The sequence below is a fragment of the Carcharodon carcharias genome, chromosome 8 (genome assembly GCF_017639515.1).
Source record: "Carcharodon carcharias isolate sCarCar2 chromosome 8, sCarCar2.pri, whole genome shotgun sequence".
In the NCBI taxonomy this organism is placed as follows: Eukaryota; Metazoa; Chordata; class Chondrichthyes; order Lamniformes; family Lamnidae; genus Carcharodon; species Carcharodon carcharias.
The window spans coordinates 24,795,276-24,939,454 of NC_054474.1; the positions used below are offsets into that span (position 1 = coordinate 24,795,276).

At 43.5% G+C, this 144,179-nt stretch overlaps 1 protein-coding gene across 6 annotated transcripts; it reads right to left on the reverse strand.

The window, feature by feature from the left end:
* Positions 1 to 1,042: 1,042 nt before the first annotated feature.
* Positions 1,043 to 79,654, reverse strand: LOC121280930 (vascular endothelial growth factor C-like). Of its 6 annotated transcripts, none has more exons than XR_005943766.1 (8): positions 78,983 to 79,435; positions 31,950 to 32,160; positions 29,854 to 30,044; positions 22,227 to 22,378; positions 10,667 to 10,779; positions 8,377 to 8,713; positions 5,091 to 5,318; positions 1,043 to 3,643 (listed from the first exon to the last, which is right to left on the reverse strand). XR_005943766.1 is itself a non-coding variant. In XM_041193363.1 (8 exons), the coding sequence occupies exons 2-8, from the start codon at positions 79,160 to 79,162 to the stop codon at positions 5,201 to 5,203; spliced, it is 1,302 nt and encodes a 433-aa protein (XP_041049297.1). In that variant the 5' UTR covers positions 79,163 to 79,300; positions 79,551 to 79,654; the 3' UTR covers positions 1,043 to 5,200. The 6 variants fall into 6 exon arrangements, 5 of the variants coding, with proteins under 5 accessions (XP_041049297.1, XP_041049295.1, XP_041049298.1 ...); XM_041193363.1 differs by adding an exon at positions 79,551 to 79,654 and having other exon boundaries at positions 1,043 to 5,318; positions 78,983 to 79,300; XM_041193361.1 differs by having other exon boundaries at positions 1,043 to 5,318; positions 78,983 to 79,300; positions 79,421 to 79,560.
* Between the last annotated feature and the right edge of the window lie 64,525 nt (positions 79,655 to 144,179).

Sequence of the window (144,179 nt, forward strand, 5' to 3'; positions counted from 1 at the left end):
GTGGACTGCTCACCAAAGTGTAAAATAACTCAGGATCACACCGGGCGGAACTCCCGACATCACCCCGCGTCATTTCAATTTTCAGGTCAGCGGGGGCGCAGCTGAATTAGCTGTGCTCCTGTCAATGGCCTATTGAGGCCATTTAAAAAGTAATTGACATAATTAATGGACCTGCCCACCCAACCTTAAGGTTGGCGGGCAGGCTGGGAGCCCTGGTGGGCTTCAGAAAAAGCATGAAACCTCATCCACTGGTGGGATGAGATTTCATGAGGGTTTTAAAAAATTTAATAAATGTTTGATTTAAAGTGATGAACATGTCCCAACTCATGTGACAGTGTCACATGAGGGGACATCTCAAGGAAGTTTTGTTTCTGCATCTTTACCATTTTTAAATTTGGCACCAATCTCCCTGAGGCACGGCTGAGGGAATTCCACCCCCCCCCCCCCCCCCCCCGCAAAGGGAGCGCATAGCGCTTCCTGGCAGACGTCACGCCGGGCAGGCCTTAATTGGCCTGCCCATGTAAAATGGCGGCGGTCCCCTCCTGCCTGTGCCCACTCCTGAACTTCCCCCCAACGGGGGGAAAATTCTTCTTGTATATTACTCTTTAATATCATATCTTTTTGCATGTGTTTGTAAAAGTATGTAGCCCAGACAGCACTGAATGTACCTAATTACTTTGAGTCAATATTGAGGATTAGAAATTGCTCAACAAAATGTCTAATGCCCTCTAATGGATCCCCAGACTTGCCCATGAAGTAGTGTCATCTGGCTAGGGAACATAAAGCTTAGAACACCAGGCCAGTCAGCCTATCAAGTTAGCACCAATTCATTTCAATCATGGATTGCTCTTCTCTTTTTTCTAACTGATGCTCCCAACAGCACTAGCAAAATCAATGAGGAATATTACATCACTGATCTAGAGATGCAAAACACTTTTTATATTTTGCAAGTGAGAAGTGTTTTAGTGGTGAAATGTCCCTGCCACACCCCGTCCCTTGCCCCTCCCAAACCCATGTGAGATGCTGAACACATACAAACCAGTTTACAAATATAATTTTTTTATTTTAAAAAAAAGTTCCGTGGTTAAAAAAATCTAGTACACATCTTAAAACACAGTATTACATTGAGCCAGCAATAAATATACAATTAATTTGTCTTTGATAAAGTAAATTTGTGTTTAATACATATGTTCACAGCTTCTGTATAGAAAATTACCCATAGTGTAATCAAAAACATTTCACGGAAAGTATTTTTCCTGTGTGACTATGTATGGAGTGAAACAGCTAATAACTTGTGCTCGCTTTTAATGTGGCATTAATAACACCAACCTAAACACATTCATTGTTAATTATTACATATCCCTGGATTGAGATACCAAGGAATTGGCTGAATAGATGCATTAGAAAATAGTTTCCACTGTTGCCCATTAGTTCCTAGAACGATGCCAGAAGGTAAAATAATGGAGAGTATTAACCACTGATCATCATGGCACAGTATTTGTAAAATGGGTAAAAAGATTTTCTTTCTCCCTGGACAACATTTTCCCCCATCTTTCCTAATTTGACTATGCTGAGTTACAGTCCCCCTGGCATTGGTTGCCCTCCTGTACCTTCCGCAAGTAATTATTATTGATGCACCAACTTTGATGATGTGTTGGCACATGATTGAACTCCTAAAGTGATCTAACAATGACCAAGATCAGTATTATCATCACTCAAAGTCCGGATTTATGTCCTTGCAACAAGGTTGGCTGAATTGGGGAATAGCAAACCTTGCCAGATCCCATACCCTCTCCATAGCCTAGAAGGGCTGAGTCCTTTGGTGGCAAACCCATCACTGCCCAAGGTAAGATTAGCTAACTGCATAGATCGGAAACTGAACTTGGGTCCATCCTGATCTGTAGGGTACAGCCACTTACTGTAAAATGAATTATCAAAGGAGGCAATGTTCTTATTTTCAAAATTTTGTGTTTTAAAAGTGAGCAAAAATTTGGTTGAAGGATATAATTAATCAACAAGTACACTAATTTTTCAAACAGTATAAAATATTGACTCCTAAGTTGAATGGGACCCCAGCATCAGAAAATGCATAATTTTAATGTTATTCAGCCACCCCTAAGTAGTCGTACCTACCCATCCACTGACATCTGAACAATAATGCTACCAGAAGTTTGTAACTGAGTTAAGTTAATTAAGCTCTTTATATTATTGTCAGTAGCAAAATCAAATTACTGCTGGTCGCAAACATCACTGAAAAAATTATGGCCAATATCATTCTTTTTCTTATCCAGATTCACCCTAATGTTTTCAACACAATGCTCCACCATAGCATGGCAATCCAGAACAACAGCTCTTACTTGAATGGTTCAGCCCAGATGTGAAAAGTAAGATGAATAGCCTTCTTCTATATGGGTATCTCTTGTACTTCTCTTGGGAAATTAACTGAAGAAGTTGACTGGCATAGAAAAAACTGCAAATGCTAAATATACAAAATGCAAATAGAAAATGCTGGAAATATACAGGAAATGCAGGAGGATTTGTGACCAGAGGGCACAGGTTTAAGATAATTGGCAAAAGAACCAAGAGAGTTTTGGTTAATGCCATGGGCCAGATTTTATGCGCTGGCCCCATCCCCCGCATGTTTTTGGCAGTGGGGTAGTGATGTTACATATTATGGATGAGTAGCCTACAGCCTTCCCGCTCAGCCCTGACCCCACCCCCATAATACCAGGAGTGGGTAAGGTGCCCACTCTTAGGCCTATTGAGGCCTTTAAGTGGCCAATTAATACCTGAAAAGGCAAAATTTTGCAGGGCTGTGGGAAAAGAGCAAAAAGGTGGACCGGATGGCTCTTTCAAAGAATTGGCACAGGCATGATGGGAAAATGACCTATACTATATGTACTACAGCAGTGAGTCAGCATCTGAAAGGGAAGTCAACTTACAATGTTTCAGATGTGTATACTTTAGCAGCATTTTTTGTTTGTAAGGCAAAGGTACTGGAGAAAGTGGGCAGCCAGAAAGATTGGTGAGATAATGAAAAGAATAATAAGCTAAAAAATCAAATTCATACCCCAGTTTGGTCATGGCTGGAAGGACTGGCTTTAATGCACAAGAGGAAAGCATAAATGGAATTAATTTAAATGATGAACTTGCAAATCAGAAGTGTGTGAAACAATAAATGACCTGTGTGCTGACTATATGCCATTTAGTTAAAGTTCAGGAGTTTATTGCCAGACTACCCTGACAAAAAAAGGTTATTGGCATTTTATGGGAGGACATTGTGACTGACTGTTCCAGGCTTTATGTTCCAATATCACCTGATTTGAATTTTCATCCTTGATTTCCCATTATTGGACATCATCATAGGGAATTGTTGATCAAAGGCCAAATACTTCTCCAGGGCAAAGGGAAGATCATGAAGAAGCAACTGCCTGCCTGTTGTATATTTCCTCGCCAATTGTTTCATAGATATTAGGAGAGGCTTCAAAGTAGGTTCGAGATAAGGAGCTGGATTTTCCCCCGGAGACAGGAAACAGAAGGTGGGATTGGATTCCAAGTCCCAAACCAACTCTGGGAGGGTGGGGCAGAGAACAGTCATGCATTGGACCAATCAGAGGTCTTCCAACTTGAGATGAGCAGCAGGCTGTAATGGAAGGTAAGACAGAGGGTACTTCAAAACAGCTCCACCTTTTTAAATCTTCAATTAAAAAATAGATTCAGCAGGCGGGCCACCACTGTGCGGATCAGAGTGGAGGTAGAGGAAGTGCCCCTCTAAAAGGCAGCTTATATCTGTTCCTGCACCCAGTCATCCTTTAAATGGTGTCAGTTAGGCTCTTAATGAACCTGATCATCTACCTACCATGTGTGGGTGGATAGTGGCCTCAATCTCATCTCTGCAAAAATAGACTAGAGGTAGGATGGAGCTGGGGAACTTGTACGCAGCAGGCAGAGCTAATTTTCAGCCTGCTTGCCTGCCTCTCACCCAAGAGTGACTCAAAATGGATAGGAAGAAAATACACTTCAAAACAGCAGTCTCACCCTTCAAGAAATTGATTAGAAAAAATCTGACAGTTACAGTAATTATGCAAGTTTAAACGTGAAATTCACAGCCAAAGACTTTCTTTCCTAATGTTTAATTATTTTTGTTTCATATAGTATATTTGTTAGCATAGCTTATCTATTTTCATGCTGAGAAATTGATTGACTCAAATTTTTCAAGGTGACATGGAAATTATTTAATGACTGAAGATTTTCAACTCCAGGTGATGGATTCATCAGTTCATAAATAACTTCTAATCGTAGACGCCAATATGGTCTCTTGATGTCATCGCTATCTCAAACATAGTCAGTTGTCAGCACAGAGGGGTTGCAGAACAGAGTGTGTCGAATACAGAATTTGGGAATTTGGTGCAAGTGGAACCCTGGTAAGTAGGGGCTGTGTAGTTTTTAACTGAAATTTAGTATAAATTTTTAGTTCAACTTCTTGAATTTAATTTAGAACTTTAAAAGCTGTGAAGGAAACTCCAATTTAACAGAAACTTGGTAGTAGCTTAGTGTTTATCAGCTGTAAATTATTGTTTGAATAAGTGCTAATTACTGTGAGCAGAAAGCTCAGTTGGTAGTTGTAACTCAGATTATAAACGTGTTTGGTGAAAGACAAATTACGACAACTTTTTTGACTTTCAACTGGTAAATTCTCATATTGCTTAACCTATTTTGCACATCTTGACTGCTACATTAGCAGCATAAAAGCGGTACAAGATTTACAAAACAAACATATCCATTCTGAAGCATCAGAACTCATTTCCAGTTGCATAATCTTCCTGTGTCAATAAAAGCATTGCTTTGTGCAAAACAATACATCCCACACAGAACCTGGTCAATACTATTCAATTTTTCGCCCCACAGCTGAATCAGTTCTGAAGTAATATTAGATTTTGGAGAGTTGTTTACAATATTCTGTTGTGATCATGGATTCAATCCTTTTTTATATAAAAAAAATAGGTGAAACATGTAAGAAATGAACCATAAACCACTTACTCTGGGACATCTCATTGGTATATCATGTATGTTTTCAGTGCCCAGCGTACCTACTAGATTGTGTAGAATCCCAATAGAAAAGTTCTTTTGTAAGTGCTGCAGGCTGAAAAGTTAAATTCTTCATTAATGAAGCAAGGCAAAGTAGAAAGCAGTTTGTGTATCACTCTTCAGTTTGGTATTCCCTCATGTATAATGGAAGGCAGCTGCAAACATAATGACTGAAGTAAAAGCCTGACTGGCACTGCTTCACTTGAATTCTGCAAGGCAACCTGTAGCACCTGTTTTTTTTTGCAAAAGGGAAGGAAAGAGAGAAAAAAATTACATGTTTTATACAAGCCATTGACAGAAGGAATCATGTTGTTCAGGCCAGTCTCCCGAAGAATATTATCGGGATCAAATATTTTTAGGCGCAAGTTAAATCTGATCATCGGATTTATTTTAAAATATATGACCGCACATGTGACCTGCATCAGTCATGTTTCTAGATTATTCGCCTTTGCCATCTCCATCATCACCTGTGGTCTTTATCAATTAGCCTTCGTATTTGGAAACTAAATTTCATTTCAATTATTATTGCCTAGAATTTTGTTTCATTTAAGATTCTGCACAAGAGTGCAGCCATATTTTGGGTAACTTGTGAACTGACATCATTAGGATGCATACCCATGGTCTGTTGTCTGACTTATTCCATGATTGTTCAGCCTTGACAGTGCAATATTATACTTAGTTACCTCATAAGAATACAGCTGATTCCATGAAAGAGTAGTCTTGTATCTGTGCAGCTAAATAAACTGGAAAATCCAGATCTGGATGGATGTGTGAATGCGAGACACTACAAATATAACCTTGCAAATCAGCTGTCGTTCTAGTGCTGCATTTTTAATCTGACTTTGGAATTAACATACTCACATACATTATATGGAAGAATTTAGGGCTGCCTAACACTTAGGGCACCTTTTCAAGATGCTGGCTATGCTAGGACAGTGGTATCAACTAGAGGGCATGTGCAAAGGCCAGAGGACAATTAAACCCAGGACTACTCGGGGGAAACTTGGAAGTGATATAATGTGTAACGCAACTGTCTTTGGTACACTGTCGACGTTGAGAGAAGCTGGGGAGACAATGCAAGAAATAGTGACATACACCATTATCTCCCTTAATGAATAATAGTCATGTTTTAAGATTTCTGACTATGCTGCAATGGTGGATGGGGTGGGGAGTGATGGCGGTGGGGGAGGAGGCAAGGGGGTTAACTAGGTGCAATTAACGTGCCTTAAAAATGCTACCATTGAGTTGAACCTAGTTAACCATTGAGGGTTAATTTCATGTGACACTGGAGTCGTGCAGTGTGGATTAGGATGAGATATTTTACTTAACCAGGCTACTTAAGTTAGTTTGGACATTTCAGTGAGTGTTCATACTTACAGCATGTGGCTCAGTTGGTAGCATTAGTGGTTTTGAGTCAGAACATTGTGGGTTCAAGTTCCACTCCAGGACTTGGGCATAAAATCAAGGCTGACACTCCAGTGCAGTACTTTTGTGTGTCGTCTTTTGGAAGAGACCTTAAACTGAGGCCTCACTCAGGAACGTAAATGTTCCCATGGCACTATTCCAAAGAAGATCAGGGGAGTTATCCCCTGCAGTGCCCTGGCCAATATTTCTCCCTCTTCCTTGAAATAGTGCCATGGGATCTTTTACGTCCACCTGAGTGGGGCCTAAGTTTATAACATCTCTTCTGAAAGATGCACTTCTAACAGTGCCGCACTCACTCAATACTGCACTGGGGTGTCAGCCTTGATTTTTGTGCTGAAGTTCTCAGTCAATTTTACAAAAACAAGCTATCTGGTCATCATCACATTGCTGTTTGTGGAGCTTGCTACACACAAATTAGCTGCCAAGTTTCCTACATTACACTTCCTGGCTGTAAAGTGCTTTGAAATGTTTGGAGATTGTGAAAGGCACTATATAAATTAAAGTTTTTTGTACTCTGGTCAAGTTGACTTGATCCATTTGAGCACAGCAAGGACAGTCTGGTAAAAATTCCATCTCCTGAGTTCAGAAGAAAACATAGGAGAGAAAAATTATGTTCAGCATCAGTTGGGACTGACAAAGCTTGTGAAAGCAGGGTCTGGTCTGTTATGAGTTAAGACGTATCAGGTTGGTTATCCAAGTTAGAGCTCATGCAATAGAAAAATAAAACAATAAATGAAATTTCCATCTGTTATTTGCAGCAGTTTAACGTCTTTTATGTTGTGGGAAGGGTTGTAGGAGAAGTTTTTTTTATAGAGTACTGTAATCATTACACACATTCTGTCATGCAAATTCTACAGAATAAACCTTGATTTATTATCCAGCCATACCATCAGAATGTTCATTAATTCTGGCTATTGAAAGTTTGGAGAAGATGAGAGTTTAAAGTACAATCAAAAGTGCATCAATATAGTGCTTTCCTCATCCTCGAAACATCCCAAAGCATTTCTTAGCCATTGAGAATGGTCACTTGTTTGCCAGCAAATGCAGCAGCCATTTTATGCACAGCAGAGTTCCACAAATGTTAAATTTGTATGTCAACAGGCACATATTCTTTGCAACCCCTGGGTTAAGCTATTGTATAGCTAGATTTTGAGCGGTACCAGTCAACTCTACAACATAAAAGATGTGAGATTTGTTTATAGCAGTGACTGATGCCACTGAATCCAAGGAGGTATCTGCACCAGACTTGAAATTTGTAAATCAGTGACACTCAGGATGTATTCTCTTAGAGAATGGGAAGGAACATGTTAGGGAAGCAAAATATAAATATATTTTTAGACTGTGATGATTGCTTCATTAATGAATATGGAATAAGAAGTTATAATTCAGCCCATTAAGTTTGCTCCATTCAGAGACTTCTCACACACCATTAACTGTTGATTTCTCCTTCACTCCCACCCGCAAGTTCCCCTCCAAGCCACACACCATCCTGACTTGGAACCAAATCACCATTCCTCCACTGTCACAGGCTCAAAATCCTGGAACTCTCTCCCTAATAGCACTCTGGGTGTACCTACATCACATGGACTGCAGCAGTTCAAGAAGGCAGCTCACCACCACCTTCTCAAGGGCAATTAAGGATGGCAACAAACTTGCCTGTGATGCCCACATCCTGTAAAAGGATAAATAAAATAAACATTAAAATGAACACAGTGTCCTTCCTAGGACAAATCCATTCAGCTCCTTATTAAGGTGTCAGTCCACCGTCCTCCCTGTTCCATAAATCTTTCAATAATTTCAAAGCAAGTTGTACAGATTAGAATCGATGTGATATTGACAAATGGTTTGTAAAAATTTGATCACCTGCATGTCTGTGGATCAAATTTCTTCCCTTTGCGAAAGCATGAATACACTGACTCTGTGCATTCACAGGTGCATTTACTTTTGTTCAAAGGTTGATTCTTTGGGCAGTTCTTCCTGCACACACACTCGCAAGCATCTGCATCCCATTCCTTCTGCGGTTCACAAAAGCCATGATGCTCCATGTTGCTACAAACACATTTGCAGGTACTCTCATCAAATTCTTTATTGGGGCCACAGCTTGATATGGAAAGTCTGTTCATGCACATGCAGCTGCACGTATCTTCATTGAATATCATGTAGGGCCCACAAAAGTCATCCATCTCACTTTCGCTATCATCTGACAAGAATGTGGAAGAAATGTCAGCAACATCCAATATTATTACAGCTACCATTACTTCTTTTTTCTTCTTTTTAATTTAACTTTTCTTCACTCTTTCTTTTACTTTCCCCTTCCAAACAATCCATCAGAGGGCAGATAATAATCTGCTCCCAGATTTTTGAAAACATCTCCTTTATGGGTCTGTGTGCAGGAAGAGCTCAGAGCCTCTGCTTCTTTTCTCTTTCTCCTCTCACTTCTTTTCAGTGATTCTGCCTGGCGGAATGTATAAGTTTGGCAACTCACAAGAACAATGCAATCAGGTCTCCTCCTCATATCACTCTATTAGATAGCACCTCACACATTGTTTTAAGTGAGCAAGCAGGATTCAAGTAGAAAGACATTTTACTAGATAACTTCTACTGATCTTTTCATTTCCCAATAATTCTGCACCATGCATACAAAGTATTTCCCTCACTTAAGGCAGCATCAACATATGGTGCGGATGTTATGATATGGGCTCATTGGGCACAACCTTCATTGGCAGCGAGGGTCTTGCCTGCCAGCTGGAGAGCAGGCAAGAGACCCATGCTGCCTCTATTTTGGGAGGCCCGCCAGATTTTATGTCAATCGGGTAGATCCAGGGATATCAGCGAGCCTTTGTCCTTGAGGTGGAAGTCCCGCCTGCCTGGATCTGCTGCCCAATTAGAGGTCCACAGCACCACGGAGGAGGCTGTGGCTGCTGATGGAACAGCAGCCCCCGAAATCCGAGGACCCAAGAGAAAGGTAAATAATAAGGGGTGGGGGGATGATGGTCGCGAGCAAAGGCAGGAGGTGGTTCTCAGCGGCTACTCTCTACCCAATGCCCATGTCCTCGATCAGGCACTAAGCATCTTTGATCAAGGGACAACCCACACCACCCCCACCCCCACCCCCCTAAACTAGGTGACAGATGACCTGCACTCTTTTACCAGTTGTGCAGGCCAAATGTTGGCAGGCCCATTTGGAGCTGAGTTAATCCCAGCAGCGGAGGAAAGAGGTCTTTAAGTGGACATTAATTGGCCACTTGAAGGATCTTAACTGGTGGTGGGGCAGGAAGGTCGATCATGGGCCTTCCCGCCCAGAACTTAATTCCGCCACCACCCCCCCAATTAAGTGCCCCTTCTGCCTCCAAGCTCATCACCTCCATGAGCAGAAGACTCTACCATAATTTTAACATCACTCAAATGTTATCAATGCAGTTATTTTGAGGCTACTGTATAAATTGCAAAGATATTCGAAACTGTTGGCTATTTTGAATATGGAAATGTTTTATAGTTTTAAAGCATAATTGTAATTAATATCATAAACCATATTCTGCTGATATGAAGTTTCTTCTAATTAGTGCTGCGCTTTTATAAAGTCTGCTGGAATAGTATCCAGGTAACACTGCACTGATCAAATGTATTGATGTACATCATTTCGTTTTGGGAGAGTGATGTCAGTGTGTTTGCTATTTTTGCACAAATTGTGGAGTCTGCAAATGGGTTCTGCTTTTATAGAAACTCAGTTTCCACTTTTATAGATTGGCTATGGGACAGCTAACATACAATACCCCGACTCCATGGGGTGATAATCATTTTCGGAGGGTATGGAAAATGAGCAATTGTAAACTCGTACATGTGCTACCCATTTCTGATCCTTGAAGTACAGGTGGCCGATCAGCTGACATCCATTTTGCAACCCCATTGTAGCTGAAGGTTAAAGACTCCCTCTGCTCATATATTTACATAATTAACACTGGTTCCCTTCCCTGAAGACAAAGTTGTTATCTCCCATTTTAATGGGTCAGTAATATGACTGGGCTTATTTACATTGTGGAACACAGCCTACAGAATGAGCGCAGGTCTTCCTCCCTTGGCTACGGTCTAACAAAAGTGTCCTTAGCAATAATTTCTGACCAAAATTACAAGTGTAGACAAGCAAATTGATAACCTGGTTCTGAATTGCCAGCAACTAAGTTGAAGACCTCATGCTCAGTGACACATCTGCAGTAATGGGGATTCCAGGTGAGACCATGCGGACATGTTTTGTTCTCCATAACGCACCTATGGGGAGAAACATTTGGAAATTAGCTGTTAGGTCCATCTAGTAATGTGTCTGATCGCGATTACATTTTTCAACTGTGGGAGGTTACATTCCGTTCCACTGCAGGAGAACAGTTCCCCAGGCACTGGCACAGAACTTACACAAGTGATCATTCTTTCTAAGTGGAACTAGGTCAGGAATATTGGTTAACTGTTCATCTCTGGATACATTGCAGCCAAAGCTGATCCTGTCCTTTCGCCAAATCCACAAATACTTTTTGCAGAGGTGTCTCTGGACAACAGGAAGGAGCTGGAACCCTGGTTAAGTTTTTTTTTTAAGCCCTGACAGAAACAAATTGCACAGCGTCACCACCATGCTGGATAATATCAACTAACTCAACAACAATAACTTGTATTTATATAGCATCATTAATGTAATAAAACTTCCCAAGGTATTTCACGAGACCATTATAAAGTTTGACGATGAGCCATGTATAGAGATATTAGGTCAGATGGCCAAAAGGTTGGTCAAGGAGGTAGATTCCAAAGAGTGTCTTCAAGGAGAAAAGTGAGGTAAACTGATTTAAGGAAGGAATTCTAGAGATTAGGGCCCAGGCAGTTGAAAGCATAGCCTACCAATGGTGGAGCAATTAAAATCTGCATGTGCAAGGAGTCAGTAGTTGTTGAACACAGATATTAAAGAGGCTTGTAATTGGCTGGAAGAGATTACATATTTAGGCCATGGAGGGATTTAAAACAAGGATGAGAATTTTAAAACCAAGGTGAGGCTTAACTGGGATCCCATGTAGGTCAATGAGTTCAAGGAGTGCAGGCATTCAGTATAGTTTAGTGCTACACTAAGTGGTAGACTTACAATTAGCCTTTTGGAAAACCCACCAGCCAGTGACTTTCTTTAAGTTTTCATACACCCTTTACTAGTTATGAATCACCTGGTGGGAAACTGAGAGGATCAAACAGACTGTGAAACAGGTGGCCATCAAATCCTGAAGGGTTCCCATTGGGCAGGCCAGGTTAAAATGACTCATGCTTCAGGGGCAACACAATAAAAATGTGATTTGGACATGGTTTCATTTGATAATTGCTTGGTAGTACAGAACTTGAGTATTGCTGAAAAAAGGGACATGCTGCCAAAGCTTTTTGTCTTGCATTCATTAGGACAGTTTCATAAGAATACAAAATCTCAAAGGGAGCAAATATTTATATTGCTTGAAAGGATTGCACTGATTTGGTTGGCAAGTGGACTCTGGTCGAGTTTGAATTTAAACAAAAGCTTGGCAGTTAACTGTTTCCTGGTGCATTCTCCATCGCAACACCTCTAACCAATCAGAGCCCATTTGCCAACCAATCAGCACCCTCTTCCCATGCAGTATAGATTGTTGTTGCCTCTGAGATTTGGTGTTCTTACGAATCTGTCCTGATGTGTGCAAGACAAAAAGCTTCGACAGTATGTTCTTTCTTCAGCAAAACTCGGGTTTCATTTGAAAGGAATGTCCTCAGCCAGTTCCCATCATTTTAACGTATCCCACTTTATTGCAGTTAATGGGTTTTGAGGAGCTGTTAAGATGACAGCCATTAGTTGGTAACTTGGAACACAATAAGGTTCTGAACTTAATATTCACTCTACCAATCATCCCAATAAAAAAGAGTAAGTTCAGTATGTCACGAAAGATTTTTTTTTACATATACAGTAATGGATCAAATCAAACATTCAGTGACCCACTATTACAAATTGATGTTAACATCCTTTAAATGAAGAAATCTATAAAGCTCAGCATCGTCATGCTATAGAAACTGCAGCAAAATCTGCTAGGTTAGGAGTACATAGACATCTGTCCATTGGAAGTAACTAAAAGTTTTCGTCATTAGTTACTCTCTGCCAATTGTTGAGAAATACTAATCTTCATTGAAAAGAAACTGTAGGGTCAATAAAAGTAATATTTGAAGCTTGCACTTCAACAACATGGAGCTTCACCTGGTGAGAGTGAAAACTGTATTCTAAACATCATATTTAGCAATTTGTACACTTGGCAGAAGAGACGTTCTGTCGAAGGGTCATGAGGACTCGAAACGTCAAATCTTTTCTTCTCCGCCGATGCTGCCAGACCTGCTGAGTTTTTCCAGGTAATTCTGTTTTTGTTGTGGCAGAAGAGACTCCTGACTGGGAGCAAAATGTCATCAAATGTACTTTTGCAGCAACAATTTGCAATTAGATGGAACTTTGAACTTGGGAAAAACATCCCAAGAGGATTTGCAGAAGAGAAAAGGAACAGGTAGCAAGTTCTTTCTGAAGGGCATGGAAACTTGACTGAAACCTTAGTAAAAGTCATGTACTTTGCACTGGTTTATAAAAGTTAAGAGATGTAGAGGATGTTCTTTGGTAACAGGTTCTTGTGGAATAAGGTTGAGCTAACCAGAGCGGATGGAAGTGCAGGAGGCCTTTACCAGACCGGAGGATGGAATAAGAATGTAAGAATGGAGAAAGCTGCAGAGGGTGAAGCTATGTAGCAACTTGTAGACAATGATAATCCATCAGGGCATAAAGAACCAATGTAGCCGGGGGATGGGAATGATGGGAAAATGGGACAGGCTATTGGCAGTGGTGTTTTTGATTATTTGTGATGCCATTGGTGCCTTTGATCAACATAGATCAGAATTTTATGCTCCCAATCCCACCCCACCTCCCCCGGCAAGTTTTTAGGCGTGGTGGAGCGTGAAATTACAGGGACCGGGTTCCCACCCTCCCCGACCTTGCAGCGATTTTACGCCTTGGACAGGAAGCCCACCCTTGCCCCAGTTGAGGTATTTCTTGCCCAGCCTCAATTTTTAGGCTGGTGGGTGGATTGAACATCCATGGAGGAAACCCGGAAATAAAGAAAGTTAGATCTTGAGCGGGAAGGGGGGTGTGCGTCTCTATCAGAAGCCCCCTTCTGACTAAGGAGCCCCTTCCCTTAAGGCCCAGTGACCTCCAGACCTCTCAACCCGCCAGGCCTTCCCTACCATCCCCGCCCTGGACTCCTGACACTTACCTGGGTCTCTGGTTCCTGGGACGTAGTCTTAGGCAGCTCCATGCAGTTCCTCTTCTAGCCACTGTAGCACTGTTGCTGCAGAGGCTGGAGAGCTGCTGGCCAATCAGATTGGCTGGCAGCTCTCCAAGGCAGTACTTCTTCCTGAGTGAAGGATTGATGTCCTGCCTACTGCCAATCAATGCTTGTTTGAGTGTAAATGGCTGTGGGGCAGCTGGAGTCGGCAGGGATGTGTTCTCTGCCAACTCTTTGGAGCCCCCGCCATCTTAAAAATTCAGGCCATGGTTTCACTGCTATGGCTAAGGTAAGAACCAGAATAAAGGGATTCAAAGAGTAGAGATTGGAAGGCCATAACAGAAGGTATTGGTGGAATCAAGTCTAGAGACGATGGAGGTGTGAATAATAGCTTTGGCAGCAGTGGTTTAAGGTTTGGTGTGCTAGTGATGGAAAATAAGCTGTTTTGGTCATCAATAGGATATGGGATTTGGAATTCAGTTCTAGATTTACCAGAACACAAAAGGTATGTGCAGTCTCGTTCAACATAAGTGAGCATTAAGAGATAAGGTGCATTTAATAAAGGGTGTAATGGAGTTTTTGGCAGGTGCAGAAAGCAGGAGTTTAGATCTTCTTGATGTTCAGTTGGAGAAAATTTTGTATTAATGTCAAACAACTTTACTTTAGGAAGAACATTAATGTTTAGAGAAGGTGTAGAATAGGTTCAATGAGATCATACCAAAGATGAGAAGCTTTGTTATGAGGAGAGGCTAGAAATAGGAACAGGAGTAGACCATTAAGCCCCTTGACACTTGCCTAACAAAAATCTATCAATTTCAGTGTGAACAAATTTTCAGTACACCTAATCTCAGCAGTTTTTTGAAACAAAATTTCAGATTTCCACTATCCTTTGTGTGAAGAAGTGCTTTCTGACATCTCCTTGAATGGCCGAGCTCAAATTGTAAGGTTATGCACCCTTGTTCTGGGCTCTTCCATCAGGGGAGATGGTTTCTCACTATCCACCCTATAAAATTGTTTAATCATTTTAAACACTTCAATTAAATCACCCCTTAATCTTCAATATTCAAAAGAACAAAAGCCTAGCCTATGCAATTTATCCTCATAATTAAATCATTTACACCCCAGTGGAGAATCTGGTGTTCTTTTCACAGGAATAAATAAGTTTTAGAGGTGATCTAATGTGTGCATGGAAACTCAGAGGTTTTGATGAATTAAATTGGGTAAAACTAACTCCATCAGTTCTGCACCAGTACCTAAATAACCATTAAAATCTTGACCAAAGAACAAAGGGAGATTTAGAAAAAATTCTGGCCTCTCAGAAGCACTGGTGGAAGCAGAATTCAAAACGGCTTTTTAAAGGAAAGTCAACAAATATTTGAAAAAAGAAAATTGAGTGAAAAAGCTAGAGGAAAGGATGAAATTAATAGTTCTTTCAGGAAGCAGGCTGAGACACAATAGCCCAAGCAGCTTCTTCCGTGCTGTAAAATTCTATGGCTTAGAAATTTGGGCATACTCCATCAAATGAGCAGAATTCTCAAAGTTCATTCAGATTATTGGATTTACAGAGCAGAATGTTACTGTTTTCCATTGTTATACTTCATGACCATTCCTATCAGGGATTCGGTCCAATTAAAATAACTTGGAAAATCTGTATATCTAGCAAACAGACTTTTAGCAGAAGACATTTATAACAGGTTGGCTCAGAGCCACAGCAGTCACTGGCCCCTGAATGTTCTAACATATTTACAGCTAATATAATCCCTCAGGGAAGTGAACTGCAGGTCTTTTTTTCCATCAAGGAAAATCAAATAATGTAAAAAAGTAAGGAAGTATAGAATCCCGTGACAATGAACAAGTGACAGTCATTGCTACAGCCAAGAGTCATACTGAAGTTAGAGTCATAATAGAGAATTGGGATTTAACAGAGAAGGGACCATTTTAACTCTGCTCACTTGGCATCGCATACAAGATTTAATCCTTAAAGTCCCACGGTCTTTTTGAAGGTTCCAATTTTAACCTAGTCTATGCAGGTGAGAGATTCACCTGCCAGAAAGTTATGTAATCAGTTTTTAAATATGCAGGTTAGACTCCAGTAACATCACTGGGACTCCACTGCTTTTAAACAGAGGCCCGCACGGAAGTGTTGTGGCTCTCCTGACTGGCCTGCCTAGCAGGAAGAGGGGTCAGGGCTAGAAGTGTAAAGAATGGAAAGCAGTCTTCTTTTCTCTAAATTCCCTTATGAGATCAGGCCTTCCCTGTCCTGGGCTGTCCCTTCAACCCAAAAATGACCTAACTTGGCCCTTCCCAGATTGGGAGGCCCCCCTGAAGCCCCTACCAGCAACTTCCCCCTAGTTTCGGACAGGAAACTATCACGGTGTATTCTGATGAGGCCCAGGTGCTCTCAATGCTGAGGTGGGGTCAGTTCATCCCCCTGACTTGGCCTTTGCCCACACAAAGTTAAGTTAAAGTTGAGGCTGGTGATTATTGTAACTGGGAGTTACTGAGCATGTAGTATAGCAGAGGCAGTGTTATACATACTATAGTGTAAGGGTTCACAGATGATATGCTAACTTATGACACAGATGACGATGTATCACTGAAACTAGTCGGTCATACGTTAGACTCTAGAGAGGTTGGAATCATGCCAAGTTGCAACGTGCCTACTCCGTAACCTGTTTAGTGTAGTACTAATAAACCAGTATTAAGCAGATACCAACATATGTCTACAGTCTGTTGAAGAACCAAGTCCTACGCCTAGAGTCCAAGATATCTCCATCTTGAAACATGGTGGTAGCAATGGAGACCTTGATGTAAAATAACACATCAGTGTTAAAGAGGAACCACAGAAGGAACTATCTTTGAAAGTATCTCAAAGAAAGTTGCAGCAGAAAGAGGTATACTGAAGAGAGGTAACAAGGACCGTACCTAGAGAGCAGTCTTGCCCTTGCCCCACCCATTTGACTGCCTGGATGGCCCACAGTAAAACTAGCAGTGGAAGATATGGAAATGACATTTTCTCCAGTACTGGGCAGCATCAGGTCTTCACGAAAAGGAGCCAAAGCTTAAGTTAGTTCCTTTCTTTATGCAGTAGGTCCAATAGCAGATGAATTTCTCCTAAGGCAGGAGAACACTGCAGATTTTGATTCCTTTGACATCTATCTTAGCCTGAAGCAAAATTTATTAATTGAATGAGTACGGTTTAACCAGCGACCGCAGTGACCTGGGGAGTTGATTGATTTGTCCCTAAGCAATCTACCCCTAGCTAGTTCTTGCGGATATGGGGAGCGGAAGAATGAGCTAATCCGCGATCACATAGTTGTGTGTGTCCGACCTTCTGGGACCAAAGATGATCTTACTACGTGAGGCAGGCCAAGCTTTGAGCACTTAATCAGGCTATAATTTGTGATGACCCGGAAACTTCACCTGACTCTGTAGATTGGGTAGGACAACGGGCAGTGGCCCCACCCATATGAAAGCCTATTAAACAAACCAAAAGGGCACAAAGCGCCACGCCGGCAGCTATTTTGAGATGCTTGTGTTGTGGTGCAAAATTCCAGCATAGGCACCAAGACTGCCAAGAAATGCTTCCAGTATGACAAAACTGGACATTTCAAGCATTCTGTAAGTCCAACGGTTTTAATCCAAACTGAAGACCAGAAAGCATTTATGAAACATATTCCTTCCAGGGAATGGAAAGTCAACCAAGACAAATCTGTCCTGGGGAAGTAGTTAATCTTTATCCAGATTACTGGTCAGTTACAATTCAAATTCAAGGCCTTGTTATTTCTTTTAAAATTGATGCCAGAGTTGGTGTTAATGTATTAACAGATGAGTTCAACTGTCTTCAGCAATGACCCACCAGATATCAAGTTACAAGGTCCAAGTGGCAAAGACCTTCCAACCAAAGGAAGGATTGTGGCTGCTATCAGCTACAAGGAGTGACAGATCGTTGATTCGCTCTATGTTCTTCATAACCAATGTACATCTCTGTTGAGCGGCGAGGTTGCCATACTTATAGCAGTCATCGAAAAAGCAGAGATTCTTATCATTCGAACAAATCATTGTCTTTCATGCAATAGTCTTTATTCTTTTCTTTAGAAGCAGTGGAAATTCAGCCTTCAAAAGCTGAGGAAGTTTATACACTCAGCAGTAAGTTTCTCTATTTCACAGACACACCATCCATTACACCTAGGGCAGAAATTGAAGTTATGAATCTCTCAGTTAATCGCAAAATAAGGCCAGAGGTGGAGGATAGAGAAGGCACTGCAGCAGATGGTGACCATCCCCTTGAAGACCTGCTGGTCCTGAATTTGTTCTTACCAGAGAGTGATGAGGAAGAATTCCTTGTAGGACTGTGTGATTTCTTGGATGTTGAGGTCCTAGAGAATGATTCATCTTACCTGTTGATGGATGCATCACATAAAGTCCCTGGTATCCTTTTTTAAAGAGTCAATGTTACTTTCAATGGGTGAGCAACATTCAGTTCTTAGTTCCGCTGAATCTACCAATATATTGCCTAGTTTTTTTCCTGTTGTCCATGAAGAATATTCCACAGAGGATGCTTTGCCTGAATCCAGGTCAGAGTCTACAGAGGATCACACGGCTAAAGAGCTAGGACCTGCTCAGGGTAAAAATCAATTGACACCCATACTTCAGTCCCAACTGAAAGTCTTCCCTCCAGATCTGGAGGTGAGCACAAAAGCTACGGCAGAATCTTTAACACTTCTAAAGCTGCAGAATCCTCTACAGCAGCTTTGTCCCTGAGTTGACTGCCTACAGGAAATTTGTCTCATTACAGAAGATTGTCTCCGTATACTCAGCAATTCTTCCCATTGCCCTAGTGGAGCAACATTACACAGAGAGAAGTGTGGCGCTCTTACCAATGCCTACAGAAAGTAGACAGTCCTCCAGAAATATCATTGGGAAATCATCTCTTTTTTCCCTGACAGTCTTACAGGATGTTGGTTGTATTTTCCTTTGTCGTCTAAGTTAATTAAAATCTCAGATCTTCAATGCCTTTACAATCTTTGACACAGGAGCGGAGGATACAACTGTGACAGTCTTCCCAAAGTTGAAGATCATTCCTTTTATGAAGCTTCTCCCCAGAGTCCTTCAAGGGAGCAACAAGTTCCTCAGTTCCTCCTAAAATTCAGGGTGAAATACACCCCATAATCACCTTAACTCACCTGGGACTCTCTTCTAGTCCCAGAGGGTCCAAAGTCTCTTCAAGTCTTCTCCTTTGGATCATCTTTCATTGAAAAATCTTGTTGTCCTTGCAGATCAGTCATCCTGAAACCTACACTCTGTTTCCCAGCTATGCTGACAAAGTGTTGTCCTATTCTGCAGATGATGATGTCCTACCAGATCTAGAAGAAAGCTCTCATGTCTCCAGCACACCTTCCTTAAGGGACGAGAATACCGTGGGAGGTTGAATCTCTCAGGATTGAGACTCGGGAAGGGGAAGAGTAGGAATTGGAGTTGGCTAGAATTTGTAATTATAAAAATGGAAATTACAAAAATGCAATGTAAATATTTAAAGACATAATTCCATGTTGTTGTTTAAATGCAGATAATATACTTGGGAGGGTGTTTATTGTAAGGGTTAACAGATGGAATATGCTAATATATAACATAGATTATAATGTACCACTAACACCCGTCAATCATGCGTTAAACTCTCTTGAGAGAGAGAGAGAGAAAGAGAAAGGTTGGAATCATGCTGAGGTGCAACATACCTACTCTAACCTGTTTAGTGTAGTACCAATAAACAAGTGTTGAGCAGATACCAGAGTATGCCTACAGCCTGTTTAAGAATCAAGTCCTTCGCCTAGAGTCCAAGATAGAAGAACACATCACGCAACACATACAGCATATGCCATTGTCCTAAAATTCAGGGTGAAATATCAATATTTAGTGAGCTTTTATCTCCTGGGAAGTAAAGCGACCCATCACACAGCCAGCCTGTCTGACAGCATCAGCAAGTAGCCCAGCCAATTTTAGAGGCTGGACCTCAGTAACGTGTTAGGAAATAGAGATAGTTTAAGTAAGTTATATGTGTAAGTAAGTTATATGTGTATTTGGGTGTGTTAGGAATAACGTATATCTTTAATTTATATTTTTTTCTTTTGGTGGCTGAAAAGGTGAAACCTGGGATCTGGTTTCATTTTTGAGCGGAGACAGCAAATCTAAAGCTGTTTGTATACCTGCATTTCTAATGAGTTTTGTGACCCTTGAAGTGGAGAGGGCAGTGGTAAAGGAAACTTAAAACAAGGCTTATAAAGACTGTGCTTTTGCCTAGCAACAGGGGTTCAGAGAGGGAGAACCCCACTCCCAACAGACAGAGACACACACACACATACACAGAAAACTAGAAAAGCAGTTTTAGCTCAGTTTGAATTCAATTGAAGCCAGAATCCCAAAGAGGCTGGACAGCAGAGGAAACTGCAGAAGCAGGTTCCAGAATCTAAAGAAGAAAGCCTCCAAATCCAGGGGAGTGGAACAGGAAAGATCCAAGAGGATGTTTTAGTCAAAGGACAAGGACAGGAATCTGGAAAAGGTTCTGTTCTATAGAAGTGAATGTAAGGAGCAGCGAGGAAGGCTCCAAGCTTCAGATTTAAAGAGAAGAAACCTGTAGGAAGCAGATTTAAAGTAAGAAACTGGAAGATCCAAGGGGACAGCCAAAGGTCTGTAACCCTTTACTCTGGACATGTGAAGCAGTGGTATACTGTTGGCATGGCTGAGCATTTGAGAGGGAGTGCATGGAAGGAAGTTTGAATGCATGTAGCAATACAGGGGAGAGAAACATCAAAAGAAGAGTTCAAAACCCCAGAAGTGGACCCTTGTGGAAAACATCTGAGAGAAAGTGTTGGTTTGGGAGAAGATTCCAAAGCGAGTTCTTCGAGAAAGCAGATTGGAAACCCTCGTGTGAAAAATGGAGTTCAGTGAGACCGTTTGGCTCACAGTGTGACAAGTGTCTTCAGGGAGTTGATGAGGGATCCATAGCATCTGTTTGGGGCAGCATCTGTCACTTGGTTTCAGTGTGGTGTGCCTGAGCATAGGTCACCTATTGGTTTACATGGACTGTGTACTTACTGTGAACATTAGATTATAAGATAGCTTTTGTAACTGGTGCTATCCTTACAAATCTGTATATATCTGTAGGGATAGTTGTGGGTGAAGGGGTATTGTAATATAGTTCATCTTTCCTTGTTTAATAAATGTTTTATTCCTTTGTCAAAAATTCATCAGCTGACTCCTGTGACTCTGTTCAGTAGCCTTTCCCCACGTATCTAAACAAAAGATAAAACTTAGGATCTATCAAACTGGGTTCCACCATGGGTTCTGGCTTGTGCAGTGGTAACATCAGGTGGGATCATAAAACATGCACGATGTCCTGATCACAACGGACAGCAAGTGGTCAGCTGCTAAAATCGGGTGTCTCAAAGGCCACCAAACAGGCCTAAGGCAGTGTTTTGTCTTGGGTTTGGGGTCTAGATGAGGTTTCTTTAGACTTTACCTGTTACCCTAAGAAAGCTGTTATGGACTGTTATTTGTAAAAAGTATTCTTGTTTATTTAGAGATCTGTATACATCTCAGTATTATATGCGGTTATACTTCTGCTTCGCACTAGATCTCAGTTACTTAATCATCTGACATTGCACCATAGTTATATCAGCAGTTACATCAGTACTAGGTACTCCCGATGTTAACCCTTTACTTCACAGGCTGGTGTAAGGATGGCTTTCTGGAGTAGTCAATGTTTTTGTAGAAGGGGAGGCGATGGTTAGTACATCCAGGTAGCAGTGGCCTGCACTTTCCATGTGGGGCCTGGAGGAGCACTCCTGCTGGCTTCAGCCTGTCGAGAAAGCTTGCAGCCATGTCCCCACGCGGACCAACTCAGGTTAAAATGACAGTCGGCTACCCGATGATGTCATTTAGTCTGAATCTGCATATTTAAAGAAGAATTCCACCAGTTTCCAGTGGGAGTCCTTGCCACCTGTATTTGGAGCAGCAGGCCAGTGGGTAATTCTCCCACTCACTTTTTAACTTCTCCCCCTCCCTAGCCTTTTGTAACAGAATCACTAGTGATGGAGTCTGCTGTTTGTTACTGTGTCCAATATCAGCTGGCACCAGAAACCAAAAATGGCTAAGGATGAGATTTAATTCCTCCTCCTAACTTCACCTCCACAAACTCTCCCAACCATACCACTAATGGACTTCCTTCACATACACAAGTTGATGCCGATGAAGAGCATCACATGGTTTGAGTTTCACTCCCACTGTCTGGAATTCTATTGCAACCAACTGAGTGGTTACGCCTGAAGTGCACACCAGCCCAAGAGTTATCGCCTTGAAAGCTTGAAATACTGGTACCTGACCCTGACAGGATACAATCACACAAATCCTTACCCTGTTTGGGAAATGTGGAAAGAACGTCTGATAATCGAGTGGGACCGTCCGAAGGTATCTCGCTTGGGCTGACAGGTGCAGGCAGTATGATTGATGAAACTGATCATGACTAGCTTGGAGAAGCCGACTCTTGGTAGTGTGATCTCGATCAACTAGAGGAATAAAACAGAAACTCCTTCTAGAATGATGAAAGCAAAATCAACCCAGAAAACAGCCAGTCAGTAACACTAAGCAAGCAATAGTGTTTGCTTTGGTATAAAGTGAAGGCACTTGCTGTAAATGCTAGTCGCCTCCTGTGGCATTGTTCCAGGTGAGTTGAATACACTCCTGATCTTTGTATTGATCTGTGGTTTTCTCTCTGTCCCCCTTCCTTTCTCACTCTCCTGACATGTCTTTCTTTGCTCTCAAATTTCCTTTTTGTCCTATGATTTATATAGGTCAATTTTCTTCTTTAAAAGAAACTTGCATTTATATCGCTCTTTTCATGGCCACCAGACATTTCAAAGCTGTTTACAGCCAATAAAGAAATTTTTGAAATGTAGTCACTGCTGTAATGTAGAAAACAATATTTGTCTCTTTCTTGCATCTCTCTTTGTTTGCTTCAATCCCATGTCTTTCAATTCCTGCAACCACTTTGATGTGTTTGCCTTCACTCTAGCTGTCTGTACCTTTAATGTTCATCTTTACCACCATGCGTACCACTTGCAATAAGTCTGTGTAGCATCCGGCTCGTAATCTCTCTTGCTCTTATGTTTTATGTGCATTTGTCTGTATCATGCCTATTTTTAACCTATATCACTTGCGTTATCTCAATCTCAATGGTTAGGTTATAAAATGCTTCCACTGGCTAAACATGTCTGCTGCTCCCTCACAGGCCAATCTCTCTCCTCAGTCATCTGCCTTCCAAAGGGGAGGTGTTAATGTAGTGGTATTGTCACTGAACTAGCAATCCAGAGACCTGGGTTTGAATCTGAACTTGAATTCAATAAAAATCTGGAATTAAAAGTCTAATGATGACCATGAAATCTTTGTCGATTGCTGTAAAAACCCACCTGATTCACTAGTGACCTTTAGGGAAGGAAATCTGCTGTCCTTACCTGCTCTGGCCTACATGTGACTCCAGACCCATGGCAATGAACAAAGGCAATCACGATGGGCAATAAATGCTGGCCTAGCACATCCCATGAATAAAAACAAAAAAAATCACTCAATCTTTTCCTAGCAAGTGCAATCTTTCTGCAGGAAATGGAATGTGTGCATCATTGGCAAGGCCAGCATTTATTGCCCATCACTAACTGTACTTGAGAAAGTGGTGGTGAGCCGCCTTTTTGAACCGCTGCAGTCCATGTGGTGTTGGTACACCTGTTAGGAAGGAAATTCTAGGATTTTGATCCAGCGATAGTGAAGGAATGGCAAAATAGACCCAAGTCAGGATGGTGTGTGGCTTGGAGAGGAACTTGCAGGTGGTGGTGTTCCCATGCATCTGTTTCCCTTCTCCTTTGAGGTGGTAGAGGTCGCAGGTTTGGAAGGCGCTGTCGATGGAGGCTTGGGGAGTTGCTATGGTGCATCTTGTAGATGGTACACACTTCTGCCACTGTGCGACAGTGATGGATGGGGTGCCAATCAAGCGTGCTACTATGTCTTGAATGGTATTGAGCTTCTTGAGTGTCCGTGGAGCTGCACTCATACAGATAAGCAGGAATTATTCCATCACCCTGCTGATTTGTGCCTTGTAGATGGCGGATAGGCTTTGGGAGTCAGGAAGTGAGTTTCTCAATACAATTCCCTGAACTGACCTGCCCTAGTAGCCACAGTATTTATATGGCTAGTCCAGTTCAGTTTCTGGCCAATGGTAACCCCCAGGATGTTGATGGTAGGGGATTCAGTGATGGTAATGCCATGGAATGTCAAGGGGAGATGGTTAGATTTTGCCACCTTGATGATTGTCATTGCCTGGCACTTGTGAGGCACAAATGTTACTTGCCAGTTATAAGCTCAAGCCTGAATGTTGTCCAGGTTTTTCTGCATATGGAGTTTTTCAGTATCTGAGGAGTCGCGAATGGTACTGAACATTGTGCAATCATTAGCGAAGATACCCACTTTTGACCTTATGATGGAGGTCAGAAGCAGCTGAAGATGGTTGGGCCAAGTAGGAACTCCTGCAGTGGTGTCCCAGGACTGAGATAATTAGCCTCCAATGACCACAACCATCTTTCTTTGTGCTAGTTATGACTACAAATGGAGAGTTTTCCTCCGATTCCCGTTGACTTCAATTTTGCTAAGGCTCCTTGATGTCACATCTGAACAAGTGTTGCCTTGATGTCAACTTCACCTCTGGAATTCAATTATGTCTGGAGCAAAGCTGTAATCAGATCTGGAGCTGAGTGGCTCAGGCAGAACCCAAACTGAGAATCAGTGAGCAGGTTGTTGCTGAGTTGGCACCGCTATTTCAAGTATGCCTGATGTTCCTCCTGGCATGCTTTCCTGCTCCCCTTATTGAACCAGGTTTGGTCCCATAGCTTGATGGTAACTGTAGAGTGAATGATATGCCAGGCCATGAGGTTGCAGATTGTGGTTGACTCGCAGCACCTCGTGGGTGCCCAGTTTGGAGTTGCTAGATCTGTTCTGAATCTATCCTATTTAGCATAGTGGTAGTCTCACACAAAACAATGGAGGGTGTCCTCAGAGTGAATATGGAACTTGGTCTCCTCAAGAATGGTGGTAATTCTTACCAATACCATCATATACAGATGCATCTACGACAGATGGATTTGTGAGAACAAGTTCAAGTAAGTTTTTCCTTATTATTGGTTCTCTCACTAGCAGTTGCAGGGCCAGTCTGGCAGCTATGGCCTTCAGGACTTGACCAACACAGCAGCATAGTGGTGCTACTGGGCTACTCTAGGTGAAGGACATTGCTGTCCCTACCTAGAGTTCTATGCCCTTGCTATCCTCAGTGCTTCTTCCAACTGTTGTTCATAATGGATGAGCACTGATTCACCAGCTGAGGGAGGGCAGTAGGTGGGTGGTTAATCAGCAGGAAGCTTCCTTTCCCATTTTTGACCTGATGCCAGTAGACTCCCATGGGGTCCAGAGTCAATATTGAAGGCTCCATCCTGACTGTACACCATTGTGTCACCACTTCTATTGGGTCAGCTCTGCCCGGAGAACAGGACATAACCCAGGAATGGTAATGGGGGAGTCTGGGACACTGGCTGTAAGGTATGATTCGGTGAGTATTAAGCGAGTGTTAGGCTGTTGCTTGACTAGCCTCTAAGACAGCTCTCCCAATTTTGGCACAGGTTCCCAAATGTTGGTGAGGAGGATTTTGCAGATTCAACTGGGCAGGGTGTGCCTTTGTCATTTCTGGTGTCTAGGTCAAAGCTGTGTGGCCTGTCTGATTTTATTTCCATTTAACTTTTATATAGCGGTTTGATATAACTGAGTGATCTACTTGCCCATTTCAGAAGGCACCTAAGAGTCAATTACATTATGTGGGTCTGGGGTCTGAAATTCCAATCAATATGTGAGGAGGCATTAAGTGTAACTTAGCCAGAGGCACCCTCTCCCACATCTAGCTTTCCAGATTGAGGAACCACCATTGAGGCCTATGAGAAAGTTGCTGGTCCACCTTTTTCACTGTGGATGCTCCAAGGTATGAGGAGCCAAGGAGGAGAGGTGAAGAACCCAGTCAACCCTGCCCTACCCCCCAAAAAAATGTAAGAACAAAACATTAAAAGGACTAATTTTCACTGGACAATATTAGATCTGTCATTCATCTCTCCCGGTTTTAAATTCTATTGACTTCAATGGAGGGAGATGTATAATGGGCTACTGAATCAATGGGTAGAATTGTCCCAGATTTGCACTAAGTGCAGTAGTGCGTTTTCCCCGCCGGCCGCAATGGTGGCTTCTCATGCCATATTGTCCCAAACCCACTGTATTAGTTATGCATTCCCGGGAAACACGCCGTTTCAATGGCGGGTGCCATATTTGCCTGCCACGCCATCACCTCGCCACTTCATCACGCTGGGCACCACATTTAGACTGTAGCCTCACGCACACCTCTCAGTGCTTTCAGCCCAGGACTGCTGCACAGAAGACAGCATGGCTCCTGAAAGGCAAAAAGACTGCGGCCCCCTGGTTTAGTGACTTGTCCCTCATGTGCCTTTTTGATGCCGTAGAGGCCCACCGTGATGTCCTCTAACCCTGCTCTGGCCATATGGGGGGCAGCGGCATCACCTATCCAGCATGGAAGGCGGTGGCAGCAGTGGTCAGTGCCATGCCCTTCAAAAGAGGACAGCCACCAGTGCCGCCACAAAATGAATGGTCTTATCTATTCCGCAAGGGTAGGTCACTCTTCTCATCACTCTCATAAACCCATCACACAACCACAGGGACGTTACACCTCAAGGGACAACACCACAAACTCTCACACACACCCTCACATCTCCCTTAGGCTCATATGCTCTCGAGCTCACGTTCTCAACCCACCCATGGCTCCGCTCACCACATAAACATTCCACGCAGTGCCATGTGAACTGGTCACACTCTCTCCATCTGTTTTCTTGCAGGACAAACTGGCTCACATCAGCAGGGAGAGATCCCAGCGTGCTATCACGCTAACTGGTGAAGACATGGAACGTGCCTGCGGTGATGGTGAGGTCAGCGGTGAACACCCATGCGAGGATCATGCACCACATCATCCCTCCCTCAGTGCAAATGTTGAGTTCTCTCTCCTGCTTTTGACTCTGCTGCCTCACACTAATTATCTCTACTCTAGTTCACAGGGAGCCCTGCCAAGTGACTGACACCCTCAGCCAGCCAGTCCCCCAACTCCATCCAGGTCCTCACCTCCAGCCAAGAGGACACCTCCTCCTCCTCCTCCATTGAAGAGCTGAAAATAAACAGCCTGGAAGATCTGTCAAGCGCTTACCCACACTCTGCACCAACACGGAAACACGCACCTCGGTGGGACCTAGATATAGAGCAGGCTTGGGTTCACAATCTGGTGGTCACCACAAAGACACATGTCCGCGGCAGGAGGGGGCAAGTTTAGCCGAGCTCCCTGGCACCCGGAGGACTGCTGGGGAGGAGGCATCTGTGAGGTCTGAGTTAGATGATGAACCCCTGGAATTGTCATTCCAATATATCCTGGAGAGTCAGCAGAAAGTGTGGGAACACCATGCAGAGCTGCTGGAAGCCCTCAACAGGGTAGCTCACGAGTTGGAGGAGTGTGACTGCCTGCCTTTGATGAAATGGTGCCCACATGTGGGTATAGAGGCCTCCATGGGGAGGATGACGGATGCTATGGAGACCTTGGTCCAGCAGAACTCGGAGATGTGTGCAGAACTGCACTCCATCGCGGAAGCCATGAGTGAGTTCCTGCAATGGCAATGCGAGAGGGAAACAGGGCATTTTGACATTGCTCCAGGCACTCCTTCCCCTCGAGGAGTCAGGTTGGGTCCCCCGAAGAGAGGAGAAGAGGCAGCTGAACACCCCTGGGTCATCCACTCAGTAATCTCAGAGGCTACCTGCTCCTTTTGAGTCCCCTTTTCCTATGAGCCCCACAACCTCTTCCTCTGTCACCCCAGAGGGAGCAGCTGGTCAATGAGTGATTCTGAAGGGAGAAGTGTGTGCATGACAGGGCCTTTGGAGCCTCGTGCAAGCACTCTCCCACACATGTGGATCCTTCCCATATCACACGTAACTTAATGTCCTGAGTGTTTTCAATTCTGCCTGCTGGGGTTCGCTTTCAGTTGCCCATTTGAGCTGACCTACATCTCCGTCCACCCATTGATCACACTCCCATACAGCACCTGATCTCACCCACCATGACTCTCGTTTCACTTACAATTTAGACAGTATGGTGGTGATTCAGTTCTTCATTCATTCTCCCATACTTTCCCCTCCCCCAGTCACCCATTTTCTTTCCCACATCACTGTTGACACCCCTGCGTCACCTTCCACCTCCCCTCCATGACCTACCAGCCACAACCCTTTTCTTTCAGGGATGTGTAGGTGAACATCCCACCCATATCCACATTAACCTCCCTGACCACCTGCTTCCCACCCCCAGGGTCTGTGTCTGCCTCCGAATCCCCACAAACTACCCTCGCTGTCCCTTCTACCGCTACTGTTGAACCTTGTCCTCCCACCCTACCACCTCACTCTGCCCTTGGTCATTCTCACCATTTTCTCATATCACGCCCACCCTCAGTATGCTCCCCAGGAGGCAGTCATGTACTCATTAAAGCCCTCCTTTGCACCTTCATCTGAACTTCCCCCACCTTGGAACCCCCCTCGTGATGCCTTCCCCACCCCCTTAATCATCCCCCACTATGAGACTCCTCCCCACTTAGTCCTTCCCCCTTCTTGACTCCTTCCACCACCCTTAGTCCTTCCCGACTCTTTCCTCCAGCCTTACTTCTTCCTTCAGCCTTAATTCTTCCCCCTGCCTGACTCCTTCAGACACCCTTCTTCCTCCAGTCTTACTCCTTCATCCCCACTGACTTCCTCCCCTTTCTGTACTCCTTCTTTCCCCCCGGATTCCTTCCACTCTCCGCATTCCTTCGCCCCTCCGAACTTCTTCCCTTACACCTTCCATCCCCCTTACACTTAGCTCCCCAGTTGTTGTTGTCTTCTCACCCGTTTCCCCCTCCCAACCTCACCTCCCCCAGCACCTCTTCCTCTCCTAGTTGATCCCAGACCTCCCTCTCCCAGCCCCGGTACATCTGAACACAGCTGAACCTTTATCTCCACCCCCTCGACCATCAGCCATTGTGAGCAGACCCTCAACAGTGACTTTTCAGCTTCCATAAGCTGCTTCACAGCACAGCTATGTACATGAGAGTCCGCCCAGCATGCCATGGACGTTCCTCCAGAGTCCATTAGCTGTAGGGCTCCAGCACCTTCTGCTCCTCGGATGTCTGCGATGTGAGCAAGGCCCTGGTGGTAAGTCCCAACTACTGCACATCATGTTTGCCAAGGTGTGTTCTGCACCAATGTGTTTTCCTGTCGACATGGGCGGATGATCCAGCGTGGGGGAATGATTCCAGCAGGCTGACCTTATAATGATATGTAGATGTATCACAATGAGGTTTCCCATGTCTGATGATGGGAAACACGGCTGGCTACCGACGGGCTGAGTGGACAATCGCAAGCTGGTTTCACAACGTCATGAAACCGATTTTTGGCCTGTTCACCATGTTGTCCGCTCACACCGTTGAATACACCCAACACCAGTGGGCAAGGAAAATCCTGCCCAATATAGTTCATTTTACATTGTTGCCCAAACTCAGAATTATCCCCAAAAATGTGAAAAAAGTAAAGCAGACTAATAATGTAAGAGCTGTGAACTCCTCAACCCTTTCTCCTCAGCTCAGTAACTCCTGCAATGTCTTTTTTTCTATCTTTCTCCTCTATCCTCTGTCCCTCCTCTTGTCCCACCAGTGACACTCAAATTCCAAGAACAAATTTTAAAAAGCATACACGTGACTGATGGTGCCTACATCACTTATTTGGCTGCACTGTCCCTTGCAGGTCAACAATAAATGAGCAAATATTTTAGACAGGCAACTCGAGCTACACAAAATTTCAAAGTCAATTGATAGGAAGAGTTACTTACCGTCTTACTCACATATGAGGTACTGATGTTAACACACTGTAGTCCTTCGCTATTGCAGCAGCCTCCACATCTGTGGATAGACACACAGGGAGGTTTGTAGAACTTGTTTGTTGCAGTCCCAAGCTCTTTCCCCACATCCAAGCACACTTCTCTAGGCTTACACTGAGTCTTTTCCCATTCAAGTTCAACATCTGTCAAATGATTTGGTTTAGTTATTAGTTGCTTATTATGAAACATGCATTTAAATAAAGGATACTTACAACAGCAGATAGTTTGCAAGAGTTAAGTCTTTCATGGAGAAAGGCAAAGGCTATTAAAAAAAATGTCTTGTCAAGTTATACTTCAATTGGGTTTTAAAATATCTTCCAAAATGGCTGATCTTGACAGTCTTGCAGCAGATTTGATGTACTTTAATTACATATTTTATCTCATTACATCTCTGTGATGCACCTTGAAACTGCTATTCATGGGCAAGGCGATGGCATAGTGATTTTGTCACTGGACTGGTATTCTGGGTTTGAATCCCATCAGGGCAGATGGTGAAATTTGAATTCAATAAAAACTTCTGGAATTAAAAGTCTAATAATGACCATGGAACCATTGTTGTAAAAACCCATCTGGTTCACTAATCTGCCATCCTTACCTGGTCTGGCCTACTTGTGACTCCAGACCCACAGCAATGTGGTTGACTCTTAAAATGCCCCCTGAACAAAGGCAATTAGGGATGGGCAATAAATGCTGACCTAGCTAGTGATGCCCACATCCCATGAATGAATAGAAAAAAACACAAGTCGTTTAAGTTGTTGCTTTTGTTTAAAAATCTTCCAGTGATCATTTATCAGCTCACACGTAATTTAACACATTGAGTCAACTCTTTAGGTGTCATCTCCAACGGCATTACACAGAAACATGGAGGAATATTGAAATAGGAGTAGGCCATTCAGCCCATCGAGCCTACTCCGCCATTCAATTAGATCATGGCAGATCATTTACCTGAATGCCACATTCCTGCACTATCTCCATATCTCTTGATTCCAGAATACTGCCTTCTCACTATTGAAATTTATTTCTATTTTTATATCTTGATACCAGGCACCATTCCCATCTTCAAGGATGGGGACGTGCTTTGGATCTTTGTTCATCTATTAGAATTGTCCTAGAAAATAACAAAGCTGATGATTTCAGAGAATGCAGCTTGTGTTTATAGAGCTCCTCCCTCTGCCAGCATAATCTATTACATAGCCTACTCCACGGGGAACTGAGAGCAGACAGAAGGACATGAGCCTGAGTAATAGTATTCAATTTCATAATTTGTAGAAGTACCTACCCAGTACAGTACAGGAACAGGAGTTGGTCACTTAGCTTTTGAGCCTGTTCTGCCATTCAATGAGACCACAACTGATCTGCAGCCTTATTCCATATACTGTGTTTGCTTGATAATATTTAATACTTTTGGTTAACAAAAATCTATCAATCTCAGATTTAAAATTAACAATTGACCTAATATCAATTGCCTTTGCAGAAGAAAATTTCAAACTCCTATCACCTTTAGTGTGTGGAGTGTTTTCTAATTTCATTTCTGAAAGGTTTGGTTCTTGTTTTTAGGCTGTGTCCCCTGGTCCTAGATTCCCCAATCGGCGGAAATAGTTTCTCTCATCTATCCTATCAGTTTCCCTTTGGCCAGTCTTTTCTGCCTCTGGACACAAAAATGTACTGGTCAATGATGATATCTCACTGTCGGTCATGTCACCTTTCAGATGAAACATTAAAATGAGGCTATGACCTCCTCTTAGGTGACATGAAAGGATACGGGACACTATTTGGAAGGAGAGCAGGGGATTGTCCCCAGTGTCTTGCCCAATATTTATGTCTCAACCAACACCTAAAATCAAATGATCTGGTCCTTATTACATTGTAGTTTGTGGGATTTTGTGTGCAAACTGGATGCATCATTTCCCTACAACAGTGACCACCTGCAAAAGTATTTCATTGTCTGCAAAGCTCAGTTGGGAGATCCTGATGTGTAAAATATGTAAAAAAAATTTGCTCAGGTTTCTTGTTCACTTCCAAACAAATGAAGCATTAGTGTTCCTCACTTTTTATATCTTCGTCTTCCCATGACAATGTAAAAGCTGCTGCCTCCTCCCATTCCTTTTCTTCAGCCTCTGTCATTGCACGCTGCACTATGTGGATTTTCCTCTGCAGACATTCATGGATCCTCCTGTATTCTGGATAGAAAATGTCCATCAACTCTGTGACGCTTGACGCAGACCTCAGCTGGTCTTCCAATTCGCTGCTGGCCTGGCTCTGGAACAAGGAGCATACAGTGAATCTAATGCAGCACATGGGTGGCACCTAGTGAGCAGCCTGTCATACTGGAGGATCAGCTAAACAAGCTTGTGATAAAGCTGCTGTTGTCAGCTTATCCCTTCTTGTTCAGCTCATGCTTTTCAATCTCCCATTGCTGATTACCCAAACAAATTCATAACCCAGGGTACAGAAGAAGCAGGTCTGGCAGCATCTGTGGAGAGAGAAACAGAGTTAATGTTTCAAGTCCATATGACTTGTCTTCAGAGCCCTGAAGAAGAGTCATAAAGACTCGAAACGTTAACTCTGTTTCACTCTCAATGGGTGCTACCAGAACTGCTTCTTCTGTACCCTGGGTTTATGAATTTATGAAAAAATTTGTTTTTACTTCAGATTTCCAGCATTGGCAGTATTTTGCTTTTATTACACAGGAAGCATTTTACTTAAAGCAAACAAAAAAACAGGGTCAGGCAGCATCTATAGGGATAAGAGACCAGATGATCTGAGTATGGACTCTTCCTCAGATATTACTGAGGAACAGTATTTAAAAAGGAACAGAACTAAGGGAAGGATGAAGGGGAAAAAAAACAATTACACTCAGAGGAATAGAATAAAATGTAAAATGATTAAGTGGGGAGCACATGGCAGCAGGATATTAGCATGAAACAATAAGAGCCATAGCAAGAGAAATTTTAACAAGTATAGCACTGTTTTTTCTGTCTCAGAAAGCTCTCCAGTGACAAACCTCAAGCAGCTGATATATGAGAGTCTATGGGGAAAGAGCACTTGAAGCGGCACTAATTGGATAATTCTTCTCAAGAGCTGGCACAGGCAGAATGGGCCAAATGGGCTCCTTCTCTGCTGTAAAATTCTACGATTCTTTGATTGCTCGCCTGCAGTATTTTTAATTGTCGTTTATTTTCCTGAGATCAGGGAACAAAATTTCCCTTCAGATTTTATAGTCCCTATGAGAGTGCAGCCCAATTATAGTGAGACACACCACTCCCATGGAGGCACAACATTACTTCGTGATTAACTGTCTCCCTACTGGTGTACCTCTAAAGCTGTGTGCCTGCCAGACACCACGATGGGGCAGCTCTCCTGTTTAATGAATGACTGTTCAATGACAATGCAGCCCTATTATTATGATTGACTATCCCCATGATAGTGGTGCCCAAAGTCTAGTTGATTATCCAATTGTGATGTTGTCGTCTTAATATGTGACTAATTCTCTCTACACTGCTGCAGCACACTCCCCATGTGGCTGATTGACCATATGATGGTGCAATCCTTTAATGCATATCTGACTGATAGCAGAATGTGTAGTCATATTACTGTGTGACTGACTAATACCAGCTTGATATAGTCCTACTTCTGTTGGACAACTAATACCAGAATGGTGCAGCATATTACAGTGTGACTAATACTTTCTAGTGTGTTTCAGCCCTATTATTTGGCTAACTGATTCCATGACAGTTTTATGTTGTTTAGGATGCTTTTGGAAACTAACTGAAAGAGAAGGTGGTACTGTTATGAAAGGATCACATTATCACAGATTGCGGATCAGTTTGACTCAGTTAAGCACTCTCAGCTCTGAATCCGAAGGTAATGGGTATGATTCTCACACCAGAGTGCTGCATTAACAGATGTGCTGTCACACAGTTATACCAACCTATCAACTAACATCATTTAAAAAAAGACATCTATTCCATTGCTGTTAGTTGAAGCTTGCTGGGTTCAAATTGGCTGCTGAGCCTCCGACATTACAACAATGACTACACCTCAAATGTACTAATTGGATGTGAAACTTTGAGATGTCTTAAGGTGCTATATAAATGCAATTTCTTCCTTTCTTTCTCTGTCAAGCCCAAACTTGCTGCTTAATTAAACCTGGCCTTGTTAAAGTGGGGAAACTGCAGTCAAGGCAATTTTGGCTTTAACTGTGAAGTTTAGTTGGCTGCAGATGAAATGCTGAACTAGCCCTGTCAACACGATCACCAAATCCAATTTTGCTAAATTTAATTTTGTGTGCCTGGTGGTTGCCATGACACCTCTCCTTTTTAATTGACTGTATCTCACCTTTAAACAGGGAGCAAGGTGAATAGCAAAGAGTTCACTGCAGCAAGATATCAGTCAACTGCTTGGCTCTAACCACTAGACCTGCCACAGGGGGAAAAAAATCAGTTCCCATCTGTAAACAGGATTATATCCAAAAACTGTCTGCAGACTCTATTTTGGAGCCAATGCTGGTATAGTGCCTTCAATTAAATTGCATATCATCGATCTCGAAAAAAAAACTAGACTTACATTCTTACAGCTGTCCACAACTTCAGGACATCCCAAAGCACTTTACAGCCAATGAGGTACTTTTAAAGTGTAGTCACTGCTATAATATAGGAAACACTATCAGCAAATGCATTTAACTTATTAAGTAATGGCTCCTTTGTGAAATTCCAATGTTCGGGGTTTAAATTCCTATATATGTCCTTTCATCTTTTTCTTGTTAAATTTATGTTGCTTTCCCTTGCTATGAATGGACTGTCCCATGGGTTGAAACTCAGCCATACTCCTCCCAATGTCTGTTCACCATATGCCACCTTCATTTGCAGTTTCTATTGTAAATTTCCATAAACTGTTTTGGACAAGAGGACACCATAGTAGAGCTGTTCAGAATATATTTTCCCTCCTATTTTGCAACCCTATCCCCTCCCCAACACACCCCACCTCCTATCCAATTTCTGCTCAGTTTAATGATGGAGTGGCAGAGCTGTTCAAATGAGCTCCTGCCAATGCTGCTTCACCCCACCTCTCAACAGTGGGGTCGTGTGTCCCGAGCTGTCTTGTCTGAGGATTTCCCCTGCCGAAATTCTGTGCAGAAAGCAACTTGATTCCTGTTCAGCAAAATCTTTTGAGCAGAGCCCATATCAGTGGCTCGGCATGTGCCAAAATCATGTGTTTGGTAGGTGTAGCTTATCATTCAATGGCACAGTGCACAGACTGGTGCTAGTCATCTTGCTGAATCTCCATTGATTCCCAGTAGCCACAGTTGTAATCAAGTGAAGTGTGTTACACAATTTATTTTACAGATTATGAGCAGACTTTCAGTAGCTAATGAGAGTAGGTTATCTTCCAGCAAAAATTACCTCTGGAAACATATCATAGCAACCAACATCTGGTCTCTCTTTGTACCTCTTTGTACAGGAGTCTTATAAAGAATGCGAGAGAATGAGCATACGCCACTTAGTCCTCAGTTTAATTTAAAGCAGGAGGTCTGTCTGTGTCACTATTGGAACAAATCACTGCTGAACAGCCCCACTTCCAGTTCTAATTGCCAACAGATCCAGTAACACTAACTAGATGCAGACTTTTGATTCATCATGCAGCTTATTTTGTTAAGAATACAGGAACAAAACTCTTGCACACATGAATGGCCAATGCAGGCAACAGAAATACCTGAAATGCAATGTGGATTGCACTCTTAAAGCTGGACTCGAGACATTTTTGGTCAGACTTCAGGGCGCTTTACTCTGGATTCATCCTATGGTGTATCTGAGCTGGGAGTGTTTGAACCAAAAAAAAATGAAGGGCAAATATTTCCAGCATCAACACCTTTAGTCTTGTTGAACACAGAAAAGGCAGAAAATACAAAGGAAGGAACTTTAGATATCACCCTGAGTCTCACAATGGATGCAGAGTCACTAATTGTCTCATGACAGTGTTGCAGAGTAACTAACGGGCCTTCAACAGCTCCAGAGTCACTGACTGTCCATTGCAGCTCACGGTCACCAATTATCTTACAACAGCTTCAGAGAGTTGCAGGATATCCCAGAATTGGCCTTGTTGTGGAAGGAAACAGTTAAAGGGGTTCAATTGCTAATTATTAATTAACAATCTAAGTACCCATTTTGGCTGTATAAAAGGTTTGCTGGCACCATCGAGGACTTCCATGCCCGCGAATCACATTTTAATTTGATGTTATAAGTTTCCTTTGAGATTAGTTTTTTTTTGCAGTACCCCTTTAAGGGGCTGCTTCTTACTTTATCCCTTGTTTTCTTTAATTTAGTTTATTTGGTTACTCAAAAGAGTAAAAGGCATAAAAAATGAGACACGTTCTCTCTGTAGAGAGAGTTTTATGCACCAGAAATAAAACTCTATCCGAAGGAGTCTGTCTTGGTTTTGATCTTTATTGCCAAATAGCTATTGAAGCTTAACAGACCTGAAGGGTTGCTGGATCTCTGAAGCTGTCTGCTGACTTTTGAGTTAACTCAGATAGACCAAAGTCTTAATTTTGTGCATTGAAGATGCAGTATAGAATCACATTAAAATGTATGTGTGCATTCCAGGTGACTTTCCGTATTTTAGGCCATGTGATAGCAACCTAGAATAGTCACCCTGGAGAAATTAAGTAGATTTATAGCACAGGAAACACCTCAAGCCTAAAGCAAATAGTTGTAGCTGACCCAACCATAGAATACAAAATCTATGGTTAATTGATTATAAAGTGAAGAACACTTCTCTGTAAAATGCAGCGTGCACAATCTAAGCAGTATAGTCCCAAAGGGTTCAATAATACAATTAAAAAGCACTACGAGTATCACATATAGAGTTGATGAGGGGAAGCTCTGAATCATCCCTTAAACCATATATATTGAACTGATTATCCTTTTACAGCAACATGAAGCATCAGACACACCCAGATAGCTGAAGGGCAATTGTAAATTCTACATCACGTTTTCCAAAGAAAACCTAATTTGAAACCAATGTGACGTGCACACAATTTTGACGTAGAATGAGGATGAGCATGTGCTGTCCATCATATTGGACCCATGGGTGTCCACTGCATATCTGTAGAACTGATACAGCATGATCCAATTTTTAAGCCAGACAACCGAATTTTACCTCTCCAGCCAGCAATTCAATCCAAAGGTAAATACAGACTTTATGATAAGGGATCAGATGTGCAGTTACCCCTTGGGGAAACGTAGCATTGCATTGATTGTACTGAGTAAAAAATAAAAGCAAATATTCTGGGTAGCATTTCAAAAATAAATCAGAATATCACCTAAGTGTTACTATTGGCAATGCTTTCCAGGAAGTGAGACAGAATGAGGTATAGTCTATTTGAACATTGTATAGTTAAAGTGAATGAGAAATGATTAATCTGTTACAATTCACTACACTGATCAGCGCTCTGTTTAGGTCTGGTATATGTTTGATCTTTTCGATGTAAAATAATCTCTCCTTTGATTTTTACATTGGCTTGTGTCACACTAGAGAAGAACTTCCAGTCAGCAAAGTTTAGTTTCTGCATGTTTAACCTATTGTTAATTATCCATATAAAGTTAATGCACTCAAGAGTTAAACAGAAGTGCAGCATAAGCCTCATAAACATTTGTACATGAACTTCCATGATCAGATCTTCCACTCCTTGCTCAGAACATGCAAGTTAGTTGTTTCCTGGCCTTGGCAGTCTTCACAGAGCAGTAACACTGTCACTTTGTTGTGCTTCCAAAAGATTAAGTTCCACCCCTTTGTCTCTCCTGCCCTGTGGGGAAGTGCTTAACCACTGCCTGGCACCTGGTCTCCCTGATAATATGGCCAAGACTAGGCATTCCTGGTAATGGGGAATGACTTGCTTTTATAGAATCAACAGGATGTAAATATGTGGCTGCACAATTACAGCTTTTGTATCTGTTGAACAATTGTTTTAAGTGACTGAGTGTTTAATGTATTTAACTAATTCTCTCTGTAGGTGCCAACTCTGAGCCTATTTTTTTAGTGAAATCCTTGATATAATTGGCGAAGGAAACTGTGGGGAGCGGAGGAGTTTTTATTTTACATAGTGAGTTTTATGATCTGGAATGTTCTGCCTGAAAGGTAGTAGAGCCAGGTTTCAATAGTAACTCAATAGTGAGCTCAATAGTAATAGAGAATGGATTTATATATGAAAAAGGGAAGTTTACATGGGGAAAGAACAGGGGAGCGGGACTAATTGGATAGCTCTTTCAAAGAGCCAGAAGAGAAATGATGGACTGAAAGACCTCCTCTGTGCTGAATGTTGCAATCTTGGATAAGCTGCTCACTTCTTTGCAGTAGTTTTTTCATAAATGTTACAATTTGTAACACTATATAATGTGCCCCTCCCTGTACTTAAAATAGCAATGAACACAATTAGCACCAACAATTTTTAAAATATATTCATACATACTTATGTGTAACATGCCAATGGCTGACGTGTGTCACTTGTTTCATGTCTGTTTTGAGTGTTCTATCTGCAGTGTTGTTCTAATGATTTATTCATTCGTGAACTGCTTCCGATTTATTTCCATCAATTTTTTTTCAATTTTACAAGAGAAGAAGAAAATAAAAAAAGCGTGCAATGTGCAACTTAGGTGCCTGACCTTTTGACATTCCCTCCTTCCCCTTAGGGAGTCTCCCGGCACCTGTTCCATGTTCCCTCCCGATGGTGTAGCTGAAAACTAGGAATCAGTAGTGTGGCAAATTGTGGGTACAACACCAAAGTACTCCCCTATTGTCCTTTGAATAATCTCATGGGATCTTTTAAATCCACCTAAGACAGCATATGGTCTGCAATTTAACTTCTCATATAACAGTACAGCATTCCCTTGGTACTGCACTGAAGCATAGCCCAAGCGTCCCTTTAATCCTAATTTTTTACTCATATAGCCGGGACAGTGCAATGTCAAGGTTAACAATCCATTCAACAGCTTCAGCTGATGCAGTGAGAATGGTTGTGATACCACCAGAAATGGATCTCTCAGGGCACAAGTTCAGTTATGTGCCCGATGGTCTGACTTGGATGGCCAGAGTTGCAGTTTGAGCTAAACCTCATGTTCTACTTGTGGAGCAAGTGGCCACATCTTCCCTGGGCTGCCCCCAAGCAATTGAGGGTTGTCCGGATTTTCTGCGGAAGATTGAAACTTGGGACTCCACCACTCAGGTCAGTTATCAGTTTGCTGTTGGTGATGTTTGCAGCCAACTAGGAGGTGCGCCAACAAGAGATGGGGCTGCCGTCAGTTTGTAGGGTGTGGAGTGTGTTCCCGTGGGGACTACAGGGTTTCAGACGAGTGTGTGGGTTTTTTTTTAAATCCTGTGTCAATAGCAGTGCTTTTTTAGCTGTCAGCCTCTTTGAGGAGGATGCTTTCCCTGCAGACATTAGAAGGTTTAATGTGTGCTAGCACAGGAAGCCACTCAAGCTGTGTTGGTCTCAATGTCCCAGAAATGATCCTCATGGCATCCCTGAGGTTGATATCCACCATGTTTGTGTAGTATAAAGGGTTAGCAGATGGGATATGCTAATGTATGATGTAAACGATGTACTACTAATATCAGTCAGCCATGTGTTAGACCCTCGAGAGAGAGGTTGAAATCATGCCTAGGAGCAACGTGCCTATACTGTAACGTGTTTAGATATAGATTAATAAACAAGTGTTAAGCAGATACCAGAGAATGTCTTCAGTCTAGCTCAAAACCAAATCCCAGGCCTAGAATCCAAGATGGAAGGACACATCTCAGAACATGGTGGCAGCTGCAGACACATCGATGTAAAAAATAATTGGTTTTCTTGAAGGAACCACAGGGTGAAGAAATTTTTGAAAGCAGCTCGTAAAGAATTTCAACAGGTGAAGGAGAGGGGTAATGATGACCGCACCTGGTCAACAGTCTCTGCCTTTGCTCCACCCATTTGACTGCCTCGAGGGCCTGTAGTGGTAGTTATGGAAACACCATTTTCTCTGGTACCAAACAGCATCAGGTCTTCACGAAAAAGAGCAAAAGCTTCAAGATAATTCATATCTTTATGCAGTAGGTCCAACAGCAGACGACGTTCTCCGAAGGCAGGCTGTGCAGGAGTCCACCGTGGACTTTGATTCCTTTGACACCTACTTTAGCCCAAAGCAAAATTTAGTAATTAGATGAACACATTTTAACCAATGCTTACAATGATCTGGGGAATCGATTGAATAATTTCTAACCAACCTACATCACCTAGATAGTTCTTCCAGATTTGGGAAGGATGAGTTACTCCATGATCGCATAATTGTGGGTGTCCAGGATGAAAAAACCTCTGACTTTCTGCAGACCACAGATGATCTTATTTTGGATCAAGAGATCCAGTATGAAAAGCAGGCCTAGCTTAAAGCGTAAAATCGGGCTATAATTCGGGGTGACTCTGAGGCTTCACATGACTCTGTAAATTGTTTAGGCCCATGCACAACGGTCCCACCCCAAGAAAGCCTCACAAACCAAGCAAAAGGGTGCGAAACTCAACACTAGCAGCCATTTTAAGATGCTTGCTTTGGGGCGTGAAAACCTAGCATGGACACCAAGACCTCCTAACAGGGGCCACAAAATGCTTCCAGTGTGGCATAAATGGGTATTTCAAGTGTTTCTGCAAATCCAGTAATTTTAATTGAAGTTGAAGACCGGAAGGTAATTATGAAACACATTCCTTTCAGGAAATGGAAAGTCAACGAAAAGGTGTAATTACCGAGTTCCTAGGGGAAGTAGATAGTCTTAATTCAGACTATTGGTCAGTTACGGCCCAAGTCCAAGGCTTCGATACTACTTTTAAAATTGACACTGGAGCAACTGTTAACATATTAGCAAATTACCTTGATTGACCGTTTATCTAGCAGACATCAAGTTACAAGATCCCAGCAGCACAGGCTTTCCAATCAAAGGCAGGATTATTGCTCCTCTTAGCTAGGTAGGGAAATAGATCGTTGATTCTCTCTATGTTCTTCACAATCTATGTACATCCCTATTGAGTGTCAATATTGGCATACTTTGTGCAATCCTAGAAAAAACAGATGATCCTCATCATTTGAACGACTCACTATCTTTCATGCCACAAATTTCCACCTTTTACTTAGAAGCAGTGGAAATTCAGTCTTCAAAAACTGAGGAAATTTATACACTCAGCAATAAGTTCCTTTCTTTCACAGAGACGCCATCCACTAGACCCAGGGCAGACATGGACGTTATGAATCTCTTAGTTCCTCATGAAGTAAGGCCAGAGGTAGCGGATATATAAGGCGCTGCAGCAGATGGTGACCATCCCCATGGACACCTGCTGGACCCGAATTGGATCTTCCTAGAGAGTGACGAGGAAGAATCCCTTGCAGTACTGAGTGATCACTTGGAGGTTGAGGTCCTAGAGAATGATTCGTCTCTCCCATTGATGGATGCACTCTATGAATTCTCTTTCGTCTTTTCAGAGGAGTCAGCTGTGCTTTAAGTGGCTGAGCAGCATTCAGATCTTAGCTCCACCGATCCGACCAATGCCTACTTTATCTGCTTTTGTTCACAGAGTCTTCCACAGAGAATGCCTTGCCAAAGTCCAAGTCAGAGTCCGTAGAGAATCACACTGCTCAGAAGCTGGAACCTTCCCAGGGTGAAAGTCAATTGGCACCCATACTTCATTCCCAGCTGAAAGTCTCCTTCTCTTGGAGGTCAGCACAGAAGCTGTGGCAGAATCTTCAGCACTTCTGAAGCTGCAGAATCCTATACAGAAGTCTTGCCCCAGAGTTCATTGCCTACTGGAAATTACTCTCATTACAGGAGATGAGGCTGTCTTGCCTCCATATCCCCAGCAATTCTTCCCGTTGCCCCGAGTGGAGCAACCTCGTACAGAGAGAAGTGTGGCTATTTTACCACTGCCTACAAAAAATAAATGGTCCTCCCAAAATATCATTAGGAAATCATCTCTTCTTCTTTTCCTGACAGTCTTGCAGGGTGTTGGCTGTTTTATCCTTCAACATCTAAATTCATTGAAATCTCAGATCTTCAATGCCTTTTCAGTCTTTGATGCAACTGTGACAGTCTTCCCTGAAGTTGAAGATCATTCCTCTTATGAAGTTTCTTCCCAGAGTCCTTCTAGGGAGCAACAAGTTTCTCAGTGTGTCCTGAGTTCTTCCCTTCTAGTCCCAGAGGGTCCAAAGGTCAATTCTCTACAGTGTTCTCCAATGGATCAGCCTTTCATTTAATTCCCAGCAATGCTGACAATGGTACTGCTAAAGTGTTGTCCAGTTCTGCAGGTGATGATGTCCTGCACGATGCAGAAGAAAGTTCTCATATCTCCCTAGAGCAAGAATACTGTGGGAGATTGAATCCTCAAGAATTGTGACTTGGGGAGGGGAAGAGTAGGAGTTGGATAGGATCTGTAGTTGTAAAAAAAAGTTACAGAAATGTAATGTAAATAGTTAAAGGCATAGTTTCATGTTGTTAAAAAGTAGGATAGCATTCTTGGGGGAGGTGTAACGTAAAGGGTTAACTGATATGCTATTGTATGATGTAGATGATGTATCAACGACATTGTCAGTCATGTGTTAGTCTTGAGAGAGAGAGAGAAGTTAGAATCATGCCTAAGAGCACCATGCCTACTCTGTAACCTGTTTAGATGTGTCTGCTTAAAGCTTGTTTATTAGTACTACAAGAGTATGTCTACAGTCTCTTTCATAAGCAAGTCCCACACCTAGAATCCAAGATAGAAGAACCTACCTCAGAGCAGTTTGTATGGTGGATCCTGAGAAAACCACTGGGGAAGGAACCACTGGAGAAGGATAGAGGGAGTCCAGAGAGAGGGAACTGGGAGATGTCCCAGAGAGAGAGAGAGAGGCCACCAGAGAAGAAGCCACCAGGAGGAGACCACCGGGGGAAGGAACCACCTGGAGGAGACCACCAGGAGAAGGAGACCACTGCGAGGAAACCACCAGTAGGAACCAACAGAGAAAGAAACCACTGGGGGGAAAAGCAAAGAAAGCGGATCCAAGCAGCAAAAGTTCTGCTGTTGGCAGGATCCAGGCAGTGAGGGCTGCTGAGAAACCCTGGAGACCTGGAAAGGCAGCGGAAGTTGAGTGACTCTGCTGCAGGTCTGTGGGGCAAAAGTGACCCTTTGGAGCAGCGATGTTCTGCTCGGCATGGCTGAAGAGCTAGCATTTGCCCTTGCATTTGTGCTTCAGTGCAAACTTGGGAATCCAGGGGAACGTAGTCTCGGAAGACAAGGTTGAAACCTTGGGAGGTGAGCAACCTTTAAGGCAGTCTGACTCGGAATGACTTTTGAGGTAATTCAGAGACCAGATCCTCGAAAGTGAAAAGTTTGGAATCCCTTATGAGGGAGACAAAGTTTTAATGAGATTGTGTAACTCCCAATGGATACTGACATCTGAGTGGGTTACTGAGGAATCCTTGGGATCTTTCTTGGTTGTATCTGCCATTAATGGTGCAGTGTAGCATGTTCGACTACAGTTTTCCTGTTAATTCACATGTACCTCATATTAATTTTAAGTGATAGAGTATAAGATAGATATTGTAAATTGTTTTACTTTTCTGACTTCATAGAATAATGTTTATTTTGGTTTGTTTAAAACCTTGGAATCTTGTGACTTTATTTCCTTCATGAGTCCCTTGGATGTCAAACTTTTTCTACTTTAAACAAAATGTTACTGGCCCATAACCGGATCAAACAAAATTTGGGTGTCTGGTCCGAGATCAATACGCATTAAACAAATACTTTGGATCTGACTTCACGGCAGAAGACACAAAAAACGTGCCAGAAATTGTGGAGAACCAAGGGTCTAGAGGAACCTAGGAACTTAAATAAATTAGTATCAGTAAAGAAATAGTATCAGAATATTAATGGGACTAAAAGCCATCAAACCTCCTTGACCCCATGGCCTACATCCAGGGGTTTTAACAAGAGGTAGCTACAGAAATAGGCAATTCTGAGGTAATCAAGGGTCTGGGGGAACGGGCGGGAAAGTGGAGTTGAAACCCAAGATAAGCCATAAAATGGTGCAGCAGGTTTGACGGGCCATTTGGCCTACTCCTGCTCCTATCACTTGAGGGAGAAAATGGGGAACTATAGGTTACTTATAGTTATATCAGCAGTAGGGAAATGCTAAAAATCTATGAATGGAGGTTTGGTAACAGGGCACTTAAACATTATATGACTAGGCAGAGTCAATGTAGATTTATGAAAGTTTTGCGAAAATCTAGTTCATGATTCATGCGTTCTAGTTTTAGAATGTAACATGGTTTTAGGAATTAACGTTCAACTGTAGAAAATGGGATAAATACAATTAAAGCAGCTGGGAGTCTATTACACTTAAAAGGTTGTGGCCATGTTGCTCTAAGAGGTTAACAGCTAGAAAGGTAAGATCATAAAACAGCAGGAGAGCTGGAGACATGATACCTGCAAAGGTTGCAGTAATGCAGTCCAGGGAGATGCTTTTGCTTTGGGCGATAGAGCTAACTTAGTTTAAAAGCATTCAGTAAACCCTGAAAGGTTGAAAGACCCATTTACTTCATCAGAAAAAAAAATCGTAAATTAGGGATAATTAAAGTAAAGGTCAGTTTGAGAATAGCCCAGAGCAGGCTACGTTGTTATGGAGATGAGTGGAGTTTTGGAAGGCTTTCCGGTTTCAACTTACCTGGGAGTTTGCTGGGAGAGATTTTTAGTTGTAGTTTGGTTCTTGTGTGGTTTGCAGTTCACAGAGGGAAGTTAGCCAAAATAAATGACAGTTAGATAGACCTGCACTGTAAGCAGAGTAAAACATTTTCCTTGACAGTATGGAAGGCAGGTGAGGGTTAACTTCAGTTTGAATCTGGTGAATAACAGAAGCTTGAAAATTGCCTAGTTTGAAGCTATCAGTTTTGGCTTTCTTACCAAAGGAATGAAATCTTTGCCTTAGACAGGGTGCAGTGGAGGTTCACTAGATTGATCTCTGGAATAAGAGGATTGCCGTATGAGAGGAGATGGAGCAGATTTGGCCTTTAATCCCTACAGTGCAAAAGAATAAGAGATGATCTCATTGAAAAATATAAAATTGAATCAACAGTAGGCCTCACCATGTCTTATTGCAAAAGTAAGTAACCAGCTGATTAGCTCGAAGTTATTGGAAAAGTAACCAGTACAGGGGCCTGAGGTCTCTACAGTCACAAGAAGGTGAGTGAAAGTTTACATCTGAGGATAGCTGGAGCTGAGGAAAATTCTTCAGAGGACTGTGGCATATTTATGGATGATCCGAAGAGACGTACATAACGTAAAGATTGATGTGTTCTTTAGGAGAATACTTGGGGGAAATAAATAGTAAATCTGAAGGCATAACATGCATAGGTATAAACCATATTGTTAAGTTAATAGTTCTTGTTTTGTTTAAGTCTTTTATATACAATAAAGTTTGTCTTGTTTTAAAAAAATGTCAATCCCTGTGGCATAGTTCTATTGGTTAAATCAAGGTATTTGGATTTCTATTTAAACATTAACGTTCTCCATCCGGATCAGAATAAAAGACTACAAATGTGCATAGGGCCTTTACGATACCACAAATGGAGTAGCATGTATAGTTTTGGCTTTCTTACCAAAGGAATGAAATCTTTGCCTTAGACAGGGTGCAGTGGAGGTTCACTAGATTGATCTCTGGAATAAGAGGATTGCTGTATGAGAGGAGATGGAGCAGATTTGGCCTTTAATCCCTACAGTGCAAAAGAATAAGAGATGATCTCATTGAAAAATGTAAAATTCTTGAACGACTTGACAGGGTAGATGAGAGGATGTGTCCCATGGCAGGGAAGTCAAGAACCAGAGATTCACAGTCTCAGAATTAAAGGGTTGGCCATTTAGGACTGAGAAGAGTAGAAATTTCTTCCCTCAAAGGAATCTTTGGAATTCACTACCCCTGAGAGCTGTGGATGCTCAATCGTGACGTATAGAGGTTGATAGATTTTTTGCATACTAAGCAAATCAAGGAAATTGACAGTGGAGTTGAGGTAGAACATCAGCCATGATCTTAATGAATGATGGAGCAGGCTTGAACAGTTCTTGCGCCTTATCTAATGATCATTGATGTAGCTCGCTCTTAAAAGAAATCAGATATGTGCCTTTAAATGGGTTTGCGATCTGTCTCACTCTTTCTGATGAGGTGTCAACATCATTCAGAAGTATGAGTGATATTAAAAACCATAACACTGTTGACCCTTCAACATTGGATCTCGGTTTTTCATTGTAATGTTCCCCAAACTGATGCAAACCTAACAGGTTCTTCCCAATGCATGGCATTGCTCTCTTAATCAAGGATCATTAATTTAGTGACCTTTAATTGGCCGCAATGGACAATAAAATCCTCTTCTCATATCCCTGCAACTTCAAATATTTCGACTATAAGACATCAATGCTTCAATGGGATGCAGTGTAATTGGAAGCATCTCCCAGTGCAGTGAGGTGTGCTATGTGTATATTGACTAGCCGTACAAAGCATTGCTGTATTGAATTAGTGGAAACAACCACAGTTCTGCTTATTCACTACAGTTTACTGTTGAAGGATAAAAGGGACAGGGGATCCACAGAGAGGAATGCCTGGATAAACAGCCTATTTTAGCTTACTATTGCCTCTTGGAATTCAACTTTTTGAATCTCTTCCAAGTCACCTTTCACACTAAGTTTAATCTGATACAGCAGTCTAACTGTATATTCAGATATGAAGACTTTTTAAGATCATGCCTCGCAACATGACTTTTGAAATATCTGAGAATGAATTAGATCTAAAAACTAGACACCACGTATCAGTAGCTACGATAAAAAAGGTGCATTTATATAGCACCTTTCATGACCTCAAAATGTTTCAAAGTGCTTTGTAGTCAAGGAACTACTTTTGACATGGTGTAATATTGTAATGTAAGAAATGCTGCAGCCAACTTTGCACATAGCATGGTCCCACAAACAGCAATGTGATAATGATCAAATAACCTTTTTATGTGATGTTGAGTGAGGGATAAATATTTCCCAGACCACCAGTGAAAAACAGAAAATATATCCAAATATCCCAGTACCGGCTGCACATGATTTGTCAGTAATCTGCACTAGTAACATTATAATCATTAATCATCTTGGCTGAGCATCGCTCACCAAGGACAGAGGGTGGAATTATCCCAGAATTGCACTAAATGCGATAGCGGGCATGTAAAACATTTTACCCACTGGCCGCATTGGCGGGTTTTCGTCCCCTTTCTGCATCCTTGTTTATGCAGTCATAGGAAGCATGTTGTTTCGCTAGTGGGCTTCCTCCAATTCACCCACCATGCCGTCACCTCACTGCTTCCTCACACGGACACCATATTTGAACTGCAGCCACGAGCACAGCTCTCAATGTTTGCAGCCCAGGACTGCTGCACAGAAGACATGGCCCCGAAAGGCAAGAAGACTGCAGCCCATCATTTTACTGATGCGTCCCTGGACTGCCTTTTGGGCGCCTTGGAGGGCCGCCGTGATGTCTTCTACCTCCACTCTGGCTGCAGGAGGCCCATCAGTGTCACCACTCCAGCTTGGGAAGCGGTGCCAATGGTAGTCTGTGCCAATGTTGCACAGAAGAGGTTCACCATCCAGTGCAAAAGAGGATGAATGATCTCATCCATGCCGCCAGGTTGAGGCAAGCATCTCATCACTCTAAATTCTCACACTCACAAGGCCATCACACATTCACTGGCATCTCACTTACTGGCAGCTCAAGAGACATCACACTCTCTCACATGTCCATCTGGCCTCATCTCCTCTGGAGACTGCATCAGCCCTCACCCTCTTGAGGTCACTTGCACAAATCACCATGTGTCCCCACACACAATCTGGGATACCCTCCTTACCCAGTACTGCACTAGCCCTGCAACCTCTTCCCATACCTGAGGCCACTTCTCCCCCTTCCCCAAACAAGCCCTGGCTCTGGAGCCATTGAAAAGCCACCCCCACCTGTTAGGTAGAGAACTGCCCATGAGTCCTCCTAAAGGTGATGTGGTTCTGCCTGTGAAGCCTGGTGCTGAGGACTGTGTGTGCTGCCCGAAGAAAGGTAGGCAAACAAACCTCAAAGTCTTGAATGAAGTGCAGCTCGCCAGGTGCACGTCGCTTTAGTTGTGAAACACGTCGGCATGGCCAGATGATCCAGCGTGAGGGGATGATTCCGGTGGGCAGGCAAGATAATGAAATGCAAATACATTGAAATTGAGTTCCTGACATTGGACAGCGGGAAAGGTGGCTCGCCATTGATGGGCGGAGCAGATGATTGCAAACTGGTTTCATGATGGCGTAAAACTGATTTTTGGCCTTCTCACCATATTGCCCAATCACACCTGCCATGACACCCATGCCAACGGGGGTGAATTCCAGCTAGAGGATGCACTCACTCTCAACGTCTGTACTGACAACTGGCTGCTGAAATAGCAGGTGGGGCCGGATTGTCAAAGGAGGGTCGGGAACCCGGCACCTAAATGAATTTCAGGTCCCGACCCCACGCTTCAACTGTGTTGCTCTCGTAACGCTATTTTGAAATATAAGTGCCCTCATTGGACAGGAAGCGAGCTTGGCACCACGTGCCTCCAGGAAAAAGGAGTTGCCTGTGCAGTACCAGCACCAAAGGCAGACAGCAGCCATATTGGGGGCTGCTGCTGTCGTGCCAAAGTGCAGGCAGCTTCTCAGAGGGCCAACAGCCCTGACAGGACATGAAGGATAAATGAAATCCTGCACTCAACACTGGAAAAAACAGTTAAGAAACACGGACAGATAAACTTATTGGTCCCTAGCCAAACCTAACAACTGTGCACTAACATGCACAGACTGTTCGGGTTCACCGAAATAAAGCTTAAAATTCCATTCCGCATGGGTCAGGGCCCTTAACAAGCACTTTAAGGAGATTAACTGACCTTTAGTTGGCGACAACTGGGTTTCCCGTTCCCAGTCCCTCTGCTGGTCCTTTGAAACTCAAACTGACCCAGAGGTGTAGGGGTCCCGAGATGACCTCCAGGGCCACAATTTTGAAATTGCGCTCGCGCTGGGTCCCAACCCCATTGTCCTTTTAAAATCTGGCCCACAGTGTAAAACTGAATGATTTTTAGCGTAAATAAAGGACAAACAGAATATTAAAAGCATATAATATTGAAACTGTTTGTGCACATATAGGATATACATGAGAGCCACTGTGAGGCTTTGAATGAAGCCAAGAACACACAATTAGCAAAAGCTGCAGCAAGATGAATGCCCCAAATACATTCTTATCAGCTGAATGTTAGTTACATACAATGGCCACCCACCAAATGTAATTAAATTCTTTGAAAGCAGTTAATTGAATGTATCTGGTTTCGAATGGTATTAAAGGTGATAAAGCACAAGTCTATACAGCCAAATACTTCCAGTAAATATTATGGTCTCATTCTGTTGAAAATATGGGAATTCCATCAGAGAAATACAATAAACTGGGGCTGAATAAAGTAGATTGTAATGTTAGACGGACATTCTGCAGCTTTCACAAGAATCAAGGAGATAGTCAGTCAGTGTTTCAACTTCTTAAGAGGCTTCCTCCCTTAGGAGGAAATTAAGGGACCAATTTGTGACTGGAGGATGAGGAGCAGCCTATGACTTTCATTTTGAACACACAATTACAGAATCAACTCTTCGATACTGAGTCCACAATAGTATCAGTGGCATGCAATCTGTTAAAAAGACAGACCTTAATTGTTTAAACAGCTTTTATTTCATTTCTTATATTCTTAAAACTATAAACAAATCTCAATTAGATTACACATTGTAATGGCCACCAAGCAACCCTTCCCCAATATTTAAACCATTGGAATGCCTCAAGTAGATTACAGTCTTGTAATTATTCCTAGATATCTATTATTAGGTAAATTGAATATTATCTGAACATTACTGGAAGCAACTGGATGGAGGAGTTCATAAACCAGCGTTGTGAGAGTTGAGTATTAAGCAGCTGATGCAACAATCTGGATTAATAACTGTTTGAACTCCACTTTTTTCTCATGTTATCAGCCTCAGGAATGTTCCCAAGTAAATTTATCCCTGTGATATTATCAGCATATAACTGTTTAAAGAAAAATAAATGTAAGAGTGATTTGAGCATGATTCTTTTTAACTTTCTCCCAGTACTATCCTAAATCAATGGGAGGTTCTGACTTTTGCCTGTGTTGGTCTATGCTCAGGCAGTGGAAAAAACACAAATGCAAGTAAGTGTGACTCTTCTTTTGACCAGCCCTCTCTCCGTGGGGTCAATTTTCATGTGAAACATATATCAGGAAGTCAGTGGGTGGAGAGTCCACTCCAGCTGCCCAATGATGTCGGTGGGAGACCCAATCAATCTTTGTGTTTGGGGCCCAATTTAAAAACAACTGGTGGACTAGTCACACACATCATAGGCAGCTCAACGATTGAGGGCACAGGAAATCTGGTAGAACGATTGCCACCTCAATGCAGATTGCAGCTCCTTAAAATTGTCAGTAGAGAGCAAATTATTAAATCTGCAGACACCATGATGTCATCCAGGGCTTCCCACTTCTCCAACACAAAACCATAAGGGTGCTCATGGAGCAAGTGAGGAACAGGAAATAAATCTTCCTTTCCTCTGACTCTTTGCATCACCTTCTCCTTTGGCTTGAACAGGTTGGGACCAATATGTGACAGTCTGCTTTTCCTCAGATCAGAGTGAGTGCTGAGACAGCGCAATATCAGGAACCATTGTGCAATTGCAATATTGCCTTTCCTATAATGACAATATATCTAGACACTTACCCCACAGTAAACCAATGCTCTTCATAGTGCCAGAAAGTGAGCTGGTCCAGATTGCTCTGGAAACCAATGAGCTGCTTCAGTGTACATCTCGAGGGCCAAGTGGACTACAGCAATCATCTACCTGCCACACTGAAGCCACTTGAGAAGCACTTCTCAGAGCAATGGAGTAGGTAATGAGCACCTAATGCAGACACTAAGGGCTCACATTCGAGTAGTAAGTAATAGGTTGACATTTATGCAAATAAGTAAAAGGAGAAACCTTTTTAAAATCTTTGTATGTAGAAAGTATTCCTGTAGTTGCTGTTTACTGCAACATTAGTTAATGTGAATATAATGTCAGTCTTTGGGTGCATATAATTCATTCATGAGTGAAAACTGGAACAGATGATGGATAGGATTGTTATTGCAGGGGAATAGGAAGTGTTGAGCCAAAGTGCTCTTTGATGAGCTGTTGCCAAAGTGTACCAATATAGGCACGTGTTGGAGCTCTCCCACTTTTTCAACATCTTCTATATTGTTGGTGTTGGCACCCTTAACTGTTGAAGGTTATCATCCAGTGGTGACTCCATGTGTTGCACACCATAGTTTTGCAGCCTACAGTAAACCACTACAGACAGGACACACTTCAGTGATTGTATTGCAGGAAGTGGATTGGTTGCTTGAGGAACTGCTTAATGTAAGTTCTAATTGAACCGTGGATCTCAGTGCAGCACAGTTCAGCATAACCAAGAGTTTCTGAGAGGAGTCGTGAGCCAAGTGTGCAAGGAGCAGCCCTTGGCCCAAATAACCAACCTTTCACTTGCTGTGCAGGGTCAACAAGTATGGAAATGAGAGTTGCAGCAATGTAAAAGTGTCATGACAACTGTCAGTCTGCATGATGCAGTGACTAGTCTCACCTCATTTGCACATTAATGAAGTGGAGTGTCATCAAGGCAGTGAGACTGTATGAAGTAGCCCTTAGTATGATGTGCATGCAACCAATGAGATCCTAGATTTGGGGAAGTCTGCAGTGTGCAATCCCCAAAACCCTCGCAACCCAGAGGAAGGCTTAAATGCAACAGTCAATGCAGTGCTAACTATTGCAGATCTTGGTGTAGGAGAGGTGACAAGATTCTCCATTGAGCTCCAGAGAAAAGCTCATTCTCCTCACACAGCACTTCTCTGAGAACTGCAGGTATTGTCCAGGGCCTATACACTCTGGTGGGAGGATGAGGATTAAGCAAGCACACCTCAGTTTGCTTCTTTCTCCCGTTGATGCTCCCCGTCCTTACTATTATAGTGACAAAGCAGAGCTGTCAGAAGGATCTCATGAAGAAAGAAAAGTGTGCTATCAGAGAAGCTTAATTGTTCAGAACATTGCATAGCCACGAGCATCATTTTGAAATCATCTGAAAAAAAACACCCTACTACAGGAAAATCATTTCACAAATCTTTGTAGCAAGTTATATATCACTGAAAATGGCTGCCTGCTGATTTGTACCATCAGTTTGTGACAGACTGAAGAAGTATTGATAGCAACTTGGGTAGGTATAAGAATAATTATAATTTGTCCCTGATTTCAATACATTTATGAGATAAGTTTCTGTTGGTAGTTTTCTGCTCAGGCTGTCTAAATTGAAGCCTGTCTGAAATTTGGAACAGTTAGTGACTTATTTTCTTTAGCAATTCTGGTCCCATGTCCGCCTCATTTTTTTTAAATAGGGTAATAATGAGATATAAATTGGCCCCTTCTAAGGTCTTGCTAGGAATAACACAGCTAAGTTCAGCACAGCATTGGAGCAGTTACCAGCATGCTCTAAATCATTAGCAAAATCTCCACCTTACCACTGGGCATTAGCTTCACATTTTGTAAATATGTGGTTTTGTTTGTAATACAAGTGTCGATGTTGGCTCTTAAAACATGAATTGTATCCAACAAAAATGCTAATCAGAATGTTGCAAAGATATGTGTGCAGCTATTTATGTAGATCCATCTCCCTCACTCCTTTGTTTTATGCTTGAAAATTGCAATGGTAGTGTAGCAACTGGAGCAGTAAATTTTGATATTTTTATTCTCTCCTTTGCTGTTCTCCCTTGAACACATTCATTTCTTCCTGGAGTATAGTTCCAGAGATGTTATTGTCCTTCAGTTCCTAACCCAAATGGCCATTAATCTTGAGCCTTAACACTGAATGTTGCTGTGGTACCCATTTATGCAGGGCGCTATAGCTGAGCTCATTCCGTTCTAGCCTGGTTAGGGTGACCAGATTTTCATAAGTTCAAACTGGGACGCTTTGGGAAGGCGGGGCTCTGTGATGACACACATGTTGGGTGACCAATGGCAGGAGTCTGAGGGAGGGGCAACTTAAGATAGGAGGTCAGTGATGACATCTCCTGGAAATGTCCAGCCAGAGTTAGCAGCCCTATTAACCATTGGTTAAATGTGCCCCTTGATTCTTGAACCTCATTGGTTGCCTAGCTGTTTGCCATGGCGTTGTGCTCCACTTGGTCCTTTGTAATTAGCCCTTAAAGCTGTCAATCACCGCATATCCACCCACCTCCTCAGAGAGGCAATGCAGCCGCTAATAATGAAAGCACTGAAAAGGGTAATTGTCTTAAGGACAAGTCAGATCTATCATCACTGCCTATTAAACTGGATGACAATGGAAGTGCTGGGAGGACTTGATTTGCCTAGGGATCAAAGTTCAACCACGCCCATTACTTCTGATGAATGATTGACAGGTCACAGGTCCATACAGAACATGCTCGCAGATTCTGAATGACAAATTTAAACAGGGCATTCACCATGTGGGCAGGATGATGGTTGTCTGGCATAGTTTTTGGGGAGAGAAAAATAAATTTGAGAAATTGTGTTTTTCTTGTGGGAGGAGATATAAAGGTTTTTTATTCATTCATGGGATGTGAGAATCATTGGCTCGGCCAGCATTTATTGCTCTCCCACGTTGCTCTTGAAAAGGTGGTGCTCAGCTGCCTTCTTGAACCGCTGCAGTTCATGTGGTGTAGGTACATCCACAGTGCTGTTAGGAAAGGAGTTCCAGGACTTTGACTCAGTAACAGCGAAGGAACGTCTGATCTCCAAAGGCCTGTCATCCACATGCAAGCAGGGGGTCTCTTTTTAGCCATCAGAAACCTGAGCATAAGCAAATTTCCCTAACCTAACCTACCGACTAACATTCAATTATTTTATTTTCTCCTGTAAGTTTGTTTGTGTAAGTCTTATGCCCAACCACCTTCAGCAGCTTCATCAAGGACCTTCCTTCCATCATAAGGTCAGAAGGTGGGGATGTTCACTGATGATTGCACAATGTTCAGCACCATTCGCAACTCTTCAGATACTGAAGCAGTCCATGCCCATATGCAGCAAGACCTGGACAATATTCAAGCTTGGGCTGACAAGCAGCAAGTAACATTCATGCCACACAAAGGCTGGACAATGGCCATCTCCAACAAGAGAGAATCTATCCATCGTTCCTTGACATTCAATGGCATTACCATTGCTGAATTCCCCACTTTCAACATCCTGGGGTTACTATTGACCAGAAACTGAACTGAACTAGCCATATAAATACTATGGCTACAAGGGCAGGTCAGAGGTTAGGAACCCCGCAGCGAGTAACTCATCTCCTGACTCTCCATAGCCTGTCCACCACCTACAAGACACAAGTCAGGTGATGGAATACTCTCCACTTCCCTGGATGAGTGCAGCTCCAACAACATTCAAGAAGCTTGACACCATCCAGGACAAAGCAGCCCACTTGATTGGCACTGCATCCACAAACATTCACTCCCTCCACCACCGATGCACAGTAACCGCAGTGTGTACCATCTATAAGATGCACTGCAGAAACTCACCAAGGCTGCTCAGACAGCACCCTCCTTACCCCCAACCGCTACCATCTAGGAGGACAAGGGCAGCAGATAGATGGAAACACCACCACCTGGAAGTTCCCCTCCAAGCCGATCACCATCCTGACTTGGAAATATACTGCTGTTCCTTCACTGTCGCTGGGTCAAAACCCTGGAACTCGCTCCCTAACTTCACTGTGGGTGTATCTACACCAGGTGGACTGCAGCAATTAGGTCAGGCAGTTCACCACCACCTTCTCAAGGGCAACCAGGGATGGACAATAAATGCTGGCCTAGCCAGGGAAGCCCACATCCCTTGAAGGAATACAAAAAAGACATTAATGGCCTAGAAATTTAATTGTACAGAACCTGCATATCAGGTTAAAAATAAGCACTAAAGAGTCAACATGGCTTGCAGTAGAAGTCATATTGGTTAAGGTGCCCTGTAGTCATTCACGGAATTTATCTGAAACAAACATTTGGTCCATTGCCTATGCAAATTTAGGACCCAGCATCTCTTTGAGGGCCCTTTACCAAATAGGACAATAACTGACCGTAATATGTGCCATGTACACTATGGGGTGGTCATCTGCCACCAAAAACAATCCTCCTATATCCACATTGAAATTTTCAATTGTTTAGCCAGCCGGTTCCCTCTCCCTTCACCATCCCCTACAAGTGAGCTCCCTCGGGGCTGTGACCAGTGCCTGCTGATCACTGGTGATGCTCAAATGAAGCTGGTGGACCAACTTTTCATGGCGCATTTAAACAAAAAATCATCCAATGACATTCAGGAACTTTAACCTGTCATGAGCAGATTCAAGCCTGGTAACAATTAAGAGTTGTCTCTTATTAAGAAATAACACAATCCTTGCTATGGGCACAGCAATGCAAGAAGAATCAGTAATGATTCCAGTTTCCATATCAAAAGCATTAAGTGAAATTATGGAATTAAATTTCATTTCTGTCATTATGTTTTCAGCATGACCATCATTTACTGTCATTCACAATCCTAGCAAAATGGTAGTGGATTAAGTCAAAGTTTAAACTGATCTAAAAATCACAAGAAGTTAATTTACAAACAGTAAGGGCAGTTAGTTCTGTACTTTGGAGGTCAGCTGTCCAAGTAGAAAACTGAAACCCATGCCTCTGTTATAGTTCAGAGCAGCAGATGAGGCTGTCAAGGGTTGAATTGATTGCTGTCTCTCTCCTTGGCAACAATTTATTCTTCAAGGAGTATGGCCTGAAAGTCCTTTTGACCAGAACTAATTTGTATGTCAAAGGGACTGAACCCAAAGTAGATGTCCACTCAATGAGTACCATCAGTCTCAGCATACTGAGGGAAGGTCTGACGATGAATGAGACAAAGGAGATGCTCACTAGTGATTATTTACTTAATCTTCAGTTTTAGTAACTGTGAAAGCCAAGTGTTCCCCCTTCCGAAGTAGAAGGGAGCAAAGGGAGATCAAGTCACTGTAACTGCATCCCCAAGATCAACTTTGGCAGAAAGATCCAGAAGCATCTTCTCTGCCTCCTTTGTTAAATAGGAAATGGCAGACGGCACACACGAAACTAAAGGGTGCACCAAAAACTAAAATTATTTGAAATACAGCCAGAGAGGGAACTGGAAGTGTCAGATACAACATCACACAAATATCCAAGAAATGCTGAAGACATAAGCTTCTAGGTCTCTATGGGAGGCAGAATTTTTTGAATTGTTTCAAAATCTGAAATGCAAAACAAATCTCTTGATTAGTTGATCTCTTGATCTCTCCCTCTCCAGGTTACAGTAACAGATGCTTGCTGATTATTTTACTTAAAGAGAAAATTGTTTAGACAGTGCTCTCTAACAGTCACCAGGCTACTTGTGTCATAGATTTTTTCTTTTTTAACTGTAATTTGATTTAATCTGAGATGTTGGGCATTGGGTTATAGATGGTGATCTAGTTTGTTCCTTTCATGATTTAAAAAAAAATCCTTTTTAACTTGGGTTGAATTTTATACTTTTCCAGGGAAGCAATTACTGTGTTGAAAAATTGAATATTTTTACAAATTTAACAGCAAGTACATCTAGGTCAGACACAGCGCAGGTTTGATACAGAATGAAGTTTGTTCCACTCCACCTTTACAAAAGGACCTTCTATGGCACCAAAGCAGCCAGATGTCTTAAATAGTCTTTCCATTTGTTTCGCTGTTGATTGGAGCAACCAATTTAAAAGTCAAAGGGCAATTTTCTACCCAGTAACGGTAATAGATAAAAATGGACTGAGAGTACCTAATTTTGCAAGGTGCACCCATTGCTCCCACCAAGGAACAAGCATAAGTGATCCCACAACCAACAGATTAGATCTAAGCTCTGCAGTCCTGCCACATCCAGTCGTGAATGGTGGTGGACAATTAAACAACTCACTGGAGGAGGAGGCTCCACAAATATCCCCATCTTCAATTATGGGGGAGCCCAGCACATGACCGCAAAAGATAAGGCTGAAGCATTTGCTACAATCTTCAATCTGAAGTGCCAAGTGGATAATCAATCTCAGGTCCCCAGCATCACAGATGCCAGTCTTCAGCCAATTCAATTCACTCCACATGATATCAAGAAACAGGTGAAGGCACTGGATAGTGCGAAGGCTTTGGGCCCTGACAATATTCCGGCAATAATACTGAACACTTATGCTCCAGAACTTGCCGTGCCCTTAGCCAAGCTGTTCCAGTACAGCTACAACGTCTACCCAGCTATGTAGAAAATTGCCCAGGTATGTCCTGTACACAAAAAGCAGGACAAATCCAACCCAGCCAATTACTCACCATTAGTCTACTCTCGATCAACAGTAAAGTAAAGGAAGGGGACACCAACAGTACTATCAAACAGCACTTGCTTACAATAACCTGGTCACTGACACTTAGTTTGGGTTCCGCCAGGCCACTCAGCCCTTGACCTCATTACAGCCTTGGTTCAAACTTGGACAAAAATGCTGAAATCTCGAGGTGAGGTGAGAGTGACTGCCCTTGACATCAAGGCCCCATTTTACCGAGTGTGATATCAAGGAGCCCTAGCAAAACTGGAGTCAGTGGAAATCAGGGGTAAAACCCTCTGCTGTTTGGAGTCATACCTAGCACAAAGGAAGTTGGTTGTGGTGCTTGGAGGTCAGTCATCTCAACCCCAGGACATCACTGCAGGAGTTCCTCAGGGTAGTGTCCTCGGCCCAACCATCTTCAGCTACTTCATCAATGACCTTCCTTCCATCATAAGGTCAGAAGTGGGAATGTTTGCTGATGATTGTACAATGTTCAGCATCATTCGCAACTCCTCAGATACTGAAGCAGTCCATGTGCAAATGCAGCAAGGCTTGGACGGTATCCAGGCTTGGGCTGATAAGTGGCAAGTACAATCACACTACACAAGCGCTATGCAATAACCATCTCCAACAAGAGAGAATCCAACCAACACCCCTTGATGTTCAATGGCATTACCATCACTGAATCTCCCACTATCAACATCCTGGGAGTTACCATACTATCCATATTGTCATGATTCACTGGGGATAATGTGCTGTAATATCAAGCCCCACTGCTCCCGAGCCGCAACAAATGTGAAAAAGTTTGTTCAAAGCACCATATTGCCCCAATTCCACCTAACTGTTTTACTTAGGTTAACAGAATACGAGCACAGGTTTGTAAACCCAATAAGTAAATAGCTGTTTATTGAACAAATTGTCTTTAACCAATGGAAGAAGAAAGAAATATGAACTGCTAATTTATAACTCTATAACCTAAATTCTACCTCTTCTGAAATCCCTTTATACACACATACAAGATACATAAGACACACAAAAACATGGATTTTAAAGGTGGGATAAAACAGTTCCATAGCACCAATTCCAGAGTACAGGATTCGATGGATTGATCTTGATTGATGTCTTCCAAATTCCTTTCAGTTCTTTGTTGATTACATGAGAAGGTCTTCCAGCACTTTCAGTATTTAGTTCACTGGTTGAGCACTTGCCTTTCAATGTCTCTAACAGTGATTTTCCCCTTTGCCTCTTCATAGGGGTTTTCAGAGAGAGAGCACATTATAGAGATCTGAGAAGAAAAAGCCAGCTTGCTATTATTGTGGAATTACTGGAATTTTCACACACAGGAGAGAAAGGTCTTAGGTCTTTTTCCTTTCAGCCTAGGAGCTATTCTGCTGCACTGCTCTCACACAAAACCTGGTCACCTGGTCAGGAGCCAATTAAAACATTGTTACCAGGCAGCTCCTTTGGTCCAGGACTCCTTTCCGGCACCACACTCTCTTTCATGGCACACTCTGTTCTAGGACTGCAACATTGTATATATATCCCATCCTGTTCCAGTGGACATGTCTTTCAAACTGCAGCCATTGTAATTTTAACCCACAGTCCAAAAGAAAATAAAAAGATATGTTCTATATAACAGTCCAAAATCAATAAAACAGTATGTTCCTTACATGCCTCCACCCTTAAAAGAGATGAAACGCTATTTCAAAATGCGTTTCGTCACAAGGTATGTGACACTTGAACAACAAAACATGAGACTTATTTCCATTCTCCTTCCCCTAAATGTGAGAACACAGTGTCTAACTGTCCCAGTATTGTTGTTTTGGCTAGTCGAATTGTATGAGGTTCGCTTTGGGCACCGTCTACTTCTCCTCCTACCTTGCCCTAACTGTCTCTGTCATCCACAGATCTGTGACGGTGTCTCCACTTCCTCATCAGAACTCCGTTTTTAATGTAATAGCACTCCAGAACTCCTTCAGCCTCAGCTTCAATGTGAGCTGACTGTGCTAACTTGCTAACTCTGGATCTGCTTCCTGAGCCTTAATTAATGAAGACCTGCCAAACACTTCCTTTGAATTATCCTCATCCTTAATGAAAGCTTTGGCTACTCTTGCATCAGCTTGTGGTATTACTTGGACATCTGGTGACGGACTTTGTTTAGCCATTGCTCTGGTCAGCACACACAATGGAAAGATACCAGGAACTTGTTCTTGTAACTGCTCTATCTCTTTAGCCTCTCTCAGACTTTCTGTAATTATGGGCGAAGCTATAACTTTCAGTCCTGCCAAATCATTCCCCAGGAGTAAATCAACTCCATCCATGGGTAATTTCTTAACCACTCCTACAACCAATCCAGACAACAAATCACACTCCAATTGCACTTTGTACAATGGAACTGGGATATACTTTCTACTTACCCGTTTACCAATACTTTAGCTTTCATTGAACTCTCTGGAGGGAAAACTAGGTCCTTCTCCAACAAAAGAGTTTGAGGAACTCCTGTGTCCCTTAATATAGTTATAGGTTTAGCTGCATCATTGGATGAAAAAGGGGTTAACTTTCCTTTAGACAAAAAACCCTTTATATCTCTCAACTACCCTATTCACTTCACCTGCACTCACAGCAGTGTTTACCTCCAGACCCTTATTTGTAGCTAAAGCTACAATTTGATCCGTGGCATTTTCTTTTTGAGTTCCCTTTTTGGACTCACTGTTAAGAACTCTAATAAATCCCATGGCCTTCCCTTGCAACTTCCAGCATTCTGGACAAATGTGTCCCACTTTATTACAATGGAAACACTTGGGCCTTCAAGTTTCACCTCCACCCTCAGTACCTTCCTTCCCGATCTGGGGAGGAGATCTCAAGGTATTCCCATCTATTTATTCTTTGCCCTGGCTACTTGACTTCCTTTCACTCTCCCACTTTCTAACCTTTTCTAATTTATGGGGGTGATGTAAAAAAGGTTTAGTTTTATTGGTCAGCTCATAATCATCAGCCATTACTGCTGCCTGTCTAGCAGTTGCAACCCTTTGGTCTTCAACATGGGTTCTTATTACAGAAGGTGGGGAGTTTTTAAATTCTTTTAAGAGAATTGTCTCTCTGAGAACTTCATAGTTAGTTTCAACTCCCGATGCTCGTATCCACCTGTCAAAACTATTTGCTTAACTCTTTCAAATTCATTGTAAGTTTGTCCAGGCTGTTTCCTTAAATTTTGAAACTTTTGTCTGTATGCTTCAGGGACCAATTCATATGCACTCAAAATGGCCTTTTTCACCACATCATAATCCATAGAAACCTCCTCTGACAATGAAGCGTAAATTTTCTGTGCTTTTCCTGTCAATTTGCTCTGCATGGGCAATGTCCGGTTTTCCTTTGGCAAGTTCATCGGTTTAGTTATCTTCTCAAATAAAATAAAGAATGCTTCAACATCTCTTTCTTCAAAGTTTGGAAGAGCTTGTACAAATTTAAACCTCTCCCACTGGGTTCTGTCAATAGATTAATTGAAATACATTTAACATAGGATCCTTAGATCCAGCAGTTTGGAGGAATTCTCATGCTGTCAGTCTGTTCTGGCTTTGAACCCAGATGTGAAAGAGCAGCATTCAGATTCCACTGGTTTCTTGTGCTTAATTTTTTATTGCGTAGTAACTCAAATGATTGACTATTTGAACCCAGCCAGAACATGACATGATTATTTCAAGCTGTGAGGATGTCTCTCACGTTAACCAACGTAAGCACATTTGAGTGCATATTATTGGTTGGGTCAGTATCTGGGTTGTCAGTCACGACAACAACATCCATGTCACCATATCCCCACACTACACCCCAATCCCATGCTTTCATAGTGCGAGTTTGTGGTGCTTACTAAACGGAACTGGTGTTACATGTTGGCAAGGCAGTAGCTGAAAGAAATGGCAAATGACATCTTTGGTTGCATCTCTCACAGGCCAATAATAGAGCAGTACTGACTATAGCCATAAAGAAGTCCTGCAGGACTAAATTTTCATCGACCATAAAAGAATGCCTGCTGAGTGGAATTCCCACCTCTGTTTCTACCCTCAAGTCATTTTCACAAGGGTGGGGGAGGGAAGAAGCTCTAGAACCTGCCCGCTCCTATTAAGGAGGCAAGTGTCAGCATTGAGAGCCTGCCCCAGGTAGGTTTTTTAATATTCAAGGAGGCGAGCGGACTTTAGCAGATGTTGGGGTTTACACCAGCTGTATGGAAGTATGACCCACGGATTGGAGGTGCGAAAAGAGTTTAGAATGCAAGTAAAATGGTTTTGCCTCCTTTACAGTCTACCATTAAATGCTGTAGCATGAGTTGTATCTATGTTCAGCAAGGTGAGTTTGCACAGCGCTGTGATTGCTAGGCAATGGCTGGAATTTCCATGCCCGCTGGCGTTGGGCATGTTCGGTGGTGTGAGCGAACAATACGGTGCAATTAGTTACACGATGGCGTGAATCCAGCTCGTGATCGTCCGGTCAGTCTGCCAGTTGCAGGCCACGTTCTCTGCCATCAGTCGTTGGAAAGCTCATCGTAATACATCAGCATATTATTATTAAGCCTGCCCGCCAGAATTGTCAACCCCACTGGATCGTCTGCCCACGTCCGCAGGAAAGCACACTGACGTGTTTCAAACAGCACATACGTGAAGTGAACCTGATAGGTTGCACTTCACACAGAACTTCAAGGTTTGTTTGCCTACCTTGCTTCAGTCAGCACTCGCAATCATCAGTGCCAGGCTTCACAGACAGCACCACATCACTTTTAGGGGGGCTCACGGCAGGTCTCTGCCTACCAGATCAGCCATATGTGGGTGGCTTCTCAATGGCTGCAGGGCTAGGTCTTGCTTGGCAAGAGAAGAGGCTCTTGGACAAGGGCTGTATGTGGGGGCACATGTTGATCTGTGCAAGTGGCCTCAAGAGGGTGAGGGATGAGGAGACAGTCTCCAAAGGAGATGAGGCCAGATGGACATGTGATGTATGTAAGAATGTGTGGTGATCTCTCTTAAGCTGGCAATGATTGAAATGCCAGTGAATGTGTGATGGGCTTGAGTGTGTGAGTTTAGAGTGATAAGATGGTTGCCATACCCTGGCTGTATAGATGAGATCATTCATCCACTATCTGCATTGGATGGCCATCCTCTTCTGTGTGGCACTGGCACTGATCACCACTGCCACCGCCTTCCAATCCTGGTTGGTCATGCTGCTGCCCATCCTGTGGCCAGAATGGGGGTAGAGAGCATCACGGTGGGCCTCCATGGTGTTCAAAAGGTGTTCCAAAGGTGTTGTGTCACTAAACCTGGAGGCTACAGTCTTTTTGCCTTTCATAGACATCTTCCCTGCAAGAGTCGTGGGCTGGAAGCACTGAGATATGTACATGTGTTTGGACTTTAAATATGGCACCCAGCTTGATGATGCAGTGAGGTGATGGCGTGGGGTGAATGAGAGTCCACCCGCCATTGGAACAGCGTGTTTCCCGGGAATGCATAACTAATGGGGTGGGTTTGGGACAATATGGTGTGAAAGCTTTACCCGCCAGCTGCGCACTTAGTGCAATTGTGGGACGATTCCGCCTAATGTGTCTGCCAGTTATTTCTGACAATTGCAAGATGTCAAGTATAGGATCAACAATGTAAATGTGGAAAAGCCTTCAAATAAGTTAAAAGATTCATCTAAGAGATTAAAAACAATACATTTCACATATCAAAAGAGTAGCCTAGTATGATTAAATGATTAATCTGTTCCCATTGCTTTTACGTATTCGGAATAAACATTCGTTGCAATAGCGGTTCTGAAGTCTGTTTGCTTATTCAGGGAGTTTTATGGGCTCTCAGCTGCAATCCAACTGCCTAATCCTTTTACAAGTGCTTAACATTGCTTTCACAGCTACTTTGAAGAGTCTGTTGGTTTTCTCACAGAGTTTTATGGGCTGTTTAACAGCTTCCAGTTGTTATAACAGGGCTTGTGAGTTCTGTTCATAAGGTAGATAATGGGTGAAAGGGATGGGTGTGTAGGGTGTGGGGTGTGATGGCGTGAGGGTGTTGAAGGGGCAAGGGTAAGGGGGTGAGGGCATGAGGGTGAGGTAAAGGGGGCATGGGTGATGAGGGGGTGAGGGTGAGGGAGTGAGAAGCTAACAGTGAGGGTGGGGCGAGGGGGGTAAGTGGTGGAGGGTCAGGATGAGGGTGTGGGGGTGTCAGTGTGAGCGGTTAATGGGATGAAGAGAGGACTTAAAGTGGTCAGAAGGTTCAACTACATACAGGTGAGCTGGTGATTGCCTTGGGAGCACAGGGCCGAGGCTTTTTGGGAATGGCGGTGAGACTTTTAACCTGCCTGCTCAAGACTTGGCCCATCTCCACTCCTGTCGCAGGCCAGTCTCCATTTCCATGGCAGCAGGCCTGCCTTCAGACCACTTAGGGCCAGGACTTCCTGAAGATCCAACCTCTCGGCATTCCCATATGATTGTTTCCACCTCCCAAATCCAGACCCTGCACCTTGCTCCACAGTCATAGGTCAAAAGATGTTGCTGTACATCTCACATAATATCTTTGCGCTATCATACTATGCATTGATCTGGTGAAGAGGCAGTCCCAAATCCATAATATATATCTGTGCAAGTGTTGGTCCTGGCTCAGTGATTGCAGTCTTGCCTGTGACTCAGAAGATTACGGGTTCCAATCCTACTCCAGAGATTTGTGCACAAAATCTAGGCTAACAGTTTAATTCTGCACTGACAGAAATGGTGTGATTACGAACAGACATTCGACTGAGGCTCTCCCTGCCCTTGAATGTGGACATGTTAGATTCCATGGCACGATTTTGAAGAAAGGCAGGGGAGTTCTCCCTCAATGCCCTGGCAAATATCGATCATTAAACATCACTAAACAAAAAGATGGCAATGATCATATTGCTATTTGTGGAACCTTGCTGTGTGCCAATTCCTACATTACAACAGTGACTGTAAAAGTGATTGATTGGTGGTAAAGTGCTTTGGGACATACTGAGGCTGTGAAAGGCACTGGATAAATGTGTTTTCTTCTTTCTTTTACTAAATTAATTATATTTAAAGGTAATGATTAGCAGTAAAGTTTGGCAGTGGCAGCATCTACATAAGATGCTGGACATGCAGCAAATCAAATACATTGGGGATGAGGTAGCTTCATATAGGTGCACTTTTGCTGATGGCTGAAGAGAACAACCTGTAAGAGGCAGGTTCTGCCACAAGTGCCACATATGAAGTGATTATCAGCTACCATGTGGGTTGCTGTTTTCAATGTTGGCATCTGTTGCTAAGCTCCCATAGCCATTGACCATCATGGTGGTGCATTGTCAGGTCGGGGGTGTTGTTGTCATTTCCCTATGTAGTTGGCTAGTGTCTCCCAGGTGCAACAATTGACATGCAAAATTGATGTTTTGACCTTCATGTCACACTTGCAAACATCCTTGAAGCGGAGCTTTGCATCCTACTGGTCATCTGGCTCTGGCTACCTCACCATACAGAAAATTATTGGGTATTTGTCCATCTTCCATCCTGCCTAAGTCAGGGAAGTTGCCTCTTAGTTAGTAGAACTTAATTAGTAGAAGACTAATTTAGTAGTACTGGCCTAGATTTCCCTACCTTGATTATAAATGGGGAAAAAAAGTAGTCCAGTGTTTTGTTCTGACTTGTGCGACTTATGTTTGGTTTAAAGGAAGATTATCCTCATTGGAAAGTTATTGACCCAATTCTCCAGATGGATTCATCAGTACCCAGCATGGTGACATTGTTAATGTAGGAGTGCAAGAGTGTAGGAAGGCAATGTGTAACTTAGTCATTAATGGTGTAAGGCATTTTGCATTCTTCTATTAACACTATCATTACTAATTGATTAGCTCATGAAGTCTAGACAGATTTCTGGGAAGCTGTAACATATATTAACATTAGCAAAATTTAGATTATAAAGAAACTCTAGTAATTGGCTGTGTAGAAGGAAGTTGGACTAGAAGGGACTAATTCAAGAATCCTTAAGGAAACTAGTGAATTGGTGACATTTAAGAAACTCCATTCTTGCAGACTGGAAGATAGCAAATTATATCCCAACATTCAAAAGCATAGTGAGGTATGAAGCAGGGAATTATAGATAGGTTAGCCTAACCACAATTATGAGGATGCTTAACAGAATTGTATGTGATGCTGGCAACATTTGTTTATAAGAAAACTCATCAAATCCATAAAGAGCCTTAATATAGTAGCAACATGTCATAGATCACTATTCAACCAGAATTACTGGAACATGCAAATGTGGTCGTGTTGTGCATTGGGCATAATTTTCTGAAGACATTTGATAACATCTACATGTGAGACTTATAAACAAGGCCCATTGAATAAATAGTCGGATTGAAAACTGACTTGGGAATAGAGTGCTAAAGGTGACAGTCAATGAAAAAAATCACCAGATGGGGACCAGTCATGTTCTGCTTTTCTCATGCTTTTCTGAGTCTTCTGCTGATCACATTATTAAAAATAATATGGTGGTATAATCTTTCAGTAATATAAAAATTAGGATGATAGGTTGATTTTAATGTACATGAATGAAAATGAACATGCTGAAATAGCAAACATGATTTTAAGTAGGTCACTGGAGCTGGGCAACCAGGCAAGCCTAAACCCACTGGGGTTCATGCAAGTGTCTTCCCTTAAAAGGACAGCAATAATATTTCTTTAGGGGCAGCCTGACCTGCTGAAACTGTTTTAAAGGTCAAAGCTAATAAAATAATTTGGAACATTTGGTCTGAGATAACCACACACCGGTTGGATGTCCATTCATTGAAAGTTTCATGTCATTGTGAAGACGTCTTAACTCGTACTTAACAAAGTACAAACATAATGGTCACTAATGGAAGAAAGATCTTGCATTTTTCACAACCTCAAGACATCCTAAACACAATGACGTATTATTGAAGTGTAAATATTGTTATAGTAGGGAATCACAGCAGGTACTTTATAAACATGCAAGGTTTCAAATATCAATGAGATAAATGACCAGAAAATCCATTCTTGGGAATGTTAGTTGAGAGATAAATGTTAGCTCAGACATCGGAAGAACCCCCTGATCTAACGTCAAAGAGTGCAATGGGATCTTTTGCATTTATTGCAGCGGACAAACGAGGCATTGGTTTACTATCTTACCAGAAAGACAGGAATCCTAAGAATGTAGCACTCCCCCAGTACTGCACAAATTGTTAGCCCAGATTATGAATTTGAATCTCCAGAGCAGATTTTGAGCACACAGCTTTCTGACCCAGGTGAGAAGGCTACCACTGAGCCAAGACTATCAAAATCATTATTGGGGCTACATTCGAATACACTGTGGACTGGGAAGAGCAATTGTCACGATTTTGAAACCTAGTGCTGTATATTATTCAAAAAGGTTAGCAGATTTTAACTTGTTTCTATTGGAGAAGAAGATTGTGAAGGAACCTGAGAAATCCAGAACGATATAGCAACACTGAAGAAAGCAGGCTATTTGACCTGTGTTATTAAGTGTGGAACTGATAGAGACATCTACAACATTAGCAACCTGAAACAAGATTTGAGACTAGAAATTAAGGTAGTGGATATGTGGAACAAACTTTCTGTTACTGCTGTGTAGTTTAGGTCCTTCAGAAAGAACAGGATAAACATTTGGGATACAAATGGAATTCAACGCTATAGAGTTGAGTGCACGCAGAGGGAATGATTAGGGAACATCGTAATTCCTGTGTTGCGTGAAAATGTCATTAACAGAAAGCAAACGGGCAGGTGACTCCTTGTTTTGCTGTCTTTTGGGTCAGGAAGAAATTTCAAAAAGACCTTTCCCTTAGGTGGCTATTTAAATTAACAGCAGGCTTGGGAGAAAAACAGAAGCACGATATGCTGCAGGCAGTTAGACAGCAGCAACAATGACTTGCATTTACATAGCATCTTTAACATAGCTAAACATCCCAAGGGACTTTAGAGGAGCATTATTAAGCAAAATGTGACACCGAGCCACATATAAGGACCGGTGACCAGAATGTTGCTCATATAGCTTGCTTTTTAAGGAGTATTTTAAAGGATATGCAAAATAAGATAAAAGGGCAGAGGTTTAGGAAGCAAAATCTAGAACTTAGTGCCTAGGCAGCTGAAGGATTGATTAGAGTTCATTATAAGTAAAAGGTTTTGGTGGAGTCAGTTTGATGAGATGAACAGCCTCTTTTTGTTCTACAGATTTTTAAGTTCTGAATTTCAAGGGTATTTAACAAGAAGCTGACTGAATCCAAGGAGTTTGTGGTTGTTTGCCACCAAAAAAAATAAAGTTATGATTTATAAAGGAACAAAAGAACATACTTTAACCACAAAAGAGAAAATGGAAGGCAGGTCAAGAAATTCATAATAACCTGAGTTGAAAGGGTAATTTATAATAGGAGGTCAGTTTCCAATAATTAAATAAAAATAGACTTAAAATTATCTGAAGTAATTAAAGCAAACAGCTAAATTTAAAATATAAATCATCAGTAACAGAAAAAAAATTAGAAAGCAAACCAAACTAAAACTAAATTGTTGATTTGAAATGAGAAAAAGAAAACACAGATGAAAACAATTCAGGGAATATTGGGAACAATCGAGAGTTATTGGGGCAATTTAATGTCGAAATATTAGAGGAGTGAGAAAAGGAAATGATATGTTAAAAATGTTATGATTTTCTTCTCTAGTTTTCATCATAGAAAATAGTCAGTGCTCTTTCTGGTAACTGACAGAAGCCAGATGCTTTAATTTCATGTAGAAAATGAAGGGCAGTCATGAAATGGTCACTCAAAAACGAGAGTGCTGGAATATCAATCATGCAAATGGGCCAAGTAAAGTACATCCAAGAATACTTTAGAAAATGAGAGGGAAAGATATCTTTAGCTAAAAACATTTTTTTAACTTGTTAAACCCAGAGATAGCACTGCAAGATTGGACAGGAGTTAAAGTTATTCCAATTTATTTTAAGAGAAAGGTCATAAGTATGCTCCAAGGAATAAAAGGCTAGTTAACTTGACATTGGAGTTATGAAGCAAACAATTCAAGTTCATTTAAAGAAAGTACATGCAATAATTCCCAGGCACTATAGGTTCCTGAATAACAAGCTATGCCGAACAAGTTTATCAGAATATTTTGACAGAGCAATAGAATTGAGTGGGTGTTATCTATCTCCACCTTGAGAAGGCAATAAGGTGAATGTAAAAACCCATAGGGTAAAAAAATGAAGATGTAAACTTAATAGTGAACTATGATTACACAATGTAAAAGAAAGAATAACGACCAGTAATAACAGTTATGACATTGGACAGATGTAATCAGCAATGTACCTCATGGTCCAGTCAACGCAAAAAGCAATTACGTCATCTCACTCCATCACATACTTATCATTGTGAAACAATTATTGCAAAATTTATGTGTGACATTTCGACAAAGATAATGCTAAACTCTAACAGGCTTATTCCAGCTCCAGAATGATTCCCAACCCCCTCAATCCATTCAAAAATAAAATGCCTAATTTAATTGTTTTCTGGTGGTACCGATTGAGGGAGGAATGTTTGTCAAAACATGTAGGAAACTTTTTGCTCCTCTTTGGCAGGCAGAGCTTTGATCCAACATCTAATCCAAAAGACAACCATGATAATAATGTTGGGACACAGGGGAACAGTCAGTTAGACAGCAGCAACAGCAGCTTGCATTTATATAGCACCATTTGTATAGTACAATATCTGAAGGGGTTTTGTGGGAGCCCATCAAGCAAAATTTGGTGCCAAGCAGAATAAGAAGATATTTTACAGCAGGTGACTAGAAGCTTCTCCCAGCAGCTTGAACCAAGATTCAGAGCTCAAACTCACAAGCTGCTGATCCAGGGTTGAGATACTACCAACTGAGACAAAAAAAAATCACACAAGAACATACGAAGAGTCTGCAGTGTTAATATATTTTTTGAAGATGTCAATGTAAAATAAGTATTCCTTCAAAAATGGATTCCCGGGCATTTGATATACCTCATAGAAATGTGGAAACCAACCTCAAGAATAATTCTGCAGAGCTACTCCCACTAAAATTATTGACATGAATATAAGCCTTGAAGTTGCCATATGGCATTATTTTATTAACACATAATGTACTTTAATCTAATTCCTCTCTGCACTATTTTTAAGGCAATGTTAACCATTAGGTTAGTGGATCTGATAAGTCAAGAAAGAAAGGAATTTGAAACACAAGCTTAAGAAACAATCACCAAAATTGCCATTTTCTACCATTTGGTGACGGAATGCACAGAAGCAACCAGGGAAGTCAATGGTTAATTTGAGAAATGGGTATGCATCAGTTAGAAGAGTTGCACTAATCGGGACAAAATGATGAATCTATGACAAAAATAAAACATTTATTTTCTCAGATTTAGCATGACTTTTTCATTTTGTCACTGTACATAAGTTGAAATACAGCTTCATTCACATAATGATAATCTGTCTTGTTCAAGTTTATAAGTCTGCCTGGAGCCTTTGTCGAAATATAGTCAGGACAAGTAGCTTGCACAGACTGTGAGAAAAGGAAAAGAACCATTATGTGATAATATTACTTACAATTCAGCATAGCAGTTGTGAACTATGTATTATTTTCTACTACACAAGCTAGCTAAGTTCACAATCACTTTAAAAATATCTTATGTTTCATCTACTTTTCATAAGTGAAAATCTGAGTCTAAGTCCAGTGCTGCTGCCTTCCAAAGAGTAAGACGTGATAAAACCAATAGCTGAATAAGCTTAGACAGTGTTCTGGTTAATTCATGAGCATGCTACAACATTTATTAAGCTGCTAGAACACAAGGCTTTATCCATGACAATTGTCTGTGACTTACAAACATTTTTTTTCCAGAAAAGATTAAAGAAGTTCCAAGGAGATCTTTACTCCCTAATAAAACTATGCTTGATGCTAACAGAACATGCAAAAATTAGAGAATATTCAAACATCACTGATCAACATAAACATAAAATAGAGTAGATAACTGAAAATAAAAAAGTATCAAAGATAGTAAACAGAGTTTCTGTTTAACACATATTCAATGCTAATGAAGCTACTGACAGATTGTAATGAAAATAATTGTTAGTGTACATTCTAATTGGACTTGTTGATAATGGTCCCTCTTTGCATTCTAAAGTATGATTCAATGTATTTTATTCCCACACTAATTCCATTTTTTCATTGATTAGAGACCAAAAGACACCAACTAAGATCATTATAATCACTTGTATGGGCAACAAAGTGCAATTAACTACGACACCTTCTACTTGCAATAGTTGGTTGGATGCAGGACAAGTTTAGAATTTAAAGTTTTCAGTAATGGCTTTTCTGGCTTATAAAACACCCATCTGTCCTGCAATTCATACAAGTTCCCTACATGTTGAGTTTTTGATCTTTGTCTTCTTGTCTGTGGGAGATCAGGGGCCAAGAAAATAACACTATATATGAGTTATATTTAGTACCTTGTTAAATATTAGAAATATATAGTCAATAGATATCCACTTAAAAGACATTTTTGTCACATAGTTTACCACTTAATTTTCCATTGCTGTGGGCCATTTCCCTTGCTATCTTGAATCTTTCTGCTTTTTATGGACACTGGCAGATAGACTTATTAAATTAGCAGTCTTTCCTTTTGTAGTAGCATTCTTGGGTAATGAGGTATTAATTTCTAGCGCATAACTTCGACATCTGGTTTCACAGTAGATGTGCGGTAGTAAAGAAGAAACAAATATTAAATGCACATGTACCCCACATACAGGTGTCAGTGAAACTTTTACCAAGATTTTAAGAGGGATTTGGATGGAACCCATATGTCAGCCAATGTTCAGTAGCACTCTTGCCTTGGAGCCAGAAGGCTATGGGTTCAAATCACATCTAGGTATTTGAGCACAAAATTTATGCTGACACTCCAGTGCTGTAAGAGGGATTGCAACGCTCTCTCTCAAATGGGGCATTAAATCGATGCTCCAACTGTCCTCTCAGGTGGATGTAATAATTTGAAGTACTGGCCAGTAGTTATCTCTCAACCAACATCACTTATAAAATACAGATTATCTGGTCATTATCATGCTACTAGTTGTGGGACCATGCTGCGTGCAAATTGGCTGCTGCATTTCCTATCAGTAATTATACATCAAAAGTACTTCATTAGTTGTGAAATGCTTTTAGACATCCTGAGGTTGTGAAAGGTTTTCGATAGGTTCAAGTCTTTCTTTCTATGTAAGAAATGGCCCAACCTCTGATACAGTAAAAAGTCCTGAATAAATATTCTCTTCCAATTTTTTGCTTACATGATCAACTCCACCATCTTGTAAATAGGAGAATGACAGAAATAATTTAATGTCAGAATTAACCAACAGACTTTGCCACAAACAAGAACGACACACCGCTGTACTACAGCTACATGTATGGACAAGAAACATCTTGTATTCAATCACACTTCAGAGTCTAAAGCCCTAATGTTTGCAAACACGTACATAAAGGAGAAATAATACGAACATATGAACAAGGAGCAGAAGTAGATCAGTCAGCAAATTGAGTCTGCTCCACTGTTTAATAAGATCACGGCTGATCTGATAGTAACCTGACATCTGCATCCCACCTACCACCGATAACCCTTGCTTACCAAGAACCTAACCACCACTGCCTTAAAAATGTGCAAAGACTCTGGGCAGGATATTGAGTTCAGCAAGTGGAGGGAGGGGGGCGGGGCCCACTTGCCGACGCGGGATGACCGTTGGGTGGAACTCCCGACTTTGCCCTGCGTCATTTAAATTTTCAGGTTGGCGGGGGCACAGCCGAATCAGCTGTGCGCGCACCGAGCTGTCAACGGCCAATTGAGGCCATTTAAAAACTAATTGAAGTAGTTAATGGACCTACCTGCCCAACCTTAAGGTTGGTGGGCAGGCTGGAAGCCCTGGCGGGCTTCAGAAAAAGCATGAAACTTCATCCACGGGTGGGATGAGGTTTCATGTAAGTTTTTAAAAATTTAATAAATGTTTAATTAAAAGTGATGGACATGTCCCAACTCATGTGACAGTGTCGCATGAGGGGACATGTCAGGGAAATTTTACTTTCCTATATTTCACATTTTTGAATTTGGCGCCGATCTCTCTGAGGCACCACTTAGCCTCAGGGAGGTGAGTGCGCTCTTTCACGCGCACGCACGAAAGAGTGCACTCTCGGCTTAGGGAATCCCCTCCCACCCGCACAAGGAGCAAGTGCCTTAATTGGCCCGCTCATGTAAAATGACAGCACGCCCCCAACTGGGGGCGCCAATTGGAGGCGAGCCCGCACGCGCCCGCTCCTGAACATCCCCCCCCCCCCCCCCGACGGGGGGGAAATTCTTCCCTCTGCTTCCACCACCTTTTCAGGAAGAGAGTTCCAAAGACTCACAAACCCTCTAGGTGAAAAAAGTTCGCCTCATCTCTGTTTTAAATGGGTGACCCCCCCATTTCTAGATTCTCCCACAAGAGGAAACATCTTCTCCACATCCGCCCTGTCAAGACCCCTCAGGATGTTGTATGTTTCAATCAAGTCACCTCTTATCCTCCTAAACTCCAGCAGATACAAGCTTAGTCTGTCCAACCTTTCCTCATAAGACAACCCATCCATTCCAGGTGTTAGTCTGGTAAACCTTCCAATGTGTTTACATCCCTCCTTAAATAAGGTGATCAATACTGTACACAGTACTCCAAACATAGTCTCACTAGTGCCCTGTATAACTGGAGCATAACCTCCCTACTTTTGTATTCAATTCCCCTTGCAATAAATGATAACATTCTATTAGCCTTCCGAATTACTTGCTGTGCCTGCATACTAGCCTTTTGTGATTCATGCACTAGGACACCCAGATCCCTCTGCACCTCAGAGCTCTGCAAACTCTCACCATTTAGATAATATGTTCATCTTTTTTTCTTCCTGCCAAAATGGATAATTTCACATTTTCTGACATTCTACTCCATTTTCCAGATCTTTGTCCACTCACTTAACGTATCTATATCTTTTTGTAGCCTCCTTATGTCCTCTTCACAACTTACCTTCCTGCCTATCTTTGTGTCATCAACAAATTTGGCAACCATCCCATCTATTCCTTCATCTAAGTCGTTTATATAAATCGTAAACAGTTGAGGTCTCAGCACTGATCCCTGTGGCACACCACTCGTTACATCTTGACAACCCAAAAAAGATCAATTTATGCCTCCTCTCTGCTTCCTGTTAGCTACCCAATCTTCTATCCAAGCCAATATGTTACCCCTTCGACTATGAGCTTTTATTTTTTGCTATAACCTATGTTGTATCACTTTATCAAATATCCAAATAACATAGCTCAAATAGAAAATGCAAATAAAAAAGCATACATTGGCTCCTGAAATAGAAAAATGTCACTCAATGTAAGAGAAAATGACCCCCCAAAAATAATGATTTCAGGATATCCAAAATGCTTTACAGTCAATGAAGTACTATTATGCAGTTACTGCTGCAATGTGGAAAACATTGGGCCATAACTTCTGTGCTCGGATTTGGGGGCACCTCAAAGGTGAACTGGGGAATCCCTCTGGAAAGCTCCCAGGTAAGGGTTTGCACGGCAATTGCCCAGAAGTGCACACTTACTCTGGACAATTGCACAGCATTGGGAACCATCTGAAAATGTGAGTTAAATCGCAAACTCGGATGGTTCCGCCAGGGTTACAGCAGTAGTTACTCAGAAAAAGTTAGAAGAATTAAAACCTCTTCTAACTTCTGGGTAACTATTGTAAATACCCAGGCCTCAGACCGACCCTATGGCATTACCCCCACACTCCTGACATCCTTCCCCCACACCCCGATCCCGCTCCACGGGACTCCCCCCCAACCACTCTCCACCTCCTGACCCACCCAAACAGCACTCCCTGATCCCCCGACCCACACTCCCACATCCCCCGACCTCCAAACCCCCATCCCCCACTACCTCCGATCCCCCAAAGTAACGACCTCTGACAACTCCATGGCCCAACCTCTGACCCCACAACCTCCCCAACATGCCCTACCCGCTGATCTCCGAACCCCCACACCCGACCTCTAATGTCCCCACTCCCCCGACAACCCCCGATTCCCCACCCCTTGACCTCCAATCCCCCCCACACCCGACCTCTGACACCCCCCCCGCCCCCTTGGGCCTCGGACCTCCCCACTCCCCACAGACCTCTGACCCCACAACACCCCCGCACCTTTGACTCCATTCCACCCCACCCTCCAGGCCTCGGAAACACCCCCCCCCACCTCTACTCCTCACCGCACCTCCAAATGGCACCCCCACCCACCCCGACCCCGACTCCCCTGCACCGCCCCCGGAACCACCTGCCCTAAATCCTATCCATTTACCTTCGACACTTAGCTTTTCTCTCTGGCCTGTCAATTCCCCTGGCCCTTTAAAGTTACCTGCTTTGCAGCAGCAAGCAATGTAAAAAAGGAGGCGTGGCCTCCTTTAATCCACTGGAGCTGCATCTCGCTGGTGCATGTGAGGAGTCTTTCAATGCGGGCCCCAAGCAGCAGCAGCAAATGGAAGGGCCTCCCCCACCCCCCTACCGCACCACACCACCCACCAGCCAGGCCCACCCCCTCCCTTTGGCCAGACTCAAATCTTCTCTCAACCCAACCCTGACCAGACCTGACTCCTGTGCCCCCACCAAGGGACAACTGCGACTCTCCCCCTCGCAACCCAGATCCGACCCAATCTGATCTAACCGCAACCCCCATCCCCCACCTAATCCTACCCACCTACCTTATACACTTACCTTCTCGCTGGCTTGTCAAAGACCTTTAAACCTGGCTGCACCTTCAAACGTACCTGGTTTATGGCAGCTAGTGCCACAAAAAAGGGGGTGTGGCTTGCTTACCTGCGACTGAGCTACTCTCTGACAGTAGGCCCCGGGATTGAGCTGCACTGCACAGGTCTCACCCGGCCTGAGTTGGAAGGTCAGGCAAGATATGATCACCTGGATTTCCAGGTAAGTACTTTCGTGCGGAATGGCAATCCGACTCATTTACCACTCCATCAAAACTTACAGCTCATAAAAGAATGAAAATTCATTCAAATAGAAATAGAGCAAAGGAAATAGTGAGAACTAGATTCAAATGGGGAACAGTGAAAATAGCCGACAACAAAGATATTACTCAGCAGAGATTCTCCAGCATCAACTGCTCTTGCTGATGACAGATAAAATGAGAACATTTACTAATTCCAAACACAGACATTCTACAATTTGTTTAGCCCCAAACCCTTCAGTCCATCCAAACAATTTGAACTGCAAGTGCTATTAAGTTAAATTGCTAATTCTGTACTTATAGAGTTACAGAGTCATTGAGATCTACAGAAAAAGACCCTTCGGCCCATCGGGTCTGCGCCAGTCAAACAAGTACCTAACTATTCTAATCCCATTTTCCAGCACTAGGTCCATAGCCTTGGATGTTATGGCATTGCAAGTGCACATCCAAATACTTCTTAAATGTTATGAGACAATAACAGTTCATTTGGTCCAATGGCCACTGAACTGGGGGAAAGTTGGGAACATCAAATTGATCTGAATTTGAATTGTTTCAAATTATACTTTTATATGTTTGAAATGTCTCTGCCTCTATACCCTCGCTCCCTTTCCCTTGCATGCTGTGCACTATTTCTTGTTCCAAGCAAGTTGATAACCTTCTGATGCCACTGAACCTCTGCCAACCCGTTTCCCTGTTCAGAAAAAAATCTTGCACTTGCCTCCTGCAAACCAACTAAAATGCTACTTGAGAAAAATAGCAATGTGAAAGTATTAAATTTCATACACAGATTCAGGCTCCACAAATCTGCCTTGTACATTAAGTGCACATAATCAGACCACTCATTCAAACTGAGCAAGAGATAATCTCTCAAAGTCCAGCACATGTGCGAACATTAAGGCTGCTTGGTTGAAGTTTTCACGGAAAAAATTAACAGAATTGCAGAGTGTGATAAGAATTTTTAAATGTACAAAGATCATATACAGGAAAAGACCAATTTGTCCCTTGAGTTTGTATCTGTCAGGATGAATCTTAATAATCTCCCACATAATCTCCTAGGAAAGACAAAAAACAGAGGACAAAAACACCCTTGGCCAAGTTAGGGATAACAATCTAGAAGATTCCCCTCTGACCCTCACAGAGACCAGAAGGCATCCTTACCACATCGACCTTCATTGTGATTCAAGCCACTGTTAGGAATTTATGAATGCTTAAAGTAAATCTACATTGACTGACAAGCTTAAAACTTGTCATAAAATTCAATAGCTTTCTGTAAATAGAAAAGCAGAGTTTTTGGCTTAGATAATTTTTACCAATGCCCCCGGTCCTCCCTAATCTGCCTAATTCAAACAGTCTAGCCATATGGATTGAAGTTAATCTGTTCAATATTTTAAAAGCTTCAACATAATTTCCTTCATGCCTGAACTCTCTAAGAGTAAAAACGCCCAGCTCCCTAATCTCAATCAGGTAACTAAGGGTTTTTGAATTAGATATCGGTCTAGTACCCTCCTTTACCAGACCTCTTTATCACTTAATAGAGGCAAAAAAATACTGGAAATATTCAGCAGGTCTGTCAGCATCTGTGGAGAAAAACAGAGCAAACATTTTCAGGTTGATGACCTTTTGTCAGATCAACTCTGCCACTTATCACATGAGTGGAACAAAACTAAGCTCAATATTCTAGTTGAGGCCTAACCAAGATCAGTACCTACAAGGACAATATTTTGTTTCATATTGTATTGTCCTAATAATATTCTATTAGCTTTTGCTCATGGCACTGGCCATAAACCTTAATGATCCATGAACACCTAACTGTTATCCCACCCTTTCACATTAAATTCAAAATCCTGCATGGTCTACACATTCTTGGCAATAGCCCCTACTCACATGGATAACACCACATTTGGTTACATTAAATTACATCTGTTAGACATGGCCTGATTTCCTCATCTTGATCTGGTTGTAATTTATTTTTCTCACAGCAGGCCCTGACGCCCACACAAATCTTTGTATCATTCGTGAGCTTTGCAGACAAGTTCCTCCAAAGCCTTTATCCAGATCATTAAACAGATTGTGAAGAGCTATAACCCTTAACAACTGATTCCTGCAAGAGTCCATGGGTCCCCACCATCTCCCCTCAACCCCACAGAGTCGCTGCCATTAATAACAATCTTCTAAAAGAATGCGACCAATTCCTACTCCAACCTAAAATTTTACCCTAATCCAACAGAATTTTAATTTGATTAAGTGGTCTATTGCGTGGCACCTTGGTAAATTGGTTCTACCACTGACAACAATCCCAGAAAAAAAGTATCTAATTTGCTCATTCACTGTTAGGGAATGGCAGCACCTTTAGTTTTTACAAAAAAAATCAAATGAATGTGAATTGAGTAACGCTGATGAAAATCCTGGAATCTCATGTCATTAACACAGGATTTGACTGACTCATCCTAAACCTTCTCTGAAGGAGTTTAGGATATTTTACAACACTAAAGGTGCATTATAAATGCAAGTAGTTGTTGTTGTAAACCAGAGGCCCCAGCCATCAAATGACAAATGGAAAACATTAGGATTCTCTCCAATCTTTTGGTTAAACATCACAATCCCAATTTATTAAAATAAGTATCTCCATTACGGACTTTTCACATTTCCCATATGCCCTATAAAAGTATCAAATCGAAAGGAAAGTTACTAACACGTTTATGGAATATGGGTAATAGTTTCTGTCTGGAACTACCGATAATTATGACAGTTCACGAAATGAGCCAGCCGAGAATCTGTACACACTGTAGTGATGCGACACTTGTTCCAAGACAACCACAGTCTGGCCTAAATATCATTTCTGATTTTTAAGTATGCAACCTGTAGTGCAGCCCCACACAATCAGATATCCAGCAACTGGAGCCGTTTCGCCCTCGGCTACTCGTCAGGAGGGCAGTCAGAGAAAGGAAAGCAATTCCCCTTCTTGAGGTCGGTCTATGGAGGATTCTCTGTCCATCGAGGGAATTGGGTATATATTTGAAAAGGAAACCTATGCAGGACTTTGGGGAAAGAATAGGGACCAACTGAATAAGTCTACTGAAGAGCGGGCACAGGTACAACAAAGTTGAAAGGTCTCTTCTGTGCTGTACGATTCTATGTCCAAGAAAGGATGGAGAATGTGACGCAGGTATTTACTGTGACAGTCAGTCTTCCAATACAAACGCACAGATGGTAACAGTGCTGGTGAAAGCAGCCACACACTCTGAATCAAGATGTATGTTTTAACGAAATTGACTCTTCAACAGCAATTACTTGTGCATTTTAAAACCCTGCCCTAATGCAAGAAGTATTTTTGTGTCGCAAGCAATGTTATCTCAAGGACTGATCAAACCGTTTTGTACAGGCACCGTCCTCAATAAATACATTAAAAACAATAGTATATTCCAAATACAAAACGAGCACGGATAAGCGCTTCTAACAATTCCAGCCAGCTGGAAAGATGGACGGTTAAAATGTGATACGTTTCATCTTTACCTCTCCTTCCTCTTCCTCCTGATACTGGTCATAGTAATCCTGGCTGGACTCGTAGGCAGAGCTGGGTCCCAACAGCAGGACCTGCGTGAAGCACAGAGACACCAGCAGCCCTGACACGCTCCAAACTCGTCCAGACTTCAGACAGCTCCGGAGAAGCAACTCGCTTAAGCAAACGTACATAGTTTCTGGGGGGGGTGGGGGGGGGGTTTCTCCTCTCTAATAACGTTTTTTTTTGCAAGTTGCACGAACGTCTGCAATCAAAAAATCTTTAGGGAGCCGAAAAATAACCTTTTCTTCCCAAAGCCTGCAATGTTGTTTCTTGAAATATAAAAAAAGAGAATTAGTTGAACACAGCAAAACGTCCTTTTTGATATTGTTTTTAAAATGGTATTTAATAGGCAGCGTGCTTTCCGCTCCTAAGCTTTTAAAAACAAATACCCTGCGTCTTTTTAATGTGGAGCTGCTTATCTAAGGATGAAAGTGGTCGCAGCGTCAGAGGCTGGAAGTGCAATAAAACACTGAATAAGAAGGTGGTTGATGTCTGGGGGCGGGCTGCCTGCGCTCTTACCTCATTGCCTGTCAACATACTTCCCCGATCAAAAATATGTCAAAGCATGTTATTGCACACACAAAAAAAGAAACATGATCCTGCCGTTCGTTCGCCGACTGACTGCACGCCTATGTTAACCCTTTCAACGCCTGCTACATCCCAGTGTTGGCAAATCAGGAGCAGAAGAACAGCAGTAGGCCATTCAGCCCATCATTTGGCTCTCGATGCTGTTGCTATTTTCAAATGGCCTCAAAACCTGGTGTGAGAGTTGGGTGGTGGGTGGCGGAAGCAAAATGTTGCAATAGCTGGGTTGGTGGGGGGGGGGGGGGGGGGGGGGGGGCGGTGGTGTGCTAACATTTGTGCTTGAGACCCCTTCCTCACAACCCTCTGGGTTGGATTTCCTCCCCGTAGGAAGCGCCCGATTTTCATTTGCGCCAGGTGGGCGGTTCCGCGGCAGCCACCCGTTACACGCCTGGGGCAGTAGGTTAAGAAAAAAATCTAGCCTAAATCTGAGTGAACTCCAATTCGATAGTCTCTTCCTAAAACATTAACCTGTGATTTATGTTTTGCCCGTGTTTGGTGACAATCAAATCTATTCCTATTGTGTTATAATATAAAGAATTCCCAGAGGAAAATGTCATTTTTGAATTACAAAATTCCAAAATAACGATGATTGTATATCTTGGAGTCAAGTCTCAATGACAGCTGCTGAGTCATATAAATAAAGTGTTGGTACCAAATTATTTGTCCCACTCTTTTAGTTCACACCTTAACTCTTTGTTAGAAAAGTTGGATATAGGAATTTTATATGGACGCATTAATGCATTCATCACTAATAAGGCTCACCCACTAATCATCACTAATAAGATTCACCCACAATGTAGCATGTTTCTAAATGGAACAATGGTAACAGGTGATAATTATCCTGCTCATTGGGGGCAATTTTCATCTCTGCCACATATTGGACAAAGAATGAACAGAACCATCCCTTTCCAGTCCAATGATTTTATCAGGAGACACTGTCGATTTTAGTGGTCAGATATCCCTTAAATGCATTAGACAAGCTGCCAGGATTAACCGTGTCACTTACAGGCAACTTGCTGTTTGGGTGGACAGGAATTCCAATGGATGCTGCACAACCTTGAAGGAGCAGGGGATGAAATGTTGGGAGTGAAGCATGCCAATGGTTTTCCAAAGCAGGGAAATTCCCACAGCAGCAAGATTAAATAATGGAATGCTATCTACAGGATGCTCTGCAGCAATTTGCCAAGGCTTCTTGCAAAGCATCTTCCAAACCTGAGATCTTTATCACCTAGAAGGACAAGGGCAGCAGATGCATGGGAACACCACCATCTACAAGTTCTCCTCCAAGTCACTCACCACCCTGACTTGGAAATATATCGCTGTTCCTTCACTGTCACTGGGTCAAAATCCAGGAACTCCCTTCCTAACAGCATTGTGGGTGTACCTACACCTCACAGACTGCAGCGGTTCCAGAAGGCAGCTCACCACCACCTTCTCAAGGACAATTAGGGATGGGCAATAAATGCTGGCCTTTTCAGCAATGCCCACATACTAAGAACAAAGCAAAAGAAGAGAAGTCTTTAAGGCTCAAAATGCACAAGAAACCAGAGGGGAAAACTTACCTATTTGTAACATTTCCCCAACTACAGTAAAGAGAACATTGCTAGAATCAGCCATCTCCCAATCCATGGGTTGTGGACAGGTTGAGGAAGGAGAGATGGCAGCATGGCTTGAAATAAAAATGCAGTTGAGGGTCCTGCCAACATCATTTAAATGTCTATTTCCAACTCTGCATTGAGCACCCACATATTTCTGGTGCAGGTACAGGTTACTAAAATTCAAGTCTGTAAGTCAGTGTTTTCTTTTTAAGTTTGCACCATTACTGTCCTTTGTGAAAGATATTCCCTGAGTTTCTCTTTTTACCTGTCTCCAAGGAACTGCCCTACACCATTCTTCATGTGGCTACCCAGGCAATAGGGTTATTCCTATTACGAGGACTGTAGTACATTTTCTTTAATAACATTAAAACTGTGACATTACCTGAGAAAAATGGCTGCCAGTTTCTATCGTGAAATTTCATCACAACTTCCAAACTTCAATTCCACAAATGAAGAAGTTAGTGTGGAAAAATGGAACAGTTTAACTGAACACAGCCTCTAAAACAATAAATAATAACAACTGAAAGGAAGGAAAATGTCAAGTTTGTAGTCTAATCCAAAGTCTTGGTTTGCAAATTTAACACACAAGCATTCTTGTTACATGGTATGAATCCCCCCCATTAAGTGGCAGTTTTCTTATCACCACCAACTATCCTTTTTCGATCATATGTATGTTACCACTAGGTGGCTGACAATTACAGTTTATTCCAGCGGAATCCCAAGACTTAAAAATAAATAAATGCATAAATAACACATGCCTGTAGCACAGAAACCCATATAACACAAGCAGTCGCAGTAACAAAGCCAAGGCCCTTTGGTTCCTTTTCTGCTGAGGTTACCAATTTCTGGGCCTTCCACTTATAACATGCTTTCGATGTTGTCACAGCTGGGGTTTGTTATTTTCTCCTCCTTCCCAATCCTGTCACACGATCTTCAGCTGAGTGGGTGGGCAGGTGATTTTCTTGCCACCCTATGGCAATGTCACCTTTTGACCTGTTGCATGGAGAACGATGGCTGGCCCAGCATGATCCTACCTTCTCTCTCCTTTCTCCGGAGAGGTTCTTGGCCACTGCTTGCTGCTTTGAACTGCCTATTATAGTTTGGCTCAGATCAGGGATTTAATATTAGACACAAATCACATGCACAATGTGCTGGTACACTGATGAGCTGTGCCACTGAAGTTATTTCTCTCAGGAAAGGAGATTGTAATAACTCACATCAGCACTCAAAATGTGAAGCGCTCTCCTTCGCCATAATTTAGTTATTTGATAAAGAAAGACCATAATCGGTCCTATAATTGATCTTATTTTCTTTTTAACCCTTATAAATCTTCTCTCTGCTCACTTGGTCACACCGACTCTGACACATCATCTGCCCTTCAGTACCTCAATCAAGAATTTGTTTTTTGCATATAAACCTGGACAATGATAGTGAATTGATTAAAATTGAAAATCCTGCTATAATAGTAATAACTGCATAGCAGCATAGCTAGCTATCATAAAACTTTTGAATTTAAAATATTTAGGAAGGACAAGAATTGAGCAATTTGTGGAATGGTATTAATTAGAGAAATAGCATAGCATCAAAGCATTTGGATTTACATAATGAAGTGGCTGCAGAAATAGTAATGGCATTGGTTGAAATATTCCAGAACTCACTAGATTCTGGGAGGGTTGCAGGGGATTGGTAAACTGCTAATGTGATCCCCCTGTCCAAGAAGGGAGGGAGACAAAAATCAGGAAACTATAGGCCAGTCAGCCTAACACCTATCATTGAGAAAATGCTAGAGTCCATTATTAAGGAAGAAATAGCAGCACATTTAGAAAAGCGTAACGTAATCAAACAGTCAATATGGTTTTGTGAAAGGGAAATCATGCTTGACAAATTTGGTAGAGTTCTTTGAGGATATAACAAGTATAGTTGATAAAGGGGAACCGGTAGATGTAGTGCATTCAGATTTCCCGAAGGCATTCTATAAGGTGCCAATAAAAGGTTATTGAACAAGCTAAGAGCTTACGGTATTGGGGGTAATGTGTTGCCATGGATTGAAGACAGTGTCGGGATTAATGGGTCTTTTTCAGGTTGGAAAGACGTAACTGGTGGAGTGCCACAAGGATCAGCCCTAGGGCCTCAATTATTTACTATCTATATTCATGACTTGGAGGAGGGGGCAGAGTGTAATGTATCCAAATTTGCTGATGATACTAAAATAGGTGGGAGGACATGTTGTGATGAAGACGTAAGGAATCTGCAAGGGGATATAGATAGGTTGAATGAGTGGGCAAAAACTTGGAAGATGGAGTTAAATGGAGGAAAATGTGAGGTCGTGCACTTTGGTAGGAAGAATCAAAAGGCAGACTATTATTAAAATGGAGAGAGATACCAAAAAGTGCAGCACAGAGGGAGGAATACTGGGTGTTCTCAAGCATAAAACACAAAAAGTTAGCATGCAGGTGCAGTAAGCAATTAAGAAGGCAAATGGAACTTTGGCCTGTATTGCTAGGGGGTTGGAGTTTAAAAATAGGGAAGTCTTTTTGCAACTGTACAGGATATTGGTGAGGCCATACCTGGAGTACTGTGTATTGTTTTGATCCCCATATTTAAGGAAGGATATACTGGCATTGGAGGCTGTTCAAAAGAGATTCACCAGGCTAATTTCTGGGATGAAGGGGTTGACTTATCAAGAACAGCTAAACAGGTTACGCCCTTATTCATTAGAGTTTAGAAGAATGAGGGATGATCTTATTGAAATATACAAGCTGCTGAGGGGGCTTGACAGGGTAGATGTTGAGAAGATGTTTTCACTTGTGGGGGATTCTCGAACCAGGGGACATAGTTACAGAATAAGGAGGTACTCATTTAAACTGAGATGCGAAGGAATTTCTTCTCTCAGAGGGTAGTGAATGTCTGGAATTCTCTACCCCAGAGACTTATGGAGGCTAGATCCACTGAAAGTATTTAAAGGGGAGGTAGATAGATTTTTGAAATTGGGGAGTTGAGGGCTATGAGGAGCTGGCATGAAAGAGGAGTTGAGGCCTGGTGCAGATCAGCCATGATCTTACTGAATGGCGGGGCAGGCTTGAGGGGCCGAATGGCCTACTCCTGCTCCTATTTCTTACGTTCTTATGTGGTCTAAACAGAAACCTTTGGGATTGATCTGTTTTGACAATATACTTATCTTTCTAGAAAGAAAGACATGACTGGAAAACAAAATAAAATTATAGTAAAGTTAAAAGGAACCTCCTCCAGAATAAATAGAAGGTAAAATTGTCATTTCAATTCACGGGTATTTAGACTATTAAAGGAGAGGGAGGATTCTGGTAAGAGTAAATCAATGGTCGGAATTTTATGGGCCCTTTGGAGACAGGCTGGGAGGCGGACAGGCATCAGAGTTGTATCCAACATCTTCCTGTCGCCATTGTGTTTTGCCGAGGGTGGGAAAGGTGACAGATCAGTCGCCCACCAGAAGCCAGTTGAGTCAATTAAGTAGTCAATTAAGGGCCACTTCTCAACTCCATGGGCATTTTGCCCACATTGGGAGTTCTTGCCACTGTGTGGAGAAATGAAACTGGTGGGTGAAAACAAATGTCCTCCCAGAGGGTTCCAGGGGTTTGGTGAGTGCACATTTATTAGGCACTACATAGTCTACAGAGGGGCTCCCCAGTGGCATTGACCCACCTTCGTGGTAACGGTACCACTGGTGCTAAGCGACATCCCCCACCTGATTGCTGAGGCCTGCCTGCCTGGCCCCGACTTCCCCCAATCCCACTTTGCTGTCTTCGAGGGTGCCTGACCATTGAGGCGCCCTCTCCCTGCAACTGCAGCGTCAACAATGACATTGCTAAGTGTGGCTTGGTGAGGCTGCTGAACTGCCGACTCTCTGATTGGCTTCTATGGTGGGAGCTCTGCCCTCTCCGTAAATTCAGCCTTATACGTCTGAGGGAAACAGTCAAGTCTGTCGAGCAATATAGTAATTTGGGTGAAATCAAACCGATTCAGGGACAGGAAGTTTAACATTGGCAATCAGATATTTGTGACTAAGGCCACATGAGGGAAAAATCGCAAGAAATTCAATTTAAAGGTGCTATACCTGAGTGCACAAAACATTCATAAAAATACAGATGAATTAATGACACAAATGGAGATAAATGGGTTTGATCTAGTACCAATTATTGAGACCTGGTGCAGAGTGACCAAAGTTGGGAACCAAATATTTCAGGGTGCCTGACTTTTAGAAAAGATGGGCAAATTGGAAAAGGAAGAGGGGAGCCCTTATAATAAAGGATGAGACAAAGGCAGTAACGAGATTTATCTCAGAAAATCAGGATGTAGGATCAGTATGAATGGAGCTAAGATATAACACAGGGCAGTTCAGTGGAGTAATTTATAGGCCTCCTAACAGTAAACATAGTGTTGGACAGAGCATAAATCAGGACGTTAGAGGAGCATGTAACAAGGATAATGTGATAATCCTGGCGGACTTTAATCTTCATGTAGACTGGGCAAACCAAATTGACAGAAGTCGTTGGAGGTGAGTTCATGGAATGCATTCAAGACAGCTTCCTAGATCAATATATTGAGAAACCAATTAAGGAACAGACTATTTTAGACCTATTAAAGGCAAAATACTGTGGATGCTGGAAGTTTGAAACAGAAACAAGAAGTGCTGGAAAAACTCAGCAGGTCTGACGGCATCTGTGGGGAGAAATGCTTCGAGTCCATATGACTCTGTGTCAGAACTAAAGAGAAGTAAAGATGGTGAAATATACACTCTTTAAGGGGGGTGGAACAGATGAAGCTGGATAGAAGGCCAAAGATAGATGGAGGGAAAGGAGAGATTGAAAAGATGTCATAAACATAAGGTTGAAGGGTGACACCCCTTTTTTTTAATTTTCGACCTAGTGTTGTATAATGAGACAGGGTTAATTAATAGTCTTATAATGAAGGATCCACTGCAGAGGTGGAATCAGAATATGGCAAAACTTATTAAGTTTGAAACTGATGTGGTTAGGTCCAAAAGTTTTAACAAAGTTAATTGTGGAAGTATGAGATTGTAAGAGCTTTTACCAGTAGATAAAAAGTAAGTGATTAGCAAAAGTAAACATTAGGAGCAGATACAAGAGAAATGATAATGGGAAATAAGGGACTCTAAACAAGTATTTTGTGTCTATCTTCACAGTAGGAGAGACAGAGGACACATCATAAACTGTGGGGAAACTAACTATCTAGTGAGAGTGAGGAACCTAAAGAAATTAATATTAGTAAAGACCAAGTCCTGAAGAAATTAATGAGAGCAAAAGCCAATGAATTCCTTAGATCTGATGGTCTAGATACTAGGGTTTTAAAGGCTGTGGCTATGGAGATAGTGAATACATTGGATTTGATCTTCCAGAATTTTCTGGCTCCGGAATGGCCCTTATGAATTGGAAGGTAGCAAACATAATCCCACTGTTCAAGGAAGGAAGTAGAGAGGAAACCAAGGAACTGAAGATCAGTTAGCTTGACTTCAATATTGGGAAAAGTGCTGGAATCTATTATTAAGGACATTGTAACAGGACAATTGAAAAATCACACTATGATTTTAAGAGTCGACATGATTTTATGAAAGAGAGATTGTGTTTGAAGCTGTAACTGGCAGGGTAGATAATGGGGAGCCAGTGAATTTATGGATTTTCAGAAGGCACTCAATAAGCAATCACAAAATAGATTGTTTCACAAGATTAGGGATCATGGGATTGGGAGTAAATTAATAACATGAGTTAAGGATTGCTTAATGCTCAAAAAACAGAGAGTAAAAATAAATGAGTTGTTTTCAGAATAACAGGGCGTACCTAATGGAATACCACAAGAATCAGTGTTTGGAACAAAAACAAAAATAGCTGGAAAAATTCAGCAGGTCTGACAGCATCTGCGGAGAGGAACACAGTTAACATTTTGAGTCCGTATGATTCTTCTCAGCTATTTACAATCTACGGCAGTGACTTAAATGAGGTGACCAAGTGTGATATGTCCAAGTTTGCTGATGATACAGGCTAGGTGGGAAGGTGAGCTGAGAGGAGGGTGTAAAAAGGCTGTAAAGCGATACAGAACTCATTAAGTGATTAGGCAAGGTGGCAGCCGATGGAGATAATATGAGGAAATGTGAATCAGAGGAAAAATTGACTAAGGCCTCAAAACAAGCAGAGGGATCATTAAGCACAAATAATCCGCACCCATTTGTTTCAAGGCAGGCTGCATGCAAATTTTGTGTTGTCTGCAAATTTAAATGATGGTAGCCTGCAGCCAAATGCCAAATGTGCTGCTGAGAGGTTGTGTGTCTCAGTGGGGGGGAGGGGGGTGGGGTCAGGGAGGGCAAGATTGTGCAAGGCTAGAACCACTTAAAGTTAGCCTGCACCTCCAAAAGCGAAGGCCAATTCTATCTGCAGCAGGTACTGGAACTGATTGCAGAAGAGATTCTGAGCAGGAAGAAGAGCAAACACGGGGAAAAAGAGCAGAAGTTCAAGTGTTGCCCACCAGTTATCAGTCCAAGCCTGATATGTTGTCTGGGTCTTGCTGTATGCAGGCTTGGGCCATCTCAGTTTCTAAGGAGTTGCGAATGGAACTGAACATTGGGTAGCTCGCATTTAAGCTGCCCCCATTGGAGCTGCATGGGTCAACGGGCCATAGCTACGGCCACAAGCTGTCTTAAGCTGCCCTTGCAGTCCCCATTGACATTGGCAGTGCTTATCACTCCCAGTCTGTCCGCCAAACAGTCTCAGGAGCCCCGATTGGCCTTCCCGCCTGCTTTTCGCATGAGCCTTCCATAATTGGATGGGTTCCGGATGAAACCTGTTAATTGTGCAGTCAGACTTGACACCTTGGATCAGGACCCGTCTGAATATAAGCCAATACTTGGGAATGATTTAAAAGCAGAAACCATTCCAATCATTTATGTAGAAAATAATAAATACAATGGGGTGAGGAAAACGGCAATGGTCAAATTGTGAGGCAACACAATCAAAAAGAATATGTTTCCGTCATAACATAAGTAAGGTGTAGTTGTGACCCTAGTACTAGTAAACCACAAGCCCTGAACTCAAATTCCATCAGGTTTCACAATCTTTGGACTGAACCCAGGTGAAATGGCCAAATGCCAAACAGCTTCACTGGTATTCTTTTTGTTTATTTATTCATTCACAGGGTGTGGGCATCCCTGGTTAGGCCAGCATTTATTGCCCATCCCTCATCGCCCTTGAGAAGGTAGTGGTGAGCTGCCTTCCTAAACCACTGCAGGCCATGTGGTGTATCCACAGTGCTGTTAGGAAGGGAGTTCCAAGATTTTGACCCAGCAACAGTGAATGAACGGTGATATAGTTCTAAGTCAAGATGGTGTGTGGCTTGGAGGGGAACTTGAAGGGTGGTGGTGTTGCCTCACAGATGCTGCCCTTGCCCTTCTGGGTGGTAGAGTTTGTGGGTTTGGAAGGCGCTGTCTAAGGAGGCTTAGCGAGCTGCAGCAGTGCATCTTATAGATGGTACATACTGATGCTGCTTTGGAGAAAGTGAAAGTTGAATGTGGTGAATGGGGTGCCAATCATGTGGGCTGCTTTATCCTGGATTGTATCCAGCTTCTGGAGCGTTGTTGCAGCTGTGCTCATCCGTCAAATGGGGAGTATTCCATCACATTCCTGACTTGAGCCTTGTAGATGGTGGATAGGCTTTGGGGAGTCAGGAAGTGAGTTACTCGCAGCAGAATTCCTGGCCTCTGACCTGCTGTTGTTGCCACAGTATTTATATGGCTTGTCAGGTTCAATTTCTGGTCAATGATAACCACCAGGATGTTGATAATGGGGGATTCAGCAAAGGTAATGCTATTGAATGTCAAGGGGTGATGGTTAGGATCTCTCTTGTTTGAGATGGTCATTGCCTGGCACTTGTATAGTGCGAATGTTACTTGCCAGTTATTAGCCCAACCCTGAACATTGTCCAGGTCTTGTTGCACATGGACATGTGCTGCTTCAGTATCTGAGGAGTCACGAATGGTGCTGAACATTGTGCAATCATCAGTGAACATTCCCACTTCTGACCTTATGATGGAGGGAAAGTAATTGATGAAGCAGCTGAAGATGATTGGGCTGAGGACACTACCCTAAGGAACTCCTGCGGTGATGCCCTGGAACTGAGATGATTGACCTTCAACAATCACATTCATCTTCCTTTGTGCTAGGTATGGCTCCAACCAATGGGAAGTTTTTTCTCCGATTCCCATTGACTTCAGTTTTGCTCCAGCTCCTTGATGCCACGTTCGGTCAAATGCTGCCTTGATTTCAAGGGCAGTTATTCTAACCTCACCTCTTGGGTTCAGCTTTTGCCCATGTTTGGACCAGGTCAGAAGCTGAGTGGCTCTGGCAGAACCCAAACTGGGCGTCAGTGAGCAGGTTATTACTGAGTAAGTGCCACTTGATAATACTGTTGACGACACCTTCCAACACTTTACTTCTAGGAAGGGAAGCCACTACCCTGATAATTGTACTATTTGTCCTTGGCACTTAGTTTCCATCCCTAGCTGGCTGACTTGAAAAAGTGATGGAGAGCCTTCTACTTGAATTGCTGCAGTTTCTATGGTGAAAGTGCTCCCACAATGGTTTGTATGTAGGGAATTCTATGATTCTGACATAATGATAAGAAAAGCACACAATATATTTCCAAGCCAGGATGACTTGGAAGGGAACTTGGAAATGGTGCTGTTCCCATTACATTGCTGCTGTTGTCCATCTTAGTGTTCAAGCTTACAGGGGAAGGGAGATGCTATCAAAGCTAGGTTGTTAATTTGGTACAGTGCATTAAGTTGATTGTATGTGCAGCCACATTGTGTTAGTGATAGAGGAGCTGGACACTGAATCTAGTGTCAGGTAATTGATTAAGAGAACTGTACGTTACTCTAATGTACATTATTTGATTGACTCCTAAATAGCTCTGAAATTGCTCAGCAAGCTATTTAATTGTCAAGGCAGCTTAGGATGACCAATGTCTGTGGTTATGCTAGAATAAATTTTTGAAAAGAGAGATTCACATAGCGACTGGAGAAATTATATTACAATGAGATTGTAAGATTTTGTTCTCATAATTTGTGGCATCCTTTGGATATCTTGATTATTCTGCACCTTGTAACTTATTATTAAGTGCCTGTTTCCTCCTGCATCACTGGCTGAAACCTTTAACTAAGTAATCCATCTTCCTTTAACTAAGTAATTCATCTTTTGGAAAAGAAGCCAGACAGCTTCCTTTTGTGTTGCTCACCTCTGTGACTTTATGCGATATTGAGGCTTATTTGCCTTCTCAGGCTGGCATAAACAATGCTATGGGACAAAGAGCAGGGAGTTCTCCCATGTCCTCATCAATATTTAGCCCTTAGTCTATGCCACCCAAAGAGATGCTATCTGGTCAATTATTCTCTTGCTCTTTGTGGGGCTCTGCTGTGCCTAAATATCTGTTTGTGGTTGTGAATATATTGACAACACTTTGAAAGAAATACTTTAGTTATAAAGACAACTTTGTGCTGGTGACACAATAAAGAGCAACATAAATGAAAATGCTTTCTTCTTAAGTCATTACTCATTAATTTATTATTGTACAGATGAACTACTTGGACTCCTCAATTATATCACTTTTATATTTCACTCCCAAGAATATAATATTCAATGTATGAACTACCTGAACTCTACAATCAGGTTACACTTTGTAACTCAGAAATATCCATTGTTCACTATACATAAACAAAATATATTATTGAATATTCTGTGCAGATCTCTTCTTGGGTTTGGTGGCTCCTGTACTGAGACAGCACCTTGTACTTTTGTGATAGCTGACTCACACTGCCCTATATTTACCATGTCATTGTACTGTGTGGTATATCTGTATGATATTGGGACCCTGGGTCCCACTAGTTACAGTGGAACTAAAGCATCATCATCTGGACTGGATTTTTCTTTTCATTCATTCATGGCATGTGGGCATCGCTGGCTAGGTCAGCATTTATTGCCCATCTCTGTTGCCCTTGAGAAGGTGGTGGTGAATTGCCTTCTTGAACTGCTGCAGTCCATGTGATGTAGGTACACCCACAGTGCTGTTAGGAAAGGAGTTCCAGGATTTTGACCCAGTGACAGTGAAGGAACGGCGATATATTTCCAAGTCAGGATGGTGAGTGGCTTGGAGAGTACCTTCCAGGTGGTGGCATTCCCATGTGTCTGCTGCCCTTGACCTTCTAGGTGGCAGTGGTTGTAGGTTTGGATGATGCTGTCTAAGGAGCCTTGGTGAATCCTTGCAGTGCATCTTGTAGATGGTACACACTGCTGCCACTGTGCGCCAGTGGTGGAGGGAGTGAATGTTTGTGGATGGAATACCAATCAAGCTGGCTGCTTTGTTCTGGATGGTGGCAAGCTTCTTCAGTGTTGTTGGAGCTGCACTCATCAAGGCAAGTGGGGAGTATTCCATCACACTCCTGACCTGTGCCTTGTAGATGGTGGACAGGCTTTGGGGATGGTGGACAGGCTTTGGGGATGTTGGATAGTTAGGATTCTCACCACAGGACTCCTAGTCCCTGACCTGCTCTTGCAGCCTCAGTATTTGCATGGCTAGTCCAGTTCAGTTTCTGGTCAATGGTAACCCCCCAGAATGTTGTTAGTGGGGGATTCAGTGATGGTAATCCTATTGAATGTCAACGGGTGACAGTTAGATTCTGTCTTGTTGGACATGGTCATTTCCTGACACTTGTGTGGCGTGAATGTTATTTGCCATTTGTCAGCCCAAGCCTGGATATTGTGCAGGTCCTGCTGCATTTGGAAATGGACTGCTTCAGTGTCTGAGGAATGATACTGGCAGTACCTAAACTGAGTGCCAGTGAGTAGGTTATTGCTAAGCAAGTGCCACTTGATAGCACTGTCGATGACCCTGCCCATCATTTACTGATGATGAACAGTAGACTGATGGGGCGGTAATTGGCCCGGTTGGCTTTGTCCTGCTTTTTGTGTACAAGACATACATGGGCAATTTTCCACATAGCCGGGTAAATGCCAGTGTTGTAACTATACTGGAGCAGCTTGGCTAGGGGCATGGCAAATTCTGGGGCACGTCTTCAGTACTATTGCCGGAATGTTGTCAGGGCCCATAGCCTTTGCAATATCCATTGCCTTCAGCCGTTTCTTGATATCACGTGGCTGAAGACTGGCATCTGTGATGCTGGGAATCTCTGGAGGAGGATCTCTGGATCTTTTGCATGTATTTCTGCAACCTTTCCAAAGATGAACTGAATTAACATGACATGATGCAAGACTTGGTTCAAACTGATGAACTGCTTTATTTTGCAGGAAGGGGAACAGGCAGGAAACCAATTCAGATTCAATGCATTCAATCAGTAAGGGGTGGGCTGAAAGACAAACAACATTGAGCAGGGAATGTACAGTGGGTGGGGGGTGATCTCGGAGCCGGTGACAGATCAACCCACCCCAGCCTCCTGGACGGACAGAGGCACCTGGCATCACTTAATCCTGAAAGGAGCCACAAGTGATTAAAATTTCCACTTTTATATCAGGTATTATTAATTTTACAAACTTTACCTTTGTGTAATAATATAAAATAATGAACACACTATGCTACCCTACTTGTGTCAGCCACCTTATTTCACATTAACAAAATAACTCCCATACAGACTGTCCTCCAGCCCAGGCTAGAAACTCTCCTCTTTCCAGTCTGCTGTTTTTTTCTCAGCCTTCTTTTAATTTAAAACATTCACTCTTGGTTTTAAATTCCTCCATGACCTCACTCCTCTCAATCTCTGTAACATCCTCCAGCTACACAACCCCTTGAACTCTCTGCATTCCTCCAATTCTGGCCTCCTGAGCATTCCCAATTTTTATTGCTCCACAAGTGGCAACGATGCTTTCAGTTCAGCCTTGTTCCTAAGCTCTACAATTCCCTCCCTAAACCTCCTTGCTTCCCCAACTCTCTCTCCTCCTTTATGATGTTCCTTAAAACCTATCTCTTTGACCAAGTGAGTAACCACCTGTCCTAATATCTCTTTGTGTAATCTGTGTCAAATTTTGATTGGCACTGCTCAAGTGAAGTACATTTTATCATATTAAAAACACTATATAAATCCAACTTGTTGTTGTTGTCTAACAGCCTGTTTAATACCCTGTACTCTTGTTTTTCCCAGTGTTAGCTTTTAATTAAAACTGACTCCTCCATACTCCCCCATCACCCCACTGAATGGAAACAACTAGCCTAACTTGCCTATATTGCCTGCTGGATCCAAATTAATAGGATTCTTGCAGCAGCAGTCTCAATGCTGGCTGAAATGTCCAATTATCTTTAATTATCCCAGTATGCCATGTCAGATGCCCCTTCTGAACGCCTCTTATATACCTGCCAGCTCAGCAGTTCTATGACTTTGAACATTTCAGTGCCAAAATTAGTTCAACAGTGCCAGTTTAAACATATATCACAGCAAAGTTCTTGTGATAACATATTCTGAAACATGAGTATATGTAAACACTATGTAATCATTTACAGTTGAAATTTCTATGTGATTTCCTGCTCCAAGTACCTATTTCTTCTCTTTTTTCATCCTTTGCCTCTCCCTTCTACCACCAGAGCCCACCAGGAAGGAAAAAACAGTTTGGACCAGTACTTTTTTTTCCCAGTTTTTACTGGTGTTTCATTTTAAAGTATACAAGACCAGTTTGGACCAGTATTCTTATTTCCCAGATTTTACTGTTCTTTCCTTTTGGCAAGTACCATGAGCACTCATACCTTGCCACGCCTGGGTATCTCCTTCTTCCTTATATTGCTTCCTTCCTTCCCTTTGCCACCAGGAAATAAGTACACGAGCCACAACCCAAAAGGTACCAGTGATCTGCTGGCCTGCAGAACCTAATGCTCTGTATGCAGGACTCAGAGTAGAACATATCAACCTGACCCAGCTCCTGATATATATGACAGCTTGCAGCAGGGAGAAAGGCAGATTTCAGGGATAGACTTTAACAATCGGGCAGCTGACTGGTACAGTCATATGTGAATCCTACCAGCGCACCCTGAGAATAATTTTTGCTCATTCATTCATGGGATTTGGGCTTCGCTGGCAGGGCCAGCATTTATTGCCCATCCCTAGTTGCCCTTGAGAAGGTGGTGGTGAGCTGCCTTCTTGAACCGCTGTAGTCCATGTGGTGTAGAAGTGATGTTGAAAGATTTGGAAAAGTCATGTCTCTCCTTCTATCCCTCTTAAGGGAAACAGAATGAGATGGAGCCAAATATTTTTAAGAAGAGCAATGACATTAAGAAGGAATGCTGAATAATTTTCTCACTATTCATTTAGCTGAGGTAGTGACTGTGCTGCAGAAGCAGTGGCCTGTTTATCCTGCTCTGTATCCACTCACACCATCAATCAGTTCAGTGTCAAATATTGAGAGTGTCAAATAAATATTCAGTACCTTGACCCTAAGCTCAAAACAGGCAGCAGAGCACAAGAATGTCATTCCCACCAGCACCACAGCCTCCTGTTCTTGTGGGCTCTCAGCATGACTTTGCTCCATAAACTCGACATTAATGGCAGCTTTGAGCTGTGGAGCTGCATGAGGTCTGCAGGGAGCTAGTTAGAGAGTAAGGCTGCCTATACTCATTCAGTTTGTGACCTGGAACAGCTGTCAAAAAGAGGAAACCTTCATCTCATCTGGCTGAAACCTAGGTTCTGCAGATGACTGGAGATTATTTTAAAGCACAAAGGATCCATAAAATGGCTAATCCTGAAGACAAGCTTGTTTATTTACCTCTTTTACTGGCCTATTTTTGAGGTCATTTATGCCTGAACTGCAGTCCATGTGGTGTAGAATCATATGTCTTGACTCCTGAAATTTCCCAGTTCCATTGATGTATGCACAAGTTTATTCTCTCCAGGTTGATTCCGTGATCAAATGTGGGTGCTTCATTTGACAGTTCAGCTGAGATGTCAATGTGTGGGCACTAAGAGAAAGCAGGCTTGAGGCCCAGCACTCTGTAAGCAGGTCATTACGCTGTCACATCATCAGAGTAGAAATGTTTCATTCTATCTAGAACATACATAATCACTTTCTCTAAAATATCTTTTCCCTTCCTAACCCCCCTGTTGTGTTTGTCTCCTTGAGTTTGAGCAAACTTCCAGCAGCTCCAATGGCAGTCTATCGCCTGTGATCCTTGGTAGTGAGATTTGGATTTTCTACAACCAGCCTCCTCCCTTTATCCTGACATCTCTATGACACATGCCTAGGAGTTGGAGGTAACTTTAAAATAAGAAAGACGTGCATTTATATAGTGCTTTTGGCAAACTCAGGATATCCCAAAATGCTTTACAACCAATGAAGTACTTTTGGAGTGGAGTCACTATTGTCATGTAGGAAATCCAGCAGCCAATTGGCGTACAGCAAGCTCCCATATTCAGCAACGTGATAAATGACCAGAAAATCTATTTTGTGATGTTGTTTGAGAGATAATTATTGGCCAGGACACAGGGGAAAAGTTTCCTACTTTTCTTCGAAATATAGTACCGTAGCATTTGTTATGTCCACTTGAAAGGGCAGGTGGGCCTTTGGTTCAACAATACACCCAAAAGACCTTTAACAGCACAATTCTTTCATTATCCTCAGTACTGCATTGTAACGTCAACTTAGATATTGTGCTTAAGTTCCTTGAAGAAGATTTGAACTCACAATGTTCTGATCTGGAGGAGAGAGTACAGCCCATGCACTGAGCAATGGCTGATACTTTTTGTCTAACAAGCTGCCATTGTGATCCCGGCCACCAAATGGAGCCCTATCACTCCCAGAGGAAGAATTTGCAACCATGTTGTAACGGGACCTCTGTTACAACACTCAGAGAAAAGGGGACATTAAAGGGACTAGAGGAGTCTCAAAGATCAACCTAGAATTTTTCACTTAGACCTTGTCCCTAGGCGAACAAGCCACAAACCTAGCTGCCCACTTCTGTTTTTTTTTATTCATTCATGGGATGTGGGCATCGCTAGCTAGGCCAGCATTTATTGCACATCCCTAATAGCCCTTGAGAAGGTGATGGTGAGCTGCCTTCTTGAACCATTGCAGTGCTGTTCCAGGATTTGGACCCAGCGACAGTGAAGTAACGGTGATATATTTCCTAGTCAGGATGGTGAATGGCTTGGAGAGGAACTTTAATGGAGAAGCTGATGGCTCATCTGTCTATTTTAATAAGGCTGTGGGTCTATGATTTTATCTGTGTCAGAGTCTTACTGCTGACTGGCCAGGTTTCCAAGCTTCATGAAACCCGACAACTAAAGGGGTGCAAGGACTACACTGAGGAACAGCTAAATGCCTTTCCAACATTGCCTGTGGGCCGGTAGACCAGGAGCACTTTTCCCCACAGCCCCTAATTCAACCTGTTTACCATTCCATGCGATCAGATCCCCTGCCTCTGCAATTAGATTCCAGTGATCATTGACTCTTCCTTACAATCAGTCACTCTCCCTATCCCACCCACTGATGCCCCTGAAATCTCTTTGAACACCGTGATCTCTACCTTGAGTGGCATGAACTTACCTGCTCCTGGACTGCAGCCTCTTCTGCAGGGTGCTAAGCTTATCAGTTAGGCTGGTTTCTAGGTGAGGAAGCTGTTAAAAAGAAGCACGCATGCTATAGAATTAAAGCTTCTGTATTTCCTGACAGGAGCTCCCTCTGCCACTCAGAAATCCAGTCCCAGTAAATATCAGGGCCTTTACTTCTGCTGCTTTTCACTTATCTGCCAGTAACGGGTTAACAATATGGCCCACACAGCTCTTAATCACAGTGCTCAAGCATCTGATCACTTCAAATGGAAACTGTCTGTGTTGTTCAATGTGCACAGATTCTCTGGTAGCCCCGCCAAGGGTTCTATTACTTGTTCAACCTGAAGTATGTTTTTGGCCTATTCAAAGGGGTTTTGTCATTATATTGGAAAAGGGTGTTATTTCACATCATATACGAGAAATATAATGACAAAAGGAGCTTGCCTGGCAATGAAAGTGATCCTCCCTGAAATAAAGTCAGTTTATCCCACAGTCCACATCATTCTCCTCACTCAGAGGCCTTGCAGGCAAATCTGTTCCTAAGCCTGTGCCAATGCCATAAATGGCACACAGTGAGCTTCTGTTTGCCTTCATTTCTCACTGCACTTCAAAGCGACTTATGATGAGGGAACTTGAAATCATCAGTATGCAGAACTTCACATGTTAGGACCCGATATCGGGAATTAAAGTACACTCTTGGCCTCATTTGACATCCAAATGCTTAAACAGCCTATGCCAGTACACATCTTGATATAAGGGACTGGTGTGTTGCATTGTAGTTTCAATGAGTTGTGCTGGGACAGGTTCCTACCCATTGCACAAAGATGGAGAGAAAATTGAAGTGCTAACCACTCTAGACCTGCTCACATAATAGCAAGGTTATGAACCCTAATCCTTTCTGCCCCTCCCTGGGAAAATCCTGGGTGACCCATGGGTTCGTAGGAGCAGCACACATGATTGTTCAGCACGTGTCAGCCTACCTGGGGCCACTATAATTGCTGCAGTTAGAGCCCATGCTCCTCAAGATAAAACTTTGATGTAGCTAAAACCATTTGTCACAGAATTCTTTCATTTTCTAGTGTTGTAGCAAAGTAAAGACATTTTACCTTGTTTCATGTGATTTGAGAATGCTTACAAATGTTGCTAAATAAATTAAAGATGCAGTAAAGCAAAAATCTGCATTCATGTAGGGCTTTTCAGGACAAATGGCATAAATGACCAGCAGCTTATCTACTTTGGTAATGTTCACTGAGTGATAAATATTGAGCAGAGTAACAGAGGAACTCTCCTTCATTGAATAGTGCCATGGGATCTTTAACTTCCATCTCAATAGGCAAACAGGGTCTTGATTTAATAATTCATCCAAAAAGAAGCATTTGTTCTTGCATTACTGAGTCAGCCTTGAATGGGACCTGAGTCAACAACCTTCTGACTTTAAGGTTACTGTGGTATCAGATGTGTGATACACTTTTAAGAAGAATGCTATAATGGAAGATCACATGATCTTAGTATCCAATAGCAGAGTAGCGTAGGCTACCTTAGTAGTCAGTAGTCAGAGTCTAGAGTTAGAGTCTGTAATGTAGCGACAAGGTTTGAGTTGTAAGCACGCAAGTGTAGCTGCTGACTTTCCTTGTAAATAAATGGAATGTGTTCTACATAAAAACCATCTACTGATCTATTCTGTCTATGGTACCAACTGGCCACCATCAACCCGGATCCATTAATCCAACTAAACTAGTTACCAGGATCCAACGAACTGGTAATGAGGAAAAAGTAAGAAAAAGCAAGGAAGAATGAAAAAAAAAGCAAGAAAAAGCGAGGAAGGAAGTCAAGTGAACCGAAATCGGGCTGTACCTCGCATGTTAATTGTAAGTTGAATTTCTGCCCTAATTGTTGAAGCAGTCCCCTTGAAGCTGAAGCATGCTGCAGTTTGGAAGGGTTGATCCTTTCGACTCAACTGCAGACAATTGGTTTCATTATGTTGAATGTCTCGCGCTCTTTTTCCAAGCTAACAACATTGCAAGGGAAGAGAGGAGGTGAGCGACCATCTTATCCATGTGTGGGAGTAAGACCTATGGTTTGATTTGAAGTTTGACAGCAACCAGTGCTCCGGATTTGAAAAGTTTTGATGACTTTGTGAACCTTGTGAAGAGTCATTACCAGCCCAAGCCCTCAGTAATGATGCAACAGTTCCAGCTTGTGTGGGGACCCTCAGGCAAAAAGGGCGTGAAAATGCACAGCGATGATGAGAAGCGAGAAGTAGCCACCGCATGCAGACAAATAATAAGAAATGATTCAGCAGTGAAAATATGGAATAATGGTAACAGAGGTGGAAGCATACAACTTTGTAATGAATGAAGTTCAAATAAATCAAATGTTTTTACTGTCATCGAAACGGACACATCATGAGGTGTTGCAAGCATAGAATCAGGCAGATTTTCAATCAAAAGAAAAAGCCCTGTGAGATCCAAAATGTAGAAGAACCTGAAGTAACAGATTCAGATAGTTATTCGTTTTATAATTTAAAGGTAGGGAGAACAGATTCAATCTATGCAACAGCGAGGGAGGTGGATACAGGAGCTTCCACTATGGTAATAGGTGAGCATACCTTCACATACCTGAATATGGAGAATGTAAATTAAATTTAGAAGAAACAGATGCCAAATTGAAAACTTACATGGGAGAAGACATCAAAATCAAAGGCCTAATCAGGGTTACTGTACAGTATGGAAGTCCATCAGTAAAATTACCCTTGATGGTGGCAGCGGGTGAGGGGCCAAGCCTCCTTGGATGAAACTGGTTGAAAGAAATTAAATTGGATTGGACTGAGATCTTCCATCTGAGAAACAGTGGGCTACCTGAGCTACTACAAAAATACGCCTCAGTTTTCTAAGATGGCACACTAGTGCCAAAGAGCACCTCTGAGCTCAAATCATTCTTTGGGATGATCAATTGCCATGGGCGCTTCTTGCCTAATTTGTCGACAGAACTGGCACCCCTGTATTACCTACTCAAGAAAAACCAGCGTTGGTCTTGGCAAACACCACAGAAAGAAGCTTTCATAAAGGTGAAGCAACTGTTACACTCATCCACCCTATTAGTACAATTTGACCAAAGAAAAGAGTTGGTTTTGACATGTGATGCATCACCCTATGGAATAGGAGCTGTGCTCTCCCATTGAATGGACGATGGCTCAGAACAACCTAAGAATGCTCAACACAGCTGGAAAGGAAACTCACAGATAAAAAAAGGCCTGTCAATCATCTTTGGTGTCAAGAAATTTCACCAGTATGTACATGGTCGTCATTTTACTATCATTTCCATAACCTTTGTTAGGATTGTTCAGTGAGGACAAGGCTATACCACCCATAACCTCAGCAAGAATACAGAGATAGGCATTGAATCTGGCAATGTATGAATATACTTTCTTCCACAGGCCTGGAAATCAGATTTTAAACGTTGATGAACTTCATCGTTTGTCTTTGAAAGAAAACAATGAGGGTGTTCCAGTTCCTCAAGAACCCATTTTATTATTGAGCTTAAAAAACAAAAACAGAATTACCTGGAAAAACTCAGTAGGTCTGGCAGCATCGGCGGAGAAGAAAAGAGTTGACGTTTCGAGTCCTCATGACCCTTCGACAGAACTTGAGTTCGAGTCCAGGAAAGAGCTGAAATATAAGCTGGTTTAAGGTGTGTGTGTGGGGGGCGGAGAGATAGAGAGACAGAGAGGTGGAGGGGGGTGGTGTTGTTGTAGGGACAAACAAGCAGTGATAGAAGCAGATCATCAAAAGATGTCAACGACAATAGTACAATAGAACACATAGGTGTTAAAGTTAAAGTTGGTGATATTATCTAAACGAATGTGTTAATTAAGAATGGATGGTAGGGCACTCAAGGTATAGCTCTAGTGGGGTTTTTTTTATAATGGAAATAGGTGGGAAAAGGAAAATCTTTATAATTTATTGGAAAAAAAAAGGAAGGGGGAAACAGAAAGGGGGTGGGGATGGGGGAGGGAGCTCACGACCTAAAGTTGTTGAATTCAATATTCAGTCCGGAAGGCTGTAAAGTCCCTAGTCGGAAGATGAGGTGTTGTTCCTCCAGTTTGCGTTGGGCTTCACTGGAACAATGCAGCAAGCCAAGGACAGACATGTGGGCAAGAGAGCAGGGTGGAGTGTATTATTGAGCTTCTTAGATTCATCACTGGTATGTGCTAGATAAATCAGAGATTGGACAAGTTGAGACTCAATCTTACCCAAAGTGCGAAAATGAGTTCTTCACAGTTGGTCACAAGAACAGGAATTTGATGAAATGAAACCATATTTTCACAGAAGATATGAGGTAACCAGCCAAGATGTATTTTATTGTGGGGAGCTGAAGTGATTGTTTCTCCAAAAGGATGAAAGCCATTGTTAACTGAACTACATAGTTCCAGGTATACCCAAATGAAGACCATAGCACACAGCTACCTATGGGGGTCTGGGATAGATGGAAAAATAGAGAGCTTAGTGAGAAGTTGTATGCCATGCCAGCAAGTGCAAAGGTTACCTCCAACAGCTCCGTTACACCCTTGGGAGTGACCAGGTAGGCCATGGGTGCGATTGCGTATTGACTATGTGGGACCTTTTATGGGAACAATGTTTCTCCTTATTGTTGATGCTCACGCAAAATGGATGGACATATGAGGTAAGTCACTAACATCTTCTACTACAATTGACAAGCTACGTCAAAGTTTCACCATCAACGGGCTACCAGAAGTGGTTGCATCAGATGACGGCACAACATTTACGAGTGCTGAGTTTCAATGATTTATCAGCCTCAAAGATATCACGCATGTAAAAACTTCACCATACCACCCTTCTTCGAATGGACTGGCCGAGAGAGCAGCTCAAACATTCAAAACTGGCATGAAGAAATTAATTGGGGACTCCATAGTGACCAAGCTAGCACATTTTCTTTTCCATTATAGGATCACACCTCACACGACAACTGCGGAATTGTTGACACGCCGTTCAGAATGAGATTGAGCTTAGTAACGCCAAAATTTAGGGAGGAAGGTGGAAAGGAGTCAGGGAAGTCAGAAAATTGGACATGACTGGCAAAGTCATGACAGAAAGTTTACCGTAGGAGAGACGGTATATATGAAAAAGTTTGGAGAAGGATCCAAGTGGTTATCAGTTGAAATAATTGCAGTGACTGGACCTCTTTTTTACCATGCGAAAGTGGAAGACTAAGCCATATGGAAACATATAGATCATATAATGAGGAGAGAAACAAAGTATCAGAAAATGATTCCTCCAGTGTTCATGGCTGCGTCAACGTATCCTGTTGAAAGAACTCAACTGAATACAGATGTGTCTGAAGGATCGGCTGTACCTGCAAGAGTTGAGGAAACAGATTTGCAGGTGCCCGCCAAAGAACCTGATGTTTGCACAACAGCAGAAAATGAGGTTCCTGACAAAGCATCTGAAGCTGTAGAACTGAGATGTTTTACATGCATAAGGAAACCCTCATAAAGACTGAATTTGTAAATTACTTACCTGTGTAAATAATTTGATATTTTGAGAAAAATCGCAATTGTAGTTGTAAAAAGTATTTCTGAGTAAAGGGGGAGAGATGTGGTAATCTGATGTGTAATTTCCTTATAAGAAGAATGTAATAATGGAAGATCACATGATCTTCATATCCAATAGCAGAGTAGCACAGGCTACCTTAGTAGTCAGTAGTTAGTAGCGAGAGTCTAGAGTTAAAGCCTGTAATGTAGATTCAGGGTTTGAGTTGTAAGCATACAAGTGTAACTGCTGAGTTCCTTTGTCAATAAATAGAATGTGTTCTACATATGAACTGTCTGCTGATCTACTCCGTGTACTCGGTACCAACTCGGCCATCACAATACAACCCGGATCTATTAGTCCAACTAAACTAGTGACAAGGATCCAACAGTTAACTATAAAATTAAGCTGATAATATAGCCATCACGCATCTAGCAGAAAAATCCATTGTCAAATATAACACGATAATTTAGTTGTGAAAAGTGAGGACTGGATGCTGTGCATGCAGATATGGTTAAATTTAAATTGCAGAAACATTTAGATTAAGTTTGACACTTGAATCCAAATTTCCATGAACTGATCATAAATTCTCTGCCACTCTGTTCCAGTGAACACCACAATCCAAAAGGAAGCTGAACAAAAACAGTTTATATGGAGATTAATCTCCCAAAATGTATTGGATCAGGTGAGATTTGGCCACAAAGTCACTGTTGTAAATTAAAGTGAGTAAATTGGCAATGTTTTCTGCTTAGCTGAGACTCCGTGCAAATATTATGCTTGGATCAGGGGCTGCATGCAATGGGAATGAATGGGAAGTTGGTTGTTCCATTGGAATTTGCTCTTTGGATCTGAGTTATCCTTGGAAAAGGAAAAAAATATTTATTTGGAATTATTCATATAGCTTGTGCAAGAAATAAATGATCGAGATAACAAAGGTAATACTCTTGGGCTCTGAAGTCATTCCATGGGGATTTTGCCCAGTTATCAAAGTGGAGATCTTTTCTCAGCTCAAATCAGTTCAAGATCAAAAAGTGTCCAAAAAAGCCTGCATCCAATGCAGAAAAATTAATCAGATATTTTTCTGCCCTTTTTCAGCCCTATATGGTTTCATGCCTACCTAATAATTTGAATTACCGTAACAACAGAGTTAAACATAATATATTAATAAGTTCGCCCACATAACACACACACACAGATACTGAGTCATGAGTTATTACATTTATTAGCCTTCAAGGCATTATTTAAATGTATTGTAACAGATTCAAAAGATTTTTTTAACATCACTGGATCTATCTAATTAATTACTATTTGGAATCTGTTCACCAAACTGATTCCTGGGGGATGATAGGATTGTTGTATGATGAGAGATTGGGCCGACTAGGCCTGTATTCACTGGAGCTTAGAAGACTGAGAGCAGATCTCACTGAAACATATAAAATTCTGACAGGGATGGACAGATTGGATTCAGGGATAATATTCCCTTTGGTTGGAGTGGGGTCTTGAACAAGGAGTCATAATGTCAGGGTACAGGGCAGACCATTTAGGACTGAGATGAGGAGAAACTTCTTCATTCAGAGGGTGGTGAACCTATGGAATTCTCTATCAAAGAAGGCTGTGGTGGCCAAGTCACTAAATATATTTAGGGAGGAAATAAATAGATTTCTTGACTCTAAAGGCATCAAGGGGTATGGGGAAAGTGCAGGAGTACGGCATTGAGGTAGCTATGATCATATTGAATGGTGGAGCAGGCTTGAAGGGCCGAAAAACCCACTCCTGCTCCTATTTTCTATGTTTCTATGGAATACAGAGAAATTATGAGGAGACGAGGCAGAGACCATAAGACCAGAAGATGTAGGAGCAGAAGTAGGCCATTTGGCCCATCGAGTCTGCTCTGCCATTCAATGAGATCATGGCTGATCTGATAATCCTCAGTCCAACTTTCCTGCCTTTTCCCCATAACCCTTGATTCCCTTACTGATTAAAAATCTGTCTATATCAGCCTTGAATATACTTAACGACCCAGCCTCTACAGCCCTCTGTGGTAAAGAATTCCACAGATTAACAACCCTCTGAGAGAAGAAATTCCTCCTCATCTCTGTTTTTAAATGGGTGACCCCTTACTCTGAGATTATGCCCTCTGGTCCTAACCTCTCCCAGAAGGGGAAACAGCCTCTCAGCATTTACCTTGTCAAGCCTCCTAAGAATCTTAGGTGTTTCAGTAAGGTCACCTCTCATTCTTCTAAACTCCAATGAGTACAGGCCCAACCTACTCAACCTCTCCTCATAAGGAAATCCCTCCATACCCAGGATCAACCGAGTGAACCTTCTCTGGACTGCCTCCAATGCTGATATATCTTTCCTTAGACAAGGAGACCAAAACTGTTCACAGTATTCTGGGTGTCGTCTAACTAGTGCCTTGTATGCTTTTAGCAAGACTTCCCTATTTTTATACTCCAGTCCCTTTGAAATAAAGGTCAACATTCCATTTGCCTTCCCTATTACCTGTTGAACTTCTATGTTAGCTTTTTGGGAATCATGCACAAGGACTCCCAAATCCCTCTGTGCAGCAGCTTTCTGCAGTCTTTCTCCATTTAAATAATATTCAGCTCCTCTATTCTTCCTGCCAAAATGCATAACCTCACATTTTTCCACATTTTATTCCATCTGCCAAGTCTTTGCCCACTCACTTACCCTGTCTATATCCCTTTGTAGGCTCTTTGTGTCACCTTCTAAAACTTGCCTTCCCACCTATTTTTGTGCCATCTGCAAACTTGGATGGTACATTCTCTTCCCTCATCTAAGTCATTATTATATATTATATATAATTTTGGCCCCAGCACTGATCCCTGTGGCACTCCACTAGTTACATCCTGAAAATGCCCCCTTTATACTCTCTGGCCAGGATCTTCAGGACAGCCTGTGGGGGCAGGCCCCGCTCGCCAACGTATAAAATGATGCGCGGTGATGTCGGGCATGTGTCCCAACATGACCACGCGTCATTCTGATCCTCAGTTCGGTGGGTGTGCACCGGAGTCTGCTCCGCGCCCGCCGAACTGTCAAAGGCCTGTTAAGGCCATTTAAATATCATTTAAACTAATTAACGGAGCTGCCCGTCCAACCTTAAGGTTGGTGGGCAGGCGGAGAACCCAGGCGGCCTCCCTATTTATCATGAAACCTTATCCGCAGGCAGGATGAGGTTTCATGAGGTTTTTAAATTTTAATAACATTTTTTAATAAAAGTCATAGACATGTCCCTGCTCATGTGACACTGTCACATGATGGGACATGTCTTAAAATAGTTCTTTTCTTTATTTAAAATTTTCAAATTCAAACTAATCTCCCTGAGGCAGCTCTGTGCCCCACAGAGATTCCTGCGCTGTTTCGCATGCATGCGTGAAAGAGCATAGGCCCTGACTCAGGCTCCTCCCCCCGCCTGCACAATGAGTGCTGAGCGCTTCTGGGTGCGCATCATGCTGTGTGGGCCATAATTGGCCCACCTACGTAAAATGACAGCACGTAGCCAATCAAGGGCGGCGATTGGCTGTGCACCTGCTCACACCCGCTCCTGCTCAAACCACCCCCCCCCCGATGGGGAGAAAATTCTCCATTCTGCCTTCTATTAGTTACCCAATCCTCTATCCATGCTAATATACTATCCTCAACACAATAGGCTCTTATCTTATTAAAGAGCCTCATGTGCGGTACCTTATCAAATATATTCCATCTAATGGTCCCCCTTTATCTATCCTGCTTGTTACCTCCTCAAAGAATTCTAATAAATTTGTCAGGAATGATTTCTCCTTCATGAAGCCATGCTGACTCTGCTTGATTATATTATGCATTTCTAAATGCCCTGCTATTGCATCCTTTATAATAGACTCAAACATTTTCCCAATGACGGATGATAAGCTAACTGGCCTATAGTTAGCTATTTTTTGTCTCCTTCCCTTTTTGAATAAGGGTGTTACATTGGAAGTTTTCCAATCTTCTGGGACTTTTCCAGATTCTAAGAATTCTTGGAAGATTACTACCAGCACATTCACTATCTCTGTTGCTACTTCCTTTAATATCCTAGGATGCAACCTATCAGGTCCAGGGGACTTCCTGGCCTTTAGCCCCATTAGCTTCCCTAGTATTTTTTCTCTAGTGAAAGTTATTGTATTCATTTCCCTCATCCCTTTTGTTCCTTGATTATTTAGCATTTTTGGAATGCTATTAGTCTTCTACCTTGAAGGCTGATGTAAAGTATTTATTCAACTCCTCTTCCAGTTCCTGGTTCCCCATTATTATTTCCCCAGTCTCATTCTGTAAGAGGCCTATGTTCACTTTGGCTTTTCCCATCCTTTTTATATATTTAAAGAATGTCTAACTGTCTGTTTTGTATTATTTGCTAGTTTACCCCCAAAGTTTATTTTATCCCTTTTTTTTTGGTTATCTATTGTTGGTTTTTAACGTTTTCCCAATCCTCTGGCTGACCACTAATCTTTACTACATTGTATGTTTTTTCTTTTAGTTTGATACTATCCTTAACTTCCTTGGTTAACCATGGTTGGTTTATCCCTTTCCTAGAATCCTTCCTTCTCACTGGGATATCTTTGTTGTGAGTCATGAACTATTTTTTTTAAATATCTGCCATTGTTTATCAATTGGCTTTGCTGCTAAACTCCTTTCCCAGTCCACTCTAGCCAACTCTGCCCTCACTCCTTTGTAGTTACCCTTATATAAGTTGAGCACAATTGTTTCTGACCCAAGTTTCTCACTCTCAAACTGAATGCTAAATTCTAGTACATTATGGTCACTCTTTCCCTGGGGATCTTTTACTCAGATCATTTATTAAACCTACCTCATTACACATTACCAGATCCAAAATAGCCTGATGTCTGTTTGGATCCACAACTTATTGTACTAGGAAACTGTCCCGAATACATCTATGAATTTGTGCTCATGGCTACCTCTGCCAATTTGACCTTCTCAATCTACATGAAGATTAAAGTCACTCATGATTAATGTACTGCCTTTTTTTACATGCCCTCATTATCTCCTGTTGTACTCTCTGTCCAGAGGATGGGGACAGTACAGTCAGACATGAGTTTTTGATAGACCAGGGAAACATTAACATTTCAAATGAACCAACAGGTATATGCAGTTAATTAAACATGACAGGAAGATGGAAACTGTTTCCAAAGCCACAGAAGTGAGAGACTTGCTGAGATATAACAGGAAAGAGAGACAATTCTCCTATCCCATGTTGCCAGGAAGGATTCAAAGCAAAAAAAAGCAATACTTGCATTTATATAGCGCTTTTCACAATCTCAGGATGTCCCAAAGCATTTTACAGCCAATGAGGTACTTTTCCTTATGATGTCTTGTTACTGTTGTAGATAATACAGCAGCCAAATTGCTGACAGTGAGAAAAGTCTCGCAAAAACTACAGGATAATCTGGTTTTGTGATGTTGACTGAGAGATTAATATTGGACGAGACACTGCGGTAACTCCCCTGTTCCTATTCAAACTAATACCATTTGGGATCTGTTGCATTTACCTGAATGAGCAGATGGGGTAAAAGGAAAATACTGTGGATGCTGGAAATCTGAAACAAAAACAAAAATAGCTGGAAAAACTCAGCAGGTCTGACAGCATCTGGGGAGAGGAATACAGTTAATGTTTCGGGTCCGTATGACTCTTCATCAGAACTAAGGAAGTATAGAAATGAGGTGAAATATAAGCTGGTTAAGGGGGGTGGGGCAGGTAGAGCTGGATAGAGAGCCAGTGATAGGTGGAGGCAAAGAAGAGATTGCCAAAGATGTCATAGACAAAAGGACAAAGGGGTGTTGACAGTGGTGATATTAGCTAAGGAATGTGTTAATGGTAACATTAAGGGTAGCAAGCAGGACGAGCAAGTGACAGTAGCCCTAGTGGGTGTGGGGTGGGGGGAAGGGATCGAAATAGGCTAAAAGGTGGAGATAAAACAATGGATGGAAATAAATTTAAAAATAATGGAAATGGGTGGGAAAATAAAAATATTTAAAAAAAATTATAAATTATTGGAAAAAGGGGGACCTGAAAGGGGGTGGGAATGGAGGAGAGAGTTCATGATCTGAAGTTGTTGAACTCAACGTTAAGTCCGGAAGGCTGTAATGTGCCTCGTCAGAAGATCAGGTGCTGTTCCTCCAGTTTGCGATGAGCTTCACTGGAACCTTGCAGCAGGCCAAGGACAGACAAGTGGGCATGAGAGCAATGTGGTGTGTTAAAATGGCAAGCGACAGGGAGGTCTGGGTCATGCTTGCGGACAGACCGAAGATGTTCCGCAAAGCAGTCACCCAGTCTGTGTTTGGTCTCTCCAATGTAGAGGAGACCGCATTGGGAGCAGCGAATGCAGTAGACTAAATTGACGGAAGTGCAAGTGAAGTGCTGCTCCACTTGAAAGGAGTGTTTGGGCCCTTGGACAGTGAGGAGGGGGGAAGTAAAGGGGCAAGTGTCCCACCTTCTGCGGTTGCATGAAGGTGCTGTGGGAGGGGGTTGATGTGTAAGGGGTGATGGAAGAGTGACCAGGGTGTCCCAGAGGGAACGATCCCTGCAGAATGCAACCGGTGGGGGTGAAGGGAAGATGTGTTTGGTGGTGGCATCATGCTGGAGTTGGCAGAAATGGTGGAGGATGATCCTTTGAATGCGGAGGCTGGTGGGGTGATAAGTGAGCCCAAGGGGGACCCTATCATGTTTCTGAGAGGGAGAGGAAGGTGTGAGGGCAGATGCGCAGGAGATGGGCTGGACACGGTTGAGGGCCCTGTCAACGACCATGGGTGGAAAACCTCGGTTAAGGAAGAAGGAAGACGTCAGAGGAACTGTTTTGGAAAGTGGCATCATCAGAATGGATGCAACGGAGATGAAGGAACTGAGAGAATGGGATGGAGTCCTTACAGGAAGTGGGGTGTGAGGAGCTGTAGCCGAGGTAGCTGTGGGAGTAAGTAGGCTTGTGATGCATATTGGTGGACAGTCTATTACCAGTAATTGGGACATAGAGGTTAAGGAAGGAAAGGGAAGTGTTCATTGATGGACCATGTGAAAATGATGGAAGGGTGGAAATTGGAAGCAAAATTAATAAATTTTTCCGGGTCCAGACGAGAGCATGACGTGGCACCGAAGCAGTCATCGATGTACAGGAGAAAGAGTTGTGGGAGGGGGTCTGAGTAGGACTGGAACAAAGTAGGAAAGTTCCACACACCGCATAAAGAGACAGGCATAACTGGGGCCCATGTGGGTACCCATAGCCACACCTTTTATTTGGAAGAAGTGAGATGAGTTTAAGAAGAAATTGTTCAGTGAGAGAACAAGTTCAGCCAGATGGAGGGGAGTAGGGGTGGATGGGGATTGTTCAGGCCTCTGTTTGAGGAAGAAGTGGAGAGCCCTCAGACCATCCTGGTGGGGGATGGAGATGTAGAGGATTGGACGTCCATGGTGAAGAGGAGGCGGTTAGAGCCAGGGAACTGGAAATTGTTGATATGATGTAGGGCGTGAGAGGAATCGCGGATGTAGGTTGGAAGAGACTGGACAACGGGAGAGAGAATGGAGTCAAGATAGCAAGAAATGAGTTTCCTGGGGCAGGAACAGGCTGACACGATCGGTCTGCCAGGACAGTCCTGTTTGTGGATTTTGGATAGGAGGTAGAAGCGGGCTGTCCGAGGTTGGGAGACTATGAGGTTGGAAGCTGTGGAGGGAAGATCTCCAGAGGAGATGAGGTCAATGATGGTCCTGGAAATAATGGCTTGATGTTCAGTGGTGGGGTCATGGACCAGGGGGAGGTAGGAGGAAGTTTGCGAGTTGATGTTCAGCATCTGTGAGGTAGAGGTCAGTGCGCTAGACAACAACAGCACCACCCTTGTCTGCAGGTTTGAAGACAAAGTCAGGGTTGGACCTGAGAGAACGGAGTATGGCAAGTTCAGAAAGAGACAGGTTAGAGTGGGTGAGAGGAGCAGAGAAATTGAGACGACTGATGTCACGCCGACAGTCTCAATGAATAGATCAAGAGCAGGTAAGAATCCAGAGGGAGGGGTCCAGGTGGAGGGAGAATATTGGAGGTGGGTAAAAGGATCTGTTGAACAGGGAGAGGACTCCTGCCCAAAGAAGTGAGCATGTAGACAAAGGCGGTGGAAGAAGAGTTCAGCAACGTGCCGAGACGAAATTCATTGAGATGAGGGCATAAGGGTATGAAACTAAGTCCTTTGCTGAGCACTGAACGTTCAGCATCAGAGAGGGGAAGGTCAGGGGGTATAGTGAATACACGGTCGGGGCTGGGATTGGAAGGCGGTGGGGTCAGAGGGGCGGGCAAGTGTGGAAGGTCCTGGATGGGCGTTGGTGTCGATGAGTTGTTGGAGCTTGCGTTCCTTTGCACCTGAAAGAAACAAGGGTGAAAGAAAGGACTTTACATTGAGTTCAACAACTTCAGATCATGAACTCTGTCCTCCGTCCCACCCCCTTTCCGATCCCCCTTTTTCCAATAATTTACAATTTTTAAAAAATATTTTTCTTTTCCCACCTATTTCCATTATTTTTAAATTTATTTCCATCCATTGTTTTATCTCCACCTTTTAGCTTATTTTGATCCCTTCCTCCCACACCCGCTAGGGCTATCTGTCCCTTGCTCATCCTGCTTTCTACCCTTAAAGACACAATTAGCACATTCCTTAGCTAATATCACCACCGTCAACACCCCTTTGTCCTTTTGTCTATGACATCTTTGGCAATCTCTTCTGTGCCTCCACCTATCACTGGCTCTATCCAGCACTACCTGTCCCACCCCCCTCAACCAGCTTATATTTCACCTCATTTCTATATTTCCTCAGTTCTGATGAAGAGCCAAACGGACTCGAAATGTTAACTGTATTCCTCTCCGCAGATGCTGTCAGACCTGCTGAGTTTTTGAGCAGATAGGGTCTTTGTTTAGCACTTCATCCAAAAGACAGCACCTTCAATTGTATGACATTCATCCAGTATTGCACTAGGGCATAAACCTATAGGCACTTTTCTTGATCTCTGAATCAGAAGCAGAGGTGCTGCTAACTGAATCACAGCTGACACTACACCTGTTAATTTGATACTAGAAGAGCCAAGAGGTTGGAGAATCATTGTGAGGGTGTCAGGAAGAGGTATTAATGTATTTGAAGTTATTGGAATTTATTTTTAAATAGAGGTTTAGTCTGTGTGTGTTAATTAAAAGCCAGCTACTCTGGTGCTTTGATATATAGTAGTTTTGAGATGTGAACAGTAGGTAGATCGCACATTTGCATTTTGTTGAATAGATCATTCAAGGGTGCGGGTGAAATCTTGCACCTAGCTAGGACACACCAAGCAATGTTTACATTACTAATAAAATTGGTACTATGAAAGGAGTTCAAAGGGCCTGGTGGTATAATAAGAATGTACATTCAAAGGTAAGTGCTGGGTATAACAGAAAGGAGTTTTGTGTGTTCAGTGTCAGAGACATATAATATCGAAGCAACTGTCTGCAAAGGAACCAAATTGAAAGAAACCTCATTTTGAATTTGTAAAGGTCAAAATGCCTTGCCTGGTGTCTGGTTAAGCCTATTGGCTATTGTTGCCTTAGTGGAGATTAATTTGGGAATTTGTCAAAAGTGATGATAGTAGTAATTTTTAGCCATGTGTATGTGTTTAATTTGTTGTAAGTTAATAAATGTTTCATTTAGTTTGATTTAAAAATCTCTTGAGAACTGGTGGTCTTATTCTTGAATTAGAGCTGCAACTCAAAACATACCAATTGAAACTATAGGTTATGGCAGTGTTTAAAGTTTCCCTCTGGGATTTTAAATAACAGCCTTTACCAACTGCTGTGCCCATAACAGACGGTTCCATCTCCCAGCCTTGAGCCCTTTCAATGTAGATTCCCCCATTGGGGTGAATATCCTGTACACAATATTAATGGGAATGTCACTTGGTATAGATACTGGGGTACATGACAGAATCCTGTAAATTCTAACACAGCAGCATTGTTGGTCCAGAGCAAGTATGCTGTGAAGATGGGAAGGAGGAAGTTTTGCTTTTTCTTTAAAACACCTGGGATCATTTTGTTGATACTTCTGACATAGAGTTTGCCCACTTTTACTCAAAAATGTAACAAACCATTTAAGGAACATTCCATCAAATTTTCATGAAAATGTATCTAAAAATGAAAGACAGATGTTATGCAAATCTCCACTTGCCTAAATCACGAGAGGTATTTCAATGGAAAACAGAAGTTTTTTTCAAACACTCTTATTTTCCAAGTTTAAAATTTATTTTGATTCAAGCTTGTTGTTACCACTCCATTCATTCCAGTTTTGTCAGTCTGCACTGTACTTCGTCCCTATTAGAGAAGGACAGACAAGTTTCTCAGATCCAAACTTTTGACACTGCTCATCGTGAACAGATTGCAAGGAAGTGGATATTTGCAGATTAATCTTCTCTTCTCTTCCAATTCTTCACTCTTAATAGGGGGAACCAGCCTGGAAGAGCTTAAAATTGTAGCTTGCATTGCATGTAACAGTGTATCCACCTGAAACTACTGATAAAGGCTTTGCCATTCCAATGAGTATGATGTTGTCCAATCTACAACTGCTTTGATTGGGCCTTAGTAGACTTAATTTAATCTCTTAGTTTTGATAGACCACGCTTGCATTCATTCCTCCACTTGATTTAGTAAAGTAAACAATATTTTCAGATTTGATTACAATGTAAATTCCTAGATCTGCAAAATGAGCCATTAACCCAGAGACAGTTGAAGCTTGTGATTAAATTAATCAGAGGTAAGATGGATTCAAGCTTATTATGTGCCTGCATGTGTCACCGATATGATTAGGTAGGCTGTGAGGTGTATGAGGGAAAAAAGTGATTGAATGTATTCTGCTGCACGTTCATATTTCTGGGGTATAACCAGGGGGACTTGGAACAACTCTCAGTGTTGAGGATTCAACAGCGAGCACCTGGAGCGTGAACTGCAGCAGTCCTGTATGTGTATTAAAGTCTTTCGCCAAATAAAAAACAACACTGTTACTAATGTCAGCTTCAGGCAAATTGGAGAGAGTCCAAAAAGCGCTAAAAAAGTGCTGGGCAGCCAGGAGCTGACTAACAATATTTTGTGGCATATTTGTTGTAAGTGGGGTTCTAGGACTGACATGGCTCATCACCTGGTTGGTTCAAGAAGGGAATATTCAGGATTGTAAAACATTGCGACCTACTAGTGGAATAAGTGACAGATGGCAAACTCAAGCAATGCTGAGACGACTCAAGATAAGAAGTTTGAGACAGATTTATATTGTTTGTTATCTACTCTGAAGTGACTTGTATCAAGTGGCGACAGAAATAAAAACTTAATGTTGAAACCGGGGCTGAAGCGGATGGTATCTTCTCCTAGTTTTGTATAAAGAAAAATCAAAAGGGTAGAATAATTACTGAAAAGGAACTGAAAGGTGCCTGGGATTTCAAATTATGATAAAGATTGTGTGAATGGTTCAGAAGTTAGAGCATTTATTTTGTTTGAAAGATTCTTTCTTTAAAAAATATGTCTGTGCACTTCTTGTTTTCAGTGTCAACTCCCCACTCTGTTCATCTCACAGAGCTAAAAGCCCTTTAATCCTCTGTTGTCTCACTTTGGATGTTGAAAGTATTTTAAACATTTTAATCAATGTCTTTTTACAAGCATATGCTATTTTAAGTTTGTTAATTGTCAGCATGTGTATTATTTTTTGAAGTACTTTGAGTAATGTTTTTGGTTTTGAACTGGTTTAAACCATGTGAATAGTCCCTGGGTTTATGAATTAGGAGTTTTATTTAAATTTTGGCACTTTTGAGTTCATAACGCAATATTTCTCAGCCATATGGAAGTGATGGTTGAGTGTGTTCATTTCAATTTAAGTCTTTCACCAAGAACTGGGGAAAGTTTTGAATTACATTATAAGTTAAAGTAGCTGTTGTGAATTTATTTTGACTAAACCTAGCCTGCATAACTTTTTAAAAAGCAGTGTGCTGGACCAATTTGAACTTTTCAATGCACTTCTTTAAATTAGATTGCAGATAAAAATTATTAAAGCTTTATATGATTAAAATTAAAGCCATGTGGTGTCATTTTAAATCAATGTGAATGTTTACAAAGCACTGGTTTATTAATTTGTTTATTCCAAGTCTGACACCTGCTACAGTCTTTGACTCCTCACCCACCCTTAAGGTTTTGCCAATTAAGAAGGAGTGGAAATTATAAATTGGGTTAAGAGAAAATGCACTAAATTAATCTATGGTGGAATAGAGAAAGAATAGAGGGAAAGGTTCTGCCCCATTTCTGCTATCACAAATTAGATGAGTTCTTTTGTTTTCAACCTATGTCTCTTTAAAAAAAACCTGAGTGAATGTTTCAGAGCACATAAGTCTTGGAAAGCTCTGACTTTTCCCCTTTTAGTGTAAACATGCTGAAGATTTTATTTAAATGTGAAAATGAATGTTTTTCTTCAAATATATTCTGCATTTTTGAAGTCATTTGGAAACGTAGCTGAAAAAAGAAAAAGGTGTCATCTGGTGTTCTTTTTGCAAGCATGAGCTATTTTGTTATCTTTTAACTGTTCTCTATTATGTTCAGTTAATAAAATATTACTCTAAATTAGATGGGAATTATTGAGGTTAACTAACCTATTAAATTGTGAAACACAGGCTCTTATAGTGGCCTCAGTGAAATTCTGGTTATTGTAAACAGTGAGAAAGTCCCCAGCTCCGGACATGAGATTATCACATTAAACATTGGATTTTTTGAATTTCTGACGAATGCCAAAGGATCAGTTCAAAAGTAAAATGGTGTGGAAGTTGGAGATCTGAAATGAAAACAGAAAGTGCTGTAAGTAATCAGAAGATCAAGCATTATCTGTGAAGAGCTGGGCAGAGTCTTCTCAACTTAGCCACTACTGGAATGGTGGCAGCATTTCCAGCTCAGGAACTTGACAGACTGATTTACACACCCAGCTGGAATTGCTCTTTCCCAGAGCAAGCTAATTATCATCTCACCTTTGGCCACTTATAAGGTGGTCTGGATGATGGGCCCTTTCTATCAAAGGAAGGGTTTCCAATTAAATTGGATTTTGAGGCTGTAGCAACCACAGGAAGGAAAAGGAGACCTGGGAAGGTTATCCCCCCGGGTCTCTCACTCTTACCTGGAAGTCCTGCTGTGGGATCTGAAGGGCTGCAGTGAGGTGAACTCACCTGAGAACAGGTGGAAGTGGAAGCAAGTATTAATGGAAGCTGCTGAGGAAGTCAGCAGCAAAAGTTTGCCTCCTCCAACCTGGAGACAGTGGACCAAGAGGATTCAGGAGCTCAGGAAAAGCAAGTGGCATAACATTTTCAGATGCCAAGACCGACATAAAATGTCCAGCATTCTCCTGCATGACACTCTTCAAGTTAAATCACCTTGCAGCTCCACCCTTTCCTCTCCTTGCAGGAATCTCATATTCCCACCTGAACAGCCAACGCTTACATTCAATCATGGCCTATTGCCGTCTCACACCCATGCCGTTAACCCTTCAAAAATGGTATTGTTCCTCCTCAAGCCCTTATGAGCACTCACACCTTTCTGTTTGCTCTTCAACAGAAGAGAGCACACAACTTGGTGAGAGGCAGATACCTCAAGATTGGGGAGGAGGGGTGGCATTCCAGTGACAAACAGCTTGTTGGCCACTGGCAATGTATGCCCCACTTGCTCCAGTGGGAAGGAGGTCTTGCCCCAGGAGGCAGCAGATGTCAGCAGTGACCTGCCGTGACAGTCTGAACCTCCTAAGGCACTGGTGCTCAGACATGTCGGGAGAGCTGAAATAACAAATTAACTTCTCAGGCTCTCAAGCACAGCCACAAAAGGCTCTCTGTTTTTCTTTTGCCTTAAACAGCTTTTCCTGACTACGTGGATGTTTGCATAATTAGGAGATCCAGCAGTTTCAAGAATTTAAAAACTAATTTGCAGACATCCACAGACATAACAGCATGATGATGGTTTATACTTAAGATTTTTCCTTTCAACGCGTTGGACTTGAACCATTCAGGGTCATTACTTATCTTCTGAGACAAAGTGCTAAGCTAATGTTGTAGCACTTCTGTCTCTAATATAAAACCATCAACACTGGGAATTACTAATACCTGAAATCCGAATTGATAAAGTTAAATTGATATGAATTAATGTTCAAGCATTCGGGAAGAGAAATATATCTGAAGTTTAAGAGGATAATCAAATGTTATTTTTGAAAATGTCCAATATCCAATACAGTGTACTAAACAAAAAGGTTTTTTGGGTTAAATGTAGTCCAACATTACTGGTCGAATTTGAACCTGTTCTTGGTGACAAAATGGGGAGACTGTTGCGTTAAAGGTCATGAACATTCCTCATTTTTCGTATTGGATTGCTCACTAGAACTGGGATAATTTTGAAATAATAGCATGGTCTCAGGCGCAGTATATTTTGGAAATAAAAAGTTTAATAAGAGTTTAAGTAGAATTAACAAAAAAGTGTGAATACCTGTAATTGATTTAGGGAATTTTGTTGAATGGTAATGATCATATTGTATTGGATGGTAAAGTTCCTTCAGGCCTTCTGAATAAAACGAAATGGTATTATGTATGGGATGTGTTAAACAGATCAGAGTTTTGAAGATTGAAGATAGAAACAAGAAAAATCGTGTCACCGCTTGAGGAATTTTTGTAAAATAATTTCCCTAGGTGATTATGGGTGAATTTCAGGAAGTTGAACAGGAGTTAAGAAAAAATGTGCATATGCATCCCCATCCTGGGAATGATTCCTGAAAGGATTTCCATTTGGTATTCATAAACATTCTAATGAAAGCCAGGAAAATTGAGATGAGATTTATTCATTGATAAATTTCCCTTGGAAATGTTTGTATCTTTGCTTATACTGAACATTGAGAGAAAAAAATGGCTTCCTGGCCACTATTTAACATTGGAACCTTGTAGGAGAAGATGAGAAAAGTCCTCTGGTCTTTTGAAATATAACTTAAAAACCTAGGAGTGCCTTGTACATGATGTCAAATAAAGTATGGAATTGGAACAAAAATAATAGTTGGAAAAACTCAGCTGGTCTGACAGCATCTGAGGAGAGGCATACAGTTAACGTTTTGAGTCCGTATGGTATTGGAATACAGGTGTGCATGCAAACCTAATATGTTGTGCATGAGGCAACTAGCATGTGGAAATCCATGATGGATGTAGACTGAAATCAGGCCTCAGACGTGTTGAGTTACTTGACCAAAGCACAGTATGGAACAATTAACTTGGCTCAGAAGCATGAGGAAAATTTTAATCAAGGCAGATACTCCATAGAAAAACTAACTTTAACAGCATAGAGTTAAGCACTATGGTACCTGCTACAAGATCTAAACTTACCTTAATAAAGGCAAAATACTGTGGATGCTGGTAATCTGAAACAAAAACAAAAAATGCTGGAAAAACTCAGCAGGTCTGACAGCATCTGTGGAGAGAGAGACAGAGATAACGTTTTGAGTCCGTCTGACTCTTCTTCAGATCTAAAGGGAGGTAGAGATGTGGTGAAATATACACTGATTAAAGGAGATGGAACCAGTGAAGCTGGATAAAGGCCAGCGATAGGTGAAGGCAAAGGAGAGATGGCAAAAGATGTCATAAACAAAAGGTCAAAGAGTTGTTAATGGTGGTGGTACTGGCTAAAGGAGGTACTAATGGTAACATTAAGAAAGCAGAATGTGATAATGGCTGGACCAAGGTAAGCACTCTGGAAAGTGACAGGTGGCCCTAATGGAGGTGGGGTGGGGGAGGGGACGGTGGTGGGAAGAAAGATTGAAAATAGGCTAAAAACTGGGGATAAAACATTGAATGAAAGTGGAAATAAATTGAAAAAATAATAATAATGGAAATAAGTGGGAAAAAAAAAAATTTAAATATGAATATGGAAAAAAGGGGGATGAAAAAGGAGGGTGGGGATGGAGGAGAGAGTTTATGGTCTGAAGTTGTTGAACTCAATGTTAAGTCCGGAAGGCTGTAAAGTGCCAAATTGGAGGATGAGGTACTGTTCCTCCAGTTTGCGTTGAGCTTCACTGGAACGTTGCAGCAGGCCAAGAACGGACATGTGGGCATGAGAGCAGGCTGGGGTGTTGAAATGGCAAGTGACAGGAAGGTCTGGCTCATGCTTGCAGACAGACCGAAGGTGTTCCAAACTTACCTTATCGTGAGCAGGGGTCAGGAATTCCAAGTCCCGACTGGTCTCGGAGGTTTCCATGCGTGCACGGACTGGGAGCCGGCTGCGCATGTGCAGCCCAGTATTGTAGTTCTTTTGGCTGAGGATGGGGCCGATGAACCTGCAAAAAAAGGAAATGGCGTGAAACCCCGGTTGTGTGACCTGAAGCAGAGTGCCATAGTCAAGAGGGGACCCAGGCAGGGGACAGGGAGAAGTATCTAGTAAGAAGACAGGGAGGAGCAGAGAAAGGGGCTCCATGCAGAAAAGGGGCTGCGGTTGGCAGACTTCAAGTAATGGGGCTCAGGAGAAGTCCTAGAGATCAAAGAATTGCTGGTGATTCTGTGCTGCGGGCCGTTGGGGTGAAGGTAACCCTTTGGAGCAGTAGTGTCCTGCTGGGCGTGGCTGAAGAGCTGATTTTATGCTTGCGAGTTGGCTTGGAGTGTAGACCCGGGAATCCAAGGGAACACAGTCTCTGGAGAGGAGATTGAAACCCTGTGAGGTGAGCATTGTTGAGGCAGTCTGAGTCAGAGCAGCTTTGAGAGAGTTCCGAGGCTGGATCTCTGAGAGTGCACAATTGGAATCCCTTGTGAAGGAGACAGAGTTTTAATGAGATTTGGTGACCCACAGTGTCCCTGGTGCCTGGATAGGCTGCTGAGAAATCCATGAGAAAACTTTGTCTACTTTAAACAAAAAGTTACTGGTCGCTAACTGGTTTCAAGGACCTGTGGGTCTGGTCCAGAATCATAATATACTTGTTAGATTAAAATTAAAGTAAGGAAAGGTATAAAATTTGGATTGGGACTATTAAGGCCTAGGAGTAAATAAGATTTTGATTATCAACAAGAGGATACTGATAAAGGGAGAGCCGGAGAATGTGTTAAGACTCTGATTTCTTTGTAATGTGGTACACTGTAGCTTTCTGTACAATGTATTATGATTATCTTTGATTGTAAATAATGTTTAAAACATACGTATTTGGTTAGCATCGTAGCCTGCCCCCCAGGCAAGTAATGCAGAGGCACCAAAGGGCCACTGAGCACTTCATACCTTAACCCACCCTCCCCCCCACCCCCACCCAGCACAGACTTCAAGTCCGCCACCACTTTACTGGACGGTAGAGCTGTTTCACTACACACGTTGTACAATCTCCTCACCAACACGGGCCATGTAGCAATCAGTGCTGGAGGTACTCACAGCCACTTGCAATCTAAGCATCCTGTTTTTTTTTATTCATTTGTGGGATGTGGGTGTCACTGGCTAGGCCAACATTTATTGCCCATCCATAATTTCCTTTGGCTGTGTGGCTTGCTAAGCCACTTCAGAGGGCAGTTAAGAGTAAACCACACTGCTGTTAGTCTGGAGTCACATGTAGGCCAGCCCAGGTAAGGATGGCAGATTTCCTTCCCTAAAGGGCATTAGTGAACCAGATGTGTTTTTACAACAAAAATCAACAATGGTTCCTTAGTCAGCATTAGACTTTTAATTCCAGATATTTATTGAATTTGAATTCCACCATCTGCCGTGGTGGGACTTGAACCTGGGTCCCCAGAGCATTAATCTAGGTCTCTGGATTACCAATCCAGTGACAATATCACTACGCCGCCATCACCTCCCCTTTGGGCCAAGGTCACCCATGTCACAGGTTGACAGGACAGCCATGTAGCACACTCATCCCTGGCCATCCGAGGGGTGACCAGCACTCTCCGGGAAGCATTAAGGGGCAGTCAGACAGGGCTAGGAAAGGTGTTAAGTACAGCCATGATAACCACATCTCTCTCCCTTTCATGCTGCAGGAGGACCACATCAGGATCATGGATCCTGGTGACCTAGCTGTATGCCTGATGGCCTACAGAGACTGTAGAAGACTGAGGAGAGAGTGTCTGAGGCTCCTGGCTGTGCAAAGGCAGGAGCAGCAACCTCATGAGGAAGGGGGCAGTAGGGGCTCCCGCACACACTGCCCAGGAGCGACAGTGAGTCACGACTGGTCAGTGCCTAGCGACACCCAGGGTCTATAGATGCCGCCTGCCATTCCTGCAAATGACTGAGAGCCAGTCCACACTCAGTGAACTTTATCAACCGCAAGGGCTTCCACTCACAAAACATGCAGCTGGATTGTGACGACTGTGCATGCCTAGGGACTTGGTGGCTCAAATCTGCCACTTACTGCAGGACCTGGCACCAAGGGGACATGGAGGGCATCCCTGCTAGGGCAGTGAAAGTGACCGTAGCGCTCAATTTCTATGCCAGTGGCTCCTTTCAGGGCTCCTCAGGTGACCTTTGTGGGATTTCATAATCCGCTACCGACAAATGCATCCATGAGGTCACAGATACCATCTTCTCCATGGCACACAACTTTGTGCGTTTCGTCTGGGACCGGGACAGCCAGGATGCAAGGGCCATTGGATTCCCCCTGATCTCGGGATTCCCACAGGTGCAGGGTGCGATTGACTGCACTCATTTGGCACTTAAGTCTCCGCCGCTACACTCGTTGGACTTGATCAACTGGAAGGGATTCCACTCACTGAGCCTGCAGCTGATATGCGACTACCAGAAATGCATCCTGCAGGTGTGCGCACGATTTCCGGGGGGGTGTGCATGCATCCTGAGTCACTTACAGATCCCTGCAGTCTTCCAGGGTCCACAGAAGCTGCAGTGTGGGCTCCTTGGGGACAAGGGCTACCGGCAGAGGCCATGGCTGATGACACACCTGCGATGGCCTCAGACTGCAGCAGAGCGACGCTATAATGAGGCTCATGCAGCAGCTCACAACTTTGTCAAGCAGACCATCGGAATGCTGAAAATGTGGTCCCGGTGCCTGGACTGGTCTGGTGGAGCCCTGCAATACAGTCCGCAGAGGGTGTCGAGCATCGTCGTCGTCTGCTGCGCCCTTTACAACCTGGCGCTGCAACAGGGAGAGGAGCTTGCTGAGGAGGAGATGGAGGGGCTGGAGGTCTCCTCTGATGAGGAGGATGCTGAGGGGGATGAGGGTGAGGGGGTCCTCATTGGTGATGATGATGGGGATGAGGCTCTTGCCCTGGCTAGATGAGGCAAGCGCACTTCGTGGGTCCTCGTAGCTGCCAGGTTTGTGGAGGATGATGACGACATGCAGTGAGGTGACACCATAGATGCTCACATTGCAGTTGTGAAAGTTTGACTCTAGTCTGGTTTATGGCAGCGCCAATACCCTCTGAGAATGCTCCTGTCATGGAGACGCATTGGAGGCCCTAATAGTTGCTCGATCGTAAGAGGATGATGACAACATGCAGTGAGGACACTCCAGAGATTTTCACATAGCCTCTGAGAATGCTTGACTCCCGCCTGGCTGATGGCAGCTCGCTTGCGCTCCATGATCAGGGTCATCTCAGAGATGCAGTCATGAAACTTTAGATGCGTCTGATGGCGTGTCTGCCTTCAGCACCTCAGCCCTTCAGGAGCTGTGCACAGCATCACTGGTTACAGATGCTGGTTTGATGGGGACCAGTCCCACCTTAAAGGTGCTGAGAGCACACAGAGAGAATGAGAGAACTTTGTGGTGCCTGCCCACTACATTCTGGCAGTAATGACCAGCACTGCCAAGGTACAGGCATCAGTAATGTTTCCAGGGAGTGTGAGGCTGGACCATCACTGTGGTCTGAAGGCTGCTCAGAGCACAGGGAAGAGGCCCTGGACTGAGACACCTGCTTTTTATCTTGCGCAGAAAGGTTTCACATCTGAGTAACAAGGACATTGTTCATCAGAACAAGGAACCACAGCAGGGAGACATTCTTAGGAGTTTATTGACAATAGTGAACAATGTGTACAAGTGATCAAATCTGTGCCCAAGTTGTGCAAACTACTTTTACCTAACTTTCCTAAACCTGCCGCTACTTCTTGTTGCTTCCCGGACATCCACAGCAGAGATGGAGGCAGCCTGAAGACTGCAACGCTCTGGCTGTGAAGACTTTGGTGGGTGTTCTCTGGAGGCCCAAGACTTGGTGGGCCCCGGCCTGCTTTCGGGGTCCTGTTGTGTGGCAGTGGCACCCTCCTTGGCCTGTGAAGCTGGAGCTGCGGAGGTCACAAGGAAGAGGGGATTCGGATGGGCCAGTCACTCCCTGAGTCACCTGGGTGGATGGCCTCGGAGTGTTCACCTGCTGAACCTCCTCCCTATGGATGCCCGAGGGCCCCTGGCTGACTCCGTGAACAGAAGGGGTAGCTGGAGTGAGATGGCACCTGTCTCGTGTACACACTGTTGGAGGCCAACTATGGCATCAGTGATGGAGTTAAGCCCGCGCAGCAGAGCAGGAGTGACATTCTGGACCAAGGTCTCCATGGCGGTCACCATCCTTCCAATGTTGACCTCAGTACATTGCAATGCCGGCGCTCTCACTTCAGCCTGAAGACAGACGGTCTCCTCTATCGTGCCTTGAAATCTGATGAGTGCAGCAGTCCCAATCATCGCCAGCCAGCTGGATGGCTCTGTTTTCGAATTCTGTCAGAACTTTGATCTCCAGCATCCCTCCAGCTGTCTGTGACCTTTCCCTCCTGTTGTGAGGGAGTTTGTCCTGCATGGATAGAGATGGGGAGAGTGGATCAATTCTCTCAATTTCTCTGCTCCTCTCACCTATTCGAATCTGTCTCTCTCTGAACTTACTGCACTCCGTTCTCTCAGGTCCAACCCCAAAATTGTCATCAAACCCACTGACAAGGGTGGTGCTGTTGTTGTTGTTCCATCAATGGATGGAAATAAATTTAAAAATAATGGAAATAGGTGGAAAAAGAAAAATATTTTTTAAAAATTGTAAATTATTGGAAAAAGGGGGATCGGAAAGGGGGTGGGGACGGAGGAGAGAGTTCATGATCTGAAGTTGTTGAACTCAATGTTAAGCCCTTTCTTTCACCCTTGTTTCTTTCAGGTGCAAAGGAACGCAAGCTCCAACAACTCATCGGCACCAACGCCCATCCAGGACCCTCCACCCCTGCCCGTCCCTCTGACCCCACCGCCTTCCAATCCCAGCCCCGACCGTGTATTCACTATACCCCCTGACCTTCCCCTCTCTGATGCTGAACGTTCAGTGCTCAGCAAAGGACTTAGTTTCATACCCTTATGCCCTCATCTCAATGAATTTCATCTCGGCACGATGCTGAACTCTTCTTCCACCGCCTTTGTCTACATGCTCACTTCTTTGGGCAGGAGTCCTCTCCCTGTTCAACAGATCCTTTTACCCACCTCCAATATTCTCCCTCCACCTGGACCCCTCCCTCTGGATTCTTACCTGCTCTTGATCTATTCATTGAGAACTGTCGGCGTGACATCAGTCATCTCAATTTCTCTGCTCCTCTCACCCACTCTAACCTGTCTCTTTCTGAACTTGCCATACTCCGTTCTCTCAGGTCCAACCCTGACTTTGTCTTCAAACCTGCTGACAAGGGTGGTGCTGTTGTTGTCTAGCGCACTGACCTCTACCTCACAGATGCTGAGCATCAACTCGCAAACTTCCTCCTACCTCTCCCTGATCCATGACCCCACCACTGAACATCAAGCCGTTATTTCCAGGACTATCATTGACCTCATCTCCTCTGGAGATCTTCCCTCCACAGCTTCCAACCTCATAGTCTCCCAACCTCGGACAGCCCGCTTCTACCTCCTATCCAAAATCCACAAACAGGACTGTCCTGGCAGACCAATCGTGTCAGCCTGCTCCTGCCCCAGGGAACTCATTTCTTGCTATCTTGACTCCATTCTCTCTCCCGTTGTCCAGTCTCTTCCAACCTACATCTGCGATTCCTCTCACGCCCTACATCATATCAACAATTTCCAGTTCCCTGGCTCTAACCGCCTCCTCTTCACCATGGACGTCCAATCCTCTACATCTCCATCCCCCACCAGGATGGTCTGAGGGCTCTCCACTTCTTCCTCAAACAGAGGCCTGAATGATCCCCATCCACCCCTACTCCCCTCCATCTGGCTGAACTTGTTTTCTCACTGAACAATTTCTTCTTAAAAACAAAAAAACTGCGGATGCTGGAAATCCAAAACAAAAACAGAATTACCTGGAAAAACTCAGCAGGTCTGGCAGCATCGGCGGAGAAGAAAAGAGTTGACGTTTCGAGTCCTCATGACCCTTCGACAGAACAGTTCTGTCGAAGGGTCATGAGGACTCGAAACGTCAACTCTTTTCTTCTCCGCCGATGCTGCCAGACCTGCTGAGTTTTTCCAGGTAATTTCTTCTTAAACTCGTCTCACTTCTTCCAAATAAAAGGTGTGGCTATGGGTACCCGCATGGGCCCCAGTTATGCCTGTCTCTTTATGCGGTGTGTGGAACTTTCCTTGTTCCAGTCCTACTCAGACCCCCTCCCACAACTCTTTCTCCGGTACATCGATGAATGCTTCGGTGCCACTTCACGCTCCCGTCTGGACCTGGAAAATTTTATTAATTTTGCTTCCAATTTCCACCCCTCCATCATTTTCACACGGTCCATCTCTGACACTTCCCTTCCCTTCCTTGACCTCTCTGCCTTAATTTCTGGTGATAGACTGTCCACTAATATTCATTACAAGCCTACCAACTCCCACAGCTACCTCGACTACAGCTCCTCACACCCCGCTTCCTGTAAGCACTCCATCCCATTCTCTCAGTTCCTTCGCCTCTGTCGCATCTGTTCTGATGATGCTACCTTCAAAAACAGTTCCTCTGACATGGCCTCCTTCTTCTTTAACCGAGGTTTTCCACCCCCGGTCGTTGACAGGGCCCTCAACTGTGTCCGGCCCATCTCCTGCACATCCGCCCGCACGCCTTCTCCTCCCTCCCAGAAACATGATAGGGTCCCCCTTGGGCTCACTTATCACCCCACCAGCCTCCGCATTCAAAGGATCATCCTCCGCCATTTCCGCCAACTCCAGCATGATGCCACCACCAAACACATCTTCACTTCACCCCCCCCACCGGCGGCATTCCGTAGGGATCGTTCCCTCCGGGACACCCTGGTCCACTCCTCCATCACCCCCTACTCCTCAACCCCCACCAATGGCACCTCCCCATGCCCACGCAAAAGATGCAACACCTGCCCCTTCACTTCCTCTCTCCTCACCGTCCAAGGGCCCAAACACTCCTTTCAAGTGAAGCAGCATTTCACTTGCATTTCCCCCAACTTAGTCTACTGCATTCGTTGCTCCCAATGCGATCTCCTCTACATTTGAGAGACCAAACATAAACTGGGCGTCTGCTTTGCAGAACACCTGCGGTCTGTCCGCAAGAATGACCCAAATCTCCCTGTTGCTTGCCATTTTAACACTCCACCCTGCTCTCTTGCCCACATGTCTGTCCTTGGCTTGCTGCATTGTTCTAGTGAAGCCCAACGCAAACTGGAGGAAGAGCACCTCATCTTCCGACTAGGCACTTTACAGCCTTCCGGACTGAATGTTGACTTCAACAACTTTAGATCTTGACCTCCCTCCTCCATCCCCACCCCCTTTCTGTTTCTTCCCCCTCCCTTTTGTTTTTTCCAATAATTTATATAGATTTTTCTTTTCCCACCTATTTCCATTATTTTTAAATTTTTTGTGCCCTGCTAATCTTTCCACCCCACCCCCACTAGAGCTGTACATTGAGTGCCGTACCATCCATTCTTAATTAGCACATTCGTTTAGATAATATCACTACCTTCAACACCTCTGTGTTTTTCTGTTCTTTTGTCTGTGACATTTTCTGATTATCTGCACCTATCACTGCTTACTCCTACAACCACACCACCCTCCCCACTTCTCTACCCCCACCCAACACCCCCCCCCATCCCACTCCTCCCCCCCACCTTAAACCAGCTTATATTTCACCCCTCTCCTTATATTCACTCAGTTCTGTAGAAGGCTCATGAGGACTCGAAACGTCAACTCTTTTCTTCTCTGCTGATGCCAGACCTGCTGAGTTTTTCCAGGTAATTCTGTTTTTGTTTTGTGTATCAGGTTGCCTGCCGGGTCAGATGATAAGTATGTCTGGCCTGCGTGGGTGTTGAGTGGTCCCATGGATGGGATGAGGATAATGATAGTGTGTGTGAAAGAGTGAATGGTGATGCCTCATGCACCGGCACTGCATGAGGGCCCTGTGGATGTTCTGAAGAAGTGTCATCTGGACTCGAAACGTTAACTCTTTCTCTCCACAGATGCTGTCTGACCTGCTGAGTTTTTCCAGCAATTTTTGTTTCTCTTTATGTGGATGTGTGATGGGTTTGTGAGTGTGTGAGTTGGAAGTGATGAAAAGAGTGACTTACCCTGGTGGAACGGAGGAGATTATTCATCCTTTTGCGGCACTAGGTGGCTGTCCTCCTCTGCAGGGCATTTGTGCTGACCTTCACTGCCACTGCCTCCCAAGCCAGGTTGGTGACTTTTCTGCCCATCCTGTGGCCAGAGCGGGGGTAGTGCACACCCCATCAGGTCTCCACGGCAACCAGTAATCGCTCAAGGAATGCATCATTGAAGCTGGGGGCTGCAGTCTTTTTTCCTTTGATGGCCATGACTCTCAGGCAGCGGTGGTGAGCTGGTGGCGATGAGCACTGTGCTGGTGGCTGCCATTTAAAGATGGCGGCCAGAGTGATGCAACAGCAGGGTGATGGCGAGTGGGCGAATCGTCTTGTCATGGAAAGAAGAGATCACATTGAGCAGAGTCAGCGGAAGCCGATCTTCTCCAGTAGCTTAAATAGAATGTCTCTGTTTACATGGCAGAATGCCTTAGTGAGCTCGATGAAGGCAATATATATAGTGGTCTCCTTCGGTCACAAGGTTTCTCTTGTAGCTGCCGGGCTGAGAGGATCACGTCAGCTGTACATCTTCCAGTTCTGAAACCACAAGCCCGCCCGCCATGGAAACTGCACGTTTCCCAGGAACAAATAAATAATGAGGTGGGCTCGGGAAGTTACGGCGTGAAAACCCGCCATTTTTATCAGCGGGTAGGACTCCATTTCATCCGCCCGCTACTGCAATTAGTGCAATTCTGTGGAAACTCCGCCCATTGACTGACTTTCCATGAGCAAAGATCCAGATGCTGATGCTATACCAATTGAACTCATCAAGCACAGGAAACTAGCACGTCTGCAGCATCTGCACCAACGTCTCTGTCTCTGTTGGAGGGAGGAGGCAGTGTTCCAGGACATGCATAGTGCAAAGATGGTGACCCTGTACAAGGACAAGGATGACCTCAGCGATTGCAACAACTGTCGAAGCATCTCCCAGCTGACGGAAAAAGTATTTGCCCATGTTGGCCTTGTCAGATTGCAGATCCTGGCTGAACACATCTCTCCCGAATCCCAATGTGGTTTCAGAACTGGAAGATGTACAGCTGACGTGATCCTCTCAGCCCGGCAGCTGCAAGAGAAACCTTGTGACCGAAGGAGACCACTATATATATTGCCTTCATCGAGCTCACCAAGGCATTCTGCCATGTAAACAGAGACATTCTATTTAAGCTACTGGAGAAGATCGGCTTCCGCTGACTCTGCTCAATGTGATCTCTTCTTTCCATGACAAGACGATGGGTAAGCTCAGTTATGACGGGGCATCATTGGAACTCGTTGAGATCTGCACTTGGTGTCAAATGGGGTTCTGTTCAGGCACCGACTCTCTTTGGCATTTTCTTCTTTTTGCTGCTTTCATATGTCTTCAGGTCATTTATAGAGGGTGTCTACTTACACACCTCAACTGATGAAAAGCTGTTCAGCCTTGCTCACCTGAGATCCAAGACAAAGGTGCACTAATTCCTCATCAGAGAGTAGCTCCATGCTGACGATCCTGCACTAGCATTCCATACCAAGGAGTACCTTCAATTGCAAATGGACAAACTCTCTCACGCCTGTAAAGAGTATCATCTGACCATCAGCACCAGAAGGACAAAATGTCATGGTCCAGGACATTGCCATACTGCCATCTATCAGCATTGATAATGTGACACAGGAGGTTGTTGATAGCTTCATATATCGAGGCTCTGACATCATCAGCAATTTGTCATTTGACGCTGAAACCAACAGATACGTCGCAAAAGCTACAGCTGTAATGTCAAGGCTGAGAAAGAGAGTGTGGAACAACAACAACCTGACTGAGAACAACAAGTTGGAAGTGTACCAAGCCCACATCCTCAACCCTGCCTCAGCTCATCTGTTGCTGAAACTCTCATCTATGCCTTTGTTGCCTTTAGACTTGACTATTCCAACACGCTTCACAGTTCTATAATGGCCTCCAACCTCACAAGCTCGGAAATAACTGCACTCCTCTAATTCTGGTCTTTTGAGCATCCTGGATTTAACTTGCTCTGCCTTTCATGGTCATATCTTCAGCTGCCTGCACCCTAAGCTCTGGAATCCCCTCCCTAAACCTCTCTGCCTCACTATCTTTTAATTCCCCCTTTAAGACAGTCCTTAAAGCCCACCTCTTTGACCGATCTTTTGACCATCTGCCCTAATACCTCCTTATGTTGTTTGGTGCTGTATTTTGTTTATAGTGTCCCTATAAAACGCCTTATTTGAACATTTTATTATGTTAAATTCAATTTCTAAATATGAGATGTTGTTGAGGTGTACTTTATTGTGTAATATATTTGCATAGCTTTAATTATAAATGTGCACAAAGCAATTCAAAATGGAAAAATAAGACAAAAGACATAAATTTGTCTTTAAAATAGGATTACATCTGTATATCCTAGCGCTATTATTCCTCAGTCTCCAGTTCTACCGCATCTGGAAATATCATCTTGTCTGATTCCCCATATACAGCCAGGAAACGAATTAATATATTTTAATCAAAAGAGGTAAGAAAGCAAAAGGATAGTGGGTTTAGTGGTACCTATGTTTAACTGTTATGTCTAAAAGGAGTCTTGATGATGTGACTCTGTCTTTAAAAACGATTCAAAGATAAATTGAAAGCAAAATGCAGCAGATACTGAAGATCTGAAATAAAAAACACAAAGTGCAAATCTGGGACAATTCCACCCTAAGTGCATTAGTGGGCATGAATAATGACGTTTTACCCATTGGCCGCAGTGACGGATTTTCACGCCACATCTTCCCCTTCCCAGCGCATTCCGCCTCATTAATAATACATTCACGGGAAACACACTGATCACTGATGGCGGCCTCCGATTTGCCTGCCACGCCATTATCTCACCGCTTCCTCACTCCGGGTGCAATATTTAAACTGCAGCCGCGCGCACAGTTCTCAATGTTTGCAGCCCAGGTCTGCTCCAGTGAAGACGTGGCCCCAAAAGCCAAGAATGGTGCAGCCTCCCGATTCAGTGAGGCATTCCTGGAACACCTTTTGGAAATCATGGAGGCCAGTTGTGATATCTCTACCCACCCCCCTGCTCTAGCTGCAGGAAGCCCATTAGTCTCACAACTCTGGCTTGGGAGGTGGTGACAGCGGTGGTCAGTGCCAATGCTGCACACAGGAGGCCGGCCATCCAGTGCAGAAAACGAATGAATGATCTCATCTGTACTGCCAGGGTAAGTCAACCACTTCTCTCAACTCACACGCTCACAAGCTTATCACACATTCACAGGCATCTCACTCACTGCCAGCACAAGGGGCATCACCACTCACTCTGTCTCACACACCCTCACATCTCCATCTGGCATCATCTCCTCTAGAGATCGCCTCCACATGCTGACCATGGCTCCACTCAGCACCCGCACATGCCTGGCATCCTTCTCGTTTGGCCTGCCATGAAGCTTGCTCACACTCTCTCCTTCTAACTTTATGCAGGGCAAGATGGCACACAATCAACGGGACATGTCCCAGACTGGGATTGGAGTGCCGGACTTCAAGGTCCTCACTCCATTCGAGAGTCATGTATTGGAGCTGGCCAGAGAGAATGTGGACTGTTCCTGCGGTGATGGTGAGGTCGATGGCAAGCATCCACGTGAGAATCCTACAACAGATCATCCCTCTGTCAGTTCTACTCTAAGTCAACTGCTCTGTGTGTAACATGGCTGCCAAGCACTAATAATCTCCACTTGCTGTTCTAGACTCACCTGCCACGTCGTTTTCAGAAAACCTTGACCCTGACCTCAGTGCTAAGAGTATCTTGGATGTGGACTCTGAGGGCAGAACCATTGAACACCTGTCATGGTGTTCACCCACACCCCCCCACCAGGGCAGTAACACACGCCTTGGCGGGACCTAGATGTACAGCAACCTCAGGATCTGGTGAACACAGCACACAATCTGTTCCACAGCAGGCAGAAGAAGGGACATCTTTGGTCGCCGGCACTTGGAGGGCTGCTGGAGGCAAGGAATCTGCTGAGTCCAAGTCAGATGATGAGCCTCTGGACTTGGTCCTCAATCAGTTGTTGGAACTACAAAGACAATCATAGGAACATCAGGAAGCGATGTCTGGTGCATTGCTCAGGTTGCAAGGGATGACGGAGGAGTCTTCCGCATTCAGTCCCAGGTGATAACGCTGGAATGCTGACATCATGGGTCAACACTGGTAGGATGGCAGCTGCCATGGAGCCTTGGTCCAGAACATCAGTCCTGCACAGCTCCGCGGACTAACCTCCATTGCTGACGCCATAGTTGGCCTCCAACAGTGTCAACATGGGAAGGATGCAGGTCACTTCGATCTCACTCCAGCTTCCCCTCTCCTCAAGGAGTTTGCCAGGGGCCATCAGGCACCCATAGGGAGGAGGACCAGCAGCCATCACCTCGGTGATTCCAGGAATGTCTGGCCAATCCAAATCCTCTCTTCCTATGATCCCATCATCACCAGCACCCACAGGCCAAAGAGGATGCACCTGGTCCACAGCAGGATATCCAAAGCAGGCCGGGGCCCTCCAGGTCTCAGCCCTCCAGAGGACCCACGCCAAAGTCATTACAGACAACAGAGCGTAGCAGTCAGCAGGCTGGCTCCACCTCCACTGTGGATTTTAGGGGAGTACCAAAACATAGTGGCAGGGTTAGGAAGGTTAAGAAGATGTAGTTGCACCAGTCGGCATGGGTGTTAATCACTTGTACATAATGTTCACGATTGTAAATAAACTCCCAAGAGTGTCTCCCTCCCTGTGGCTCTTTGTTCTGATGAGCAGGCTTCATGTCATTCAGGTGTGAAACCTCTCTTCCTGGACAAGATAAAGGCAGATGTCACAGTCCAGGACCTCTTCCCTGTGCAGTGTGTAAGCTTCAAAACAAAGTGATTGTCTGGCTTCACACTCACTGGACACATGCCTGCACCTCAATGGTGCTTGCCATTGCTACCAGAATGTCTTAGGCAGGCGTCACAGACTTCCATCATTCTCTCTGTGTGCTCTCAGCACCTTTGAGGTGGGGCTGGCCTCCATCTCTTCAGCAACTATGACCGGTGATGATGTGATCCTGAAGGGTGAGAAAGGATCAGGTACACATAAAGTTTCACGGCTGCATCTCCACGATATGACCCTGATCACAGAGCACAAGCGAGCTGCCCTCAGCCAGACAGGAGTCAGTTCACAGAAGCAATGTGAAGATCTATGGAGTGTTCTCACTGCATGTTGTCATCATCTTTCTGGAATCTTGTGACTATTAGGGCCTCCCCTGCATCTCCATGACATGAGCCTGACCACTGAGGTTATGTGTGTTGCCATCAGCAACATAGGAGTCATATGTTCAAAGATGCAAGATGAGGATGTCAGGACTGTCCTCACTGCATCTCATCATCATTCTTCACAACTGTTGCGGCTATGAGGGCCTGCCTTGTCTGGCCAGTGTGATGGCCTCATTGTCGGCATCCCTGCCTTCAAGGGCCTCATCGCTGTCACCCCCTTCAACATCCTCCTCATTGGAGGAGATATGCAGCTCTTCCATCTCCTCCTCAGCCATGTCCTCCCCCGCCACCTTGCAGCAGCACATTGTAGAGCACACAGCAAGCTTCGATGGTGTGCCACATGTTCTGGGGACTGTTCTGCAGTGCTCCATTGGACCTGTCAAGGCACCAGAACTTCAGTTTCAAGATGCCTATCATTTGCCCCACCAAAGACCGGGTTGCGGAGTGAGCCTCGTTATACCATCGCTCTGCTGCAGTCTGAGACTGCACAGACGTCATCAGCCATATCTTCTGCGGGTAGCCCTTGTCCTTGAGGAGCCAAACCTGCAGCCTCTGAGGGCCCTGGAAGATGTCAGGGATCTGAGACCTGCTAAGGATGTAGGAATCGTGGACGTTCCCTAGGAATCTTGCTCAGATCTGTAGGATGCATTTGTGATGGTCGTACACCAGCTGAACATTCAGCGAGAGGAAGCCCTTATGGTTGATGTAGTTGACTGGTTGAGGCCACGGAGATCTAAGCACCAAGCGAGTGTAGTTGATGGCACCCTGCATCTGTGGAAAACCAGAGATCTGTGCAAATCCCAGCACTGTTTCTTCCTGGCTTTCCTGATTCCGGACAAAATGCACAACTTTCTGTGCCTTCGCGAAGATGACGTCCATGACCTCCTGGATACACTTCTGCATGGAGGTTTGTGAGATCCTGCACAAGTCACCTTTGGAGCCCTGGAAGGAACCACTGGCATAAAAATTGAGCATCACAGTCACTTTCACAGCCATTGGCAGTGGATGCCCTCCAAGTCCTGGTGGCGCCAAATCCTGCAGCAGCTGGTATATGTGACCGGCCAGTTCCCTATACATGTGCAGCCTTCAGCAACACGGGTTCTCAGTCATCTGTAGGAATGACAGGTGCCGTCTGTAGACCCTGGGTCTGGTGAGGTGCCTATGAGTGATGGCTTGCTGTTGATCTTCAGTTCCATGCAAAGAAAGCCCTGCCGTACCTTCATCATGAGGCATTGGCAAGCCAGGCACCTCCGTTGTACTCTTCTCCTTCTTTTCTGCTCCCTGTAAGCCATGGGACATCCATGATCCTGATGTTCTCCTCCTGCAAGATCAAAGGGAGAGCCATGTGGGTTAGCATATGTGTCCTAAGAACCTCTGTTGGTTAAGCCTGAAGATTCCTTCACGCATGCTGGAGAGTGCTGGCCACCACTTGGATGGCCATTGTGTAGTATGCTTCATGGCTGTCCGAAGCCCCACTCACCTCCGCCCCAGTCTACTTGGCCGATTGATGACAGTTTCAGCCACTGGACTGCATGTGGTGCCCTCAGCTAAGGTGCAGACATTCTCCTAAACTGCACTGCAAGGCTGCGCTGCTAGCTTGGGCCATGATGGATATTGGTTCAAACCTGAATAGAGAGATGCAAGTGGACTGAGCACCTCCACCTGAGCCATGGCTACCTTTCCCAAGAAGATTCTACAACTTGTCCAGTCAGCCAATTGTTCTGCAGCCCCTTAAAATGCACATTCATTTTCAGTCTGCACCCAAGACATGAAAAAGTCTGGCGCATTTGGTGGCATGTTCATGGTCTTGCTTTGCTTGAGTGGCTGGGAAAGCTTTAGAGGCCTGACTCCAAGCATGTCATTGGAGCTGCTGCTGAACGGTCTCAGTTGTGGAAGAATGCTCACTTTTGACAAGCTTTTCCAAGTGCGTAGCTGCTTCCCTCAACCCTCACCCCCTAACCCCAGCCAGGCATGTGATTGTGTACTTCCTTCGGACTATGTTGCCTTGCAACCCCCCTGCGCCCCCTCCACCACCCCCTCCCCACCCCCCCCCCCCCCCCCCACCCCCCCACAGCCCCACCTGCACTAGAACCCTTGCCCTGACACCACACTGAAAGCCAGCTGTGAAAAAGCGACTTGCCTGCCCCACCAGATGTGCGGCGCCTCTTCCTTGATGTCCTACGGGTGATGTTTAGAAGCACTGCGCAAGGTTGTGTGCACACACCTCCAAGTTCCCCCTGAATTTCAACTCGCCAGGTGCATGCTTTTTAAAGGCAGTCAAATCACGCCGTTCTGAAGTCATGCTGACATGGGAGGTAATTTGACCTGGGGGGATGATTCCAGTGTGTGGGTACAATAATGAGATGCAATAGCATTAAAATTAAACTCCTGATGTTAGATGGGTGGAGCAGATGATTGCAAACTGGTTTCACGGATGTGTAACACCAAATTTTGGCCTTCTCGCCATATTGTCCGCTCACGCTGCCAAACGCGCCTGCCGCCAATGGGAACGGAAAAATTCAGCAGATCTGGAGAGAGAAACAGAGTTAACATTTTGAGTCCATATGACTCTTCCTCAGGACTGTTTCTCTTCACACAGATGCTGAGTTTGCCCTGAACTTTTGGTTTTCATATCAAAGATAAATGAGCTGGATTGGAGCTGGGCTAGAGGAACACTATAAAAAGTGTAAAACACCTTCAAAAGTGTAAAACACTTTCTTTGAATGCACATTTCTTGATTAATATTTCTGCCGGCAGAGTTTCAAAATTACCAAACTTGGTAATAAACAAGATATGTAACAGTGATAGGAACACGCGTTTTGTTTCCATTGCTAAAAATCCTATGAATTGGGCGGAATTTTTCGTTTGTTGTGTGTGGGGGACGGGCCCTGCACATCTGCGCATAAAATGATGCACGGTGACATCAGGCGAGTGTCCCGGTGTCACCATGCGCCATCGCGATATTTTGCTGGGCGGGCGAGCGATGAAGTCCGACGCGCGCCTGCCATTAATTAACGGGCTATTTAAGGCCCTTTAGCCTTCAACTGACCCTGATTTTTCGGCGCCCGTGCAATCTTTGGGTTGGCGCATGGGTGCAACGGGCAGGCAGATAGGGGATATTTCTGTTAACCTCATCCACGGGCAGGATATGAGGGCTCAGTAGGATCATGAATCTACTCTGTGGAGTATTTATTGTTGAAAGTTTTTTAAACTTGCCTGTGTGATCTGCAGTACTTCAGAATGCATCCCAGCTGCTTTTTCTGGACCCTTCGTCTTCAGGTCAGCAATCTGCAGTGAGGAATCTTCTCCAGGCATGTACCTTTCAGGAAGCCTTCCCCTAGCCTGGGTATGGGATCTGATCTGTGCACTGGAGGCAGCTCCTCTGAGGAGGAAGGGAGGGCTAGAAGGAGGAGGAGGCCAGGAGTGTGCATTCGGCCTCCAGGGGAGCCACCTTTGGGAGGCCAGGTGCAGGCACAAGGAGCACAAGGCCAACAGGAAGTCCAAGGTGGAAGGGATTGCGGAAGATGCCACCATCCTGCTGCCAGGGTTTACAGGCGGTGAAGCAGTTACCTCAGTATGTCTGAGGTGCAGTGCCAAAGGAGGTTCTGACTGTCAAGGGAGACAGTGAACTATGTCTGTCAGATGATTGGGCCTGAGATCTCCCCTAACAGTGTGACTGCACACCCCATGCCAGTGGCTCTGAAGGTCACAGCTGCCCTCAGCTTCTATGCCTCTGGTTCCTTCCAGGGCTCAGCGGGTGATCTTTGTGGTGTCTCCCAATCAGCTATACACACTTATGTCAAGCAGGTCAGAGAAGCTCTGTTCTGACATGCATTGACTTTCATCCACTTCCTTTGGGACCAGGCAAGCCAGACACAGCGAAACAGAGGCTTCGCGGCCATTGCTGGCTTCCCCCGTGTCCAGGGTGCAATAGACTGTACACATGTGGCCATCAAGGCGCCAGCAGTTGAGCCTGGTGCCTTCGTCAACAGAAAGGGCTTCCACTCCATGAACGTGCAGATAGTGCGTGATCACAGGATGCTGATTCTACAAATCTGTGCAAGGTACCCAGGCAGCTCCCATGACGCCTACATCCTCAGACACTCCCAGGTTCTGGGTCCCTCCAGGTTGATGGTTGGCTGCTGGGTGACAAGGGCTATCCCCTCAGAAGGTGGCTCATGATGCCTCTCCGCCATCCAAGAACAGAAGCTGAGCAGCGCTACAATAGGAGCCATGCCTCCACAAGGGCTGTGGTGGAGAGAGTCATCGGTCTTCTCAAGATGCGCTTCGGATGCATGGACCATTCAGGGGGTGCACTCCAGTACCCCCCAGGTCGTGTGTCGGTGATAGTGGTTGCATGCTGCACTCTCCACAATCTTATGCTGGAATGGAGGGACGCAGTGGACAATGAAGACGTCAATGCAGTGCCTGCAGCTGCACACAATGAATCCAGCTGTGAGTCCGAGGATGAGCATGAACAGGGAAATGCTGAGTGGGCAGACACTGACCCGGGACTACTCCAAGGAGGCAGGGACACCCGGGATGCTTTAATGTAATGACCTTTCAGCTAGCACAACATAGATGGATCACCAGGACAAGCCAAGGCTGGCGCCTCGATCCTCGACTCCTAAGTGCAAAATCTGCCAGGTCATCAGCAGTAATTAAGGGTCTTGTACATAAAGATGAATGTCTAAATAAACACTCATGACACTTCTCTTAAACATACACGTGCAGAAGGAACAAGCCACCATCAGTCATGGCCACATATCTGGCATTTAATGTGTGAACCAGAAGTTCTCACAATTATGAAACAATAGTGTAAACAATCCAAAATAAATCATAACAACCTAATCTCGGGACAACAGAAAAGCATCAGTGAGAAATCATGGTGTGCCTAATGTGCCTTATGCTTCTGTTTCCGGGTGCTTGTCTTGGTGCTGCCCCATCGCTCGGAGTGGCATCCGGGACAGCCTGCTGACTCTGCTGTCCTGTTGACCTCGATGACCTTGGCTGTCGTCCTCTGGCCCGTGGAGCCTGCGCTGGGCCCACCTGGGAAGGATCTGCCAGTTCCACAGCTGGCATCTCCCCAGTTGTCGCACCCTCACCGGATGATACAGTCACTGGGAGAGGGGCGGAGGAGCTGCCACCCTCATCTGGAGCGCCCTGAGCGGAGCCCGCAGAGATGACAGGCAGTTGCTGCGCCAACGTGAGGTTGCCTCGGACCTCCCTGCTCACCGTGGATGGATGTGCAATGAGCTGGGAAGCTTGAAGCCCACACCATCTCCCACACTGGCAGTGACCAGCTGAGGTCATTGTCGATGTGAGGTCTTGCTGGTCAAAGCGCATCCTCAGGAACCCTTGGCAGGTCTCCTGGAGGAGGCTCTCCACGAGAGTTGTCCATGGAGGACACTTGGCGCTCAGACATGTGGCTCATTGCTTTGGTGAGCGTCCGCGTGGAATCCTCCACCACGGAGACCAAGCCAAGCATAGTATCTCCCCCAGATCCTTCTGCACAGCCGGCCGCATTTCATGCCCCTGCTGTGGTGGACAACTCCAGAGGCACATCATCAGGCACCGACTGAGCACGTGCCTGGTCACCTGCAGTCCTCCGACTGCTGGCGCCATGGTTGCTCTCTGTCTCTGCCAGCTCCTCCAGCGACTATGAAGTGCCCTCACCACTGTGCCCCTGGGACACTAGCCGATGTTCGAATTCCCACCGAGGTCCTCATATCTGCGCTGGTGCCTGCCTCGCAGAAATGGTGTGATGCTGGTGAGACTTCAGGACCCTCAGGTGTGAGAGGGGGCATCTGCTGCCCCTCCTCCTGGCTGTGCTCTGATGATGCTGAAAGGAAGAACAAGGACAGTGGATCAGTTAGCGTGCAGACAATGACAAATTTCATCTCTGTCCCCCCAGCTCATTATGCACTCAACCTTCCAGAACCAATAGCCCTGCAATGTTGCAACAATAACTAATTTAGCAATCTTCAGTGGTATGGCTGTTGGGAAGACAATGCGGGCCTCACTATTGGAATTAAATACCTGGCCATGCCACCCCAGCCTCACCTACACCAGTAGACCTGGGTGCATGGTGCCTCTCCAGCTCAAGGGCCTCCTGCTTGAAACGGCTTCATATGGAGAGCTGTGCCTGGCCTCCTCCAGGCCTTGCACGCTCGGATGCATTTTGAGCATTCTTCTCCTGAAAAAGGGAGAAGACCATTCATTAGGGCAAATTGCACATGGACTCTGCTCGCGCATGCCACACCTTAACAAGAGTGGAGCATATGAGGCCACCAGTGCCGCCTCTCTCTGCTGCTGCTGATCACTCAGACCAAGATCTAGCCCGTCACCCCACCCCCCCCCAACATGCTGGGGGGTGCGTACATGCTGCGCAAATCACTTTAGGAACCACACAGTATTTGCTCCCCTAGCAAGGATGCGCAACTATGTGCAGCGTAGAGGGCAGCAGATGGTTCTTTGCCATGACACCTTGAGGCTCCCCTTCCACCTTCTCATCACCCTGAATAGGACATATACTGGAGTTCTGAGTATGCGCCTAGCTGCATCTCCTGCAGGTTGTCCCCAGACTAGCCATGTGCGATTAAGAGCAACACATGGTGCGGGGGAGAACTCATCTCCTTATGAACCATTCAGGCTGAACTCAGCATGGGCACCATCTGCTTGGCCACTCAGTGAAGGAAAAGTGCCCTAAATGGTTCAATGTAGTCACGACAGTAAGACTTGGCGGGGGGGGGGGGGGGGGGGGTCCCTCAGAGGGTAAGGCAACCTGCTGGGTTAAATGCCCAATGTCAACATGCTACTCACCCTGCCAGAGCGCAACAAATCGTTGAAACGCTTATGCCACTGGATCCAGGTGCACCGAACCATGTCGCGGGAGCTCACCATCTCTGCCACCGCCTCCCAGGCAGGTTTGATCATGTGGGCGGGGCCTCCTCCTCCCATCCTGGGGTACCAGGACCTCCCGCCATGCTGCCACCTCCTTGAGGAGGGTAGCAAGGCATTCATCTGAAAAACGAGGGGCGCATTGGCCCCGCGCTGTCCTACCCTGCAGCCTGGCCTGCTCCTCTGGCCTTCCCCCCGGCCTGGCCTGCTCACCCGAACTCCTCTGGTGCGGCCTGCAACTGGCCATTGCCAGCAGCCTACAGGAGGCTGCCAGGCCGTCTTTTAACCAGACTGCTGGGTCGCCATTGGACCCGGGGGTCTGTGGACACCCGCCGCCGCCTGCACACTCCCGCTATCCAACGGGAGTCGGCAAATATGCTGGGCGGGCTTTAATTGTCTCGCCCGTGTACAATGACAGAGCAGACCCGGTCACGGGCAGCGATAGAGTCCGCGCCCGCCTGCACTCACTCCCATACCCCAACCAAACGGAAAATCCTGGCCCATGCCTTTGCCTTGAAAGCACAGCTGAAATTCAAAGGCTAGTTTTTAACAGCACATTTTTTTAATGTGAAGGCTTTTGCTGCTGTGACATAGCATTACTGCAAACCTGCTACGGTTGCCAGTCAAACAAGTTAAACAGACTTCATAAAATGTTCATCTCTACCTGTCACAGTTTTCAATTTCCCTTTTCTGCTTTCCTTTATATTATCAATGTTATGATCTTTTCTATAGTGAAAACTCTTCCTTCTTGCTCCAATGTGTTATCCTTTATTGGTGCTATGTTGAGAACAAAGCTCTCACAAAGACTTCTAGTCTAATGATGTTCCAGGCACTTAAAACAGTGGAGCTCCTCACTTCTCGCTTTGCTTTCTGCTATAACTACCAGGCTTTTAAAGCTCAACATTGGTCTCAGCACGTCTTGTTTTACCTTGCCTTCCTTTTTGATATTTTCAACCTGGCACGGTTGGCCTTAGTTTTTCACCGAGATTCAATAGAATCCAACTGTCCGATCCAGGACAACACGCGCGTTACGGGTTAAGGGCGTTGTCTCAGATATTCCCTTGGGTTTGCTAGCCATGGTTAGAGTATCTGAGCTTTAAGTTTGTTCTCCTACTGCCTGATGTTTAATTATAATGGGCCGAATCTTCAGTGGAGTGGCAAACACCAGTGGATTACAGCTCAGCTCCTATTTACTTACCCTACACTGGAGCTCCACATTTCTCGCCTGGAGCTCTGAACCTGGCCCCTGAGAAATGTGGAGCGCAGTTGCTCCTGGAGTTCTCCCTCGTAGTGTAGGAGCATTAGGGGAAGCCAAGCCATGCCCCCTTTTTATAGCACTAGCTGCTGTACACTGGTCACTTTGAATGCCCCAAAGCCACTTCGACAAGCTAAAAGAGAAGGTGAGTGTGTTAGGTAAGTAGGTGAGGGGAAAAGGGGGTTTGGGGGATAGATGGATGTCGGGGGCCGGGGGGGAGGTGCGGAGATGTAGTTGGTGCGTTCAGTAGACTGTTGGGGGGCAGTCCCGGATCAGTAGTATAGTTACCCAGGAGTTAGAACTGGTTTTAATCCTTCTAACTTTTCCTGGGTTGATATTCTGCTGAGTAAGTTGGAACCATTCAAAGCTTCTGATTTTAAATCAAAGTTTAGAGAGTTCCAGACACAGGGCAATTGCCCAATGGAAGTTGAAACTTCTGGGAAATCCCTGCGTAGTCACTGCATGGTGATTTCTGAAGGGTCCCCCAGCACATTTCTGGAGTACCTCTGGGGTGCAACCACCTGGAGACTGGAAGATCTGGGTGCAGGATAACCCTCACATGTAAATATAGCATCTCCTTGTAATCTAAATTAGATATTTGAATCCTTCATTCTGGTTCTTTTTAATTCCCTTCAAAATCAGGCCTGGAAAACTAAGACAAGGTCAGATACAAACGATTAAACTGCTTTATTTCACAGTTCAAATTCATTCAGATTAACAGTTGTGGTTAGACTCATTTAGTTCAATCAGTACAAATTATCTTTTGCATAATAATACAAAATAACGAACGAACCATGGCCTGAATTTTCCCATTCCACTGGAGTCCGGCAGGGAAATGGGAGGGCTGGCACTATAATGGGGGGAAGCAATGTGAGGGGAGCTCAGCATCTTTCTGCCGGCAAGACATCTGGCCAATGATGGGAATTTTAATGGTCCTTAACTGAACCCAAATAAGGGGCACTTCCTGCCCAGTGGGCAATTTTCCCGCATTGGGAGGGTCCTCCACCCCATGGGCAGATCACCAGCTAAGCCTTGGGGGCCTCCCAGTGAATTGCCGGATAGTGGCTCCTCCTTAATGGGTGCTCCATGGAAAAGTCCCTATGACAATGGCCACCAATAAGCCAAAACTCAGTTTCTGTAATAATCCAACACTGCTCCCCCACCCCCAGCCGATTGACAGGGTCTTCCTCTCTGGCCCTGGCTTCTCCAAAGACGCTTACATGTGTTCAAGGTTGCCTCAATTGATGCACCCTTTCCCTAATAACCAGGTCTATTGGTGGCGCTGCTGAGCTGCTGGCCCTCTGATTGGGCCAGCAGCCCTTGAGGGTGGGCCACACTCCGAAAAATTGTGGTAGCCTGAGTGGTGACCTGTTAATTGGCTGCCACCAGCAAAATGTTGCCCCAGGGTCCTGCTGCCTGCTGGAGCGGGGATGCCCATGCTTTTGTCCATGGCAGTGGGATTTCCAGCACCTTGGAAAAATTCAGCTCCATGGTTCCCCACATTACTTCATTGTCTTACTTGGTCAAACAAAATAACAGCTATACCCTGCTGCACTCTAGTCTTTTCACAGTCTTTACTGAGTTTAATTGTCTGCCTGTGCCTTGGGAGGTAATTTTAACTTAACCCACTTGGCTGTCACCTGACAGGATCATAACAGCTGCCCCTTTTTACACACCACCCAATTTTACTATCTACTGTTGACCGATCTGTGGCTTATAACTACTGATCCAGATTTAATATTTTCAGGACTCACTGTATTTATCGGATTTATTAGCAATGTCATAGAGTCATAGAGTTAAACAGCACAGAAACAGGCCCTCTGGCCCATTATGTCCATGCCAGCCATCAAGCACCTATCTATCCTAACCCCATTTTCCAGCACTTGGCCCATAGCCCTGTATGCTGGCGTTTCAAGTGCTCATCTAAATACTTCTTAAATGTCATTTCTGGTTACAAGTTACAAACTTTACTCGCTCCTCTGAGAAAATTCATTTGGGAGAGCCATCTTTTTTCAGTTGCACCATGGATCTTTAAAATATTCCTTTTAACCAGTAGGAGCTCAGTTTAATGTTTCCATTCAAATAGAAACATAAGAAATAGGAGCAGCAGTAGTCCATTCGTCCCTTTGAGCCTGCTCCACCATTCGGCAAGATTATTCAATTAAATCACCTTAAACAATGCATCAAACCCACCGCCCTGCTACAGAATATTATCACTGGTTATGGGATTAAGGTCTTGACCAAAGCCTGAAACTGCAGTCTTTTGATTTTAGTGGCAAAAGTATTATCAGCTGAGACTTGTCATTTCTGGTGGGTTGACTCCTATATCCCATTGGAGGCTCTGGTGGAGAGATGTAACCTTTTATGTACTTTTGTTTCATTTAACCATGAACTTGGATGAGTATTGAGAAATTTCCTGGCAGGAGTTATCAAATTCCAGTGTAAAATTATTTCAATGTATATGTCACTGATAATGGGTGTGTGTATATATATATATATATATATATTTGTCCTTGTCAGTTCCTTCCCGTCCGATTTTCTGATGATGTCATTAGTAATTTGCTCATTAAACCAAAATATTGAATAAATTACTGAAATAGACAGAAAAAAGCTGAACTCATAATCACAATTCTTCTTTAAGAGACATCCTAATAATCATGCCACTTAAATAATTTTTAACTCAGGACAATATCACTAATCTGGGAACTGGCGTTACCAAAGGTCTTTTCGGTAAACACACCACGATCATATGTTTGAAGCTGGAGTGTAAAATGTAACATAAGTCACATATCTCAGGATAGAAACATAGGGCCCGGGTGATACAGTGGATCAGCACATTATGCTTTCACCTTTGAATTAATAGTTTAGAAGTCTTTTCTCTACCATGTTTTCTTTTTATTCATTTATGGGAAGTGGGCTTCGCTGGCTAGGCCAGCATTTATTGCCCATCCCTAGTTGCCCTTGAGAAGGTGGTGGTAATCTGCCTTCTTGAACTGCTGCAGTCCATGTGGTGTAGGTACACCCACAGTGCTGTTAGGAAGGGAGTTCCAGGATCTTGATCCAGCGACAGTGAAGGAATGATGATATAGTTCCAACTCAGGATGGAGAGTGACTTGAAGGGGAACTTCCAGGTGGTTGTGTTCCCATCTATGTGCTGCCCTTGTCCTTCTAGATGGTAGTGGTCATGGGATTGGAAGGTGCTGTTGAAGAAGCCTTGGTGAATTCCTGAAGCGCTTCTTGTAGATGGCGCACACTGCTGCTACTGTGCGTCGGTGGTGGAGGGAGTGAATATTTCAAGTATTTGAAATGAATTTGGTTGGTCCTAACCCAGTTCCAAGTGGCTTCAAGCTGTAGCACAAAGCCAGCCTTAATTTGCTCATGTTTATACCTTCACTGACAGAGAGTTCGAGTATGGTCAAATTACATTGATGCAAGGAGGCGCTATCTTCTGAAAATATGATTATAGGCATGTTATTGGGCAAAATAAGGAAGCGAAAAGCCAGTGCCGCTCTGCATCTGGTATTGCTGGATTTAATCTGGGAGGGTTTAGATGTGAACTGTAGTATCAAAAAATGTTTTATTTATCCCCATTGATAACCCTAATTCAAATGGGAACATAACTTCTCTCCCTGCATCCCTGGAAGGGATTAAATTGAGTAATTTGAGAAGAAGACACAAACGCGTAAGCCAGCAATGATTAGTTTTAAAATTCTTCAAAATCCATAATATCTAATAAATACTGACTGGTCTGAGCAAGTTTGAGGATCCTAATGTCCGTGTAAGCTGGTCCATGATTATGTTGCAGCTTCTTAACAGATTCCTAGCTTTGGCTGCTATTCTATATATTAATGTAACAGGAGATGGGAATGAATACCATCAGACCTTATCCACTCTAGGGTCTAGGT

Coding starts and splice junctions, on each gene's coding strand:
- LOC121280930 (XM_041193363.1), bottom strand. CDS start 79,162: ATGTACGTTTGCTTAAGCGAGTTGCTTCTCCGGAGCTGTCTGAAGTCT. Junction 32,161..78,982: donor AGGAGGAAGAGGAAGGAGAG/GTAAAGATGAAA, acceptor TCCTTGTTCCAG/AGCCAGGCCAGCAGCGAATT. Junction 30,045..31,949: donor GGAAGACGAAGATATAAAAA/GTGAGGAACACT, acceptor ATCATTTGACAG/ATGTTGAACTTGAATGGGAA.